The 143713-nt window shown below is 44.0% G+C and overlaps 2 protein-coding genes across 2 annotated transcripts; one reads left to right on the top strand and one right to left on the bottom strand.

Annotated features, from left to right (window-relative positions):
• The first annotated feature begins 23367 nt into the window (after positions 1–23367).
• BMP6 (bone morphogenetic protein 6) lies at positions 23368–116882 on the top strand. Its single transcript, XM_075052436.1, has 7 exons — positions 23368–24235; positions 88656–88848; positions 103372–103520; positions 104764–104961; positions 112800–112876; positions 115167–115277; positions 115367–116882. Exons 1-7 carry the CDS (start codon positions 23809–23811, stop codon positions 115514–115516), a joined length of 1305 nt encoding a protein of 434 aa, XP_074908537.1. The 5' UTR covers positions 23368–23808; the 3' UTR covers positions 115517–116882.
• A 1395-nt stretch (positions 116883–118277) lies between these two features.
• Positions 118278–142999, bottom strand: TXNDC5 (thioredoxin domain containing 5). Its single transcript, XM_075052437.1, has 10 exons — positions 142727–142999; positions 137531–137680; positions 134652–134757; positions 133270–133366; positions 130796–130911; positions 128480–128566; positions 125361–125501; positions 122398–122480; positions 119016–119145; positions 118278–118421 (listed from the first exon to the last, which is right to left on the bottom strand). The coding sequence occupies exons 1-10, from the start codon at positions 142936–142938 to the stop codon at positions 118299–118301; spliced, it is 1245 nt and encodes a 414-aa protein (XP_074908538.1). The 5' UTR covers positions 142939–142999; the 3' UTR covers positions 118278–118298.
• Positions 143000–143713: the final 714 nt, after the last annotated feature.

Raw genomic sequence — 143713 nt, 5'->3', positions numbered from 1 at the left:
TTTGCATGGATACTCCACAGTGACAATCATTTCTTCCCACTGCTTCTTAGGAGTGGTAGCAGGGATTTCTGGCAGCAAAACTGTGTGTTAGACTGTAATTCAGGTGTTCCATATGGTGGACACAGACCCTTCAGGCCTTAGAGAGCCTGTCCTGCAGGTTTGTTCAGGATGCAGCCTGGGAGTTAAAAGTTTTGCCAGTAGACTCCTGGCTCCACAGACATCCTGGAGAGGTTGAGTTTCATAGCTCTTCCAGCTCTGTCATTGCTGTTGGTCTGCAGCTGGAAGAAAATTCCTTCTTTCATGCCACTCTTGAATGGGAACTTGTTCTTTAAATTCTCTCTCTGGAGTCCTGCACATACATGCATCCATGAACTAAGAATTTGGGCTTGCCTCTGTGTCCTCAGACATTACCTGCTATTTTTGGATAGGTGTGAGAGAAACAGCCCTGTGCCGCTAAACTATGAATTCTATGACGTTAAACATAGATCTGAACTCAAGAACGGAGGTGAGGAGTGCACTACGGAGAACTGCCTTTGCCTCTCATTCACAAAATATGTTGTCTTGGATGACCTCTAAGTTTGTTGGCCAAAACACTTTAGACCTCCTTCAGTACATTACATTGTTCTTCCCAGTTCAGACAACTGGGTTTAATTTTCAACACATAATTATTCTACACTTCTTTGTGCATTCTCTCTTCATCTCCCCAAAACTAAATGCATTTTGACAGTTACCACCAAGAAATAAAAAATGTTATATTCTGTGGTTCATTGGATGCGGTACTGGAAAGTGAATCATTCCTTTCCTACATAAGGTCTACCATATACTGTATTGACTGTTGATCTGGAATATATAACTGTGTGTTTTACCTGATCCCGTATGTCCCTAGGAATCTTAAAAGTTCAAAGGCCCTGGCTGGAACATGTATTTGAACATTATTAGATCTGGTCCACAGTGAGCAGTTTTATAGCCCTGGTGCCCACTTCAGATAGTCATTTTTAAAACCTGCTAAACTGCAATAGTTAAACTCTATCATGTGCTTTCACAGACACAGATTTAATACTTTTGAACAGTAGTTCTTGGAGACTGTTTTAGCCAGAAAATGCATTATTTCTTTCAACCGTTTATGAAACTTTATTCTTAATTATTTTTTCTTTTTTCCCCTTTTTTAGATTTTTACATCTGGTATTTTCTTCACCTCGTTCATACTGTAACCTTGAATAAAAAGTTAATTTTGTATCAGCATGTCTTTAGCATTTGTGGGTGAAAAAAATCTTGGTTATCTTTTAATCTGTTTTCAGTTTAGGATGCAGGTAGGCGTTTAGGTTTATACAGCTGTTGCTGACTTTCAGCGTTCGTGAAGTGCTCTTTTTTAATGTCTTCCAAAAAGTGGTTTCATGAGAGATTTGCATATGCATTTTTTAATCTGCACAGCAGTGGGACTGACATGTATGCTGAGATATTTTTCTCTTCTTTCAAGGACGTATTTGAACTCTCTTTTGACCATCTCAAGGATAAAGAACCAGCACAGCTTGTTTGTATGTGTTTTCCCACTTTCGATGTAATGGCCTTTTCCTGTGCTCAGGGGAGTACATTCTCATCTTTCACAACATGCCCAATAAAGGTTCAGAAGATAGTCCAAAGGTGTGAATTCATTCTTAACCTATTGGCAGGCAAACCAGCTCATTAGGTTAGGAGCCAACACACTGTCTTTCCAGGAGCAGAACATCCCTCTTGTTCGTTATGGGGCAACACGCCTTTGTTTTGCTCACGGTGCAGGAAAACAAAATCTGTTTCATCTTCTCTTCTTGATGTCATACATACAGTGACAAAGCTTCAACCTCCATCTACGCTTACTTTTTTTTTCTTTTTTAAATTTATTTTAACCGATGTAATCAGCTGTTTGTGTGCTTGTTTGTAACCTGGCTTTAGCTGGTCCCGTAAGCTGGTAGCACTTGCGGCAGGTGTTCAGTCTTTCTAGGCTTCTTTCTTTCTTTTGGCTTTTCTTTATGCATCCGTGTCTGGAAAGGGTGCTTTCTTCCTTGGGGGAAGATGAAGTACTCACTCTGTTCTCTCATTGTAATACTTTACCATGCAGGCAGTAGCTGAGCAATAGGGATCCCAATAAATAGGAAGAACCCTATTTACCTGTGAATGAAGTTCTTTGGGTGGGTTTACCATTCCCTGGAGAGACATGCTTTGTTCCATCTATCATCCATCCCTGTGTTGTTCAGATCATGGATACTGACCTGTCTGCTTGCAAAGCAGAGGGCCAAATTTTCTGTTGGTATACCTTGGCACATCTCTGTACTTGAGGGGATATGCTGACTGCTTCCAGGGCAAGGGCCTTGTGCAAAACTTTTCTTAGCCCCATGGATAGAGCTATTTGCTTGGGGTGAAGGCAGAGATGTTCATTTAAAAGTTTAGGAGTTGTGATTCATGACTCCCATAACACATGTTGAGGCACGTGCTTATCCAATGAAAAAGGCCCTCAGGAGGTGGCAAACATCTGGCAAACCCACATTAGGAAAGAGGCTTGTCTCCTTATTGCTGCCCTGGGTTAGAGAGCACCAAAATGAGGAGGGGAAAGAGGAGCTAATAAGCTATGAAAGAGAAGAATGAAGGTTGCCTGTACAACTTTCTCCTCTGCCCTTTTTTATATCCATTAGTGCTTAGAGCTTGCTTCATTACCACTCGATAGTTTTCTAAGCTATTTAATAGAGGTAAAAAAAATCTTACATGTGGATTGAACATATTGCAGTCTTAAGGAAATGGATGTTATTGAGCATGTAGTGCTGTTAGTGGAAAAAATGGAGTGCTGCTGCAAGCTGCTCAGAATATCCTATGACTTTTCCCTGCAGTCTTGAGATATAACTTGTACCTTTGTAAGGACCTTTGAATTTCCGTGGTGGTGTAAACAGGCATTAATGTAAGTGAGAACAGAGTACTTTGTCTTCTCTTGCTTATCATTTATACAGCTGGAAGAGCAAGCTGTATTAGAACTGTTACTTCCCATTTAAATATTGCTAATTTATGAGCCAGACTTTCAGCTAGTTCAAATTAGTGTAAACTTAATGATATGTCAAGGAAACTACCCCAATCTACTGGTCCTATATCTCTAAATATTATCTATTTATAGGGCCCAAAGCCCCTTTGAATTTTGTAATTCAATAATTTCTAAATTAAACTAAAACACTTGAAAGCAGGGCATGTGATTAGCATATCCTTAGGAATGTGTTTCTAGCTGTTAGGCTTTTTCACTATGTTTGAACAGGTCTATCAAACATCATAATCCATTATGGAATGCTGTAGTCTGACCTAAAATCAGTTTCACAAGTGAGGAAGCTGCTAGTAACCCCTTCTGCAGAGAAGTAAATAACTGGAGAAAGCTCTTAGCAGGGCTCAGTTGCACACCATGCACAGTGACCACGCTGAGGCTTTGATAGCCAGGGATCTGAAAGCACGGGAGTATCAACCTGGTGTCGCCCAGGGTTAAAGTTGCTCCCATTGAGGCACAGCTGCAGCTCTTGCATGGCCTGGGTAATGTATTTGCAGAGTTTTAAAGTTGGGAGAGTTTGACTCACTATGAATTAAACTGTACGCTTTATTATAGACAATAGACATCGCTGCACTTTTTCTATTAATTTGTTTTGAAAATAATGCCTTCCTAGCTCTGTGCTGCAGACAGTGAATGGGTTGGAAAAAAGTGATGATTGCTAAGATTTATATGTAATGTTTTCTACTCCAAATCTGTTGCTTTAAATGTTCATACTTTTTTCTCCCCCAAGTTCTGAATTAGGCAATCAGGGCAACATAAATTTACAAATAAAAGCAGTGTCCTTTCAGCCTCCCCCAAAACAGCTCTTGGACAAACTCTGAGGGAGAAAAAAATGTCAATGATGCTAAAGCTGCACTGACCCCAAAATGAAGCTTTCCTGGGTTCGCTGCTGCACAGTCTCACTTTTCTGCGATGTTTCATAGGAGGTAATTTCTGTGCTGGTTATGATTTGAAAGGGCTGGCCTGCAACCCGACCTCAATCAAATTGGAACAACATGTCACCAAAGGTCCTGGTCCCATGGTATGTGCTTGGAAATACAACTCCCCAGTGCGGAGAGGTTTCTGGCAATTCAGTGAAACTAAACTCAATTTCCATGGTTAGAGATTGCTGCAGGAGCATTTCATTGTGTTGCCGTTGTCTTGCTCTGTAAGTTTGTGTGTGTGTGGGGCGGGGGGGGTGGTGGTGGTGCGTGCTTGCGTGTGTGTGTGTTGCTGCTTTACTGCTAACAGGGCAACTCTGAAAGTTTGATTTGTGGACAGAAATGACAAATTTCTGTTAAATTATTGACACAGAAGGGAAAATACTTTTCTCCTTTGAAGTTAAGTAAAACCAAATGGGATTGTTTCCCCAAGGGAAAAGTAAGAGTTTAGTTATGATGCATCCCCTCCCAGAAATCTTTCAAATTATACATACTGTACCCTCTGTTTATATAAATATGAATTACATGATTGTGTGTACAGGGTCATTTGTAGTTCAAATGGAAATGCAATGCTGCTAGGCAGAGGCTATGGAGAGATGGAGGGGATTCTAGGATCTGCCATTTAACCCTTTTCAAACATGGTATGTTAAGTGGCTTTGAGTAGATCTGCAAGAAAGCTTTGGCCTGGTGTGAGATGGAGACACCCTAGTTTTGCTGGTAAATCTGGATTTCCATGCAGCTTTAAATGAAGGGAGAGAGGCTGGTCATTTCTCATTTACATAGTGTGCTCTGATTGTACATTGTTGGTGATGGTGACAACCAACAGTTTATGCTCTGCATTAAATCTGCTTATGTGTTCTCATCCAGCTGTGAAGTTCAAATTTGCAAGGGATGTTTTCCCACATGCAGGATAACAAATTTGTCAGATTGACCTAAGGGTTGTTCTTTTCCAATTTGCCAGTGATTTCTTTTTCATTTCAGCTAACTTAATAATAGTTAGTTTAAATGTCATTAAGCCATAAATAAATTGTCTTCTGAAATGTTTTTTCTCTGTCATACCATCGTGTTTCTGTATGTCAGTGGAAATACATATTTCTGGCTGGGTGTCTTTCTGTCTTTTAAGCTGAGAGTTTATCAAATTTAATTTCACCACAGGACATTCAGTTATGGTTTTGCTCTTATTGTCTATATCCTTGGACTTCACTTTCTACTGCCTTATGTCTCCTACAAATTCTCTGAGGAAACTTAGACAGAATTGATAGAGGTCCCTAATTTAGTAGCTCTGGGCAGTCCAAATGTGATGCATATAAAGTAGAAATGTCATGACTGTTGCCTTGTAGACAAAAAGTTATGTTCCCAATCTGTTCCCCCTGCAATTTCATCAGTTTTTCCCAAAAGCCTTGCAAGCTTTGGGTAGTCTATGGCTTATTTCATCTCTAAGAATGCATCCTCTGCACAAAATTTCCCACTTAGATGAACTTTTCCACTGCAAATGGGAAGTAATTATCATTGGGTATGTGTGGTGCCCCCTAAAGATTGTCAGGATCAGGCTAATGTATATGTTCTGTCTTCCTGAGATGGACAGTTAGACTGAAGCCCTAGAAAACTGATTGACGTTGATTTGGAGATACGTCTTGGCATGGGCAAAGAAGACATGCCATCCAGCAAGAGCTCCTGAGCCAGTTCTTCAGGTGACCTCTTTTTGCAGTGTTGGTGGCAAGCAGGGTGCGGGGTTTGTCTGGTGTGTTAAAAGACATAATTCACTCCTCTGCTCTTGTGGGTGGCATCCCTTCCACTGCGTCTCCTGCAAAGATGTTAGGAGAGCTGTCCCTGCCTTGCAGGCGAATAAAGGCTGACTGTAGGGCCAAATGCTCCTAAAACCGGTGACCTGTACTTTCAGAGCTGGCAGTGGAAGGACTTCTGTCTTACCAAAGAGGCTTGGAACAAAGTAGCCTGTTACTGGCAGGGAGTGTTGGGCAAGTGACTTTTTACACTGCTTCTGACGTCTGCACTGCTGCATGTCCCATCATCATTCTCCGTTCTTTATAAATCATTTTAGATGGTATTTACATTTCCATTAGCAGCGAATTTGCCAGAGGCACATTCATAATGGCCTGTTAATAAAAAGCAATGCAAGTGGATACAGTTTCAGAAAACAAACGCTTGAATTAGATACACAGGTATCAGTATTGGATTCGCAGGTATCAGTATCTATTGACCCAACACTATATCTCTTCTGGTCTCACCTCAGGTAATGTTAGAGCCAGCAAGGTCAGTAGGCTTTTCCAGTTGAAATGGAAACAGGGCAGTTGTATCACCTGAAATTTGTAGCAGCTTCTCTCATTTGGAGATGGCTCTTGGTTTTTGATAGACAAAGCTATGTAACTAATACAGAGTGTTTGCTTCCTGAAAGTTAGTTTTCCAGATGCTTTATTCATGTAATCCTAAGAATCTTAGCCTCAGCATACTTCCACTGAGCAAAATACCTGGGATGTTTAAAGGTGTGCATGGATCATTGCAAACAGCATTACACTTTTGTTCTTCCCTCTTTTGCTAAACACAATAAGACATCTGCTGCAGGCTTCTAAACCAGTTTGAGGTTGCCTAACGAAAGGTATAGGCTAAGAGCTGTACACTTTTTAAAGTACTGGCCATTTGACAATACGGATTGCATTTTGTGACTCTTTGCTCTCCACCGAGTCTTTGCTCTCGAGTCTGCAGCATGGAATAAGAAGCATGAGTATAAACTGGCCGTGAATAACTTTAGGCTGGAAAGAAGAGGGTTCTCGCTATCAGAGCTCTGGGCTTCTGGAATGGCTTTCCAATAGGAGTAATGGGGGCAGGAGCAAACTGACTAAATACTCGAAAGATGAATCATGGCAAATTAATGAACAGGACAGTATGAAATGAGAATTCCAGAAGTGTAAAACTCCGCGGGCTGGCTACAGGACATGGTCGCATGGTTTTTTTCTCTCTACTGAGTAACCCACTGGTTGGTTACATGCTTGGTGCTTAGCACTGTCCATTTATGCCTAGTTATTGCAGAGATATTGCAATGTGAAATCGGAGCACAATGGGAAAAATCAAGCCAAGCTGTTAAGCAAGATGATGTTCTATGAGTTAGCACTGTCTTTCCTTACTTTAGCAACAGGGCTATAGGGCTGTGATATATAGCCAAAACCATAATGCAGAAAAGAACCTGACTATGTGAATTCAGTCAGCATTATCCAGCATTTTTAGATTGCCACCTTACTCTAATTTTCCTATTTCATATAATGGCATTGAGCTCCTTCTGCAGCCCAATATCCAGCCCCCTCTGATACTCCCAGCTCAAACCCATCTTCTCCACGTATTTTTGCACTCTGAGATCAGCTAGAGTATCCATGGTGGTGGTTCAGCTTAAGTCCCCTGAAATCCAGTGCTCCTTCTCCCCTTTACCATCTCCCTGCAACCCTTTGTAGTCTGCCTGGTTCCTTCCAGCTCCAGCCAGGCAAAAACGACATTCTCTGTGTCAATAAGGAGATGTTAGGAAGAACTAAGGTAGCTTGGAAATAGAGAGGGAAAGATCCAGCCTTTTAAAAGTATGATCCAAGCATTTTATAAACATTTTCATATTTGCGCAGTAGCATGCTGAACCTTAACTCTCTCATCTCCTTCATTATTTAACTCTACAGCTTTTATGGAACATTTTCTTAATGAGCCACAGCAGAAGTAGTAATTACTTTGGGCTGCGTATTTATCAATGGTAATTTAAATGTTGTTTTTTCCTTTGTCAGATTTGAGCATTAATTCAAAGCTCAGTTTGGTTCTGAAGAGTGAATCAGTAGAAAAGCCAGTGAGAAAAGCTTCATGTTCATGGACTTTCTTGCTCAGTTTACATGTAAAACATTGTTTTTTCTAGCTGCTAGTGCCTGAAAATCTTAACCTGGGCTGGGAAAGTCAAAGAGGGTTCTCTCTGCTATCTGTGTGACAACCAGTAACAAAGTACCTATTGTCCAAACTGTGGTTTTGTGCAGCTGCACTGTCTAAAATAAAGATTTTTCAGCTTGTAATGCTCGGATCTTAGGGACTCCACAGATGGCTTCTAAGCCTCTGTGAAAAGTAACTAGGAAAAGTGGGTTTGATAGTAGGCTTAAATTTACTTTCAGAGCTGCACTTGTCCTGGGAAAAAAATCCCAACTTTAGCAATCTGCAAATTAAAAAAAAAAGTAATCTGTCTAAAGTTTATCCTAGTCACATGGATGTTAACAGCCAAGAGACTAATAGACTTTACATAGCTGTTATGGGGGAGAGATGTGGGGTTGTGTAGATGTACCTGAGGATGTATTTGAGCTTGCAGCTGTATTTAGCCTGTGTAGGGAAGCTTTTGTGTTGGAGATTAGAAGTACATATCCGTTAACTCTTGCTTAACCATCAGTCAAATCCTTGTCATTGGGTAGATTACTTTTTCCCTCATACAGGTCTGATTAAATGGGAGTTGCTCTCATTCAGTTTTATTGCACTATAGGTGTTTGGGATGTATGACACTAGAGCAGTCTCCAATAAGCTAAGCAAACTGTACTATTAAAAACATAAACTGGTCAAAACAAATCCAGGATCAGCATGCACAGCTGATGCACAATGGCTGCAAACAAATTACTGCAATGCACAAGCTTGCAAATACAGCAGATCAGGCATAGGTCCGAGTGGATGAAAACTTTGCATCCTCCATCCTATTTACCCACTGCAGTGTGTTTGTGTGGAATTAAGTTGTTCTATAAAAACAGTATATAAATATATATATATACGTATGTATTTTTAAAAAAACTTCAATGGCATTCTTCCTCACAGAAGTTTTCCTGAGCAGGGGCTGTTGAAAGAGGCAGGTATGCAGTGCAGGTGGACCTGAAATATCTCTTCTAGCTGACTGACATGCTTTGGAGGAAAGAGCTCTTTGGAGTCCTCTGCATCACTTTGGTCCACCTTTAAGAAAGTGTCTATAGAAAAGGCAAATGCTGAATATCTAAAAATGCTGTTAGATTCACAGTCTCTTCTGTGTACATATGCACACACACAGATTTTACATAGGCAAAACCTTTATCTTGTGTCAAATTGCATTCTTAAACCTACAGGTGTCTGGTTTATGTGTGCTCTAGGTTTGCAAACTTAAGGTTGCAAACACATTTGAGAATGAGATCTGATATCTCATGATTTGCTGCTCTTTCTTTTGTCAGCTTTTTTAATTGCCAGCTTTTTAAGGCAAGCTCGAAAAACAAGAAATCTTACAATGACTTCAGCTAATATAGTGATAAGTGCAAAGAGGCTGAATTTTAATGGACCTTGAACATGTGCCGGCAATGTTAGCAAGGGACTTTGCTAATATATGGTAATCCAAATGACCGTAAATTATAATCAGTCAGAGCCATCAACAGGAAAAGAAAAAGATAATTTGCAAATGCTGTTAATGCTGAGTTTGGGAAGGGATGTGAGAAAAGACTATCATTTGGTCTATTCTGCAGTGGACCGAATGGATCCATGATGCTGCTGAAAAGGCCAAGTGTACTAAAAATGAAACAAAGGAGAATTGTTTATTAGGTCAGTTAAATACTCTAAGTAATTACTTGTATATAGTGATAAAAGTATATTTTCAAGCTTGTATTTTGAACATACCAGTTTGCAGTGGCAATGAGTAGAGAGACAGTTTTTAAAAGATACTAAAGTGCTTGTTGCATGGAAATATACACATATACATGGGATTTTCTGAAGTTCCTATATCACCTGATTCCTATTTAAATTGATGGGAACTCCCGATGTGATTTTGGAAATTCTTCTAGTGCCTCACAGCATGTTTGTCCTTAAATATATTTAAAAATCCAGCCTAAATGACTGAACTAATATTACTTCACCCACTTATTTACTACCTGAGGGGAATAACTTATAACTTTCCTTTGGATTTTGTCTTAATGGCTAATATTCACAGAGGTTGCAGTCACTGTACAGGTGTAAGAGGCTACCAGGACAGGTATCCTGGTGAAGGAGCAGCGATGTACTTAGGCTGATTTGGCCATGGGGTCAAAGGGAGGAGAGTTAGAAGGTGCTGGCCTCCCACACGTGAGGGATGGGGACTTCTGGGTCGACTCCCCAGTGGGCAGGGGAGAACCCCAGGCAGCCCAAAACAGAACCAGCAAGGCTTTTGGGTAAGGGACAATAGCAGGGGGAAGTTGTGGAAGCAGTTTTTCAGAGCTGTTTTGAGGGCAGGCTGTGATTTCAGTAGCTGGTTTTGTTGAACCAGCTCTAACATCCCCTGGTGCATCTTTGGTGATACCCACACTCAATTTTTCCTCCTGCGCCAGTCCCTCTAGCTCTTGCATTGATTTTATCTTATTATTCTTCTGCAACTCTTCCCTTTCTCTCTACCCTGGAAGAGATTCAAAAGCTTTTGTAAAGTAAATAGTTCACTTACAGTGCTACCATAACATAGGATGTTTCATTTATGCAGCTACTGTTAATTTAAAGCAATCAACTGTTAATTTAAATTCCACTAAAAGCATACCTAGCAATCGTAACTACAACTACTAAATATTCTTAAACTTAAATTCTCTCACTTTTTCCAGCAAAAATAGTTTGTGCACAGAAAATGAAAATGGAAATTAACAATGTTAAATGTGTTTAAGTAAAGTTATGGCACAAAGGACTATGACAGCTTGTCCGCAGCTAAAGCTAAAGATAGCTTTCCATTTTAATAAACAAACAGAGCAAACCCTTTGTCCCAGTATTTTCCATATTGCCATATCCTTTGAAGACAGATATCTGGGAAATCCTGTGAAAGCAGAGTGCATAAAAGCATATTATTGAAGTATTTTCTTTTGTTGTCCTTGTGGGAAATACTTTATGGGGAGGGGGAGCTGTAAGATTATGGAGGAGCCTCAGGAAGGATTTGCAGAAGTAAAGGTAAGTTTGAGGAACAGGGTGTTGGGAAGAAGTAGGGTTCAGGGGAGGGGATGGAAAGGCTCAGTCCTGCAGACTTGTGCAGCTTCCTACACTGGCAGCAATACTCAGTCCTGTTTGCTCCGTTATTTTGAGCACTGAAACCCGTGTCATTTTTGGAAGAGGCCTGGAACAAGACACGTAGCTGTACAACAACTGCTGGAAATTATTTAGGAGCAGGGAAATGGTGGACTTCTGTCTCCATTTTCTGACTGTTCTTTGGAGAGTGGTGTTTTCATGGCTCGTGCATGTCCTTGACTTTCCCACCAAGCCACGTGTCCAGAGCTCACATTGTCTCCCTTGGAGGCATGCTCACCAACAAGTGGACAAAACTACCTAATAACTGTCAGAGGAGTTAAGAGCTTCTTACCAAACACATATTTATTTGTATCTCATTGGTCATTTAGCAGGAAACTTTATATAGAGTCTACACCATTTTGAGACTTTAAGAAAAAAATACTTGCTTAAGAGCAAGAAGGGGAGAACTGTAGGCTGTCTCTTATGACGTTTGGGAATCCCTTTGGTAGGAGATAAATGAAAGTTTTGATTAGTTCTACTGCTATTTGCTTAGTGTATCTTAGCTGAATTTTCTGTAATTCATGCATGGCTTGAACTAAAAGAATACCTTTATGAGGAGTTGTCATGTTGCAGCTGTACTTCACAGCACAGAGTGGTGCGCTCTGGCTTGAGCAGCCAGAGATTTTATTGATAACACTGTAGTATAACCAACATACAGGCCTCTCTGTAAAGGAAGTAGTTGATCAAGGATATATCTAATTATTCATTTGTTAGCAGCCTGGTTTGTTCTAATACTTTCTTGGATCTGAGTTATGGTCAGATATTGAAGATGATGACGACTGTAGGGTGCCTGGGAATACAAAGCACTTTCACCACACTGGCTGCAATATGTTGTCATGTTATAATTATTATAGCTTATTCATTGTCACTAACCTGTTTAAATATTTGAGAACAAAGTGGTGTGGTTATATAAAAGTTTGTGCAAGAAAACTCAACTCTCAAGATCTCTTTTAAGTGCTGCTTTTGTCATCTGCAGTCCCCTTTGATCCCAACCACATATCCGCATAGTAGCTCTGAGGATCTGTGAACCATTTCTCCCTTTCTCCCTGTTTCAGATTGCGGCTGATGCTTGTTAGAACAGTTCAGAGCATCTCTTTGAAGAAATATGGTGGTGACAGTGGCTGATCAAAACCCAAATGCTCAAAAACCTTGGCCAGGGTAGGAAATCCATATGTCAGAATCCTGTCACAGCTTGAATCTGTTACTGGAGGAAAAACAGGCTAATGTTTAGGGCACTGGTTGGGAATCAGAAAAACAGGATTCAGCTCTCAGTTTCCCATCTAACTGCAGAAGGACTATTTAATTCTCCCTGTTCCTTAGTCCTCCAGGTGAAAATGGGTCTTTTCATTCTCACGGAGGCTTGTAAGAGTGATTTCATTAAGTGCTGGGACATCTAGGCACTCTGATGATGGCAGGAGCTCAGGTGGTGCAATTGGAGGCATGAGGTGGGGATGTCCTCTGGTGTGCCAGTGATTCAGCCCCAAATGTTGCCTATTGGTAGGACAGGGGGAGAGCTGTGTGCTTACTGCTTGGAACTTCTGAGAGCTTCGATGTCAGAGCAAAGAGTGCAGTAATTTAGCAAGTTATAGAGCAGCCATGTGGAAGACCACATTGACCCTTTGGAGTTATTCCCAGTAATATCAGCTCATCTCGGTGTGTAATTATAATACAGCCCTAGTCTGGAGAGTTGTTATGGGAAAGCAGGTCTTACTCCATGGATTACAGAGACTCCCAGCAGGTCTCTGATTTTTATTTCTGACAGTGTTGTAGAGCCAACAAGGTAGAGAGGATGTGAGCTGGAAACTCCTACTCCGCAGCGTTGGCCCCATGATTTACTAATTTACAGCTTCTGTAAAATGCTGTAGATGGCACCAAGTCTACAAAAACATGTTTCAGGGCATAATATGGACCAATGATGCATTTTCAGTGACAGAAGCCTGTGAAGGAACAGGCACTGTCTGAGTCTAGAAATCCAGGCTGAGTTCATACTACTGACAAATAACTTGGAAATGAGTTATCAGATATCACTGGTGGGAGGAAAACAGAGAAGCCAACACTGTCGTTTTCAGAGTTGTTTCTATAACATGAACCTGCAATTGACATTACACATAACTTTTTGCCTCTTCAAATGTGAAACAGAAGGGCAAATACTAAAAAAGCTTTCTAGTGATAGTGCTCAATTGTGCAGAGTGTTCCTGGCATTAACCTAATTCAAAGAAAGAGTCTATTATATTAGTATGCTTTTGTTCTTGGAAAGGCTTCCTCTGATTGCCAGTGGCACTGTCTGACTGCCCAAATTAAGTGATCCCCCAGGAGCTTTGGATCTCAGTCCAGGCAGCCAGCCTGGAGTCCTCACCTCGCCAAGCAGCGCTCTCCACGGCCAAGGTTACTGCTGAATGACCTGTGGGGGGGAAATAAATGGGCTTTCATGTGAACCTTTTGACGGTGCCACTTTTAGGGCTGCTCTGTGAAGACTAGGCCATGCAAAAATATTGATACATGTCGTAAAAATAACTTGTCATTTCTATTTTTAGGGAAGGCATTGAATACTTGTTTGCCGAGTCCAGCCTCGTAGGGCACTGAATCCAAAACTGAGGCCTCTTGGCCCTTTCGTGATGCAAACAGTAATTTAAAATATACATCTGGCACAGTGCAAAGAGAGAACATCCAACATCTGTCACATTTCATTATCTTGCCTTGCTGCTATTAGGCTATTATTAGTATTTAAACTAAATATATCTTCCCGCAGGCTGCTAACCATAATACCTCATTCAAGCACCCATTCCTTTTATTGCCACAAACTGTTCTGAACATCACATAAATGAAACTGGAACATCACTTGATGGACTGTTATCATATTTACTGCTTTATTTTATTTTGTTTTAAATGGGAGGAAACAAAACTTGCCAAATGTTGTCATATGGTTTGAAGAAAACGAAATGGGTTTCCCTATCGTTTTGGGTGAGGGAAGTGAACAGAGGCTTTTCTAATGGAGATCAGCTGCAGGCATTTGGTTCCACACTAACGAGGGCCCATATGCTGTCACTGGTGTATCAGTTTTGTCTTGGGTCTGTAAGACTCTGGAATGACTGGGTTTTTGTTTGGGTTTTTTTTAAACTGTCTTTTATAATTAATTATCTGCCACCTCTATCTCTTCAAAGCCAGGTGAAATAAAGACGTCGTAAGAGACTAGAATTACTCTAAGCAAGAAGCTAGCTTAGAAGTGTTTCCCTCCCAAGTTGAACGCTGCGTTTCCACTGGGAGCTTTGCCCAGCAGTTAGAAAAAACTGCCCAAAGCCTAGAGTAGCCTTTTGAAATGAATGGTGTTTTTAATTCACATCAGCCTAGATTGTAGCTGCTTGCCCAGGGCCAAGAGCGATGCCCTTCCTTAGGCTGCCACGAAGGATGCTCCCAAAGCAGCCAGCCTGCATCACAGTTTGGCAGGTGCTCACGCTACGTCTGTGCCCGTACATCAAGCAGTGCCCCCTTACCTTCCTAGGTCCTGGGACAGGTTCATCTGCATGGCTGAACACAGCAGTCTTGGGCATTATTTTGGCCGGGGCCAGGTAGTGTCATCTCAAGCGGTTCCCACGGATGGGTGGATGACAGTGCAGACCAGCAGCAGTCCCGGGGGCGAAGGGACATGGGCATGGGTGTGGACATGAGCCTTCCTTGCCTGGGGGTTCAGTCCTAGAGAGCGGTCCTGACAACGTTTAATGTCGAAGTAGGGAAAATGAGGGTCCTGCAGCCTGAGGTCTGTCTGCAGGGGCTGTCCTGCCACCCCAGCTCCTGCTTAGAGAGCAGCCACAGTGCTCTGGCTAGAAAGCCCGGGCAGAGCATCACGCTAATGCAACTGTGCAGCTTCTGGTGTCTGAGCTGTGGTGTTCAGAGTTGCACCGAGTATCTCGAAAACACCTGGAAATGACTTTTTAATTGCTTCTTTCTGAGGCTGTTGGGTTTTTGCTGGAAGAGTCCCCTGCCGCAGAGTAGAATAAGCTATTTTAAGTTGGCTATGTGTCAGTCTGACAGCAAAGGATCAGTGAGGTGCAGAGACCTTGTTCTGAACGTGACCGTCTGTGCAGTGCAAAAAGGGGATGTGGCTCTGGAGCCATCATAGCAGCTCTCCCCTCTCCCAAAAACTCCTCTGAGCTGAGCTGCCTTCTCAGTGCGGGCAAGGTACTTCCACACACCAGAGGTACTTGTTTTTAAGCTAATCCTATCTTCCAGTTGACATTATTTATTTATTGTTTTACATTATTTATTATAGTACTCTACTTGTTAAATATGAAAACAGTAACAATACATTAGGGGTTACTCTTTCCGCCCCGTGCAAGTCACCCTTTTACGCGTGAGCAAAGACCCACGCAGACCCGGAGCAGATCAGCTGCCCGAGTCCCTCCCGAACACCTTGCCGGGGTTGGGGCTGGCAAGGGCAGGTTTTACCTGCTTTTCAGTGCCAAGATTGCAAGCCTGCACCCACAGTCGTGCTAACCTGTGTGGGTGTGCTAGCTCGAGGGAGCAGTCATGCTGTGTTACAGCCCAATGACACGGAGCGGCCGTGTCCCCGCTGGCTTTCCCATCGGCAGCCGTAACCTCTCAGCCTGCATCCCCTGGGGACTCAGCAAGGTCTGGGCTGCCGGCACTCTGCAGGAGGGATGGAGGGTTTGGAGCTTGTGTGCGAGCTGGCCGAGACAGAAAATTTGAGCTCTGCTTTGGGCCAACAGTGCAACAAAGACAAGCCTTGCATTACAGGCGTGCTGTTGCTCTGGAAACTTGAAGCCTCCCATAAGCAATGCAATTACTAGCTGGTTATCACTTCTGCTTTACTAAGGAGGATATTTTGTTAGTTTAGAGAAGGCTCAGAACACAGAAATAGATATATTTTTTTTTTATAAGGCTTCCTCCTAATGGCCTTTAAAGAGACCACATTTCTTTCTCTGTGATCACTGTAGGACCTACCTCCAGAAGGCAAACGTATAAAATCTTTTCTATCAGCCTTTAAAACATTTCCTGTAGAAAGAAAAAAGATTACTCTCTTTTCTGAGTTACCTCATCTTGAGCTGGCATGGAAACTTGTTTAGCGCACAGTAGCAGCTGCATCTCTTCAGCTTAAATTAATATACAGCTGCCTCTTACCTCAGCTCTTCTCCTGACTTGTTAACAAAATTATTATTGCAATGTGCACCTCTTAAATCTAAATGTTAAATGGTGTTTGGGAACAACTCATGCCCTCTAGAAGATAATAGTGTTTTTAAAGTTTTCTAAGCCACTACAGTTCTTCATGTCTAAAAATGCCTTTGTAGACTTGGTGCCCTGTGCAGTGTCTTCTGAGACCCTGCTTTTTTCCCAAAATACCCATGTTTGGGTTGGCACTGTATGAGGTGTCTTTTAAAGTGAACATGAATGAAACCAAGCTGCATCTACTGAATGTCCGTAAGCAGCAAAGAACTGTAGGAAACTTGTTTTATCCCCCAGAGCCTGAGGAGGCCACAAGGCAGAAAAACCCCTTGGTGGCAGCTCTGCTGCAAGAAGGGGATGCGCAGCTCAGCGGCAACGGGGAACCCTTGGAGATGGCCGAGGATGGGAGAAGGCACCGAGCTGCCCACCGCGCTCCCTGCGGCTGCCCTGCCCAGGAGGGAGATGTCCACCGAGGTCAGGGTGGGATGGGTGTGAGACCGCCTGGCTTTCTGGTACGAAACGTCTTCTGAGCCTAATGCAGCAGGGAACGGTCTCCGACATTTATTTTTGGAGGGTGTTTAGGGACCGTTGGGTTTGAAGGCTCGCCCCTGTGTGCAAATAGATGAGGGAAAGGCAGTCTGAGTACAGCCGCCTCTACAATGGGATGCTGCTGGGAACGGTGTTTGTATTTTCAAACTTAAATAATCTGGCAGTCCCTGCTGTGGCTTCATGCTGTTTGGGTCTATCCCAATTTTATTGAGAAGTGTTGTTGAAAAGACATGTTTCGCACACTGATCAGAGCTGACCTCATCAGAGTTACTTTAAATAAGATTCCGAAATTCTTTTTCCCCTAGTTTTGTTCTCTCTGGGATATTTTCCAATCCCATTCTGCAATATTTGTTAGCAATCTTAACACCTGTTCTTTCCTTAATTATTATCATTGGTCTTGCTGCTTTTTTTTTTTCTGTTCCAAAGCACAAGGTGATAATCAGGCCCTTGTATCTCAAATATACACTTTTTCTTTTGTCTGTATAAAAATGTGCACCTCTGAAGGTGACTGAGCTCAGGTGCTCGGCCCCAGGAACCGGTTCTAGGTACCACTCTGCAGCGCACCAGCCACGCCGGGACGTGCGTGCTTGCAGCTGGCAGCAGGATGAGGCAGATGTGGAAGGGAATTATTTCAGCAAAGTACGCTGCCTAATCCTCCTCTTCTGTTGATGGGGAGCTGGATAGTCAGAGGACTGAACAGTGAGTACCCTAGGCAGGATGGAATGGGGAATACACCTGAACACCATCCTTACCACACTCAGATCGAAATTACACACTAACTCTAGTAACTGGCTAATGCAGTCCTGCGCTGTCTTGGGTGTCTTTCCCCTTTGAAGAAAACATGAAGTGTTAAAACAGAAACCCAGGTGTGTTGGGCATACAGCTTTATAATGGGTAGATTGTTTGGATTAAAATCTTCCCAAGCCTGTGAAGTGTAAATCCCTTTTGATAACACACGGCACGTTCCAAGGTTATCAATGGTATTTGAAACCATTCATGTTTTTCCAGCTTTCCAGTTTCTTTATGTAATTGCAACGGCTTTTACAAGCTCACGGAGCTCACCGTTTGAAATACCCACTGGCACAGGGGCAGAAATGGCAGCTCCTACAAGGTCTGAAAGAGCTCTCAAAGGTTGGCTTTTCTGTTAATTTAGCCCATTCTGTTAATTTGCCACGGTTTAAAGCTGGACTGACCTAACAGAAAACTTTCTGTTTCCATGCGGCTCTATGAAAAAAGAACAAACATAAATTAATCGCCAAACAAAAATGTAAGACAGAGTTAGGTTTACTAATGTATGCTTATTGATTTAAAGCATTAGAACTTAAATCCAAATCAAATATTTGAAGATGGCGAGTCTGGTAAAGATCTACATACGGACTCCCCTTTACCTCTTCATCCTTTCCCAACCTTAACCTATCATATAGACATCCTGGCATTCATTCATTATACCTCACGTGGTCCTAAAGGTCATGATGTATCTGCTAAAACCACAGTCTTCCAGTTACCCTCACATTAAGAGCTACCCCAATCAGTGTTTAATTTTTTCTGCTCAGTATGCCAGACAATGTACATGGAGGGACATCAGCTGAGAGCTCGCCAGCTGACACCAGCCGAGGACGGTGTGAGGACCTCTCCTCTTCTCTTTTTGCAGCATCCACGTGCTCGCAGCCAGATACCTCTCTCGTTTTCATGGTTCATAAGAAATTCAGTTCTTTCTCTGAGACCCCACTGGAGGGCACAAACTCCAGCTGAAGCCCTCAGAACGTGGTGCTGTGTCTTTTGTACAGGTGTAATCGTTACACAGCAGATGTAGACATATCTGCACAGCAGCAGAAGGTCTGATTACAACACAGGCACGCCTGCAACCCAGCTTATATGGATTACAAGACGCATCTTTGCTACTGTTGTTACCTATGACAGCAATAAAAATGGGGCCCTATTCTTACAAAAATTGTATCTTCACTGTATGCAGGCTAAAGGTAGCCTCTTACCTCATGTTGGCTAATGTATTTCTACATTTACTGACCTTTTGCTTATATCAGTCTCAATTCTGCATATAGAAAGTAACTGTCTTTCTAGTTTACCAGGTCTAATTTGCAGCCCGTACAGAGCAGATTTTGCTGTTTCCCTTTTATAGTCAATAATTTACTTTCTTCAGTTTTAAACAGAAAACGCATCACTAGCAAAAATAAAATTAAAAGCAAATACTATGAAAAGAGTCCGAGAAAATATATTAATGATACTATATATTAGTATTTATTTAATTGCTGCTATTTGAGGTCAGTTTCCCTTGATACTGTTGACTTCAAATAAACTTTAAGCTATAATTGTTTGCACATAAGTATATCCTTGATAGGGTGGTGATGGTGGCCAGGGTTGGAACAGAGTTGGAATTGTTTGTGAAATGCATACTGGGACTTGACTTCACTTTTAACTGTTTGCTTTTGCAAGTATAGTGGTCCAGTCGTGTTGTTGAATTAATATTTACAACCATTTTTTAAAAGTGTTCTGATCTGGGAAATCATCATTGAATATTTTTAGATGAGATTTTTGAGTAAAGAAAGTAGTGGTTTGCTATGTGCAAATAAGATGATGTTACTATTTTTCAACTGTCCCTACCTGCAGTGGAGAAAGTAAGCTCAGCAAGCGAAAGGAAAAATTTGAGCTTTCATAGCAAATACTGTTTTTAGCCTGCTTCGATCTTTGAACTAAGATTATACTCAACCACTCTTTCTCATTTCACAAGCAGACCTTGGAAACCAGTACACTAAAATTAGGAGGCATGTTTGCATCTTCAACCTCTCCAAGTGCAGCACTGCAAATAGTCCATTCCAGCTATGTCATTATTGTACAACATGGGGTCTTTTTTTAGAAAGCAAACGTCATTCTTATTACTTACACCTCTTCCACACTACTTTAAGAAAGTGCCTGCCTTTGCTTGGCAAAATGAGTGCAAAGACAGAAGCTGCCCTTACTGCAGTGTCCTTGCTGACCCCGTAAGTGCAGAAGCCTGGGTTCGTCGCAGGCGCTTTGGCAGCCGATGGCTCAGCTGGAGGGAAGGTGGGAATGCAAAGTTATAAAAATCAAATGTCATTTCTTTTTTCAGGAGGTAGAGGAGGGATCACTAGAATAGTAAGTTCTGCGCTATATTCAAAAGTATATTATTAGTTCTGAAAAAAATTAAGTTCAAGGTGTGTTATTCTGCTAGAATCGTGTAGTTCTGGGACCTGAAAAGCTGTACACCTGACAGCATTGACAAAGGTTTTGCGTATACCTCCTCATGAATACAGATGAGGTGGTGTATTTTAAGGCATAGTAATGGAACCTCCCCCCTTTTTTTTTTGTTTTTGGTTCTCTTTTTTTTTTATTCCAAAAGCTTCCAACTAAAGTTAAATTACCTCTTTACCATTTCAGTGGTTCATATGCCTGGAACTGCTCTTCACAACCTGTGCATAAAACAACCAAGAAACTTAATTTGCTTAAATAAGAGCGAGGAACGATTTGCTAAATGAAGACGGCTGAAAATCCAACAAATCCTTTTCAACTAGAAACAGGTAGCCCAGCTTTTAATTGCATACAAGCTAAACACTGGCACTGCCAGAAGAAATTAACTGCCGTAGTTAATCCTTGCTGGCATCACGCCACATCTTGGAACGGGAGTCCTGTGGGGTACGGGCTCTGTTCACAGCCACGTGTATAATACATTCCCCATGAAGCACTGAGCAGGTGTGGGTTTTTGAATACAGACTGAAGTTTGGCTTATGGGCAGAAAATTAAATAAGGATTTTTCTGGGGGAGGTAGGAGATCTCTTTGAATTATTAGGTTTTGGTGTTTTGGGTTTTGGTGGGGTTTTGTTTGGTTGTTTGGTTGGTTTTTGTTTGCTTTTTTTTTTTTTAAGAGAAAGAAAAAAAGGTTTTGTTGCTGGCTTGCCAACGAGGGAAACTTCTAGGAACAGACCCGAGTTTCTCCGCTTTGCCACCAGATGTCCGTCATGAGCAGGGAAAGCTGATGACCTGAACGATATCCAGAAGCCTGTATCCACAGCATTTTTGAAGATATGACAGTGAAAGGAAAGTTTGAATGAAAGTACACGTTACCGGAGAGTTTTGGATGGCAGATACGCTACAAAGGCTCCTTGGCAAGCGAAAAATTCTGCCGGTAGCACTACAGTGTATGTTTGTTTAACTCTTAAAAGGTATGTGTCAGCCTGCAGCAGTTGCCGAATACAGAGCCTTTGCACTCCTCCAGAGAATTAGGTATTCAGCTCTCATCCGAAGTCTTTAAATCCTCTGCAGAAACTTGCCCTTTCAGATGGCAGGAATATCTGAAATCTGTTGCTGTAGGTGACCTCTGTAAGAAGACTTAATTCTTCCCCCCCCTCAGCGAGTTGCCGAGTGTCACGGTGACTTTCCCAGGTCTGATAGTGTTAGCTGAAACCTACAGTAAAGCACTCACATCTGCAGGCAAAAGGCATTTCCAGGGATAAGTAGTGTACATCTCTGGGAAGCACTGCTGAAAAAAGTGAAGGATTTAAATGAAACTTAACAAAAGGTGCAATGACTTCCTAAGGGAGGGTGTTAGCTTCCCAGCTATGCACAGGAACTTAAGAATAAGGTAACTTAACAGGGAAGTACGGAAAGGTTTGCTGTGTGTCCCTGTCTCCAGACTGCCTCAACCTCAGATGCCCAAATGCTGTCAGCTGTTACTACAGCTGCTATTTATTGCAGTAACTTTTATGCAAATGGCAATATTTCAAATATTTTTCTTTCAGGTGATACACATTTGAGCATCAGAGAAGCAGAAACACCCAACAGCTGCCCTGGAGAGTTTAATGCTGCCGGCTGCTAAATGGGCACCATCTGTGCCTGACTTCCAGAGGAGCAGGGGACACCTGGGATGGAAGAGTTCATTCTTTGGAGACAACGGTATGATGGGACACTCCCCTCTGTTGCTGTTAAGATAGGAAGTGGAGGCTCTCTGCTGGAGACAGCGACATGAACTACATCCAAACAGACTCAGAGACTGGGAAGCAAATGGCACAGAAGTGGCTGCGCTCTTCCCTCACCACCTGCAGGTAAGTACCTGCTTGGGACATCTCCCTCACTGATATCAGGGCTCCTGTGCTTCCTTCCAGCTTCCAAATATCCCACCTCAGACGGCTATAAAATACCTCCTTGGCAGGCTGAGAGGGACACAGGACAGCTTGTGCACCAGGCTCTCCTCCTGGGAGCCTGGGTTTTCCCAGCAGGACCCCACACCGCCTCGCAGAAGGAGAGGGGTGTTGCTCGCCTCCTCTCAGGGAGTGAGTGCTCCTCTCCCTGTTTAATCAAACCAGCCCCATTGCTCTAAGCTGAGAAAAGTGGACAAGCAAAGCAGCAGTACAAAAGTTTCCCTGGACATTGCCTTCCCCAGTCCTTAAGGGATGACACAGACCTCTTTCATGAAGGTAATGGGGTCCAGTATAGCAAAAGGAGCATGTTGGGTCTATGCTGTCACATGCACCCTCACTTTCAAATTCTGAGTATCTTCACAAAAGGGACAGTTGCAAAAGCAACTTCCATATTCTTGCCTCCCACCCCCGTGATATCTATGCTCTAATCTCCTTAAAGATGCTTTTTTTTCCTTCCAAAACAAGCTTTTAAATACCCAGTATTACGATGTTCCTTGACTGGTGTGGTTAAAACACCCATCTGTAACCTTACTTCCACATAAGTGAACGCTCGGTGTAACCTCCACTTCTGAAAAGAACATATTCTGTCTTGAATATTCTCAGCTGTGTCTCTGGGAAACTGAATATGAGCTTATTGCCAGATTCTGATTCTAATAAAGTTAATGGAAATTTTGCCAGTGACTTCAAATGGTCCAGATATTATTCTCAGGGCCAACTCCTATGAAATTATCCCAGTTCAAACCTAGAGCAATTGCACTGATTTCAGCAGGGCTAGCCTGGAATTACTCATCTAACCCGAGCAAGATCCATGAAGTCAGAGATCAGCATATGGAAGAGCTGCTCCTCGCTCAACCTAACTGCCGTTGCTGGAGTGTTGGATGGTGGAGGTTTTTTTCCCTCTTTTTATGAAAGGGCTGAAAGCAGAGCTGCAACCTTAGACCTTTACCGTAGGAACGGGTACGTTGTTTTATAGCAGTATAACCTGTTTCACAGTATGCAGACGCAGGCTGGTACTTCATCGATCAGGGCCGGCGGGGCGTACCTGCACCTAGCCCTTTACCAGTGCTCCGTGCCCAGTTTTGCAAGGTCTTCCAGAGAAAGCTGTAGGGAGCCATAACCCGTTAAAACGAACGGGACGGCTCGTTCAGATTTAGGACAGGTAGCGCTCCACCTATTCTCAGGACAACCACCCTCCACCCTTTGAGGGCTGGGAGCAGGAGAAAGGGGGGGGGGGGGGGGCGAAATCCTTCTTTTAAGCAGAAACAAGCCAGCAGCGGGGCAAGGCAGAGGCGGCCGGCGCCGCTCTTTGGCGGAGCGCAGCAAACCGGGTGACCAACCGACGGGGCCGGCGCTTCTATAACCTGCTCCGCCGCCCGCCCGCCCCCGCGGGGCCGCGCTACCTGCGCCCGCTCCCCGCCCCGGAGGAGCGGCCGCCCGCCCCGCCGAGAGGCGGGCGCGCTGGTGATTTGCTTTTCACCGCCAGCAGCCCCGCTCCGGCCAGCCCGCGGGGACCGGGGCTGCCGCCGCAGCAGCCGCTCGCTCGTTCGCAGCGGGGGGAAAAGTTCGCTGCTCTTCTTCTTCCTCCTCCTCCTGCCCCCGTACGCTGACCCCCCCCCCGGGGCAGGGGGCATGGCGAACTGAGCGGCCGGGCCGGGGGCGGCCCCGCCGCACCTGAGCGGCGGCGGTGGGGCGGGGGGGGGGCTGCCCCGGGCGGCCATGCGCGGCGGCGGTGGGGGGGACACACGCCAGCGCTGAGCCCCTCTGGCCTGGCCGCCCCCCGCCGGCCCGGGCGCTAGCCGCCGCCGCGGGGGGGCAGGGCTGGAGGACGGCGGGGAACCCCCGGGGAGAGGGGGAAGCGGGGACCTCGCCTGCCTCCGCCCGGCCGAGCGCCATGCCGCGGCGGCTGGCCTGGCTGTGCTGCTGCTGGGCGCTGCTGAGCGGAGCCTGCCGCCCCGCGGAGCCCGCCGAGGGTGGCGGGGAGCCTCCGCCGCCCGCCTCCGCCGCCGCTTCGGGCTTCCTCTACCGGCGGCTGAAGTCGCACGAGAAGCGGGAGATGCAGCGGGAGATCCTCTCGGTGCTGGGGCTGCCCCACCGCCCCCGGCCGCTGCAACCGCCGGCCCCGCCGCCGCCGCCGGGCCGGTTGACGGCGGCGCCGCGCTTCATGCTGGACCTCTACAACGCCCTGGCCGAGGGTGCGGAGGGCAGCGCGGGTGCGGAGCGGAGCGGCCGCCCGCCGCCCCCCGCCCCGCCGCAGCCCAGCTCGCAGGACAGCGCCTTCCTCAACGACGCCGACATGGTCATGAGCTTCGTCAACCTGGGTGAGTGCCGGGGGGGGGGGGGGGGGGGGCGTCTACCGGGGAGAGGGAGCGGGCGGGCGGCTGCCCGGGGAGCGCGGCGGGGGTCTGCCGGAGGGGACCCACCGTGGGGAGGCAAGGGGTTTCGGCCAGGGGGGGGCAGCTCGCTTCGGTGAAGGGCTGAACCTCCCACCCTTCTCGCAAACGGTTAAAAAAAAAAAAAAAAAATAGGAAAACGACCCCGGGATGCAAAACCCGAGGGCGACGGGAGGGAAAAGGGTGTCTTCGCGTTTCTTTGAGTAGTCGTTTTGTCCTCGTTACGGGACTAGCGGTCAGAGCCCGTCGTTCGGGATTAAACCCACCCTGCTCCGGTGCCTGGGCGGCAGCGTCGGGGCCGCGCAGGAGCGCAACCGGCGCTCGCTCCGTGCGAGGTCCGGCAGGGCACGGGCGCTTTTGGGGAGGAAAACACGTCCCCTGCTACTCCACGCCGTCCCCGTCCCCTCTTTTGAGGGGGTCTGAGCTAGCGTGGTGAGGAATACGTGACTCCGTCCAGGGTATTCTGGTGATGGAGCCTGGGAACGCGATAAAAGTCCGTGTCACGTGGAAATCTTGAAATAAGTTCTGTTAGACGTCAACCTGCTCTTCAAATAAATCACGCTGTCGGCGCGTTACTGACGCGAAGGGCTCCGAGGTGGGCATTTCGGTGGGAAAGCCATTAAGCTTGTTTCTTGTAGGAGCCCTGAATACTAGACTGCAATTGTGAGGAAACAGTGTAATTAGATTCAGCCTAATGTGGAGAATGAAAATATTTCAGTTGGCAAATTGCAGTTCCTTTTTTTAGGGAATTCCTGTGAAGCTCAAGTGTCTTAGCCGGTCAGCTGAAAACTGTGTCTTTTCACTGGTGCTGCCAGAGCTGCGTGCCAGAACGACAACACCTGTGAACAGCTTGTCTTGTTTTTTTTTTAAAAAAAGTACAAATTGTTGTGCATTTCCTTATCTGGAACAGTGATATATCACTGCAGCGTGAAATTTCTCTGAGCTCCCAGCACCAGTAGATGCGTTCAATAGCTTTGGACCACGGTGTATGTATTTAGAACAAGAGCTGGGTAATTTTTGTACCTGATGAAAATCCTGTAGTAGGTTGGAAGTGCCCCCCTTGCGCTGCAAATGGTTGTTGAAGGACTTGCCTATGTTGAGATTGAGGTGACTGCAACTCCCGCAGGCACAGCTGAGCTGCCCGGGGTGCTCAGCCCTTCCAGCAGCGCAGAGCCCCGTGGGCTCCACATGCTGTGGGTTTATCGGTCAGGGTCTCAGCCTTCTCACTTAAAATTAGCTTGGGGATGTTTAGGTGGTGCGGCCAACTCAGAACTCTGCTGCTTTTGATTGAGACATCCTGAAATCATCCGTCAATGAAGCCAGCATGGTCTGTGTCTAGCTTGGACCCTGAGACCTGGGAATGCTGTACAGGTTTTGGGTCCAAAGGGCAGCTGCTTCTGGGCTTCTCCCCTCCTGGCCTCCCTAAACCTCTGTGTCCTTTGAATATACAGAGCTGCTGCTGCCATCTCTGTTGTTTGCCTTGGGAACTTTCAGGACCTAGACTTGGAGCTGTGAGTTTAAGCAGCGTGGTGTCAGCTGTAGCTGTCTGTAAGCAATCCCTATAACGCGTTTTATTTAAAGGATGCGGAACAAGGTGCTTGCAAGGGGCTGGGTGGTTCCCAGAGGAGCTGTTTTCAGGGAGAAGTGTGAGCACGTGGTGTTTTAGAAGCTATTTAGCTGCCTGCTTCATAAAGCACCAGGAGAGCAGTATTACACGGTAGACCTGAAAGCGTGTGTTTCTTTTGAAAACAAACAAAAAAAATTCATATGATTCAAATCAGTTCTGATAATTTGGATCTAGACACTTATGTAACAACAAGGAAAATTGTTCATGTAATGTAGTAAAATAGCACGATTGAAATGCTAGTTATGAGTCTCAGGAAGTATGAATCAACTGCAGAAATTTCTCATCAACTTCCAAGTTCCGAGTCATAAACCATAATGTCATTTAACGTGATTGTTTGTTACCAAAGTGTTGGCAAATCAATGGGCTGAGACCAAACAGCTGTTTGGCTGTTTTCTGTAGCTCCTCTGACATGTCAGGGATTTTTGGGGGTCTTTCACATGCGTATTGACACTTTCCCACTAAACAATAACTCATGCCAGAGAACTAGAGGAAGCCTAAGGTTAAATTGTGGTATAGAAACCGAAGGTGTGATGGGAGAAAGCCAGCCTGTGATGTATCAAAGTGGCTTATCAGACGTAGTCTAGAAAATGCAGCAAAAGCTGGTGGGATCGCAGCAGAAAGGGAAGACTTCCTGACCGCAGGGACGCTGACTGTTCCAATGAAACATATGCCAAGCAACCCTGAAAACCCACAGCTGGAGTCTCCTCATAAGCAGACACTGCCAGAATTACTTTATTTAGGATTTTCTGCATGTGATCAGACCTATAATAACTTCTGCTTGGTTAAAATTGGCTTCTGAAGAGCTTTGTGTTCAACCTTAAAGAATTCCCTTGCTATTACTGAAGGGGCAGTTACCAAAGAGATGTGAGGAGCCCTTGCCGTTCTCTCCGGAGCAGGAGCCTACGGCATTACGTGGGTATACCTGGTGCAAGTTGCCCTGAAGATACGTGCGGCTGCATGGGTGTGAAGTCAGTGCAGGTGGCGGGGGTGGCCTGCCTTCAGGTGCTGATATTGCTTCTGCTGCAGCCCAGAACCAGGCAAACATTTGATGATGCATCTCCTTGTGCTGGAAAGCCATCATCTGTGTCAGCTGTGTGGAAAAGCCCCACTTTGTCCTGAAAGTTTGCAGGTGTTGATGTTCTTTTAAAAGAAGTGCATCTAATTTTTCCAGCCCTGTGGCCCAAAAAGAGTCGGGAGCTTGTAGTCACTGCTGATTTTAAATGTGCAGTGCTCCAGCCCTTCCTGACCAACATACATATTCCTTCAGTCCGGGGATACAGCAGATGGGTTTTCTGTCTGGGGAAGGCTATGTTTCCATATGTGCTCAGGGTACAAGTCCTCCTTGTCAAGGACTTGTAAAGCTGAGGGACTTCAGGCAGTGCAGGTTTGTCCCAGGCTCAAAGGTGATGTCCTAGGAAATGGTTTCTTTTAGGGGGTGGGAAAGTGAAAAAAGCAGGACACAGGTGTGAAGGTTCTCCAGACGTGGGGAGTTGCTGTCTTACACGGTGGACAAGAAACATCAGTCTTTAAAGTGTAGAGTCTGGGATTTATCTTGCCTGCCTGGCGACGTCTGCACTGTACTATAGACTTGCAAGTTGTGGACAATGATTTCCAAAGGGGCTGACTACAGGGGAACTTTGAGTGTCCAGGGTTTCCAGGAGATGCTTAGCACTTTGTTTTGTAAAGCACCTGGAGAGTAGACATAAGTGTTTCTTCCCATTACAAGTAAAAACATGCATAAGATATAAGCCAGATAATTTAGATAATAAATTTCATTTATCAGGTTAGATACCAAAAAATAATTTGACAGAAAGCATCATCTACCCTTGGTAAACCTGGTCCCTGTTTTAGGAAGATGATCCTCAAAGTGTCCATTTAAGGTGTTTTCCCTAGGATGAGGCACCCAAAAAGTGCCCATTTCTTTCCATTTCCCACACAGGAAGTCTGGATACCTAGCGTAGATGGAAACATCTGCATTTTAGATCTCTCTATTTGGGATTTATCAGACCAAGCAGGGTACTGAGCTTCTGTGCCAGGGGAATGGCAGTACAGCAGGGTTGTGGTGCTGGGAGGGGGGGCGTTGTGGGCTAATGGGTGTTCTCGTGAAACTGTTCAGCTCTTCTTGTAGGAACATCCTTGATATAAATGTAGCACTGGCGTGCCTTGACACAGCACTGTTGGGAAAATAACATCTATTAACATTTCCTATTTGACTAATGTACCTTCCTCCTGGCACCAGGTAGGGTTATTTCCTCTTTCTCCTTGCAAAACAACCCGGGCTTGGTATGGAGATCCCTCTTTGAGGCAGTGACATTGGATTGACAGCTGGACTCAGGCAAGCATCCCTGTATTTCGTTGCTAAGACTGTTTTAGCAAGAGACGTATTGAGTTCCTCATGACAACCCCTTTCTCCCTCAGTCCGGGGAGATGAGGAGCGAGGGGTCACAGCTCAGACCAAACTGCAGATTAGGGCTGGGGGCTGTGGCAGATCCAAAGTCTCCCTGGTCTCCTCTGGTTCATCAGCGCTGACGTGAAGGGGAGCTGCTCTCCAGCCCCTGTTCCACTGGCTGGTGTCTTCAGAGAGTAGTACGTGCCATGCGTAGCAGCAGAAACAAAAAGACTTTGCTACTTTAACTGTGGCCAGAATTATTCCCTGTAAAATGAGAGGTTCTGTGGAGCAATCCTGTGTCAAAATGGGGAAGAAGCTCTTCTGGTCCTCACCCATGCCTTCCTATCCTGGCATCCACACCAAGGGAAAAAAGCCACTTGCTTCCCCCAAGAAAAACCAAGGAACCCAATGACAGTCTTTGCAGGTCGTAGTCTCTGCTATGACCCAAATCTTGGGGCTGTTGACAGCTGGATAGCTGTGCAGGGAAAGTCTGAACCCATCAAACCCTCCAGAGATAAGGGCCGTAAAAAGCGTGCCTTTGGGGTGTGGTGCCTGGTTATCCACAGTGTCCTGCCTTTTTGTAGCAGACTAACAGCATGGACTCACTGTATCTCTGTACTTCTGGAGAGAGGGTTTTCCTCTTTATCACAAGACCCACAGGTCTCTTGGGAGGACTTCAGGCAGAAGGCTGAGGGGACACCTAGCTGTTTGCCAGGCAGTCCTGCAGGCAGCCCTGAAGCTTTTTCATGCAATTCCATTTGCGACCATGGTGAAAAGCCTCTTTTGTCTTTGAATCCCTAAACCCCAGGCAATCCCCATCTTTCCTGCAAGACTTCAAGTATCTGCTGGGGCAAGGGTGCTCCCTTTCAGTGCAAGGGAGCTGCTCGGAGGTCAGCATGGGGCTCGCTGTACAAATACTCTCTCTCCCCTTGCCTATAGAGCAGCAACTTATGGATGCGATGTCTTCCAAACAGGCTTTTCATCTTTTTGGCAGCTGTCACCTACCAGATTTCCTTCTAGGAATGATCTTGCACAAATCCATGGCAAGCACTTAGGTGCAAGCAATATGCCTTCCCTCTGCATGGCTTTTCACAGGAGGGAAGCAGGTGAATTTTTTCATCTGAAGGATTTGATCAGCCCACCCGCCTTTTTACTGGTATCACGCTCGCTGTCAGGGGATATGAAATTAGGCAACCAAGATGTATCAGGGACGTTGCATGATTATATTGACGGGACTGTACCATTCATACTGTCATCCCATCTGTTTATATTCTTGGCCACATGTTGTAAAGGTCAAGACATCTACTCACAGGGAGTAACTGGAGTGTGTGATGCTGCGGATCTGGCTGTGCTGCCAGCTGGCTGTGTACAGCCTCGCGCTCTCGGCATGCGAGCAGCGTCCTCCACGTGTGTCCAGAGCAGGCCAGTATTAGAAATCATGAAGCTGACGATGGGAATGAGTTTACCGACTTCTGCCAAGCCTTGTATACCGGGCTTTGGTGCCAAGACAGATCCCAAGTGTCGGAGAGCAGCCGTACGTTTGCTGTTCAACTGATGCAGCTCAAGGTCCTCCTTTATGTCATCTCCTTGAAGTAGTTGTTGCTTGCGAGCTGCCTGCAAGCGTGCAGCTGCCTGAAGTCACGATTAAAGAAAGGGCAAATGGTCTTTTAGAAGTCCTCAGCTCCTCCACCCTCTGAATTTGAGGGACTGCAGTCATCCTTGTGCGTTTGGCCAGGAGCCCTGGAAGATGTGTGGCTCGCGGAGAAGCTGCTGTTCAAAACCTGCACTGTTGAAATGAGTGGAGGGTCACGTCTGTGTAAGCAGTTTATCCAGGTCTAAGTGTCATCTGGACTAAGCTACTGGAACCAGACCGTGTGGCATTAGCAGGATTATTCTCTGTCTTGTGAAAGCTTTTCAAAGCTTGAAAATTTACACTGTCTTAAATTTGGGTGAAATGTTGAAGTCTTACTTAAAACAACAACAACAAGTGATTGTAATTGGAAGAAGTTAGTATTGCCAAAGAAATCTTGATTGATTCGAGTCAAATTTTGTATGTATAAATAACAATATGTATAAAAAGTTGCATTTTGAAACACAAACCCAGGTGCGGGGTTGGTTTGTTTGGAATTTTTGGTAAAAATAAAAGCAGCACTTCCTAGTTCTTTTCCTCAAACAAAGTTGAAACTAAACCGCTCCTTATAAAAAGGATTTCTTTTGGCAATTTTCTTCCAGCGAAACATGGCTTCATCAGAAAATCACTTGGGCGGCTCTGTCGTGGAGGTCTTGTGCTGAGCTCTGCAGGGACTTCTTGCCGCAGGCTTGTACCTCCACCGAGGAGCTGCGGTCCTTGCCGGCTCTAGCCTGGTGCATCGCGGCGGTGATGCTCTCTCTCGTAGTTTTAAATATAAACTTCCAAGTGGTGTTTGTGATTTAGGAGGAAGGAAGGTGGTGTTTAGACTTTCCATGCCGTGGAGGCATGATTCTTTTTGAGTCGTCTTGCCTCATTGCTAACTTGTGAGGGGTTAGAGGAAGGTACAAGTTACTTGGCATGTAAACAGTCCTGTTGTGTGTTTCTGCTGTGTCCCAGCAGATGCACAGTGACACTGTTAAGTACGGTCCACCTACTAATCATTTAGCATTTCTGTTTGACCATTTATATAGCGGTGTGAAACAGAAAGCAAACGCTATCGCCTGAATGGAAAAATGGCTCATGGCTGAGAGATTCCTGTTTGTTTTCACAGGCATCAGACCCCAGAACCTGGGAGACTGAGGTTAAGGACCAGAAAGTCATTTTCTGTGCACCTGATTCTTGGAGGCTGGTGTAGAGTCACACCTAGGTTCCCTGTTTGATGGGGTAATGGTTTTAAACTGAAGGAGGGTGGGTTTAGATTGGATATAAGGAAGAAATTTTTTACAGTGAGAGTGGTGAGACACTGGAACAGGTTGCCCAGAGAAGCTGTGGGTGCCCCATCCTTGGAAGTGTCCAAAGTCAGGTTGGATGGGGCTTTGAGCAACCTGGTCTAGCGAACGATGTCCCTGCCCATGGCAGAGGGGTTAAACTACATGATTTTTGAACATCCCTTCCAGCCCAAACCACCTGTGATTCTAAGTCCGGAGAGGGCGTTTGGGACTGGGGTTCTCCAGCCGTGACACGCCGAGGGGACGTGCATGAAAACCATTCAGCGGCTTGTTTCTTTCCACCTTTTTTCGGGTCACGGCTGGCAGAGGATGAGGAGCGGTGCCTCCTGTGTGGCTGCAGCGCTTGCAGGAGGGGTGGTCGGCACCAGCACCCCGAAGAGGCGTCCGCTCCCCGGGGAGCCCTGCGGCCCCGCGCTTTGCACCCAGAGCAGGTTCCCAAGGCGGTGGCTTTGGGAAGGGCACAGGGTTGCAGCTGGGCTGTGGCAGGAGAAAAAAGCTTAATTAAAGAAACTGAGCCCCTGTGGGATCGCAGGGGTGTTTAGTACATCGTAGTGGACTTTGATTCCTAAAACCTGCTATGGATCAGGGCTGGTATTTCCTGAACTTTCAGTTACTTAGGCTCCCAGGCTAAGAAACAGCCTTATAGGGTTGGGTAGATTTTGGGGGTGGTGGGTGGTTTTTTTTTTTTTTGTTCATTTGTTTTTTGGGTTCTTTTTTTGGTGATGGCATGAGATATTTTTTGTTTTGTTGTTAAGGGCACAAAGATTTTGTCAGCGCTGCCTGCAGCTCTTTTTATTTTACGTTGCAGTGCTCATCATAGCACAATGACAGAATTGAATCAGTGGTAGCAACAGTGGGAATTTTTGGCAAAAAAGGATAATGTAGACAGAGCCGAAGTGTTCTGCTAACTAAAACAGTAGCTGTATTTTCAGAGAGCTAGACATGACTGTTTTGATCCAATGTGGTGTTAATCACAAGAATACATAACTGCTTTCCTATGAACTTTCCCCTTAAAAATACCCAATGATATCACCTGATGTTTTGCACGAATGCTCAGTATAACCAGAATTTAGAACAGCTGGCTCCATATAAACTTGGAATATTCATAGGTCAAATATTAGTGTATAAATAAAAACATTTTGAAAATGAAAACAGAAGCACAGTATTTGAAATATACTCAGCGTGCAGATGTACTTCATGGCTTGAATAGCTTTACAAATTAATCAAGACAGTGTTAACACTTGTTCCGAACAAGTCAAATTTCCCGATAATAAATGAGAAAGTGTTTTTCAAACAATATTCCAAAGATGTGTTATTCCATGTATTTTAATGATCGTTTGCAGTCTCAGAGATGTATGAATTGGCTATTTGAAGCCCCCTTTTAAAGAAGATGTATTTGATCAACTGGTAGCAAATGGAAAGCCGCAATTTCTTTTATCAAGTGCAGGCTGTAAAATATGCCCCGTTTAAAACATGCACACAAACGTTCACGGTGAGGTGTACTACTGTATGCAGGCGCAGATGCAGCGTTCTTATCTTGTCACTGCATGGTGTTCGCGTGGCGTATACGGTCAAGGTATTAGACACTCTGTTTGTACAAGGGCTAAGGGGTGACATAATGTCTATTGAAGCACAGGCGTTTAGCTCCACACCAGGCAACAAGGAGCACTTAAAAAATGAGAACAGATTAGAGCTTGTGGACAGGTTGTGATAGTCGCACCCGTAAGCCAAGAGGTGTTGGAGGGAGGAAAGGGTCTGCAGTGTCAGTGTGAAACAGAGGTGCCTTCTTGCATCCTTGTGTCTCCTGGGCTTTCCAGACCATATAAGAGAGAAATCCAGGAGAATAAAGCTGTAAGCAGTCAATCCTGGTCCTTTTACAAGGAATAAAATTGTCCAAATGAGTTGGAAGAAATGTTGAACTGTAACAAGCACGTACAAGAAGCATAAGACTTGTCTGCCTCTGTAAACTCTGTAATGAAAGGTGTTTGGACATGAACACTTGCTGCAGCCTAACTTCCATATTTTTCAAACTGCGTTAAAACTATCTGGATTAACACTCTGTTTCAGGGAATAAAGAAGTGGTCAGAGCTTTAATTCCTCGTGTCGCAGAGGCGCAAGCTCCCTCTGGCTGAATCCAGATGAGCAGAGGTTGAAGTGGCAGTCTTTAGTCGCCAGATGCTCTGCAGGAAAAAAGGAGGAAGCATTTTCTCTGTCACTTCCCATGGGCTGCCCATTCCTGTTTCTTCTCCTCTTATGCCCACGCTGGTGGCGTGGTCCAGCTCAGCCATGATAAACACGCTTCTTGGTGCGGGAAGAGGCCTTGTAAGCTTTTAATATACCTGTGTCTTCATCATGATGCCAAGCCTGGTTTCTCAAGATGTTTGCGTGCAAGCAATGAGGGGCTTCTCCACGAGCCTTGTCCTGTGTGCACGATTTTGGTGCAAAATAGTAGGAGCATAGTTCTAAAATTTAAGCCTGGTACGAAATTGGTATTTGAATATCTACACAAAGATTTGATCTGCAAGTACAGAATCCAGGTGCTTGACTTCAGCAACGAAGCTTGGAGGAGAAACCATTTTAGAAAAGCAGCAGTCTCTCTTGCCCACAAACTGTCATCCTGAGACCGCATTTCAAACATGCAGACCCTTTTGCTTAATTATTGTAACATCAAACGTCTTTGACATGAAAGGGACCAAGCAGTGGCTATGCAAGATAATGACTTGTTTATAAAAATAATTTAAACAGCATATGAAAAGGATAAACATGCATGTCCTGCCAAAATTCACTGTATGTTCTGCAGGCTTTGGTGATTGTGAATCTCTTGGCTTGCCCTTTCAATCTCTTTTTTTTTTTAATGCACAAAGAAAAAAAGGCAGAGGGGGAAGGGAGTGAAGAAAAAAGGGAGATGTGAAAAAAAGTTCTCATATTTAAGGAAGTTCCAACTTATTATGCTATGGAAGATAGCTGGAGAGAAAATACATTTGTTTAGCGCACTACAATAGAGCTTTTCACTTTGAGATGTCTGTGTCTTGTTTCTTGCATGTGATAGTTTTTACACTTTAATGATTGTAGCAGCTGTCCTGTCCAAAAATGTTCCATTCTGCAGGATGTGTAGTGCTCGTTACTTACTAGACAACGTAAGGATACTGCTCTGTCTCTTATTCAGGACCCCAAAACACTTCATAAGCATTGAAGTCTCACAGAGTGCTCTGACAAACGTAAATCGTTATTATACTCATTTTCCAAATGGCTAAGCTGAGGCTCAGAGGGCATGACTGGACTGGGGTTGTGATAAGGTCTCTGAAATTCTTGCTTCCAGTCCTGCGATCTAACCGCGAAACTGCGCACTGCGTTACCATCCTGGCAGGTCCCCAAGTGGCTTGTGGAGTCGGTGGAACAGTAGGGTCTTATTTGGTGAAACCCGTCCTTCTTCAGGTTGCAGCATCAGTCATCTGGAGACCGCAGGTTATCTCTTGGCTTAGGCTTTAGTCCTTCCCGCTTGTGAACCTTTCTCATCCGTGTTGCACAATCTGTGCCTTCTGCAACCACGCTCCGGTAGGGACGTGGGTCCTCAAATGTGCTTGCAAACAGCTCAACATCGGTAACGCCTCCGATCTCCATCACTGCTATCTGAACATGAACATCCACCAGATGTCCATTTGTATATGATGTCTACTATTTGCCCTGAGTGATGGCTTTTGCAAGAGAGCAGCTATTTCTTTCGGGTCTCTGACTGAACAGCGCAGAAGACACCTGGGTGCCATCAGTGGTAGCATGAGCGTGTGGACAGGCTCTGGTTTTATGCCTGTGTTGAAGTGTAGCTCTTTTACATGGGTGTAAGCTGACATCCATGAGGAGCTGAATAGGAAAGATGAAAGCGGTCACAGGCTAGCACATTTTTCACTTGAAACTATTGGAGAGCCTAGTAAAGGTTTGCTTGACTTTTGGTAACATCCATGATAGTGATAAAGTCTATGCTGCGGGGGGGTAATGTCTTTTGGTAATGCCCATGCTGCAGAGTCGTAATGTCTTTTGGTGATGTCCATACGGCAGGGAAGCTAATAGTAGGTGTTCTTCTGAGTTAACTGATAGTTTTGTTGAGAGACTCCGAATAAAAATACAGTGTAACGGCTGAAGTCAGTATAATGACTCCTTTATGTTTCAGGAGCTATTGGGATTGGGTCTGCCTGATACTTTTGCTATCGCTAGTCTCAGTAAAAACAACTTTATGGGGTCCCAAAACAGTCTGTTGCTTCTGGCAGTCAGCGAGCTGGCAGCTCCGACTCACTGAGGCTTGAAGAGATAGTTCATTAATTCATGGCACTTTCCAGAATAAACATGGCAAACCTCCTCTGAAATAACAGACGGTAAATCCTCCTTGTCACTCAAGACTGCACATTTGTCTTCAGAAAGGGACCGTGAAAGAAGCTGTCCATCTCCTAATAAATGAGAAAATAAATAGAAGAAGAATTGTGCATTGTGTCATACTTGACATGGCGAAGCTTCGGGGTGGAATAACAGCAAACCTTGCCTCCCATCTTATCCCTGTTAAACGTGGACCTAAACCAAGCAATGCCCACCGGGCAGACTATGAGATGGTGTAAACTATCATAGCTCTTCGGCAGGAATCCTGGGTGGGAACAACAGCCTTTTTTACTCCTGCTTTAGCTCTTTTTGGGAAGATAGATTTCAGCACCTCTCGTCTTTAGGTCCTTGGGGATGGGACCCTCTGGTTTCTCTGTGCTGCGAGACTTGTAAAGGTTACTACAAGCTGGGGTTGCTCGGAGCGCACAGATGTTTTGTGCAGCTTGTTATTTTCTATGTTGGAGGCTATGAGTCAGATTACTGTTACCAAAATGTTTATGTGAAATCATTTCTGAGTCATATATTTGCATCATATACAACCTGTCTGACAATCAAAACATTCAGTGCTCAGCTAATGATTGTACTAAGTTTTCCAACACTCTGCTCCAACATAACATAATTACACAGCTAAGTGCAATATATTACTTTGACAGGGTTCTTCATGCATCTTGTGATGTCAGAACATCATCATTGCTATTATTTGAAATTATCAGAGAAATATGGACTTTGTTGCACGAAACAAAGTTAAAAATAGTGAGAGGCAGTCCCTCAGAAACGCAGTGCCCTGCATATGTTCCTGGAAATGTTTTTTTTCCTGTCCCCAAGAGAGCATGTATTTCAAGAAGTTGCATAGTGCTTTTAACCTTGTTCTCTCCAGAGAGGTGCCTTATTAGGGTTTATTGGTGAATTTATGGACAGTTGTGGATATTTGCATGGAGAAATTGTTTCAATACTGGGATTCAGCAGCTGCCCAGGAGGCTGTTTGGTAGTCTCTGTATAATACAGTTTATAAGATGGAACCAAAGTATTTGTAGCTGCATGGAAGACATAAACAGTCTGTAAACTACAGCTTAATGCATGCTGTGTTTATCTGTTGTGTGAGTTCTAGTATAAATAGGGGTTGCTTACAAAAATATTCTGAATAACTAGGGCAAACATTTAAGATTATATTTACCTTCAGGTGTGTGAGAACTAGGGCAGGAGTGTTCGCTGCCATGTCCCAGTGAATTCAGTAGCTCCTCTTTAATTGTTTATTCTAGAATGGGATGGGGAAGAACGAAGCACCCCCCAACTCTGTGCTGAGAAAATAGTCAAGGAGATGAAAAGTACGTAGGGGCATAGTGCTGCTCTTTTGTTTGTTTTTAAATAACTGTCCATGAAAAAGCATATGGATATAGAAATGGAAAATGATTTTAGGGCTGACTTCTCTGAATTTGGTTTACAGTCTTTTGGAATTGGCTTTGGGAGCTCGGTTACAAGCGTGAAGGGCACTGGCAGGTCCCTTTAAGTATAAAATATCATTGCATTTCATCGCTCTTACTGAACTGGCAGTGTGCAAAGTGCAGGATGGATTATGATGACATTCTTTACGTTCCTAGTGAAAAAAGTATAGACAATACAGTAGTGGACTTTCCTGGCTACAAGTGTCTGAACTGTGCTTAGTAATTAGGGAGCTCGTGTTTGGAGCAATAAAAAGCATCCCTGTGCAGTATTAGCGAGCACCATCTTTGCTTACGCGCTCTCCTTGGCCAGCGTCAGTGGCAAATACATAATTGGACTATGAGGACCAATATATTGTGAAGTGTAGTGGAAAATGCCAAAAAAAAAATTTCAGTTGGATGAAGTCCATTTGTCCTGTGCTAATTTCTAGCCCTGTAAACAAACACAGCTGCTGAGTGTAGAATCAGTGCTCAGAGTGGTTAAAAACAGTGATGCATTGCTAGTGAGATCACGGCAGAAAAAATATGTAACATATGAGGCTGCAGTAAGGATCAAGACTATCCTCAGCTCTGATTAATTGTTTCTGTTTATATACTTTCATCTATTTATGATGCTGTAGGGTAACTAGAATGTAAAGATGGCTTTTTAATTGCCAGACCATTCAGCTGAAACAGAGTATTAAGTATTGATGAGCCAGTTGTCATGAACTTCTGCAAAAGGGTCTGAATCGGTGACCAAAGGCTTAATAAATGTATATGCATGTATTTTATATTTCTCTTTTTCATACCAATATGTCACCGGTTTGGTTATCTGGGCTTTGTTGTTATTTGTTTATATACATGAAGGATCCATGCAGGTAGGTTTGCCTGTCATTTCATCTTTATTAAAGTATCTTTAGAAGTACTGCAGTACTGAACAAGGGACATGAGGCTTCAAACATCAGAAACCTCAGGGCCAAGCCTGCTAGGTCATTGGCAAAGCAGCAGCACTTACGCTGTAATTTGTCTTGTGGCCCAGTTATATGTTTTGACGTCCCTGAGCTGACTAATTGCTCTGGGGAAAAAAAGAAGTAAAGAACGGTCTTGGTTACTGTAGAAAAGAGAGCTTCCAACCTCTTCTGTCCATCGCATCAATTATTTAGTGATTGCTGCATGGTCATCCCCAGATCTAGCAGAGTAGGGCTCCTACGTTTTGCCACAATGCAATTAGGTAACGCGCTTGACGTCGTATTGTGCATCGCCTATCCTAACTGAGCATTAAAGAGTTGGGTTTTTTTTCCTCCTTGGCTTTGAGAAAAGAGAAGGCTAAAGGAGCTAGATAGTTCAGGTGGAAAGCAGTGAAGAGTCGATGAGACAGAATATTAATCACCACGTGTGATTGATGAGAGGAGTTGTTGTCAGGGAATCCTCCAATGCAACACAACAGTACGTACGTTGTGTGTGGAGGGTGGCTGAGGTACCAAGGCCCGCGTGCTCTGTGAGAGGGTTCGCTGCTGACAACGCTGTGGCGGTGCCTGTGAAGGCTTTTTGCCAGGCGATTTGCCCGGTCCTTGGCCAGCTTGGTTGCACGTGTGCTGCTGGGAGGCTGTGAAGCCGAGACGGGTGTCCTGGCTCCTCCGTGGTTTGCTTTGGGCTCTGCGGTGGCAAGGCCGTCCTGTCCCACCGCCCTTGACGAGTTGCCTAGAAGCCCCGAGAGTGGCAGGTTATCTCCTGCTGCAAATCTGCATCTGCTTTGTCATATTAAAATTTTCCGAGAGATGGACTTGGTCTTTTGAACAGCTTTGGTTTGAAACTTTTGGACGTTTCGTAGCCATCTGGGACTTTAAATTGTGCTGGGTGCTTCACCCCGTGCTCTCCTGGGGCGTGTGGTGGTGCCACCCTCTTCAGAAGCCTCTTGGGCCTTGAGAAGTAATGGGGTGTTCACGTTGATGCGTACTGGACTGTGCTATCGTGAATTTTGTCATGTCTGCAGAACGTGACCGGGGTCCCTCAGTGGCCCAGGTTCTGGAAACTCTCCTTGCTGCTACCCCAGCTCAACTACGCACTGGCATGGAGAGTTTAAATCTCGAACTGTCAGTCTGGCACTTTCCATAAACACTAAATTGACTCAGAGTGGCTAGGTCTAGTGCTATAAAACATACCGTTCAGGTCTTATTGCCAAGAAAAAAAAAAATTACCTGTAAATAGCAGACTTACAGCATAGGGGCTTATTTCTGTGCTTGTGCTTTTTACATTTCCATTTTTGCACCAGCTTGGCGAGAAGTTAACTTAAATGTCAAAACTATTTTTATGTAAATATATGCATTATTGAATCTCTTACTCATAAAGCAAATACTACTTTAAACCCACACAAAACAGCTGAAGCTATATATATTTTCTCACTACTGAATTTGGCTTTTAATAACTTGGAGTGGACTGTCCAAAATAAAGTTAGGAATCAAGGGCGCTTTATTTTCCAGCTAGCAACATATGTATTCTTGGCTTTGGACTGTACCAGTATGAAGTGGAAGAAAACTTGGATTTGTACTACAGATCCTCTCAGCAATTAAAAAGAGAGAGAGATATCATAGTTAAATAAACACATTATTTTTACATTAGCAAACTTTTCTAAAATTCTACAAAGCTACAGAAAAATATGAAGGTCTGTTAAGAAACCTTGAAGGCTTTCATATCAAACAGTGGCTTTCTAATGCGTTTCTCCTGCTGAAAGTACAGCCTCGTGCCAGATTCAGAGGCAGCACTTACACACGGAACGGGCTGTAGCCTGCAAAGAGTCCTGTAGATTTCACTGATGCTATTTGAGGAGTAAGGACAGCCAAACCTGCCCTTAGCAAGTACAGGCAAAACCAAAGCTGAGGTTAGGGATTGTGCACTAAGCCCGGGTCGTAGTGGCCTGGAAGGAGATGCTCATTCTCTGTCCTGGGATTCACGGCTTGTCTCCACATCATGCGTTTTCTTGCCCCACTGCCCTCCTGCCTGCGGGAAATTACCTGAGGTCGGTATCAGTTCCCGAAGATAAGGTGGGAAAAGCCACTTCAGAAATTCATTCAGACAAGAGCTTATTCCTGAACCTGAAGAATACCTTGCCAGTGGTCTGCCACAGTCTCCCGGTGGGATTCACCTTATTGCTGTCTTATCGCTACCTGCCACGTGCTCCGTGTCAGAGCCGCTGTACAGAGCTGTCCGTGGGTTTTGCCTTGTCCTCTGCTGCGGGCAGAGCTCACCCGAGCACGTGGGTGCGTTCAGGCTGACTGGGATGCAAAGAAGCAAGGTAGAGGAAGAGGGGAATCCTCAGCAGAATCGCATGCGATCTGCCAACCCGGATTTCAGTTCGAGGTTTTTAAGTCAATTATCCAGCAATTCAAACCATCTTTGGCTGGGTCGCAGGGTATTTGTTTGCTGCTATGTGTGCCACGAAGGGCACGCATCGCTACTTCTACTCCTTCTGGTTGAATAAACCCAAGCTGCACTCGAGGAGGCAAAAAATCGGAGTGCTTTCTGAGGCAGATAGGCTGTGAAAGCTGCCTTGGTTATCTGAGGCTGAAGTTGATGTGAAGCACAACCGGGAAAAACCCCTGACACCCCCCCTACCCCCTCGCTTAAAATGTCAGATAGAGTCACAAGCAAAATTTGGACAATCCCACCAGTGTTGGAGCAAACGCTGCAGTTGGTCCTGCATGGGTCACGTCCAGCCGATCACTTGGGCTGGCTACGTACGCCTGACTTCAGGGGCACAGAGGAGAGGAGGGACACTGGGGGCAGTAGGAGTGAACCGGACTGGAGAGAGGGTACATGCACGCGTCCTTGTTCTCGTCCGTGCAGGCAAGTGAATTTGAGGGGTGGTGCCTAAGAGATGCTAGTTTTCTAAAAATAAAGTTTTCAGCTGGATAAAACCACCGCTCTTGCTGATGCAGCTTTTGATTATTTTACCTCTTATTCCATCTTTCATAGTTTGGGTGATTCAGACCTGTGTAAACACTACTAATGGGGCCTCGTTGCTGTGAGAGCAGAGCCGCGTGGAAGAGGCAAGGCTGACAGGGGCAAGAGGTTTACCATCTTTATTACCATCTTTATTAGATCAGCCAGAGGAGTTGAGAAAACAGGCATGCTCTCTGTTCTAAAAGGCTTTTTGCCCATGAGATCCCATCAGCATCCCTGGGTGGTGTCCCGTGGAGCTCCTCGGGCGGCTGCCGGAGCGAGGGGTGAGCCAGCTTTGCCTGGCAGTGCCTGGGAGGGAAGTCTGAGGAAATGATACTGTTCTGCTTTTCTTGCGATGTCCTCTCCTAGGAAACCTGATCGTAATGTTCTTTATTCTTTCTCGTTAAATGCGGTGTGTGTTAAAAGGCTGCTGAGAGTAGGCTGCTCTGGGTTCTCTTTAAACGCAAGCCTTAAGGAAAAACTGAAACAACAGATGAATAAAATGGTTGTGGTCTAGCTTGCGCCATAAACACTGTTTTCCTTTTTAAACACATTTTTGGAAGGTGAGAGGAAACCAATTACAATTGAGTTTAAAGCAAGCAGACTTTCCTTTGACTGAGACGCGTGATTCATCTTGACCGGCTTTTTCTTCATTTTTAAGTCATTCTGCTTGTGCCGTGTTCATTTCCTGAGCTTATTTTGTTAACCTTGCCACCTGAACAAATTAAGCGCCTGTCATCATGTGGTGTTCTCTTAATTATGTACCTGCTGGTCACAGTTGGGACACCTATATTTTTACCTGCTTCTCTATGTAGCTAGAGGACAATTTATCTTGCAGATTTTTTTCCAGTTTTTGAAAACTTTTTTAGGGTATTGTGCTGATCATGTGAATACACTTAAATGTCCTGGTTTTCCATTGCTTTGGCTTTTCTGTGTGTGCTTGGAGTGCCAAGGTAGTAAGCTAAGGTACAACAGTTGGTACTTTCATTAGCAGTGGTGGTGCACATGAAAAGCCCAAATCTAAGCAAGTAAATTGACGTTGGGACTAGCAAGGACCCTCAGGGCCATTGCAGACAGCGAAGTTGTAGGCATTTTGTCTAGCAAGCTGCACAGAAATCCTTCCCAGTTTTCCCCCATGTCTCAGGTCACAGGAGTCCTGCTAGCTGCCCTGGAAAAAAATTAAGAGCAAAGAAGTAAAGACCTGTGCCTACAGCTGTAAGCTGCCAGGGGAGATGTACCCAGGAGCAGGAGAGATGAGCGGTGTCACTGATGTCTTGGGTCCTCTCAGCAGTTGTTAGGTGATGTTCCCAGGTGGGACATGGACTGTCCTCGGTGCTATAGAGGGAGGAGGAAATACCTAACATGCAAACTCTCCCTGCTGCTTTGATTTGAGAAGAATGTCCTCACTGGTCTTAGCCTTCGCAGGTGTTATCTTTGCATGTGGTAGATTGTCAGTAACCCAGTAACTGGGTCGCAGCAGGCTCTTGCCCCATGAGAGGCGCTGAGGCTCTTTCTCTAGCTGGGGTCAATATCTGGTGCTTCACAGGACCACAGGAAAAAAGGCTCAGACCGCCAATGTAAGTCATGAAACGTGGGACTAATACAGTATAACTACAGGCCAAATCAACATGGGAAAAATGATGATCACCTCCCACTTCATTGTGCTCTGGCAGTACTGACACATTTGACACCTGGCCTCATTTCCCAAGTTTCAGGTTCCCGTTTCAGGAGCTACAGGAGCAGTGGTTAAGTAGGACAAAGCACACCCCAACTCTTCTCCCAGTTTTTCACGTGGATGTGTGTATGCTGTGCTCATGCTCTCTTCACCTCCTGCTCAACACCGTCAGCCTTATCTTAGGAAAATCTAAAATTTGCAGCGTGCAGGTGTCGGAGGTAGCTTGTGAGAGATGTAAAACACAGGTACTATGTATTGGCTGGGGAGGAGGATCTGCTTTTTCTGAAATGTGGCTTTTTGGTCTAACTCATGACATCTATACTGGTATAATAACATGTGCATTAATATTTGTAGAAGTAGCGACTGAACATCATTGTTCAATGAATGCCCCAGACACGAGTGTTGGTTTAGATGAAGTTTGACATTATATCCTTATTATGTGTATGACAGAGAATGAACTCAAAATATCTCCAAGTCCATGCAAAATTATTTCAAGTTGTATGTGGCCAGTAGGTACCCTGTATCAGGGTAACTGGTTTAACTGGGATATTCTTCAAGAAAATGAGTCAGTTTCATGATAATGGGGGAAGAAACAAAAGTTTAGCTGAAACAGCATTAACAGATTGTTTGTCTCTTGGAATGCAATCAGTGAGCAGTAAGGGTTGTTAAATAGATACAAAATTTAAGTGACTCTAGTCTTAATAAAGAAGCAGCTAAATAAATATTTCAAGAAAAGAGTGAAGTCAAATTGCAATAAATTTTATTATTTAGTGCACTTTTAAGGCCCCAGGACAGGAATATATCTGCATTCAGGAAAGCACTTAAGCACGTGCTTTCCTGAGTAGGGACAGTCTAAGGCTTGTACTTAAGTGCTTTCCTGAACGTGGGCCAAAGCCTTCTAAGAGTTTATTTTAAAGACACTCTTCCCTTAATTAAAACACTTGGTCGAATTTAACAATTAGGTGTCGGCTTGCTTACTGTCACACAGCAACTTTCTGTAACAGCAGGCGGTAGCACTATACAATGACTGAGGTCAGGAAGCGAAGACTACTTCTTCAGTTGACACTAGGAAAGGAAACTCCATTTTTATGGGCCTCCCAATAGTTCCCTCCGGCGAGTGCCGGCGGTCTAAAATAAATTGAAGAGCTCTGCCAAGAAGCGGCCCAAAACTGTTTACAGGGTCTGCATTGGAACCAGCCTGAGCTTGAGGCTTCTCCCCGCTGCAGCGGCGCTGAGCAGCTCTGGAGCTCTTGCTGGTGCCATTGGTACGTGTGGCTGGAGCGCAGTCGTCCTGCCAGATGTTTTGTTCTGTTTATGCAGATGTTGAATTTTTATTTGATCATTCCTCACGAGCATCCAGTTGCTCTTTTTCTCACTTTGGTGGCTGGAGGCCAGTTGTGCTAATGGCACTGTCAGATGAGCTAGAGAAAGTGGAGGCATCGCAATGCTCCTTCTCCCCCCGCTGGGGTCCTGGCTGGTCTCCGTGGCTCTGAAACGCAAGATGGAGCACTGCTCGCTCCTACTGCCCTTCTCTGCGTTCGGTGTTTGCTGCTTCCTACCTGGAGGAGCAAGAGTTGTCAAAGCATTAGGAAGTTGCTTCGCTGGGAGAGAGGCGTGGGACCCAGTCACGCTGGTAATGGTGAAAATGAAGCTGTTCTGGAATGCCTTGCCAAGAAGTCCCTGTGCCCTGAGGAGGTGGCCTTCAACCATCTCCTGCAGTGCCAGGAAACACAGAAAAGTAAGACTCTTTTTTTTTTTTCTAGCAGCTTGGAGGTAGACAAATAACTTTGATGAGAGGATTTCCATACAGAGCCCACCCGAGGTCCTGCACTTTGGTGGGCATCCCTGTCCAGAAGCCACGTTGGTGAAGTTCTGGGAGTGGTGTTGGACTCCTGTCTTGTAGCAGCCTCAGCGGACCCATGGAGGAGGAAATTCACTCTTTGGTTTTGCCGAGGAGTTGGACTTTAAACAAGGTGTATATGGTTTGAAAGCCTGTTGCATTTTCTTTCTCTCCTCTTAGGCTTAGTGGGCCTGCCCTTTTCCTCATGCCCAAAGCAGTTCAGTGTCTTTCCCCCCTCCCACTGCCTGGACTTGGCTCCGTTATTACCACGGTTGTTCCGTCTCGCTGATTATTATTTTCTTTGCTCCATCATTTGAGACCCGTAATTGCAGGATAGCTTGCAGCAATCTAAGCCATTGCGGGTGTCTTTCTCTGAATGACACCTGCATAGGGTCTTCCTCAGATTGCAATAACCTTGATTTTTAAATTGGCGTTTAATTTCTGAAGTTGATAGGTGTTAGCAGTGGCCAGGCTTTTAAGGTGGGAGCAAGTCCGTGCCATGTTCAAAACTGTTCCTGAAAGATTTTTCCATACAAAGCCTGGCATGCTGTTGTCCCCTCCTTGTCCTTTTGGATGTGGTTTCTACCTAAGCTTGGGAGGACCTAAGGCTTGCTCTTGGCTCCTCCTGGCAAGAAGGCGAGGAATGAAGGAAAAAATAATTTTCATGAAAAAAGGCAAAGAAGGATGTAAGGTTTGGTAAGCAAAGACTGCAAATTGGATCCCTGATAGGTTGAATTTTCCATTTTATGAAGAATGTGCCAAAATACTACAATAAAATACATAATGTGTTTCCTCTGCCTTCCCATTGTAAAACTTGAGAGTCATGGCATATTAACCAAAACCAGATACATCCATCGAGTTTCCATACTCTGAAGCAGTATAGGGTGGGGTGAAGCTGGTATTAATAGGTCTATTCATCACAATAAATTTTCCTGGTAGATGTGGGTGGTTCAGACTCAGTGAAGAAATGGCTCAGAAGCGATCAGTCTCCACCCAGAGGAGCAGGAATTTGTAGCTGGGAGTGTCCCACATACCGGTCATAAAAAATGATGGCTAACTGAAGAGTCTTTTCTTCAAGGGTTTTATTTTAAATTCAGGTGAGCTGAGGTTTAGTTAGCACCAAGACTCATTTTGGTTCCCCAGCTGTTTTCTAATGTAACTCTCTAATAATTGGTCTGTGCTCCATAGGTAAATCTGCATTTGATTAAGAGCTGGCTTTAAGCTGTCATCTTCTCACTTCTGTCCCAACGCACCATAAAAAGCCCTATAAAATATGGAGGTTCTCGAGGGAGTTGGTGTTTGCAGTGCTGACCGACACAAAACCAGCATTTTTTTGAATTTGTGTCATTATGTAAATTGTACATTCTCTTCAGAAATTTATCTATTGATTCATGGGTTTAATTGCTATTTCTTTTTAAGCGGGGCTTGGAGTTCGTAATGAGAAGTCTGTGCTGGGCGTTGTACCAATACATAACAGAGAAGGCAGCTCTGCCCTTGACTGCTAAGAGGACATGACGGGATGATAGGAGTAACAAAAGGGGTGGAGGACAGAGTAACAAAATGCACAGAGATTAACAGATAAATATGTAGCTACCCACATTAAACAAATTATTTGAAATACAGTGTGTTATGTATCAACTACGCAGGAACATGCATTTTACAGTATTTCCTATCACATTTGGAGATTACATGTTTTTTTCTCTTTAAGGAAAAGTAAGGATCGGACAAAATTTATTTGTGTATACGCAGCGTAGTCTTCTGTACCTAATCTTGCTTCCCTGTCCCTGGGAGGCATGCGTACATGGAAATCATTTTTAGGCTGGTGAAACTGAAACAGAAAATGAGGTATTGGTGATGTCTGTCTGGGTTTAGAACTTGGGTATCTGATCACGAAGGGATGTTTTGAACTCTCTGCTCGGTGGAGAGCAGAAGTATCAATTCTGTTGTGAAATGATGGGCCTGTATTGATGGTTGGTCTCAGCAGAATATACAGAATCACCCTGCTTTTTGGAGCACATGGATGTAGGTACTCAGGTCGGTCAACTGAACAGGAGGAGAGCAGAAAAATCTCTATTTCAGTGCAAAGCCCAAACACGGACAGAAAAGAACCTTGTCCCTAAAACTTAGTTTTTCGGGAGGATGGCAGGAGTTCATGTGGGGTTTGTGATGTGGAGGAGTCGCTGAGCTAAAGGTAACCTGCCATTTCTTTCCCACACTCTTTGCTGTGGGCATCTTCAGAGGTCACAGGGATGGCTTTGCATTTGGTGGTATATTCTGCAGGGGAGCTTATGGGCTCCCTGTGGGTGAGGAGCATGTTCTTCCTGTGTTTGCTAGATGGACTTTCTGACCTTCCTCCTATGAATAGTCATGTTGATGTCCACACTGTGAAATCACTGAGATCAGGTGGGGTGAACAATGGACAGAAGTTGCCCGAGGAGATGGGAAATGAAAATGTGTTCCCATTTCTTACAGTAAAGCTGCTGTTTGCCTCAGCTCTCAGTTTCTTTGCTGTGGGCTATCTGCAGCAATTGAAGACAGTCCATGTCCTGGTGGAGGAACATGGTCTGTTCAGCTATGCAACAGCTCATAATTTGATCAAGTAATTCTGAGGTGGTCACATTTTTGTGGATGAGTGTGGGAGGCTGTGTGCCACGTCGCACATTTACTGTCTCAGGTTTTACCATTTAAGCCTCCTGTTTGCTGATTACGTAAAGGCTGAGGTTTCATTCCTAGGGCTTTGTTTCTGGGGCTTCCTGTTCTTCACTCCAAAGAAAGCATCCACCTCCACCGCAGTCCAGCCGGAGTTCACGATGTGCCTTCTAGGCTGGCATCGTACACCCTGTGGTTTGCACCGATGAACTGCTGGCCCTCGTGGGTGAGAGACAGTGGGTGCCGGGGTGAGCGTGGATGCTTATGGGCTCCTCTGAAATACATGGCAGTGAGGAATTCAGATGGTAAATCAGGCCCCTGGTTGGTGGCGGGGAGAAGAGACCAGCAGTAAGCCAGACTGGGGTGGAAAAAGTGGCCAGAGGCTTGGGGACAGGCGCCTGCTTTGGTCAAGGATGGAGGAGAGAGACACGTGGGGCTGGTAAAACGGGTGAGTTGGCAAGTTGGAGGCAAGAACGTTTCTGCACGGATCCCTGGGCAGATGAGTGAGTGAGCGTGGGAGCAAGCGAGGTGGCTTACCGGTGCGCTGTGCGAGCAGCTTGGGTTTCGCGGCTGCGTGCAGGGGTGCTGCTGTGCTTCTGGTGGTAGCTGGGACAGCACTGCAGAAATGCAGTGCTTTTTGTGGAAGGGATGGTAAATGGTGATGTTAAATAAATTGAAACAGCATTCTTAAGAGTTGCAAGATGCTGAATTGCCCCACGAGCAATGTTTTATGGAAGCGGACAAGTTTTTTTTTTTTGCTGCCGTTGACTTTCAGTGGTGCTCCAGCCTAAACCTCAACCACACCTGCAGGAAGGGGGAAAAGGCTCTTGGGCTCTGGGTGCCAGGGTTCCTGCTGCAGGTCATCTTTCGCCCTGTCCTTGGCCGGTCCTCCTTGAGGGATGAGTTGGGTGCCAGCCTGGTCCCCTCCACTTCCCAGCACCAGCCTGAGCATCCCTGCCATAGGTATAACATTATTTCAACCCCTTGTGCAGCATACCTGATGGAGGGGGAGGGCTGGGCATGGCCTTTCCTTGCCCTTTCTTCTCCTGCAAGTGCTGGGAGCCACCAGCTTGTAGTGATTTGGGGATCCGAGCTGGCAGTATCTACCAGCAGGGAGAAGATGTAATTTGGCTTGAAAGTAACCCTCCTACTTGTCACCTTCAGAGGTGAGAGGTGTCTTTCTGATTAGTTCTGGTAAATACTGGTTTTGGTATTGGATAAGTATGACTTGTCGTGAGTTGCATTGCTGGATTTCAGCATTATTGTTAGTCAATTTTTTTGAAAAATTAACATTTTAGCTTTTTTTAACAAAAGAGCTAAAGTGTTATGGTTTGGGCTTTTTTGAGGACATTATTCATTTTTCTGTTGAAATGGAAATGAAAAAGGGAAGGGGAAGGAAATGAAAAAATTAGAGTGTCTTTTCCATTAAGAAAGATTCTTTTTTCCATCCTTTTACTGGCATATGTGGTGGATATTTGTAAAAGTTTCTTTCATTTTTTTTAAGAGCCCCTAGCCATTTTTTCTTGGAGAAAATATTTTAGATATGGAAAACCTCATTTTTCATTTACTTCATTTGGGAGGGTTTTTCTTGCTATAAGCTCAGTTTACCAATTGGAGCTACCTAGTTGGTCTCCTGAATCCATTTTTGCCAGTGGATCTCTGCATAACAGTTGTCTTCTTTTTTGCAAGAGTAAGATTATAATGAGAGAACCAGCCAAAAGATACTGAGTGGGCAAAGATTAAACTGTTTAGTCCAGACAAATTATGCAGAAAATGTGCATCTCATGCACTGTGAAAAACACCAGGGGGAAAAAGTATCATCTTTTGAAGATTAGCTTGTAGAGTGCAAAGAAAATAACCAGGTCGCTATACTTTGGAGCAAATTTTTTGCTTCCCATTAAAAATAATTGAAAAATCAGTTCTTTTCATACACTCATGCTTAAGTATTTATTTCACAGTGTTGATCTTGCCTTTTCATAACTTTTTCTTGCACAGTACTTCAAAAATTCCTTTGCTGTCTTTCTCAGATTTTATCTCAGAACATGTGTTTTTGTCATTAATTTAGTTCTTATGCATTCATTGTTTTACCAACTTTTGGTTGGCTTACAGTCTATCTGCGGGCTGCATGTATCTTATTATCAGTCCCTGCTCAGTTTGTCCTATAAGTGCCATTTCTTCCCCTGCCCTCCAAAAAGGCTCCCTTTGTAGTGCACCAGTGTTACATTATGGAAGCCGTTGCCAAAGGATGTTGTGGAGGCCAGAAGTATGAATGGTTTGAAAAAGGATGGAGATAATACAGCTGTTGGTAACTGATAAATGTGTTGATCTTCATTTCCCAGGAAGCTGCTAAGCTTCTGATGGCCGGAAGACTGTGTGCCAGGATACAGATCCTTCTCTCATCTTGTGGTTGTCCCTAAATATTTCTTACTGGCCACCCTTGGAGACAAGATGCTGGGCTGCCTGAGTCTTTGGTCTGGTCTGTTAAGGCTGTTTCTATGATCTCATGAATCTGACTTTGGTTAGGGCTCTCTGGTTTGTGGTGCAAGCAGCATGTAGGTCATCAGCAATAGGATTGTAGAAACCCGTGGGGAAACGCTACCTATCCCTTGGCTTTGTGACTGCAGAGTTTGTACTTTTAAAAGCCGAAGCAGAGAGGTAACCACCAGGTGAAAAGAATGACGGTTTTCAACCTAGCGTAGGTTCTGAGATTACACCTAAAAGGATGTTTACTTGTGTCCTGGATGAGCTCCTAAGTGAATTCATCGTGCACATGAGGGAAGCATCTAGCTCTTGTGTCTTACCTGTTTGTACGATGAACCATTTCAGTGCTCAACAGAGGTGATTAGTCGTTTGTGGCTGTAGCTTCTCTCCAAAGCGCTTTACAGATCACTGGAGACCAAGAAGGCCCAATAGGTGGCTGTTCGCTCTGCACAGGGCTAAGCTGAGGCATGTGAGTAAATAAGCGCGTCACGTCACAGACCGAAGGATCAGCCTCAGCCCTGCAGCAGCCTTTGGTGACTGTGTATTTTGCTTAAGCAATTGAAATGGAGACAGATCCTTCAGCTTTTGAGCTTGTCATAGAGCAGCATCGGGAGACTTCACTGGAAATTGTCCCTTTGCTCGCCTGTTGCTGGTCTTCTTTCCTAGGAGGCTTTGCTCGAGCATTGCCTTAGAGCAGCCTGCTGTCAGGGCAGGAGCTTGTGAGCTCCTGCCATGGGCACAAAACCACAGCTTTTTGTGATTTCACCCCCACCAGCCTTTTCCCACTTGAAAACTGTAGGGAGTGCGATTGCCAGCCTTTCTCTTGTGTGTATTTCTAGAGCAGAAATGAGCAATAAAGATCAAACTCCTCAGGTTGTTGATTTGGCTGAAAAGAACAAGATGTTTAATATTTTTGTTCTTTGCTTTTGGGTTTTGTTTTTTCTTCTGAGGAAGCCTAGAAGAAGGCTTCTGAGAAGCCGTTTTCTTGTGTAGAAGCCTAGAAAGATACCATTATATGTATAATTTAATACTGAAAGGAGTTGGCTTTAGTTTAGTGGCTGACTCAAGGATTTTGAATTTGTGAAAACAAATATAAGTGTATTAAGACTCACGGTAAAACTCCTTCATTTGGGAATGAGATGAAGTGCGGTACTGATGGTACAAGGGCATCAGCTGTACTGTGGCTGCAGGAAACCCCTTTGTGTTGGTCTGCTGGACAGAATTTTGCACCAGGCGAGGTGTGTTATGCAGGTGAGAAATACGTACCAGTAACCACTATTTCAGTTCTAGACCTGTTCATTAAAGGTCCTTGAGTGTATACCCAATGGTAGACTATAGACCTATAAAAAAAGTAAATCCACTATTAATATGAGCTTTATGTTATGAGAACACACACAAGTGGTAACCTTTTGAGGCAAGATTGTTTGGTTTGGACATACCTACAATTAGAAAAAAAAGTGCAAACAGCTGTTTCATGGTTTGGTTTTGTTTTGAATAAAAGTATCCAGTCCTGGTTCAGGGGGGGGTTTTATGCCAAATTCTGGTTCAAGGCCAGAGGGAGATCTTGGAACTGGCTTAGAAAGTCCTGAAATGACTCAGAAAGCGAGTGCCAGCACAAGCTGTAATGGTACCCACTGACATTGCTGACCCGTGGATATGGGGCGGATGGGGGAGCTGAGCCCCTGGCCGTGCTGCACGGTCCTGCCACCTTTGCCGAGCGGCGGTCCTGGAACGGGCTGTTTTGACTGGCCCCGGTCTATGTGCTGTGCATTTTGTTTTGGGGGCAATGCTGTGTTTTTGTGTGTTTTTTTGGATCCTGCAAGAATTTACTTGTTTTGTCAGGGGTTTTTTGGGGGTCAAGTGAGTGGGCAATTGGGAATCTACCTACATGAGAGACAGATACTGATAGTTGCATTGCTGGGACCTGGATTCTAAATATTTATGTTGGAAAATGTGAAACATGTTGATGCCAGCTATTACTAATAGGAGTGTCTTTTAATTATGTTGACAACAATTAAATAGAAGGACATGGAGTTGGGTAAAAGAAGAAAAAGTTTCACAGATACTCATTCTTGCAAAATAAATGTGTTTAACTGTATTTGTGCCTCCTTCTACGTTGTTGTCTGCAAACAAGTGAATACATTGGCAGGGGTGTTGGTGAAGGGGTTAAAACTTGGCCGAGCATGGGATAATAAAAAGGAAATTTTGAATTAGAAAGTGTTTATATTGGAAAAGTATTAGACCAAAACAAGAGAGAGAAACATCCTTATTCAGAAGCCTGCAAAAATGTCCATGTTGCTCATGCTAAGCATAAGAGCGCAAGATTTTAGTAGGTTTGTATATGTGAATGAAGAGAAGCTACAGATTTAATGTCCGCTGAACAAGCCGGTAGGTCAGACAGTGAACTACTGCTGTGAACTGCTTGTTTGCAGCTGACGGTCCCTGGAAATTAATTGTAGAAAACAGTGGAGTGGATTATTCCACCTAACAGATCTAGGATGTTCACAAACTACTCATTGACAACTGGCAAGTGGAGACTGGCAAAAGGAATAACTTCTTTTGGCTGGTTGAATCCTTGTAGGGTTAGTAACTTGGTACAGTAGTGTGTGGTTGGGGGGAGCACTTCAAACTAAATAAAGAGCATTAGTTCAAGAGATTTTTTTTTTTTCGTAAGTTAAAGTTCAGAAAGACACCTTTCATAGCAACTTTCAGGAAAAGCGAGTGTGATATTAATCACCCTCGCCCTCCCTGCTTCACCTGGGTGGTATCTGCAGCCAAACACACATCGTTCCTCTTTACTCTCTCGGCCAATGAGTTTCCAAGAGGCAGGATTTGTTTCTTCCGTATGCTTCTCTTAGGTGCTTCTGACAATTTATCTTAGACCTTGAATTTTGTTGTGACCATTTATGACTTCTGTGTGTTCAGAACATAGATGATACAAGTTTGGTTTGCAGTTTGGGGGATGCAAAAGGCACTTCAGAGAACTCAGCAGAGCCCTGCGCTGTATTCAGGGGAGTAGGACTTTGCATATGGATAAATCCTCTGTAAATCAGGTGTATTAGCTCAGGGAAATACTTGTCAAGAGCAAGGAGGAAATGCAGTAGCTGAGCCTAGATTGTTTCACTTGAAATATCTTGGGCTCCTGAGCTGCTGCTGAATCCAGAGTCCAGGAGAAAGATGTTGCGTGTGGCAGCCCTCCGCTGTGGCAGGAGGTGCTGCGAGTTTTGGGGTCCACAATCCCAGCGCAGGTATAACTGGATGATCTTAACCATGGTCCCCAGCTGCAGAGAAAGTACATGCAATTTAGTCCAAAACCATACTCAAAAGAAACGAAAATTTTCTGACAACTGGAAATCCTGTTTTACCGCCAGCTCTATACCTGGCTCCAATTTCATCTCCTAATGGAAACAACCTGCAAGATCCTAATTACTGGCTGACAGCTCGGGACAGAAGAGGTAATGGCACTGTTAAATGCAGGAAGCAGATTTCATCAGTGCTTTGTCAACTGTCCTGCCCACTCATTCATGTGAGGCAATGACTCAGCCATGGATCCGTGGTCCGGCCCCAGGTCCCTGCCTCCGACCAGATCACTCTGCGGTACGGATGTGATCTGGATCAGCTGTGAACACATGACATGGGATTTAATGCTACCTCGGTGCTTTTATATTTGCTTTATGTTGCCTGTGGGAGGCACAGACTGACAGGTGACTTGGCCAGGAGCCTGCCAATACAAAGTCAAATAGGTAGCAAAGAGTGGAACAAGCTTAAACCACCAGAGGAAATTTTTACAATATCTTGGTTCTTTATCACGTGTTTTTGATTTGGTAGTAGGAGTTTTAAAGCTGGATTCACCCTACCAGCAAACCACAGCATCAGCATTAATACTGATTTTCAACCCCTTTCCCTCTGTTTTATTAGCCAGATCATTTTGCAGATCTGACCTGGAGCTTGGCTCCACAGACACTTCACTCAGCACAATGAAGGGCCAACAACAGCCATTGGGGATGAGGAGATGTCTAGAATGGCGTCCTGGAAGCAGAAAGGCCGACAGTAACCTCTAAACTGTCTCTGCCACCAAAGGATGCAGGACGTGGGACTCCCTTCTCAGAGTTGTTTGGGTTTTTTCCTTTTGGTGCTTCAAAACAGTTTTGCATGTTTTACTTCTTGCTGGAATTCTTGACAGTTTATCATTAGAGGTACAATATACCTATTTGTTTTGAAGCCCAGTCTATGGGTCCTCTCTTGTTCTAATGAACCCGAAGAAGTTAACAAATGATTTAGTAGTATGATGTAGAACCTTTAAGTGGTTTTTGTAAGACCTTGGTTCTGGGATGGGTTCATAAACAGTAACCCCAAGTGTTGTCTATTAAATCTGTGCCCCAGAAAATGGTAGGAAGTGATGGCCTCCCCCCACCTTCAGAAATCCCCATCCCTGCCTGTATACATGCACGTATACACACCTATGGATACGCCTACTTTGTGTGGTAGCCAAATGGCTACATGACTTTATTGCAGCTCTTGTAAGATGACTGTCTCTTGCTTTCTGCATTGCCAAAAAACCTTGCTGTTTTTGTCATTTTAAGATTAAATGTAGGTAGACCTAATATAGATCTTGCACATACAAGTGCATACGAATGCATGTATATGTAAAAAAAGGAATGAAGTACAGTTGTGCAGAGGGCATAGCATTGCTTTTTTCTGTTGGAAGGGCCACTACAGTATTGATACATTAGAAAAAAAGAAAAAAACCCCAAACCCAAACCTACCCCCCTCCCAACCTTCTGTGGTGTGAAGACCCTCTGGGCTTTGCTCACATCTCATCTCCAGGTCTGGGTGAGAAGAGGCTCAGAGGTTTGTTGTCTTTTAACTTCTTTTAAGAGTGTTTCCTTTAAAAATCTGTTTATGGTTGGGGAGGACATGCCTGAAAAAACATTTGCACATAAAACAGCTGTTAAGTGAATCTCCACACACTGAGATCAAGAGAACGTGAAGAAATATGTACTTCCAAGGACCTCTCTGCCAACTTGGAGCGTCCTTCAGAAAATAAATACAATCTCCCTACAAGTCTCTGGTAACTTAGTTACTGAAAAATAAATTGAGCTACTTAGACCCTTGAACCTTCTTTTTTTTTTTTTCCCCCGGTCCCGCTAAGTCTGAAGCAAATGCATAAAATTGTGTTGGAATGATACGCACCAAAGCCAAATAGATTGATTTTAATGTTTCTTTGGTATGTTGTCAGCTAGTCAAGTGCAGGCAGCGACGGAGTTCGTCTGTGTGTGAACTAACCACTTCCAGTAGTGCAGCCGCCGGCCTTCCAGCAGTAAATTAAAACATCGTGAAGCCCTCTTTAAACCTCCCCTGGATGTCACTCGCCAAAAAGAGCATCACCTGTGAGGGGCTGTCAGAGGTGTAGTACAGTGTTATTAAGGACCTTTCCTTACTTGTAGTTTAATTCCTCTTTCTTTCTTTCGCATGGCCCCAAAAGCAGAGGGCTCGCTGTGGTGGCACAACTCAGTTTTCCTCTATTTTTGTTTATTTGTTTTGCTTTGGGGTGCCGTTTGGTGCCGGCGTGCATCTAGTCGGGGCGGCTGCAAGGTCCTAGTCCTCTTCTGCAACATCGTGGCCCTTTAAAACCCTCCGCAGCCGCAGCCAGAGGCGGTCGGTGGTGCGCTACAGATGTTTTTACAGTTCATTTCCAAACAGCTGCTTTTCCCTTCTTTCGTCTGTTTTTCCTTTATTTATCAAGTCCCCGAGGAAGGCTGACGGCTCACAACCCTGGCAGGGGCTCCCTCGGTGAAAGCCCTTGCACGGGGCCCCGGGGCAGACCCCCAGGCAGCACCTGCTACTGCAGAGGGGGGCTTGCGTCAGCAGGTTGCAGCGAGCCCGGCCACAGGGGTCCTGGCTGGACAAGCCGACATACCTACAGCTTTTCCTAGAATGACCTGGGAAAAACAGGGAAAAGTGCTTGAGATGAGGGTCGGTCTTGCTGCGGCCCCTCTGTGGGGGCCAGAGCCATGCTCTGCCTCGAGGGCACGCCGTTCGACTCAGTTTTGCCCCGCTTCTGGTGATTAAATGAGCTCCATGGATTAAAATACCAAGGCACATCCCCTGTCTGTCATCCTGGAGGAGACCGTATGCTCGCTCGCCTGCTGCTGCCGTCACCCCCGGTGTTCCCTGATGTGCCGAGATTTGTCCCGTACCGATAGAAAACGTTTCGATCGCAGGTAATGGGAAGCAGGAAGAAGGAAAACAAGCCAGAGCGCCCTATTTGGCCAGTTGACAAAAATCCCCAGGCGTTTGCGACTCAATCCTTGGCTCATGAGCCGGATTTTTTCCCATTCATATTCCCTTTCAGCAGACAGATTTCTGCGGATTGTTTAAGGGGGGGGAAGTCCAAAGATGAATCCTTTCTCCACCCGCTCTCTAGCAAAGTTGTTTGTTTCTTAACTTGTTTGCAAAATCATGAATATGCTCCATCTGCTGCTTCTCCTTTTAAATTTTCTTTATGGCAGTTTTGCGCTTTGAAGGAGCGCAGGGCAAGCGAATGAATGCTGCCGGGGGGCTCTGGGGTTGTTGCAGCCCTGTTTGCTTCTGTTCTGTGAGGCCAATAAACCCGGGGCTGCCTTTTTTTTTTTTTACATGAGGTTTCAAGTTTTATAATGGCAGGTTTCAAAAGCCGCCTGGACTGGAGGATGCTCGGGGAGTTGGTTGGGTGAGGGTCAGGTCCGGCTTTGTTAACTCAGAGGGCCTGTCAGCTCTTCCGTCATCGCGTTGTCAAGTCTGGGCTGGGCAGATAATTACTTGTGACAACTTTGCAACTCCGCGAAATAAGGTTAATTTTTTCACTGCGGATTCTCGGAGTTGGCAGCTGGAAGGTTGGATGCCAAACCAAAGGGTTTGCTGGATAAAGAAATGAGTGATAAGATGATTTTGCATTTCGTGCAATTCTTTTGTAGAAGGGCTCAACTGGTCCCCCCTCATGCTGAGTTAAATTAACCGTGTGGTCTTGCAAAACTGAGTGCAAGACGCTGCAATTCTCTTTTAATAAATGGCCACCATGCTCTGGCTTCTGGCAGAGCACACGGAGTGGGGGCAGCACTGGCGTGGAAGGAAAAAGCACTGAGAAACTGAATTTGAATAGAATAAACGTTATGCAAGCTGGCAGGGAGCTCCACGACCTGGAGAGGAGTGACGGGGAGCCTGAAGGCCAGTCTTCATCTTTAACTTATTTCGGGAGATCCTCAGCAGAGGCTGCGGCGGAGATTGCCTGCGGCAGAGGAGCAGCAGGGCTGGAGGGCAGCACCCTTGCCGGGGGTCCTGTCTCTCTGGGGGCAGGGGAGAAATGCCTGGGGTGGGGTGGGTTGCTGTCAAATGTGTGGGTGCACTAGGGGAGGCAGAGGGTTGCAGGGATCCCTGTTAGGAGGGTCAAGGCAGGAGTGGGGTGGCACCCACCCTCTGGTCTGGGCTCAAAGCGCCCATGAAAGAGAAGGATGTGTAGGGAATCGCTGCGGAGACAGCCCCACACCGTTCCTCCACGGAGGAGAGCCTGTTGCCTGGTTTCCTCACACGTTCGGATCACAGATGGACCGTTCCCTCTCCCACTTGTTGAACTTGTATGGCTTTGCAAGTGGTCGGGGGGTCCCCAAGTTTTACAGTGGATGGTGGTGAATTCCCATCTGAAACATCTTTCAGCTTAGCTTTTGAAAGTGAAGCGTGTAAACAGACTGTAATAACCATAGATGGGTCTAGTAGGAGCTGGGAGGGTCAAAACATCAACTTCTTAACCTTCCACATAAAGCAATAAAACCAGTGCTGGCCATTTCAGATGTCCTGAAAATGGAGTATGTCAGGTAGTGCCTGCTTCTGACCACAGACATTGGTTATCTGTGTTTGCTGTGGGTTACACAGTGAGATATCTAGCAAATATTGAGGGGCTACAGTGTTGTAGGGCAAAAGGCTCTGAAAGGGCGATGCTTTTAGGTCTTTTCTGTATGCCAGCAAGATCTGAGCAGTTTCCAAAGCCTTGTGCAAAGTACGTTGTGGAGCTGAGCAAGATACTTAGAAATCATTAGCTTGCTTTGACATCATAAATGCATTACAGAAGATATATGTAGTCTTGACGAGCTCTTGGGTTTAATTATTCTTTGCTTCTGCATCTTGCTTTTTGTTGGCATTTGAGATGCATCGCTTCTGTTAGGACTCGCCTTTCTGCATCACTGTCGGAGTGATCTGCATCTCCCATGCCGTATTAAGTAGGTTCAAGCTCAACATGCCAGAATTGCATGGTGGTGTGCAACAGAAAATGCAATTTCTTTGCCTACTGAGTCAGGAGGGTCCAAACCAGGGATCATACTTGCTAGTTAACTCACTTCCATAGGTCGGGTATTTGGCCGTAGCTTTGAACTCTTTTTGTTTCTCTTGTATTGTCAGGCAAAAGCTACAGCAGTTGGTTTGTTTCAGAGCTTATCTGCTGTTGAAGTAAACTCTTCAGAGTTAGTGTGGTGAGAGGCAGTTTGGCAACAGCAAAGAAATTATGCAGCAAGTTTTTCCTGTAATTTCTTCATTTTTATGGCATTTGCAGTATTAGGAAATGTACTATGAAAACCATTATAAGGCTAGAAAGGTGTATTTGGCTTTCATATTTGTAAAGCTGTTCTTTAGGACAAAACCACTTGCTAAGGTTTATTAAGCAGTGAGAGTCAGGATTCTTTATATCCTAAAGCAAGGTACCTTTATTCCTAATAAATAAGAGGTCTGATTTCTTTTTTTTTTTTTTTTTCAATTCATGTAGACCTACTGATCTTCCCCAGATTCTAGCTTAGATAGGGAGCTCCTCTTTCTCTTTAAAACTTACTTGCTTCTGATTTAGGTTTAAATTCCACAAAAGCTTACGCTGATGCTTAAGCTTGTGTACTCAGAGGAGACTCCTTAAAGTTTGTGTGGAATTTATACAACTTGAAAAATTATGCACATGAATACCATTTTGGAGGACTGAGGTGTTCACGGACTGATGAAGCAAAAATTTGCATTTAGGCTCAACTGAATGAGAGCACTGCTTTGTTCTGTTTAGCTTGAGAAGAATAGCCATGCATTTTCCCGAGAGCCTCTTTCTGCAACCCCTCCTCTTACAGAGTTGTTACTGGCTGACTTCAGTCTAAGATCTGCACTAAGAAAGTTTGTTGCCCATGGTTGTTGCATTTCAAAGACTGTTAAAAAAATACTGTATGTAAACTCACCCTTCGAGAAGATGATGGGAAAGCAATTAATTTCAATTCTGTTCAGGATTATTTCTGGACAAGTTTTTTTACCAAAAAGGGCTTAGTTTCAGAATACTAAATGTGAAAATCTGTACTGCATGACTTCAGTTATTAACAACAGAAAAACTGTCCCATATGTTTTACTGGCAGAGAAAACATATTTTTACATAATAGAATTAGAACAGAAAATATTATTCCCTCTTGGAAACATTATAGTATATTAAATATGAACTTGGAAGCTATGTTTCCAAACAGTTTGATTCCAAAAGCTTATTAAAATTTGATGTATGCTCTAGTATCTTTGATTTATGTTGGTTCTATGCATCCTAATTAGCTAGGAAAACATCAATTGACAGCTGTAAAATTATGAATGTGTATCTTGCCACTCCTGAGTGTTCAAACAATTCTCAGGGAATACCTTTGCTTCTATGGGGCTTACAACTGAAAGTGCAGTTTTCCTGGCTAAATATGTGAAGAAAGTGCATACGCAAATGACTTTGTACCCCTTAAGAGCTATTGCATACCAGGGCAAGCGGTGACAGTTATGAACATGCTGGGTTTTTTGTGTTATGGTGACATCTGAAAGCCTTGATCCGAACTGGTCCTCTCCTGTTGTGCAAGGCACTCTACATAAGGATCAATCGTTGTCCGGGAGAGTTTACAGTCTAATTAAAACTAGATGCAATAAGTAGCTTTACCTAAAAGCCAAAAGGGAATGGGAAGAGTGAAATGGTAAGAGGTATGGTGGTTTTTGTTGCTTCCACATTCACACTGAAAAAAATAAAATTCATAGCAAAAGTGTGAAAGTGGTATTTTAAGCTATGAGACTTGTTGTTTTGCTGGTACACTTTGTATTTTTTCACAGTTGGATTTATACAGCTATGTTCAGATGAACGTTACAATGGTAGAAGCATCTCCTGGTGAGAGCCTGGACAAGTGCAAAGCTAATGGAGACACCTCTGCTGGAGTCTTGGACCTTAAATGCTGCAGCCTCAGCTGTCATCAGCTCAGTCTGCAAAGAAACACAGGCAGAGCACTAATAAAAGTCTCTGCATTAATAACACTCCCAGGGGTCATCCTTGACCAGGCGTTTAATATAAGCCTTGACCTGTTGATGGTTCCAGGTTGCTACTGGTCCTCCCTCTGCCTTTGACGAAAAGCAAGTTGCAACTCATGGCACTGGGAGGAGTGAACTGGGTTGGAAAAATGAAGATACTGCCTTGTAAAGCAGGAGTGTTGAACCACTGCCTGGTCCTTCTTAGCAGTGATGTGAGGCAGATTTGGGATGGGCAGCAGCAATACATGCTTCGCCGTGCTGTTCCACTGGTGTCCCCTCTCCTCCACGTGGGGAGATGGTGGCTGTGTCCCTGTTGTCTATTAAGGAGCCTTTCCACAGGGGTTGGCAGGAAGGACTCCATCTGAGATGGCTTCCAGATGCTGACATTTCTTCTAGAACCTGGACTGGGAACAACCACTTCCCATCACTGTCGCCCTTGTGAATGGTTACAAACATTTCAATGGGAGTTTATTCGTTCAGGGTACACTTCAGCACAGCAGTGCAGTAAGGAGAAATCTTTGTGGAAACTGCTGGAAATGTCACTGTTTCAGCAGCACACCTGTGTCATAACAGACTTACTGTCGTTAAGAAAAGGAAGAAATTTCTTGCAACTCTGGATGTACGAATTAAGTCTTATATTCAGTCTTGGCTTCTACAAACCCTCACTTTTTAACATAGCATATTACTGGAGATGGGGAGGAAAGGACTCTCTTCTTCAGAGAGATGCCTCCAGGCAGTAATTGGAGATCAGAAAAATATTTAAAGACCATCGTAAGCACATTTTAACAATACTAAAAGAAACCAAAGGCAAAAATCATGGTGTTTCTTTTGTGACTGCTTTTTTTTCCTTGGCATGTTAAGTGTGCTTTTTTTATCATCCTGACTGTCTGGTCAGAGAGCTTTTTATACACACATTCATTAGGCAGAGCAAGTTGGAGTATAACTTTTTTTAGCCTCTGTGTTGCATTGTGTGGGACATGTTCACATGTGCTTTTATGAACGTTGAAGTCAGTATCTTGACTTGGACCATGAGTAAGTTAGGATTTGATTTAAGATACTTGACGTGGAACATGAACAGATGAGGACTAATGAATGCCCCTGTCAGCTGGGATCGTAGGGGCCTGCTTGAAAAGGCTTCAGGCACTCTTAAGAATCCCACCCATAAATAATCCTGCAAAATGCCTCTTCCCTCTGCGTGTAACAGAAATCTAGAAAGCGGAGTGATTTGTCATGAAGCTGGTTCAGTCCCAGGCTCTCTGTGACTGCGGCAAGCTTGCAGGCAGATGGGTGCTCCTTTGCTTTGCTCCGTTTGCCCAAACTCCAAATGAGGCTCTGTGTAAAGTGAGATTTAAGAGAACCAGAAACTGAGTCCGTGTGGCTTGACTTGAGGAGGTCCTGGGCTCCTGTGACCATCCTTGGTGGCAGTGGGGCTTGCAAGTGGCACGGCTGGTGGAGAGATGCTCCAGATGTTTGTAAGAAAGCCCTTGCTAAGGCTGCCGTCGGCATCTTTGGCCAGAAAAGCTTCCGTGCATTTTGTTGGCCTTTGGGTTCGGCCCTGTGTTTTGCAGCTGGTACTTAATCATGCTGGCACTGAAGAACAATGTATTTGTTCTTACTGGTCTTCCCATTACTACCCGTGTTTGTGGGCCGGTGGCGAGTGCCGTAGCCTGTTAGCCGCCTCTCTGTGCCCACGCTGTCTTCGTAACCAGGTATTTCTGCCACAGAAAAGGGGATTAGTCACGGGAGGAAGCAGGTGTGTCACGTATAGGAAAGAGTGTGATTAAACAGTGGTCTTTTCTGCTTAGGCTTCTCCAGTGAACCAAAGGAGTCATCCTCGGCACAACATCCCCTGCGGTTCAGCTTGCAAGGCTCAGGGAAAGGAATACCCCCGGGCTAACACCTGGTGGGCTACCAGCTGCGTTTGCACGGAAGCACGCTGCCTTTAACTAACCCGTAGGAGGTTTCCTCCTTTCTGCTTATGAGCCTTCAGAGGAGGAGGGAAAAAAAAAAAAAAGACTTCTTCAATTCACAGCAAATATAGTTAAGTGGTAATTCTTTTGTCATCCTTTAGCTAAAGGCTCTTTATGTCTTTCCCCATGAAACTGTTGGGTTTGCTTTTTTTGCTGAGTTTTGCCACTCCCACCCCTATGATGGGTGGGGGTCTGGCTACCCCTGACCAGGGAAGAGGAGAAGTTTGGGCTTGCTGCTGTTGGCACCAACCAGAGCGGTGGGAAAGTCTGCTCCTCCTGCTGCCCTCCTGTACCTGTGCCTGCTGTGCCATATTTGTTCCCGGCTGTCTTAGTGGGACAGCAGCCAAACCTGGGTTTCCAGAGCGATGGTGTGGTTACTGGGGTCATTATTTCTTTGCCTTGACCGTAACAGGCTCTTGTTTTAGAAGCAGTTTTACTCATAGGTCAGACTGCCACCACTTGCGGAGGGAAGGTGCATACCTTGAGTAAGGCTGCACCTTGGCATCCTTCTTACATTTCTCTATATCAGAATGGCCAGACAGCTGTGCTTTTCAAACCTAGGTTGCAATTGCTATGGAACACTTTGGTTTTGTTTTCTTAAATCCTTAAAAGTTTTATTTTTTCATTGTTATGTTGCTAGACCTAAGCTGAGCTCTTTGTCATGGGTTTTTGATATGTTGAAACATGATAGAGAGATACCTGTGAGAACTCACACTGTGAAGTTGGTTTTTGCCTGGTTAGGTCTGAGTGCTTCTTAAGGGGAAGGAAATCCAGGTGAGGGGAAAATTGTTTCCCCTTCATCAACGTTTTAGGAGTAAATTTCACCTTCAGAATCACCTGTACAACTATCCCTGTGGCAAAGGGGGACAGAATTTGGACTTTGATGCAGTGATCTACTATGATTAAATACTGAGACAGGGTAGAAAGGGATTTTGCCAAGTCACGTGTTGCCTACATATTTATTTTCCTAACATACTCTCCAGTAGTTTTAAGAAATGGCTAAAAAGGCCTAGCACAAAGCCAGAATGTAAGCTAATTGTTATGCTACTGTTGTTCAGGCAATTTAGAGTGAAACACTACGTGTATTTTGGAAGAACCAAAATAAATATTGGGACTTTGTCCCTCACTTCCCTTCTGGAGTTGCTCTGCATATCACCAGCAGAAATGCAGGAATAAAACTTACAGGTAGTCACCTCCCTGGAGTGGCTTCCAATGTGCAAACAGCATTTATGGGGGTGGCTTGTTCAGGAAACTTTTTTTCTCTGTGGCAGATACCGCAATGGAGTTACAGAATGGTAATATGTCGCTGAAAATAATCCCTGTGTATTTTGACAGCAGCTTCAGAAAACCGCTATCTAGTCAGAGGATTATCGTAATCTGGGTCAAGAGATACTGCTGAGAATTTGCAGGAGGCAAAAGCATTTGGGGTGGCTTTGTTTACTTCAGGCAGCTAAAGAGAGGTCACGGACAAATTCCACTGATAGTCTAGTTACAGAGAGTATCCAAAACGAGTAAGTGCAGATGCTGTGTTTGGACTATGTACTCAGTCCTTTGATACAAATGGACGTTGCTAACAGGGTCACTCTTCTGTCTGGTGGTCATCCTGGGAGCACTTGGTCATGCACCTTAGGAAAGAAAATGGTGATAGAAACACCAGGGAGGCAGCACCTGGGGATGGAGTTACGGGAGAAGGTACTGGTCTCGTTCAGAGGAGGTACAGGGAGGTGGAGGACTTGGAGACCTGCATGTTGCTGCTGTCTCTAACCCCCACGGTTCAGAGATTGTTCTGTGAGGATGTGGCCAAGATGTTAGGTCATCAGCAAATGAAAGATGATTACGCGGAGCGTGACAAGACACAAATTGTGGGGAGCTTCGAATGCGAGTAGCCTTTCAGCTGCTAGTGCAAACTGATGGATTTTGTTCGTGAGCAGAGCGGTAAGGCATAGCCAGTCAGAAAGTGGGATGGACGGCATTCAAAGATGGTCCCAAAGTAGTTTTATATTCTTCCTGTTAGGGGCAGGAAGCAGATCTTCTCTGTCAGTAAACTTTTATTTGAGAAAGAGCTTTGTTCCAACTGGTAAAAGGCCCAGCATCGACCTTCAAGTAATTGTATCCACCACAAAAGGTTTTTTGTGTCAAAGGAGCCTGACCCGATTCATCAGGTGGGTGAGGGGCTTCTTTAATTGGTCTGAAATGATGATTTCGGTGATGGACATGGAGAGCAATGATGTTAGGCTTGGCTAATTGCAGGCTTTCTGAGTAGCAATTAACATGTCAGAAATGTAGTTATGCTTGAGGGAAATGCTGAAACTTTCCTTGCCTCCTATTAAAAAAAAAACAAACCCACACATGGAAGTCTCCTGTAAACTAATGCAAACAATCTGGTAATGCTTCGGGAACCTGTTTGTCAGTGGCGTGACCCAATCGTTGCCTGTCGGGAGATGGCTGTAAAGAGGGCTGCCAGCAGCTCTAGGTTTGCTCTTACTGAAAGCGGAGAAGATCATGCTGCGTGTTTGAGGGCTGTTAATACCCCTGGCAGCTGTAAGAATTTCCAAGACTATAAAAGCAGCTTATCTCCTGAGGAGGGGAGTCCCCTCGCCAACCCCCTCCAAAATTAGACAGATTAACTTCCCGAGAAATGGAGAGTTATTCTACCCCAAACCTACGGTGCTCATTCAAGCTAATCTCTGGAGGGCTGAAAGGCCTCTTGTCTGTGATTGGAATCATATGATAAAGCCTTGCTTGCTTTCTCTTTTATTGTGCCAAAAAGTTTGTCTTGCTTTTGATCTAGCTGAGAGCTGAAGCGGCTTTTAGTGTGTATATGTGTGTCGTACGGAGCATTTTGAGACAAGAATATTGGGTCTTGTCTCTGGGCTGCTCGTATGGTATGGTATCTCCTCGTACACTGTGTGGTACTCGGGGACCCTTCCCCTTCCTAGGGATGGTTAATAGCACTGTCCAGGGACCTTCTCCACTGACGAGGTGGGATTTTTCGGACCTGGGGCGGAATGCAGACTAAACAGAGGGGTAAAGTCCTTCCCTTAATTTTTGCAGATTATATTCTGCAGGCTGAGGAGAAGAGAATGCTGCAGAGCACCGCGTTGGCCTGCTGTACTGGCCCCGCGCTGGGGATGGCACTCACGTCTACTGCTATAGTCAGGCATGACCTGTGAAAATACTATTAGTAAACACTGAATTGTACTAGCTGCATAGTAATCAATAGATGTCATGAATAATCTCTGCCCTGCTCCTCCCTATAATCTACTAAGTCTCGCCTGATGGAGATTGAGTTTACTTCTGAAGAGGTCTAGCTTTGGCATAGACAATGTGAAGGCTATAAATGTTATTTTTTTTCCCAAAAAAGACTAACTTTCCACTTTATTAAATGCTCAAGAGTCTTTTACATCAAAAATCTCTTACAGATTTTTTCCTAAGAGGCAGCACTCTTTCCTCCTCCCACCCAAAAAAGTCCCAAGGAAAAAAAGAAATCTTTCCAATGTTCAATACATCAGGGTTGTAAAAATGCAACTAGCCCTCAGCACATGGGTAAAGTTTATGCTCCCCAGGACTGGATCCTCATTGCTCTGCAGAGCTATAGCAAATAGGTTTGCTTGGACAGGCAAAGATGGCATTTCAGATGGAGGAGGACTTCTTCCACACCATGTTTTCAGTGCTGATGCCAGATGCTGATGTTGAGGTGTCCCCTGTGCTGCTGCAGCTGTGAGTGGCTGTGGTAGGAACCTGTCTTCCCATTTTGGCATGAAGAGCCGAGCCGGTGGGCTTATGGCAGAGCCCGAGTGTGCTAATACTGGGCTGGTGCTGGGGCAAGTTTAGGGACGTGATGTGGGCTACAGACTCCCCCCACAGTTGGTTACTCTGTGCTTTCCCAGCGTGCAGTAGATTGGTACCACTCCTGCTTTGTTTATGGCTGGGATTGAGGGTCCTGGGAAAAACTTGTCCCTGAAAGCCTTGAAGGGAGGAGGACAAGAGGAATTGCAGGGCATGTGGTTAGTTGAGCACTTTTTAATTTGGGAACGTCAAGGCAGGCTCCCAGGCTCTCTTCTGATAAGATGAAACACTCTGAACTGTGTCAAAAAATGAGGCTTCCAAAAACATCTGAATTTGGATCGCGGCTCGAACCTTGGCTCCCTCCTGACCTTATGTAAATCATATAATTTCCCCCAAGAAACATAAGGGGCCTTGCCCTTTGAACCTGTGGTTCTTGGCTCATCCCTCTTCTGGCTTTCCTGTTCAACTCCTGGAAACCATTCTCGTTTGCCGTTGGGTTAGGGAGCTGGCTGCTCTGTCTTCAGAGCGTTTTGCAGAACAATGGGGGAAGATTCATTCATTCATCTGAAAGATTTATTTTGTTTCTGTCACAACAAAGTTTTTGCCTTCCTCATTTTTTTTGTGTCTGTCTTGCTGGTCTAAAGTCTGAGTGAGTGACAATTCAAAGCCTGCTTAGCTAACGTCATGTAAGGGATAAAACATTTTGAAGTAATGGAGGAAGGATTGGTATTGTTTTCTCGCACCCTGGGAAAACATGTGGTGTTCAGCACAGGGGAGCCTGTTATCACCCACTGAGCATCCTGATACTCCTCTCTGTACCAGGAGGAGAGCAGATTGTCTGCCTTGCTCGCTTCATTTGAAATAAACAAAAATACAATGGAAAGCATTTCACACGTAGTCTGTACTATACCACGTGCACCTCTTTGTATCATTCAAAAGCTTTGTTTTCGAAAAATCTTTGCAGTTTTCCATTAATTGATCAGAAATGTGGTAACCAGCTTTGCTTGCACTGGGTTTTGCTTCTTCCATCACTTCTGTGAAGGTCAACATGGATGTTAGGGTGGTTGCTATAGTGGAAGCCATCACTGAGGGTTTCTTATCTTTTTCTTTCTGTGATGATTGTAAAAACTTCATGTTTGTTAAAACATCTGTGGCATTTAACGCCCTATTGTTTTCCTGCTTTGCAAGCAGGAAGGGAGAAATGTATATTTTCCTTTACAACAAACCAGCCTTTGTCAGATGCTGACTCTCTTGGCCTTGGTGTGCTGAACTGCTACAAGTGAGTTCATTGTAAATGGCTCTAACAATGCATAGTTCATGCTTCATGTTTTTTGGATTATGAAATCATATACTGATATACAGGTATGAGAAGGGCTCTGCATCCCTTCAGCACAGGTGAGATTGTTATCTGGGCAGTAATTAGCTTGAACAGGAGGCTGGATTTTACTGGTTCCCCATGATAACTTTGCACAGTTCAGACACTGAGATGCTAATATTTTTTGCGTTACACAGGTTCCTTTTCTTCTCATAGCTTATCTCTGTTTTAAATGGTTCAAAATAGAAGGCATTTTAATTCTGCAGATGCATCAGATACTCTGGAATGAAACCAGATCTTTCCCAGTGAGGGTCATGCTGAAGTTTTCATGTAACAAAAATGACTATGAATCAATTACTTGATACTTCATTATTATGAAAGAAAACAAGCATGGCATCAACAGTGGGTTTAGCAGTCTTTGTTTCAAAAAGGAACTTGCAGAACCATTTAAGGCAAAATAAAATCCCAGAGAAGATCATCAAAGAGCTCAAATGAGAGCATAAAATACTGTACAATGAAAAATGTCACAAAAGCTTCAATGCCTTAGATATGTATGTGAAAAACTTCAGGCTGAGCCTTCCCACACTATGGGAGGTCATCAAGTAAAGCAGAGTTAGCTCTGTTTATCTCCAGTCAAAGGACACATGACTTCATTTGAGTTTTAGTCTCATTACTGCTGAAGTGTGAAGTGTCAGGTTAAAAAGACTACATGCTTTTCACCCATAGGGATTGCTCTGTTTTAATGGGTCAGGTCAGCGCTATGGCTCAAAGCATTGCAAACGATTAATGTTTAATACATTTTAAACTTAAGTCCTTGAGAATACAAAATTAACCCTGTGAACGTCTGTGATTGGGACTTTCTGATATTCACCCGTTTCAAGGAATACAGTGTGCCATTACTGCTGGCAATGGAGAGCTGAAACAAAACAAGAAGAACATACTTTTCTCAAACCCTATTGTTCTTCACAGAGTGGTCCTGGCAATCTGGGCTCTTGCATCCTCAAAGATTGCCAGGACGAATTATGTTACACAAACATGTCAGTCTTGGACTCTGAGAGGAGAGCAAGTGTCCCATCTAGGTCAAGCAAGAAAGTGCTGCTATTTTTCCCCCAAGAGTTTCTCATTTCTGACTGTACTTTTCACATTCCTCATATCCCATACTGAAACTTTACAAAAAGAACAAACCCCCCAAAACCCAACCAAACAAAAAACCCCACCAAACCAAATTAAACCAAAGCCCCCAAAAGCCCTTATCCAGAAGGGCAGAGATTTCTACCCCATATTCTTGCAATTTTTGTGGCAACAATTAGCACGCAGAATGCACTCCTAATATCCACAGGTCAAAACCACTTGATTAGGTTTTCTGACATACCATATAGTATCTCTGGTGACTTTTGACACTGTAACTGTAGTGGTGGATGTCTAAAATGAATAACTGGTAAGAAAGCAGTGTTTTCGTGTATCTTGTCAGCAATGTTACTTTTGTGGTGGTTTATCATGCCTTGTTGAGTATTAATAATTCAGAAAAGACTGGCTAAGAAACTGCTTAATATGCTGCCTTTTTTGGAGTGGCATGAGGACAATTCGCGTTAGTCATTATTTTAAAGGAATGCAGTAGTCTCTGCAGTATAAAATCTAAGAGGAACAAATTTTTATGGCGGTAACATTCTTCATTCAGGCTTTTTTTTTTAACCTAGAGTACTAGCACATTTATTTCAGAAAGACATAGATAATGTCAGCGTTGAGTTCTGTGGCTGTATAAAACAGTGGGATGATGAGTTAAATTAGTGTATATTGATTTGTGGCTTACTTTTTGTATGGTTTAGTAAAAGGAAGCACAATTAATTAAATGTCTTAAAATTTAAGATTAACATTCTTCTTCTAGATGTATCATCTGTCGAGGTTCTCTCGTGTCTTTTGTTGTTCTTATGTTGCATGCCAGAGGAAGTATTCTGATCAACAAGGCCTAATAGAGGGATGTTTCCAAAATGGGATTATGAATCTCATAAATCTTTATTTCGGAGACCTTTTCAGTGTCTTAAAGCTGAAGCCAGTGTGTCACAATCTGTTACTCTGAACTAAATGCAACAAATAGCTCAGTTGAGATTCTGGTTTTGGAATTTTTTAATTTTTTTTAGTTGAACATTTTTTCTTAGGAAACAGAAAGGCTAAGAAAGATGTTGATATTTCCCCCTCACCGCCAGCACTAGAGTTGTCTATTTTTATTTACTTTGAGAGACAGGGAGAATTGGACAATTGGCTGAACCACAGTAACCAGTGTCACCCGCTTCTCATTATTTCTGATGCTTCCTTAAAATTCTGAAATCTTGAGACCGTAAAGAAAGCATAGAGTCATTTCTTTTGAAAACCACACAGAATCTGGCAAAAATTCCACTGCTTTCAAACAATGACAGGATATACACTGTTGTCTTTGATCCATACATTGGGAAGGGCTTCGCCCCCTTCCCCATCCCCACCCTCCTCCTCTTTGCAGTTTAACTTGGGCTGTCAGAAGTGGTTTCAGTGTATAACCCTTCACAGACAGAAATAGATTGGTGTCCCCACAAGCACTGAATTAGCTGGCAGCCCCCCAAAAAAGGCTGGCTGTCCTGACGTTTGCATCCCAGCTTATCTTGCTAGGCTGTGAGATGAAGCACTTTGTAGCAGATGAGCTGTCCTGAGGAGAAGTGGAAGAGCAGCTTTTGAGTTGGGAAAAGAATGCACAGCATGGATGTTGTTTTTCTTTGTGGTTGGGTGCAGGCAGAAAAGGATGAAAATGTGGTTCGGAAATCAAATGCAGACAACTGCTGTTCTCCTCGGAGGACTGCACAGAAAGCATGTATGTGCAGGAGACACTGCTGACCAGTGACCACATCCCACTCACCACCCATTAGGGATTTTCAGAATCCATAAGCAAGCCAATGGCAAGAGATTTTTATCTTTATTTTTTTTTCCTGAGGGCCGATTTATTGTATCTCTTTTAAGCTTTTGCAGCTGGTGAGTTGGGTTTACATCTGAACTTGAGTCTTCATCTGGGCTGGGAGGGGGTGGGAATAGTAGGAAAAGGTTCAATAGACAAAGAATGGGGAATTTATGCTGGGCATTTGCAAGCTCTTCTTGGGGATTTAAACTATTTGTAGACCTAAATCTCAGATTCAGCTGCCCTTATGGAAGGGGTTTCGTCTTCTCTGTTTTCACTCCACCCCCAGCTCTTTGAGTACAGTAGCATAAAGTTTTAAAAATACTGCACTGAATAGTCTCAGTCTTAAAAGTCTTTATTTCAAAGTGTAGTTGGCTATGTCTAGGCAAGTGGCTTAACCCTATTCAACTACAACACGTCATATGTAGAAGTGTGTGTTTAACTCACTTAAAACTTGCATTCAGAGGTTGAGCTCTGCCTCCCTGGGAACTGGGCCAGTGCTCCCAGCCCATGTCCTGGCACTCACGGCATGCCACGGGGTTGCACAAAGTTGGCAGACTGAGCACCTGCCAATCACCCTGAGCTTGCATGAACACTGGTGCGGCCGGTCAAGCTTCTGAAACAGACTCTTCCATCGGTCCTCTCATTAGCCTTGCCCACCTGTAAAAGAGGCCAAAATGCCCATTTTCACTCTCAGCGGATCTGAGATCTGCCTTTCACGGATCTGTTGATTCTGTTTGATGTGCTTTTCTACTGGCTTTATATATAACATAAAACCCCTTTTCTCCTTGTCCAACTGTTCAAAGCTAGATTTAACATGCAGAAGGAGTTCATGTTTCCAAAACTCTCATTCCATTGATGAACCTCTGTGCTTGGTAAAAAAAAGCCAGGACCTTGCCACCGCTCTCCTGGTGCTACAGGTGAATGTGCTGGGGGTGACTAGGGAACCATAACTTGTTTCCTTCTCTGACTTTTCAGGGTGCTAGAGAGAGAGGCACACATAATCTCCTCTCAGTATCTCACCAGTGGTCTCTGCCAAGGCAGTATACAAATGATCTGATGCATGTAACAAGAAGGAAGGGACAATTTAACTTCATGTACATTTAATTTTTAAACAATTGTCTTAATCTCTTATTTGAAGAGGTAAGAGAAGTGGATGGGGTATATCTGTCATGGAGACGCTTCTTGCTTCCTGATGGAGGCAAGTGTCTGTTGCCTGGAGTTAGTACAGCACTTTTTGTGTCACCTGGATACAAAACCACATCCCTAGGTAGTAACTGGTGGTATGGAGGACCCAAGAGCTTTATGATGTGGATGCAAACTTGACATGCAAGAAAACAGTGAATTTGAACATCTGTGTAGACATACCTATTACCAGGCTCCCATCACCCAGCATTTATACCCTATCCCACTATTGCTGGTTTATTGTGTGTGTTTGAGAGAGCAAGGGATAGTACACTTGGAAAGAAACAACTCGGAGGCTGCAAGAACCACATGCACGAAGGTCCTCTGAGATAAGAATTTACAGGCAGGAGCATGAAAGTCTGCTTATGCAGGCAAAGATGGTCATGGGTCCCGTCCAAAAGAAGGGAAGTGGCGAGGCAAGGATTTTCTGGGAAGTGTTGAAGACGCTTTAGTTGTGCTTCAGCACCTCATTTTGCTGGGGATGATACTGGTGGTGCTTGCAAGGGACCTACAAGTACTCATGGCATTTCCCACAGTGGAATTAAGCCAACTGCTGGTTCATCTGCGCCCCAGGGGCAGCAGGGAGAGCTCTAACTCCAGGCGGGTGACGTGAGGGAAGGCAGTCACTTGTGTACACCATGTTTGGAGTTGTGGCAAAGATGCAGCCAGGTAGGCAGGAGAAAGAAATGCAAGAGCTGCGGTTCATTCATCTGTGGTTATGCTATTGGACGTGGTGATCGAATGAGAGGGAGGGTTTCATTCCTTTATTAATGCACCTACACCGATCCTTGATGGTACCATCTGCTTCTGAACTCTTTCCTGGTTATAAAACACAGTTGCCTCTATGGTGAAGATGAGGAAATGGTCTAAAACCACATTCTTTACACTGTCACATTTGTAACGTAGGTAAAAGTGTAGCAAGTGCATGTATGTATACTAAATGAGCCGTGGAGAGTAGATATTTAAGAGGTTAAATAGATTTTGAACTAAATAGATTATGCAGTATTTGATCATGTATTTTCTAGTCTTTCTGAATGTCTACTCCTGTACCTTATGATATGAATGCTATTTCCTACAAATGCAAAATTTTGTTAAAGTTTTCTGCTATCTATAGGAATGCAAAATGAATACTAAATAAATGGAAACTTTCTATTACCTGCATAGACCAAAAAGCAGATGTCAGTCTTTAGTTGGTGGAGGTGAACAGCCAAATAAAGTTCAGCCAATTTTATTGGGAAATGAGGAAAATCAAGTAGAATATTTTCCAGCTTTAATTGCCTTGCTTGTCCAGGATGCTACTGGTATTAAAAATACAGATTTGTTACAGATGCCAGCAAAATATTTCATCTTGTAGAGAGAAAAGCATTGTGAGGGAAGCTGCAAAATAATTTACATTCTAGTTTGCCAAGGTCTTTCCAAGGTATTTTTTTAAAAAACCAAAAGCAAATAGACTTGTGTTTGTTTTAATGTCAGAAGCAAATAACCTGCAATTGGTCAAATAACTTGAAGAGGGGTTGCTTTGTGGAAAGGGGTTTTCATGAGACTCTTAACAATGACAAGAGTGGAAAGGGTTTTTCATGAGGCTGTTAACCTACCTATTGCAGGTTTGTGAAAGGTGTGGCTATTTCATCAGTTAAATAACTTGTCCTACAGAGAGCTTTTAGTTGTGGGACTGTTTTGACTGCAGTACTTCAAATAACTCAAACGTGTCAGGTATGGTTTTGGATGAGCCTTCTTGCCCAAGCAGAGGCAAGACCTTCTGTGTTTCTGATACCTGTTTCAGCTCAGGTGAGCTCTCTGTGAATTATCTGAAATGGCTTAAGTGTACTTTTGGATTCTACGTGATAAAGCAGCAGCCTTTGGTGACACCAGGCAGGTTTCCTTGAGCTCTTTCTCTTTGCATGCTCTGACCTCTCTTATGGGTAGTTTCATGCAAAATGATACAAGCGCTGTGATCCGCCCCTGTTATCACCCAGGGCTTGCCTAAAATTGCTGGAGAAATCCCACCTGTGTGCCTGAAAAACACTTTTTTGAGTGTATCTGTAAGATTTACTGTGTTCTGAATATAACATATCTGTCCAAGAGACTTTTGATTCTGCCCATATTGGTTTTTTAAGAGTATGCAGCCTTTCAAGAACATTGTTTTAAGAAGAAAACTAATCCGCATTAGAAAATACAACATTAAAACTGTGTGTACAAGAAATACAAGTCTTTGATGATGGATATAGTGAAAATACACCCCACAGCCTTACCTGAGCCGTATGGAAATGCAACTTTAGCCTCTTCTCTTGTTCTACATGCAGGACACCACAAATATGGAGCCCAGAATGTTCACTTGAGAGTTGGCTATTTGTATATATCAGCAGATAGTAAATGTTAAGGCATTTAACTATTACGTTAATCTTTCTCAGTTTTTATTTTGCATTCATTTACCTGTTCTGCTTCTGTTTTTGTAGGACTTCTGAAGTCCTGCTGTAATGTGGGTAAAGTTGCTCACACAGAGACAGTCTATAGAGATATTTTATTTTACAATAGCAAAACTGTTTTTCATTCAAAGTGAATCAACTTGTACTTGATTCCACCCTTATATATGTATTAGTTTGAAAAGTTTATCAGTGCACATTTTGCTGTTAGCAATGTAACCAAATTTGTTTGCTTTCTTCTGTGTGCAGAGGACAGTTGACTTTTTTTTAAACTAAATAGTCATACTGCTTCAGATACCTGTCTAAAGACCTTGATGTTTACACTTGGTAATCCCATGGTACCCAAACAGAATTTATTCGTGACACGCCAAGCCAAATCAAATACATGACTGTGGTAAATCACAGGTGGTAATAACCTTATCTCGGGTCAGTCAGGCTGTCAGTTATCAGACCGCTGCCCGTGCCCAGTGCCTTTTTGGGTGAGATGCAGCTCAGGTAGGTCCTATGGCAAACGATGCCTTGGAGGCAGGGTAGCTATCCCAGCTGCTGTTGCTGCATCAGTACAGTACTGCTCTTGCCACCATGAACAGCTGTGAAGAAACAGCAGAGAGGTGATGGCAGAGGAAAAAAAGTTTTCATAAAATTGAGCCAGAAATATGAGGTTAAAATATGTACTCAGGAAGGTTTGTATCAGCTTTGCTGTTCTGGAGCATCAGCTTTTTTTGTATTCATAATAAAATCTAGTCTTTGAACATAAATATTTCTTCCCACTGAATTCTCATTGTGGGTTTTTTGTTTTCCCTAAATGAAAAAAAACCAAACCCAACCCCAAATCCAAACCACTAGGAGCATAATTATGAGAAAAGCATTTCTAATGGAAATACTTATTAGAAAATATATTGTGTTTACCAGTGTTTTTTTACATCCCTGGCCTTATCTCAGTGCCTACAGTAGGAGCTGAGAGTTCTGTTTCACCCAGACTCTTTCTGGCTCAGCCTAAAGCAGAGTTGCTCAAGCTTTTGATTTTTTCCACATGGTAAAGGCAGAAGCTTTGTCTTCGTCCCGTAGAAAAGGTTTTCTAATGCTGGATGGAAAGATCTCCTAACACTCTGAATGGATGCTATCCCCAATAAGATAAACCTTCTATCTAAAATATTTTCCAGCTCAGATTTTCCTCTGATGGAAAGATATCGAGTGATTCTTTCCATGCGTTTGAGTAACAGGGTGAGAAATAATGTTGCTAGAAACTCTTCAGGATCTTGAAATACAAAGGCATTATTATTCTGGTTGGTTTGGTTTTTGGTGTTTTTTTTTTAAATGTCTTTGGATGAAAAGCATGGGTCAGAAGGAGTCTGTGAGGTTATATACATCAACACCTCACCAAGACATCAAGCATGTGGAATTCTATATTGCAGTGATTATGCTTTAAAGAATGCCCGAAAGAATTCTCCTCGGCTACCCAAACAAGTGCACGTACATCAGGTAGTCACAGGTCTTCAGAAAGCAAACAAAAACGTCCACCAAAAAAACCCTCCTTGGAGTTGGCCTATTTCCTGTAATTTTCTAACTAGTGTAAAGTAGCCAAAATCTGTGGTCTAGACTGGTTTGTTCTGCAGATTTTTTTTTTTTTTCTTGGGGATTTACAAACCACAGAGAGCTGGAATGGATCAGAATAAATATTTGCTCATGTACCTACTGATTAGAGCTTTCAAAGTCCCCAATCTTGTTACAACACACATGTGAGCATTAGCATTCACGTAGGTTAGGTAAACACAAGGGGTTTCCTCTCTACCCGCTTCTCCCCCCACCTCAATTTCAGTTTAACGGAGACAACACTTTAAATGTGGTGTGTTTTTCTTTTGGTATCCCACAGTGTTTTCTGCCTGGCAGTTCTCTGAGAGACTGTTATTATACCAGAGAGCACATTTTTTAGAATCCTTTTTATCCCCCTCCCTTAATATCAAGCATATTATTACTCATCTTGGAGCACTTCATCACTGCTGTTTCTGAGTTGGAGATTTCTCCAAGTATGATAGCAGCTGCAGCTAATAACATCAATTATACAACATTTAGGTTCCTGTTCTCCTGTTTTGACTGGAGGAAGTTTGTTACTAGGACATGCCATTTAATGAATTGCCTTTTTTCTGCATGCAAACATTACATAAAGCTTTAGCCTTGCTCTCTCAGCGCGAGAACGGCAGTAAGAACATTCACTCGCGCAAGCCACAACCCCACTTGTTAGGGTGGTTTAGCGTGCAGGCTTAAAAATGATTTAGTAAATGTGCATTAAAAAGGGGTTTGCTTCTCAGATTGCCCTACTATCTATATATTTGTAAAAAGAGTGCGTTGAGGTGCTAGCCTGATCCAAACTTTCTAATGGTTGATGGTTTTCTTACTAAAACACAAACAAAAAAAGACTAGGTATGACAGCTGTCTCCCTGGAGTCTTGCTAACACTGTCAGATCTATAGCATTACCATCCTGCAGTAACTTAAAAAAAAAAATAAATTTTTTAAAAATACTTAAAAAAAAAAAAAGGGGCAAATTTTTTTGTAACCAATGTGCTCGCCACTGAGTCATAAACTAAAGTCTGTGTCTGGGCAATTCAACTGTTGACAACATTAAAAACACTTCAAGCACAACAAAAGATAAAAGACTTATTTTAAGACCAAAATTTGAAATTGGTTGTGGGTATTTATTTAAATCGATCTCTCTCTATATATTTATCTTTACTAAAAGTTGGAAGAGTCTTGATGTTTTTCTCCAAGGATGGCATGTGACCAGTCAAGGCAAGAGAGGAGGGCATTACTAAGACAGAAGGAGCGGAAAAATAAAATCAGTGATGACAAGTCTGGGTTGGGTGGGGCAGAGAAATGCAGGGATAGCCAAACAGCCAGGGCATGAATCGCAAAGAGTGAAGATATAGAAGCCAAATGTCTAAAAATTAATTTGTGGGCAAGCGACTCTACTGAGAATTTTAACACCTTCTCTTTTGTTCATTTTAAATTCTGTCTCCAGGAACTTGATAATTTAAGGAAAAGGGTCAAGACAAACTGAAAGCCAGAAATGCCTACATACCGGGTTGGTTTATTAATTTCCTATTTGTTAAGCTGAGGACTTTTGGAGTCAATTTATGTGCTGTTACTTTAAGACCATTTGTATGTAACTTTGATTTTTAAATGCCTAGAACCCAAGGATTGCTTTGTGTATTTGGTGAAAGAGTTGGGGCGGGGGGGGGGGGGAGAAGGGGAAAAAAAAAAAATAGAACTTGGCAGAGGCTGTCCCTTTTCCTGCTGGATGTTTTTCAGGTGAACTACCCAGCTATGCTACTGTATTCAAGTCAGGCCAACTATGTGGAACTAAGGGTTATTCCACAAATCCTCTTTTAATAGTTCTTTTAATGGTGTTTTTCCTCAAGTCTTACTTTTTCCCTAGGATTTCCCACCCTGAGCGGGACTCTCCCATCTTTCCCAAAGCATTACATCTCCCTGGCTTTTGACTGGGCTGGGCACCGTGCTCCGCGGCTGGGAAGGGGAGCTGTGTCCCCCACGGGCCCGGTGCGGGGCTGCAGCCGCTGATGGCTTTATCAGATGGACAGAGACATTCCAAGTATGCTTCTGGTCACTGGGGGATATGTGAATATAAAAAAAAAATAATGAAAAAGGAAGGCTTAGAGAAAAGCTGTTAGGCAAACTGGGGCTTTTTGTCAAGTTTTTTTTCCTTATTCTTTTTTTTTTTTAAGGGTGAAATTCTTTACCCCTACACAGATCGTTAAAGCTGTGTGATGTCATTTTCTTTTCTTTTTAAAGCCGTGTTTTGAGAAGCTGAAAGGCTGCAGGTTAGGTAAAACTATTAATGACCATTTTGTGACCTCTGCTCCAACCGCCCACAGCGGCTGCAAATTTTTAAATGTCTGACGGCTGCTTGGCTTTCTGCAGCATCGTTATATTGGTCGACAGCGGATGAGATTTCGGAGGTAAAAAAGTCACCTCCCAAATCGCACCCAGCTGGCATGGCCAGTGGGCAGATTAAAAAAATGGGATTTCAGTGGTTTGGTATGGACGGAGACCTCCGTTTTTGTGACCGAGGCATGCCAGAAGCTCCCTCTGGTTGACTCCGGCTGCATTCCTCCTGCGGGTTGCATGGAGGGTGAATGTTCCCAGGTTAACGTGGCTGTCGTGGGGGAGTGTGAACTTGGAGCTGTGCAGGGCATGGAGCAAGGCCATGACCTGGCTTGGTGGCAGGGGGGAAGCGTGCACGGTGGGGACAAAACGGGACATAGGACACGTGTGGGGAGAGCGCTTTGCAAGACGTTACTGCCTCAGAAGGAGTTACCTCACACTGCTGTAATTGCTGTAAAATATTCTGGGATTTCTGTCTCTTACTAAGTTTTCTTCAGTTTTCATGCTCGCAGCTCTTGAGCGCTTCCCAAATGCGTTAGGGTTGCGCAGTGAGAGCTCCAAGGGGCTTCGCGGCCCATCTGCCTTTGCTGGAGAAGGCTGTGGAAGTGGTGAGACTTCTCCTTTTCCTTCTTCCATCCCTCTTCTCTCGTCCTTCGCTCTCCTTCCCAGCTCTTCAATTTGGCCCTACGAGAAGAGCGTGCCGGGGAGCAGGGTTATGCACGTGCTGCAGGCCGTCAGGCTCCTTGTTCCCCCTGGGGGACGGAGGCCATGTCTACCTTCACAGGGGATTCAGCAGAGCGGGAGGAATCGGGGCGGCCAGCACCGGGGCTCCTCACCTCTCTGTTAAAGAGGGTTTGCTTTGTCTTGTGTCTCCTCCGGTCCCTAGGGCCGGCCGTGATGCCACGCAGGCGTTGGTCGGAGCTTTCTGAAAGAAGAGTTTCAGACGTGAAACCATGCTGCAGGGACTCCAGGCCTGCCAGGGCTCCTCCGTGGGGTGCCACACCGCCCGTTGGGCCACCTCACGTGATGGCGGCGAGCGCCTGCCGGGGGGCTCTGTCGCCGTCGCCCCTGTGAGGCCTCCTCATGTACTAACGAGCAGGAACCGAGACGAGTCGTGGCTGCGGCGCAAGCCCTCGGCGCGCTCCTCCTCACCGTGGGCCTGAGGGAGCCTCTCCTGAGCCTTCAGGGAGCCCAGCAGGACGGACAGGGCAGACGGACAGGGAGAAAGGAGTGAGAAATAAGAAGGGCGGCAAGGGAAGTAGCGGGTTTAACGTGTTTCTCTGTTAGGTCAATGTCTTCCAAGGCTCTGGCTCTTCCAGGCGGCGGCACAGGGGGTGTCCTGGTTCCGTGATGGTGCCCAACCCCAGTGGTGGTTGGGAGCCTCCCATCCCGGTGACATGTCGGAGCTGCTACCTCCACATTGGAGTGCCAAGCCAGCACGCAGTAAATGGAGGCAGCGAGGGGGAGTTCACTTCCAAACCATGCTGCTCCTTAGACAAATGTAGATGGCCAGGAGTAATAATCTAAAAAGCTTCATGTTTCTTCAAGCGCTTCGTGCATTTGCTCCCCTCAGTCTTCAGAGCTGTGGCATCTCCTCGGCTTGACTCTTCCGGAGGGCGTTTGCTCCGTAGTGGCGTTGAACATTGGGAACTTGTGGCATCTCCAGACCATGATTTTACTTTTATATCCCTGCTGTCACTTTCTGCCCCCCCTTAGAGGTGCAGGCCTTTCTCCTTTCTCATGTCTTCTCTTTTCTCTGGCTGATACCAAGTCTGGTGTCCTTCACGCTCTCTCACAGAGCACCCTGCCAGTTCCCAAAGCCCACGCTCTTCAGTGGTCCTTTGGCTGGACACTGCTTAATGCAGTCATTTGACATTGGAGCCCTGTGTAAAATACTAAACACTAAATAATAAGTGACACAGCAGTGTTTCATGGTGTCTGACGGAGTCACAAGTCATGTCAGCGATGCTACCATTATAGCGTGGTGGTGTAGGCTTCCGGACAGCATTACGAGTTCTGAAGCACGACTGGTTTTTTCTGTATGTCAGTGTCTCAAGTGCTAGATTAGACCTTTTCAATAATTTATAAAACCTTAAGCTCTCTGGGCAGTATTTTTACAGGGAGTGATCGCATTGTGTTCAGGAGACATCTTTCTCAGCTGGGCTATTAAATGAAAAGCTGAAACCTGCCTGTGATGCTAAGAGATGAGCGCTCAACAAAATGAAAGCGTGCAACTTAACTTGCAAACTTTTTTATGTTGCCTGCTTTCCTACTTGCTGCTGGTTGATTCATACTCTTACTGATAAACATAAAACCTCCCCTGTGAAAAAAGCAGAGAGGGAAACGCCCATAAATTAAAAAAACTTTCCCACTTTGCACAACCTCGGTTTTGAAATGTAGCTCAAACGTGCAAGTGAATTGGTTTGGACTGCCTTAAATTCCTGCGGAAGGGCAGATAATTTTGAGAGATGATGCAAGATAAGCCAGGCAACTGCTACACCATTTAAAAAATCCTGAAAACGTTTCCAGACCCAGTCGGTGCACCCGGGGCAGCTGCGTGCTTCCAGGGAGCTGCACGCCGGTGGCCATGCCAGCAGGAAATGCGGCGTGACCTGTGGCGAGCCTGGAGGGTGGGAAACGCTGTGAGCAGAAGATTTCCACGGGTGGCTCTAAGTGTCCCAGGCAGTTACTGTGTGGGCATGGACACAGGAGCAAACATAAAGCCAAGGGAGCAAACAGGAGCGGTAGGACCATCCTTTTCCCTCCACGTGTGTAGCTGCGAAGCACTTCTTATTGTGTGTCCCTGCACACCAGGCTGACAGCATCGCCGCCTTCCCCGAACTCTGGGTCTGTGTGCATGAAACCTGGCTGTGAAGTAGAAATGGTTTTTGGAAAGCATAATGTTATTTTAATCATAAATTATTTGGAAATGCAATACAGAAATGGCTTCAGATCACTTCTTCCAGAGGGGTGTTTTTGCAGTCAGGGTCTTTATCAGCTTCTCAGTGGGAACCGCATTAATATTGCCACAAAAATGCAAACAGTAGTGCCTTTGATAAAGCAATTTGGCATATCTTAAGCAGAAGGATGTTTTGTTTTCCTAAGATACAACACTGTTTTCAGTACGGGGACCTGCCGTATGTGCCAGCATATGGAGAGAAAATACCAGTTTTGTTAACATTTGTGTTCGGAAGCTGTGAGGCGGGGACGAAGGAGGCGGCTGCCTTTGCGGTTGCAAAGCAATCTCTGTTATTGCTAGGGGGACAGCACAGGAAGCCCAAAAGTGAGTGCCAGTGGTGGAGATGTTGGTGGCCAGCAGTCAGCCTCCTGGGCTTAGCTCCCCCCAGAGCACTCTGCCAAGCGCTCTCCTCCTCCTCACCTTCACTTTAGCTCTTCCCATCGTGTGCCAGAGCAAGACTGGTCCCCACTGCCGCCTGCCTCCCAGTCCAGAGTGGAAAAGCTTTACTGGCCATACAGTAGGCATCTTTGTGGATACTGTGAAAATGCCTTTCAGTACTTTTCTGGTGTCCCGTGGGTATTATATATTTGGTTAGTGCATTATTTTGATTTTTAGACTGCCTTTGGTTCAAGAATCGTGAAAGGAAGCTGTTGTGCAACTGTTTTAATCTGATTTTACAAGCCGATTCCAGCTTGATTCCCAGCACAAAGAAACAAAGAAGAGCTCAGTTGTATTTTTCATCCAAAAGTAAAAGGCCCTCCTCCTTTGAAGATCTTCTGTAGAGTGTTATGTTTAGAGAGTGATTTGCTATTGTTTAAATTTAATCTCCATAATTACATTGGGATTGGATTAATGACGGGTTATTTTTCTGAGTCATTATTTTCTGGCACTCGCAGCTATTGAGCATAAAGCCAGGTCTTCATCGGATGTAAACTGGCATCGCTCCACTGAAGTTAGTGGAATAATTCCACTTCGTATTGTGGCGGCCCAGATGTGATATTATAGCTGTTTCGAAGAAAGCACCCTTTTGGTGTTTGTTGGCCTTGAATCTTCTTATTATTTTTAAGCTGTCTAGGCCTTAACTTCCAATTGCAGTATATTTATAGTAGCACAGCTAGCTGTTGTCCCTAGATCACTTCAGCTGGACCCAGAGGGATCAACCAAAGGTGCAGTGCCAGATTCAATCATAAGTATCTTGACATTTTTCTGTTTAAAAACTGCTTTTTATCACCAAGAGTGCCAGTGGGAAAAGTTCATTACTAATGTCCAGTGACCTTTTACATACTCTTATCTATAAGAACAAACCTTGGTCTCTTCGTTGGGGATGCTGTACTGCAAATCCAGGGGAGACGTCTGGGAAGCAGAGGGACTGCTCCTTTTTTGAAATTGGTTATTTTTGCTCATTCTGCTTTTCAGAAGGGGATGGAGAGGGAGGGATCTGGGGAGACCTGGCACATAGGAGAGTGGCAGCAGGAGCAGTAGGCAACGTGCTTGATGTAGGGGACAGATCTGTCACCACAATTGGGGTGATAGAAACAGTCTTTTCTTAGAGATCCTGAGGGGCTGTGTAGAGTTGCTGTGATCATGGAAGGTATTTGAAGTCGCTGGGCTGAGAGCAAGGTGGAAAGAAAGGATCTCCCCCACCCTTCTGCATGTTGGGCAGGGAAGGATTTACTTTCAGATCTTTTATTTTACTGTTTCACCTGAATTTCTTCTATTTTAAAGAATTTTCTTGCTCGCTACTTGTGAAATGGCGTGCTAATAAATACTAATTTGGAGAATGGGAAGGTTTTGCTTTCTTTTGGGTCCTTACTGTAAAGAGAAAGCGGTCAGTTGTATCTCTAAGCAGTAGTGGATTTAGGATGTTGCTGCAATGGGTTAGACCGCACATCTCTTTAGCCTGGTATCCAGCTGATGGTGGCACATACTATACATGAGTGTGAAAAGCAGACAGCAGCGATCCTTTTCCTGATGCATCCTCACTACTTCCAGGAGCCATCTGATTTTGCTGCTGGCCTGCTGTTGCTTCTGCGGGTCCACTCAGTGCAACTTCTGTTTCCTTCTTAAACAGCAGAAAGTAGCTGTGAAGCCTTTAAGTTCTTCCCATTTTAAGATGTTAAACTGGTACTTTGTACTGTTTGGGTTGTACTCTTTGCTCTTTCCTACACAGTATTTAGGAAATACTGCTTATTTTAGTAATAAAGGTCAGCTTTAATCTTAAATAGTAACACTGCTTCCACTGTTGTGATGTCTGCCAGTGAGGCAGGACTTTTTTGGGAGACTTAGAGTCTTTCTTCGGATTGACCTGATAGATTTGGAAAATACAGACAAGTCTTCAGGCATATCCTGGGCATCTCTTCAGAGTAAAAAGGATGTACTGCAGGTCCCATCCGCATAGACCCCTGTGTCTGATGGTCTAGATAAGCACTTTTTGTGAAATAGGAGGCAAATTGTAAGACCCAACTGAAGACTCAGTCTTGCACTGAAGTTGGACATCCCTCAGCCTGGATGTATGGAAGGCTTGCACGCCTGAAAGCTCATCTTTTGTCCTCCCCCACGGTGTGTCAGTTAGTCTTATAAAAGTACTACTAACTTCTATATTAATTCTGCCCTATACTTTGATTCTTACTGCCTTTTGCTTCTTTTCACAGCATCTGTGACCAAGGTTGAGGGGTTTTTTTTAAGCTTATATAAATTTTGTCCTGTGCAAACTATTGACAGCAATTATTGAAGAAATTCTGGTGATGCAGCTGTAAGGTTGCAGCAGTAGATCAGTCATATATGTACATGGTCCTTTTATTAGAGGGGACTGTTGGAGCTGTGGTAATGCTTAAAGTATTTGAGGCCTAATCCACTGCTTCATTGCTCCAGATGTGATAAATACTGTTGACTTAATGCAGAAATTGTTGACGTAAAATGGAGAAATTGCCTCTGTGCTTATTATGTAGCTGTGGTGGCGAATCTCCTGTTAACAACTCCAGTTTTCAGGGGCTTTCTCATTTTATTAGGGAGGGGGTCATGTACAAGGGCTGAGAAGAAATGAGTAGGAATGGCTTATATTTGTACTCAAACTGAATTCATGAACACTTGTGCAAAACGCGCACTTTGCATAAGCAGGCTACGAATACTGGTTGCTTTTGCTGGAGTGTGGTTGCAGTGGTCCTGCAAAACCAAGTCATCATTGAAGATCTTGGGGTGCAAAAGATTCTTCAGAAGTTTCAGCCTTGCTGGGGACAGGACGGATGCAGAATGTCTCATCCCAAATAATCCTATCTCATTCATTTGTGACCCCACTTCTTCTCTGCCCCCTCCAAGAAGCCAAGTTGTCATGGAAATTATAACTATTTGTATAGACAATTTATTTAAAAAAAAAAAATCCTTTTGGAGCTCTAGGTTATGTGTATACATGTTAGTATTTTTGCCTTTAGCTCCTACAATATGAGCTAGAGACTTTCTTAAGCCACCGTTGAGATTCTCACCTGAGCACCTGACCTAACACTTTTCCCAGTAGCTGAGAACTGGAGAAAACAACCAAATATCAGGACACTTGGTGCTGCTGTTCTGAGTGAAAATTCTGTTTCCTCGGGAAAGACTGTTGTCCCATTATTTCTGCATACCAGTTACTTTAGATCCAAAAAGAAATGCTGAAAATTCCTACACATGAAGAAAGTTTATTTCCATGACTGTGATTAGGGTTACATTTCCTTTGGTCCAAGGTGTATGCAACACAGTTGAAATGGAAGTAGGATGGTATAGTTACCAAAATAGATGCATTGTGTTAATTTCTTCTTTTTTTTTTTTTGTGCAGTGTTTTTAAAGTAACAAGTATTGTAAGCAGTATGTTATTTTTAAACCAAGCACATTTTGTGCTGAAATTGGCTATTGCAAAGCTGGGTTAGAATTAGAATACACAAAATTCAGAACCACAGTAACCCTAATTTTGCCATTCTTGCCTTTTTAACTGCTTAACAATAGTGTTGTGTTTGTATAGTATTTAAAAATATTTGTCAAGGGGAATGTAGAGAGCTACTGGCAGGCTTTTCTGTTAACTGCATGCTCAGCCATTCCGCTCAGAAATGAGCTGTAATGAAAACTCAGGGGCAAGTACTCCTGGTGTCCACAACTCAGACCCTCCTTTGCATTGCAAGCGAAGGAGCAGCCGAAGCCCCAGCCAGGATGGGAGCAGAGACCTGCATGGTGGAGCAGACAGTCCCTTTGGCTCAGAGGACGTACACCCATGATGAGCTAAAACCTCTGTTTGCCATCTCCCTTCCCAACTTGCCCTGGTACGTGCATGCCTGGATCTGTAGTCTCCAAGGAGCTACGCTGGCAAATGAGTAATAATGTTCAGGATAATACAGTCTGACTACGAGGATGAATTTTATACGGCTACAGTTCGTGTCGTGACCCTACAATCCCTGGTTTTGCCTGGCTCGGTCCTGACGTTCCGGCCAGCACTGGGGAGACGTTATGGAAGGCCAGCACCACTCAGGGCTGCTTGCTTTCAACCTGCCCCGGCTGTGAGCTGCCTGATTTTTCCCTGCAGAGGCTTTGCGCAGTTGGGACATGCACGTGTCCGTCTTCGGACGGAAATTAGCTTTGGATTTCACATGTCACTGATCAGACCGACCTGAACGAATTCATGTGGAAAAAATAATAATTGGAAAGCAACTTGAGAAATTATTTCTCCTTTTTGCTGTTGCCTTGTATTTAGGCGTGCGCTGTCTGCATTTTGAATACGAGGTCATCTGATGCATTGTAACGCGATAGCAGTACAGACTGGGTAATCCTGGGAACCAGCAGCTCGGATCTTGCCTTTCCACATTTTACTGTTCTAAAACTTGACTTCTTTGTTAAAAATGAACAGTTTCCAGGGGGTAAAAAGCCCCCAGAGAAGAACTGTTGGCATTTTATATTTTTAAGCTGTCTTGCTGAATGAAAACAGTTGATTATTAACTTGATGGGGTGACAATGACTATATAGAACTTAAATATCTCACCACTCCCACAAAGAAAAAAAAAACACCCTCCATTGTATCATGGGAAGATACATAGCCAGAAAAACTTTCCAACTCGTTAAACTTTTATACTTGCTTCATACAAGCTTAATGTGGGCTTTTTTCCATCCTGTGATGTTGTAGAGATGCTTCTGAACACAGCTGAGGAGGACACCATCAACTTAACCAGTATTTATTTCTTATAACACAAAAGATAAATTACTTAACCTGAAGGATTAAAAAAAGAGGTTTCCTTGTTTGTGTGTTTCGGGTTGTTTATTCTGCCAAGCCTGATAATGAAATCAGTCTGATGTTTCCCCTGTAATCAGTTTACTCAGCTTCTGTGATTGCGTGGGGTATTCGGACAAGGACAAGGATAAAGGAAGAAAGTTTTAAAAAACAGGAAAATACTATTGTAAATATATCAGGCAAGTTATAACCTGGGAAAGGGTATTCGGAGTCAAGCATCATACCTGCTGCTACTTTTGAAGCTTTGGGGTAGATGTTTTGGTGGGTTTTACTTCCTCCCGTGGCTTGTGTTTGACTTTTTAGAAGAGGGGTATGGGAAAATATTGATTTAAGGGACTAGAGCCTGGCTATATTACTTTTAAACTGCATATTTTTTAGTGGAAGTGAGTGGAGGTCAGGCCACTGTAGCTGACTTGAGGTCAGAAAGGAACAACAAAAAGTGACATTTGGGCTCCTTTTGAGCCCTGTGCCAGGTGGGACAGCTCTGTGCTCTCCCTCGTGCACTTGGAGAGGCCATGTCACATCTTGATGTGGGGCCATAGCTGGCAGGAAGCATTGAATATTCCCTTTGCTGTTTCTCTCTGGTGTAATTTTAGTTTTCCGGCACCCTGATGCAGTTCTGCTCATCCTGATTGTGTCCTTCCCGTTGCTCTTCCTGATTCTCCTTTATTGTCCCTAGCTGGGAGCCCAGGGAAAGCCGCCCCGCTGCATCTCGCCCGCAGGTCAGCTCGTCCCCTACGACAGCATGGGAGGGGACGTGGGTTTCGGCTGGTCTTTGCACCCTTGAGCAAGGACTTAAGTTCTAAATCGAGAATCGTTGCTTCATACACATGTCTCTCCAAACCCGTGGATTTAGACATTCCCTCACCATTAATTACATCCTCTCGTCTTGTAGCAGCAAGTAAAAAGGCCAAGTTGGGCACGTCGTCCTGCTGCAAACAGCCGAATGCGGTTTCTTGTTCGTTGGGTGCTTGCAAGTTTCTGAAAGTACGTGGCCGCTCTGTTTTGGGAGGTGCATCCTGCATGGCTCGCCTCGGGATGGGGAGTAACTGGGCAGCTCAGGTCCCTTCTCAGGGGATGTACATGCAAGTGATGCCAACCAGTCCAGTATTGCCAGAGTCGTTCCCAATTAAAAGCAGGGGCAGGTGCTTCAAAGGGAAGCTTGGATCGCTGATAACTGATGGCCAGTGAGGTAATTCCTAGGTGGCACTGGAAGTGAGCGGTACCATCCTTTGCCTTGGTGGAATCTCTGACGGAGGCGCTGGGTGTCACCACCTCATTTCTGGAAGCCATAATGTCCGGTCACCCATGTTTGTCAGTCATTTGACATCTAAACTGCTCGGGCAGATGCAATGTGAGACTGCCAAAATTGGCAGCGGCGTCTGACTCTGACAGCAGTTTGCGAGTTCGCCTGTTCACACCGTGGCATCTCCCAGTGCGGTGTCCCACAAAATGCTCGGCAGCAGTCATGCGGAGGTGAAAAGATTTCCAGGCGAGCTTCAGAGAGAAGGATGTGACTAACTGTCTCACAGGGAGCCAGGACGTGGACCCAGCCAGATGAGGCAGCTCACATGAAAGGGCTGCCAAAGGAAAGGGAGAGGACACAGATGAAACTGGGACTGAGGGATGAGGAGGAACAGGCAGTCGGGAAAGGTAGAGGGGAAAATCTCTGTGGGCTGTTTCCAGCGGCCGGGAGATGTCTTTGCTCTCCGGGGAGGTAACCCGTGGGTAAAGCAACGAACCTCAAGCATGCTGGCCGTCGTTCCTGGCTCTGCCACTGCCTGTCCTTGGACAAGTCACTCTCCTGGTGACTCAGTATCCCAGCTGTAAAACAGGGATTGCTGCTTACCTCATGGGATGTTGTGAGGGTAGGCTCGTGGACGCCTTTGCAGTTTGATGTATTAAGTGGAGGGGAGCAACAAAAAGTGAGCACAAAGACAAATGTGAAAAGGGATCTGTACTTCCCTCGCCACCTTCTCTGAATGTAATTATGTCCCTAATGGTAATATCATGGTGACTTATTCATCATTGACTCCTTCACTTGCACTGGTGGGAGCAGTTTTTTGGTTTTATTGTTTTTTTCCCTCAGGGTTTTAAAGATGCAGTTTTGTATGTTTATATAATATGTTAATGTTTCAAACAATTTCTAATAGCAAATTAGAAGAAATAATGAACAATGAATCAAAGTCAGACCAAACCAAGATGTAATCAAGTAACACAAGAGTGGGCCTAGAAGTAGAGTTTGCAAAGGGAGCCTCAAACAGAGAAAATGCAAATCCTGCGGCCTGAAGAAGGAAGGGGGGGATCTGGTTTGCGTCTGTCTTAAACCCTGTACCTGATAGCATACCTGAGGAGAGCTAAGACCAGAAAGCAGAAGGGGTCACTCCTTCTCAGCTCTCTCATTCTCAAATAAGATTCTGCAAAAGGAAGGGGAGCTCTGGTTAATTTTAATCCTTGAAATAAATGTCAGGTTAATCTTACTTTGCTCACAAGGCAGTCCGATGGCTAACACACAAACCTGGGAGCCAGAAAACAGCAGTTTTTAGGACAGTTAGGGAATTGGTTGACCTGGTGCTAACACTTAGTTCTGTCTGTGCCTTTATGTGCTAAAGCAAAATGGAACTAATTGTCTCCGCTGTTGGAAGAGGGATGCGAGTCTTAAGGAAATGCTGTAAAAAACATGGAAATCCACAGGTGGAGAATGCTGGGGGCGGTCACAGCTTCAGAGTTTTACACAGGAGCAAAATGCATGGTCATATTTCACCTGTCAAAGCTGGCTTTTCTTTAAAAAATAGGAAATCTCAAAGGCATTGGCTAGAGAAGAGGAACATTCATCTTTTCTTAGTACTGTATTTGAAAGGCTTTAGCTGCATAAGCTTTCCTGGCACTTGCCAAGGCTGTCGTTGGAGAAAAATAGGATTCTTGGTTTGTTTTGAAGGAACAGGTGGCGGCATGTGGAAAACTTTTGTTGTTAAATTTTAGTCATGGTTCCTTTTTAACTTTTCTTTCCTTTTCCCATCTGCAGTTGAGTATGACAAGGAGTTCACGCCTCACCAGCGGCACCACAAGGAGTTCAAATTTAATTTGTCTCAGATTCCTGAGGGCGAGGCCGTTACAGCCGCTGAGTTTCGGATCTACAAGGACTGCGTTGTGGGCAGCTTTAAAAACCAAACCTTCCTTATCAGCATCTACCAAGTGCTGCAGGAACATCAGAACAGGTACACAAGAGGGGGCTCAAACTATGCCATCAGCTGCTGTCCTGGGGAAGCCTGAGCTTGTGCATTCATGTTGGGAGGACTGCTAAGTAAATATTGGTTTTGTTCACATTAACGGGGTTATGTTATTGCATGATCCTTTCCTTGTAAGAAATGGGCATGGTAGAGTGCAAAATGGACCTCAGCCGGAGAAAGTCCATGGTATTGTAGCCCAGGGTGTCACTTAGCTGCAGCCTTTGCGTTGTCTATTTTAAATAGAGCAGGAATCTGATGTGAGGCAGTAGATTTTTAAACCAAAGTTATTATGCTGGCATTGCTCTTGTGTACTGAAATAAATATATCCCCTTTCAACTTAATACTACCAGCATAAAAAGCATAGCCTGTTTGAAAAATACTGGTAATTAGTGCAGACTTGACTGGGTCTCAGCTGGACATAGTAAAGTAAATAAAGCAGAAGAAAATTCAGTATGCTAACCACAGGTACAAAATCACTCCTGGGCTTTCAGTGGCAATGAGATAGGCAAAAGAGAGAGATGCAGGGTAGAAGTTGTGACACAAAAATCCAAACAAGTGTAAATGGAGTGATTAATTTTAAAAGGGTAATGTTTCAGATGGGGGAATCACGTAAGGCTAGAAGATGGAAATATATGGTCAATTAAATGTCAGAGTAATGCTGTGGTACAAAAGTGTTTCATTACTTCTGCTGAAATGTGTCAGGACTGTAACTGTTCCTCTGCTGAAGGCAGAGAAAAAGAAATCAGAAACAGCGGTGTTTAAAATAAGCTCTGTTTCTTTTCTCTGTGAAGGTTTCTTGGGTGTTTTCCTTCCTGGTCCGTCTTTCTCCAGCCTTTCCATTGAGACCATTTGGGGTGATCTGCCTTTCATGATTTGCTGTTGTGAGGGCAACATCAAATAGCTAGTGGCTGTTCTGTGGGGAGTGTGGCCTCTGGGAAAATGGAGAGAAATACTTGGGTATATAGGTGATGGGGAGGAAGGTGTTAATTTAAAAGATCAGTGTTCCCTTTGCGCTTCGAGTTGCGGGTTGCTGGAGTGCCTCCTGGGGTAATGTGCTTGCTGGTTAGGATGTTACATCAATGCCCACTTGAAGAGCTGATGGAAGTCCAGACGGTCATGCAGATTTCATACATGTTAGCTGTATTGTTCATTTAAAGCCACAATGAATAAAAAATGGTGAGTGTTGGCCTGTTTTAGATTTCATAAGTAGAGATCCCACCTCTGGAGCTGGAGGAAAACCTCTGCCAAGTGTCTGTCTATGGAAGCAATCAATACACTGCTTGGTGGCGGTCACCAAAGCAGGGCACAGAGTAGGACAACTGTCAACTTCGATGTGTATATAACATTTTTTCAGAGTAAACTGGGCAAGCAAGTAAAGTATTGTGGGAAAGAGAATAAAGTACAGGATACAGCCCCTGAAGTACCTTGTTCCCAAGAAAATTGCGAACTCTTCGTTCTCAAAGTGGCTGCGTGCAGCAATGATGCTGGCACCTCATATCTTTGTTTCAAATACCATGCCAGAAACGTGCCAAAATCGGGTTGCGCTGTGAAGCTGCGGTCCTTTGGCACCGGGCACTTTGGCATCTGCACGTGCTGGGCATCACTGGGTGCTAGGAACCTCCTTACAGACAGAGCAGAGGCAGCAGCTCGGGTGGGGATCACCAGGGTGGTCTCTCTCCAGAGCTGGCGAGTATTTCGGGTCTTTCAGTTCCCTTCCATCGGGTTTCTCTGCCGCTGCTGGTGGCCATGCCAAGAGGATCCCGCCGTTGGGACTGGGAATCATAAAGCGGCTTCCTCCGGGTCCAGACTGCCAGCAATTCGCCGTCCCTCCTGACATGGGCTAGGCGTGAACCGCTGACCCAGGGATGAGTGTCTGTAGTTCATTACTAACCTCTGACTCATCCAGTCCCTCAAGGCTCCCTTTTTGTTTCTTTTTCTTCTTTATTTATTTATTTTTACTGGTGGGAAGGAGGGAGACGTTTGGCTGAAGAAACTTGTACTTCGGATGAGTCTGTGGGACTTGTCACACCATCTGCACAGAGGTGGGCAAGATGTGGCTCACAGATTCTTGCAGCTGTAAAAAGGACGTGCCCTTTTCCACCCTTTTCCCTTTCAGCATAAAGGACTCTTTCATGTACATGTAAAATATAAAAGCACATATGAAAACATGTGTGCTTGTGTATAAATACGTGCATATGTATGTATTCTCTCCATGTATCTGTACATAAAAGTGTATATATATTAATTGTCATCTATATTAATTATCCTCTGTATATTAAAAATATGCAGATGTTAAAAGACAGTTAAAATAAGATATTAGAAGCTGCTTACCGCTCTTCAGTGTTACCTTCAGCTGAGGTTCTGACTCCATAGGCTATTGCTGCTACAGATTCGAACATGCAGGCACATTGGTGACCCGGGTGGACTTCGGCCTGTAAACAATCTGGGAAACAAATACTAAAAAGTTGTATTTAGCTGTTCACCAATATCCCTACATGGAGGGGAAAAATGCCTCAGATTCTTCTGGTATGCCTTAAGGAGCTGTATTCTTTGAGTGGTTTTGGTTTTTGATCATCAATTCACTTACTTTTACGGGGGGGGGGGAATCCGAAGTGCTTTTTTCTCCCCCTTTTGTCTCAGTGTATTAATTTGGAATATAGCGTTTTCTTCTCCTATTGAGAACACTAGAAGGTTAAATTACAAGAAAAAATGCACTATTTTTTGAAGGAACTTGCTAAATATTTGTAAAGCTTCTGTTGCATTTTAGCAGACATCTTATGAGCCAGAAAATAACAGCTGCCTTTGACTTAAAAAAAACCCAAAAAACAACACAACTAAAAAAAGTTGTGTCACACTTCCTTTAGACTAACAGTTTGAATAACAGCCTGATATTTCCTGACATTTTGTGACATTTTATTGCATAAGGAGGAGTCTGTACAGATCTTGAAGTCTAGCTGGTGAACTAGCAGGTGAAACAGAAGGAGTTGACATAGCACCTTTTTTCGTCTTGTTCTGCTGACAAATATTCCTTCTGGTTAGGAAAATTTGTCTCTAAAGGCCACAGAAGGTGCCTGTTCAGTCAACATTGGCAGTCTCCACAGAAAGTTCAATCACACCATGTTAATCTTGGCTTTTATGAGGTTAACAGTTGTCTGAGGTGATTATTCGTAGCTAATAAAATACTTTCGGGCGCAAATAATTCTTAACTGGGCAGCTGGCATGTATGGATCTAAACCAGCAGTCTGCAAGAGAAAGGCAGTGTGCACCTCTGAGGGGAAAAAATACAAAGAAAAAGAAGCTTTCTCGCTCCTCAAAGAAATGAGTTTGGGAGGGCAGGAGATAAGAGAAAGCTTCAGTAAATACAAATCTTCACCAAAGCTCAGAGCCTGGAAGTATCCCTTGGCTCCAATTAAGTGTAATGAAGTGGCTTAATTCAGTATTACTTGAGCAAAGAAAAAAAAAAAGCTCATCTGGACAGAAACAGCATGAGCGTGTGACTCCAGCCCAGATGTGTGCGCTGCTGCACGGAATTGCAAGACATTGCTGGCCTTTCCCTGATGGCTAAAACCAAAACCAAGCCTGAGGCTAAAATTTCTACCATTTACTGAATTATCAAACTGATTTTTGCCACTGTAGACAAGGCTAAAAGCAAGGATTATATGGGCCCATTTGAGACTGTCTCCTAGATAGGGCTGTCTGCAGAGAGAGTGTGAACGATCAGAGATCAATGCTGATTGTAATAGTATGAAACCTTCAGGGAGAAATTTGACCCTCTCCTCATGGAAGCTTCAGGCAGTGAAATGCACGTTGAGGACAGTGTGGTCTAAGTATGTTCTCTCTTAAAAAAGAAAACATTTTTAATACTGACTCACTTGTGTCAGTAATATTTTCATCTCCCCATTCCCTCCACCCTTTCATAAGGTAAAAAAAATAGTGCCTAGAAACTAGGCTTTTGTTTTCTAACCAAACCGCGGTTAATGGCCACATTTTGTCATAGCACAAACTGCTGGAGTTGTCAGTGGGACGCTGTGAAGAGATTAATGAAATCCTCAGGAAGGGTCAAGCTTGTGGCCAGCTGTCAGTGGTATGTATTTTGGCTTGTGTGGAGAAGAGGCTTCACCAAACAGGGCTGAGGTGACGTCTAGTTTGCTCTGAGGGGGATGACTCTGGGTTTTGAAACAGGCTGTGGGATGTAGTGGCTGACGTTGGGAAAGGGAATGGGCGATACGTCTGCTGGATGCTCCTGCCCTTCAGCTTCTGACCCTCCAGAGTTTAAGAGGCTGTGTTGTTTGAAGGCTAGGGTGGGATTTTTTTCCTTTTTTTTTCCTTTGGTATGTGCAGAAAGTGGAGAGATTTTCCAAAGCACCAGTTTAGGAAGACAAGTGGCATCAGCTTCCAGGTGCCTGTCCCACCTTGGCCATATCTGAGGGGACATTTAGTTTCAGCAGGCAGGAGCTGCACAGCCTCGAGTCTTCTCCCATCGGTGGTACTGACGCACAGCTAAGCCCTGCACGTGGGCTTGCTTCTAAGGCGCAGTGCTGATTTTGTGGAAGGACCAGCAAAGCCCTCTGTGACTTCGGATACCTCTTGTGAAGGTCTCACTTACATGGCAATCCACTCCCAAGGAAAGGGAAGAAATGAGTTTGCCCCTGGAAACAGCTCATTAATTTCTTTTTCTTTCTCAAAACTTCCTTGCTCTCACCCGGAGAGGTGTCAGGTCAGGACTAGGGAAGGCAGTTTATGGTTGATCAAAGATGTTAGTCCTTGGTTTGGATCATCAGTATGTTTTCAAGTGTAAATATCCTGCTAATGCAGACCTCAGAACACTCCCACACTGTCCAAACAATTGATCTATGAAAAACACAGTGGCCTGTGTTAGTGATCAAAGGAAGATATGGTACCTTAATGGTCAAAGTTTATTAAACAGTTTCATTTGCACCCAGAATGAAATACAAGGACTTGATGTGCAGAAAGATTCCTCCTATATGATAAGACACGTGTGGACATAGGTGTGCCCTCCCGAGCGGCTGCCTGGGGAGTATATTCTTCTGCTGAACACAATTCCTTAAGGGTTAAGGCACTTGTTGGTTTTTAGCTGCCAGTTACAGTGGTAATAAAGTCTTACTCTTTGCAACAGGATATTTATACAAATGTGATCCGAGCTTCTAATCTAAAGGGCAAATTGATTTGCCGGCAGTGTTTATAGCTTAGAAAATAAATAACCGTCCTCAACTGGGTTTTTGGAATGGGTTGTGTAATACAAATGACAAAGCTAGCATCAATCTGTTTCAAGTTGGGGTCAGATTTGTATATAGTGTGCATATATTTGTATATGATAGAGCTGTTTCCATGATGCTATAGAGAAGCGCCTGTCCGCATTTCAGTTCAACTCCCACTGTGGGTATGTGATTTGTTGTGTTTTAGGGTGGTTGGTTTTTAGTAGTTTAAAAGTCAAAGTTATTCTGGATGAAACTTACTAGTTCCATAACCGGCTGGCTTTTTCTACCAAAAGTAAAGAATGCCATATCAGTGCCGTATTTCTTTTCTTAAAGGACAAAAATAAATACTACCCCTTTGCCCTTTCCCCCATCTTCATGCCTCAAACTGCATTTAAACTCTGAGGTGTTATACTGTGGCCATCATTACAGTTAGAACACCCCTTAGTCTCATTAAGTCATAGTCAAGGAAATGAGAAATACATCTCCTAACCCGGTGAGTTGGGATGATTTTTTTCTTTTTTCACTATTCCTGTTGGTAAAATGTTCATTCCTCAGAGCTGTGAAGCTCAAGACCTTGAGCTGGATGTGGGGGGACACCTTTGCACTCAAATATCAGTGTTGGATTTGCTGGGGATTAACACCGACCTGTGGGCTGAGCTTCCCCCAGTCTTGGTCTGGGGAGACCACATTCTCTAGCTCTAGGCTCTGATCTTCCACTCTTTGCCAGATGCAGCCTTGAAGCCAGTGTTTCACCCTGCTGCTCTTCCAGTGAGTCTACAAGATTTAACTCCCTGCTCTTGCAGACTTTACCACCACGGGCGATGCCCGCAGCGGGACATCCTTTTCAGCACAGGGGAGCTCTTATCAGACAGAGCGGTGGTGGTGTGAGGCTGAGCTTACCTGTCCCTTCTTGTGTGTCCCCATGTCTGGATGCATCCCAGATGGGTCTCCCCTCCCCGTGCTGAATTGCAGACCTCCTCCAGAGTGTTCCAGCATCTCCATTCTGTACTTTTTCCTCTGCTGGCTGTCAATCCCTGCAAATTAGTGCCCAGTTGCTGGTGGTCTGCTTCACCTTGGAAGTAACTTCATTTGTAGGTTGACAGCTCTTGATATTTTCTTCTTTGTTTGTAAGGAGCTCTTAAGAGGACGTGTGTGTCTCTCCTGGTCCTCTGGCCCACAGATAGTATAGCTTCTTCAGGACAGTTAACCTGAGCCTTACTTCTTGCAAAATGACAGAGACTGCCTTTGCTTTCTGTGGCAGCTTATCCCAGGTGCTGGCATTCCCCTGCCTGAGGCTCTCTGTATGAGCGAGTGCTGATTGATTAAATTTTGTACAGGGCTTTTAAATCTTTGGAGTAATGGTCATTTAGACATAAGAAGTTGTTAAGGTTTTGTATTGCGTCTGTTGGCAGTACCTCATGCTGTTCAGGCTCTGCATACAGTCTGTTCTAGAAGTAATAAACATGTTTAAATTCAAAGTAGTGCTTACATCTACTGCAAGATGGTGGATCTACAGGTTTGAAAAGGCTGTGATTTCAAAATTCTATCTATGTGGAGCTCTGTTCAACTCTGTAAGACTGAGTCAGTTGTGAGTGCAGTTATTAGTCCGTCGTTACTGGATAAGAGCAAATAATTGTGCTAGTTTGTTATATGCAGGATAATTTTTACAGAAGGTTGATGTCAGTGCAAGCTAAAGACTCAGATCCTGATGGACACAGAAGAGATTATTTAGAAAGTGCATTAATTAAAATGTAAATCCCACACACTTCTGTGCAAAATTCCCTTTTGAGAAAATGCTGCTAGGCAGTCTAGACTATTATGTCAACTTGTCTTTGAAGAAAAGTAAACAAAAAGGTTCAGTTGAGGAAAGTTTTAGAGACTTACAGTAATTAATGCTTTGGTAAATGGCTGTTGATGCGTAACAATCCTTTAAACACCTGGGTAATTGCAAGCTTTGAAGTTGGGCCAAAAATGTTGTTCTGAGATCTGTAATTAAAATAAGAGACCTTTAACTTGGTCATTTTGAAGGTGAGATTTCTGTTTGTTCTCACTGTCTCCCTGGTAAAACTTCTGCCTGGTCGAGGAGAGAAAGCTGGGGAGGGTGGGAAAGTAAAAGACCTAGTTCAACAGATGCTTCTTTAAATTTAGCTTTTTATAGCTTTGGTGTTTTTCCTGTAGCAAAGTTCCATGTTGTAATGTGTACCCAGAACAGAGAAATTATTTTAATGTGAACTAAGTATAGTAACTAAGATTAACCACTTGACCTGGTTACTAATTTGACTAAATTCTAATCTAATTAGTGTTCAATTAAAGAGAATTAACACCCAGAGACATTTTGTTGAGAGGTTTACACAGGGGTTTCAGTTAACAAAATATTTATCTTACAGGGGGAAAGGCACTGAAGTTAAATGCAAGCTGTTTCTCCTATAAATGCCCTGAGTACATGGTTGGGATGCCGGTGTTAAGAATAGTAGTTATATTTGATATTTATATCTGACAAACCAGCTTGCTCTGAGGACACTGGAGCTAAATCCTGCCCTCTGAATTACACAGGTCCTATTTCTCTGGTAAACTGTGTACTACTTTCTGTTTATTGCAGCCACTTGTGATTGCTCTGTTGACCTTTGCTTCTCCATCCTCCTCCAGAGTCTTCTGAAGGCCATGGAAACAGTCCCATTTATTTCTTGGGACTTGGGACCGTACTTTAGGGCCTTGATCCAGAACAAAGAGCTCCCGTTTTGAGTTGGGAATCTCTAACTTGCATCTTCCCGTTTAATGTCCTCTCTTCTCTCAAGAAAGTTGTTTCAGCCTATTGCCTCAGTTTCTCCCATTCACTTGCTTCCCTTTAATAATCTAAGTTTAATACATATTATGCCTGCAGCACCCTTATTATGGAAATCATTAACTGAATGCATCCAGATGGTTAAGCACACTGAAAATAAAGATGAGACTGTTGGGCACCATAGTGACAATGAGATGGCAGTAGCTGTATGAACACCCAGAGGCAGGTTTAGGAAGAGAGGATGTTAAGAAACTGCCTGTTTTGGTGATGAAATTTATCTTCTGTACACTGAATTTGAAAGTCCTGCTGTGCATGTGCCAGAGGTGCTGTGATGTCCTTGACATGCAGGGTTGCTTGGGCATGAAACCTCTGGACTGACTCTGCTTTCTTCAGCCTGTGCCAAGAGCAGATATTTGTTCCTCTCTGCATAATGATGCTGGCTTATGCTTTTCTTCCAGCCTTTCTTTTTCTGTTTTTCCCATTCTTCATGCTCCCTTCCTGTTTCCCTCAGGTCCTGTCTTGCCTCTGTTATTCTCAAATGCTGAAGTTTTCGGATATCCTTCCATTAATGTGACCGTGTACACGGTTGTGTGCTTTCTCTTGGAAGGCCACTGCCTGCCTCGCTGCATAGGATCAATGTCATCACTTAATGACTAGAAATTCAATACTTTGTTTCATGTGACTTGCTCAGCGTGTGATCTGTTTCTTACCTTCTTGTCTGCTCTTCGCATTTTGCTTTGACTATGGGCTTGCATCTACTTGTGTGTAGCACTGTTCGGCATGGTATCTGACTGCTTCCTAAACTATTTCTTTTTTTGACATGGCTATAAGGTGAAGCTAGTGGTGGTGTTCTCGTCGTGCGGATGAGAAGCTGATGCATACACTGGTGAGGGTCAACTGTCTCCGCTAGGTTTAGTTGCCACTTTCAGATGTTTTTTTCCTTTGTCCAGCGCTGCCCTTTGGCTTGCAGGAGTGCCCTGCTCATCTGCTGTGTGCGCTCCAATTTTTGCAATAGGAAGGGCCACAAAGTGTGGACCTGCTAAGCAAACACCGATGGCAAAAATGGTCCCTGCCAAAATCAGTCAACAGTCCAGCATCAGGAGTGGTAAAAAGGCTATGCGGCAGCTTTAGAGTGCTCATGCTTCTTGTCTTTCTTTTGCAGCCCTAGTGGGAGAGGAATGGAACAAATGTGTTTTCCATGGTCTTCAGAAAGCAGAACTGGTCCGGGGGGGCGGGGGGAGATCCAGTTGTATGGCTGCATTTCCCTGTGTGCATTGGGGCAAGACTGGAAGTGTGAGATGCACATCACTGATGTCTGTCACCATGTTTGTTGGCAGTTGTGTTGCTGCAAATGGCAGCGGTAGCAGGTTGGAGCCCTCTGTAAGCCACTGGTGCAGGAAGATGCTAGGAGTTTTCCATCTACTTCTGGAAGCAGAGGGATGCTGAGTCTGGAATAATGGTCCTGATTCACAGAGGTGTGGTGGCCATGGGTACTTCCCACTCCCTTTTCTCTGCAGACTTTTTCCTTCTATCCAGGGTCGCTCCATCTAGTCCTTGCATGTCCATGTGTCCCTCACAACTGCAACAGATCCTTCACCCTTCTCTATCTAATTAGATATTATCATAGAATTGTTTAGGTTGGAAAAGACCTTTAAGATCACCAAGTCCAACCATTAACCTAGCACTGCCAAGTCCACTACTAAACTATGTCCCTAAGCACCACATCTAGATGTCTTTTAAATATCTCCAGGGATGGTGACTCAACCACTTCCCTGGGCAGCCTGTTCCAATGCTTGACAACCCTTTCAGTGAAGAAATTTTTCCTAATGTCCAATCTAAACTTCCCCTGGCGCAACTTGAGGCCGTTTCCTCTTGTCCTATCACTTGTTACTTGGGAGAAGAGACTGACACCCATCTCACTACAACCTCCTTTCAGGTAGTTGTAGGGAGCGATCAGGTCTCCCCTGAGCCTCCTTTTCCCCAGACTAAACAACCCCAGTTCCCTCAGCTGCTCCTCATAAGACTTGTTCTCTAGACCCTTCACCGGCTTTTTTGCCCTTCTCTGGACACGCTCCAGCACCTCAATGTCTTTCCTGTAGCGAGGGGCCCAAAACTGAACACAGGACTCGAGGTGCAGCCTCACCAGTGCCCAGTACAGGGGGACGATCACCTCCCTGCTCCTGCTGGCCACACTATTTCTGATACAGGCCAGGATGCCGTTGGCCTTCTTGGCCACCTGGGCACACTGCTGGCTCATATCCAGCCGGCTGTTGACCAACACCCCCAGGTCTTTTTCTGCTGGGCAGCTTTCCAGCCACTTTCCCCCAAGCCTGTAGCGCTGTTTGGGGTTGTTGTGACCCAAGTGCAGGACCCAGCACTGAGCTTTGTTGAATCTCATACAGTTTGCCTTGGCCCATCGATCCAACCTGTCCAGATCCCTCTGTAGATCCTTCCTACCCTCAAGCAGATCAACACTTCTGCCCAACAAGTCCACAAATTTACTGAGGGTGCGCTCTATCCCCTCATCCAGATCATTGATAAAAATATTAAACAGAACTGGCCCCCATACTGAGCCCTGGGGAACACCACTTGTGACCAGCCGCCAACTGGATTTAACTCCCTTCACCACAACTCTTTGGGCTCAGCCATCCAGCCAGTTTTTCACCCAGCGAACAGTACACCTGTCCAAGCCATGAGCAGCCAGTTTCTTCAGGAGAATGCTGTGGGAAGTGGTGTCAAAGGCTTTACTAAAGTCCAGGTAGACAACATCCACAGACTTTCCCTCATCCACTAAGCGGGTCACCTTGGCATAGAAGGAGATCACGATAGTCAAGCGGGACCTGCCTTTCATAAAACCATGCTGACTGGGCCTGATCACCTGGTTGTCCTGTATGTGTCCGCATGATGGTACTCAAGCTGATCTGCTCCATAACCTTCCCTGTCACCAGTGTCAGACTGACAGGCCTGTGGTTGCCCAGATGCTCATCCCAGCCCTTCTTGTAGATGGGTATCACATTTGCTAACTTCCAGTCAACTGGGACCTCCCTGGTTAGCCGGGACTGCTGATAAATGATTGCAAGTGGCTTGGTGAGCACTTCCACCAGCTCCCTTAGTACCCTTGGGTGGATCCCATCCGGCCCCATAGGCTTGTGTGGGTCTAAGTGGTGTAGCAGGTCACTGCTACCTTCTTCACTATTTTTCCCTTCTACCTGGGGCCAGCCTGGGACATCTCGCGGTCTCCGTTGCAAGATCAGACATCGTATGGCTTTTTTGCAGGAGTAGCAAGGACATTTCTTCTTGGCCATGTGGCTGTAAGGAAGAGCAGATTCCCCTCAGGTGATACATGGTATTTGGTTTACCGAGGGGAAAGTATGTTCCCTGCATACAAAAAGTCCAGAGGATTTTGTTGCTAAGCTCTGAATCTCTGTTGAGCCTGTGTGGGCAGCAATTTTCAAGTACTTACTGCTTGGCCGAATTTGAGGTGATTTTCTTAGAGGAGGAAGGACATACAACATTTCTGTTCTGCAAAAATAAAGGAGTGCTTAAAGACTCTCAGTTAAATAGTTGGGATTCATTTTTATGTGAGTAAATTCTTTATTTTTTTTTTCCCCCCTTAATTTTGTCTTTGGAAATAGGTGACTGAATTTTTTTTTAAAACCTTTATGCCAAAAAAAAAATTGGAAAAAAGTTACATGCAATTCTGTGCAGCCTGGTGAGGTTTGGGTGACAAACATTAATTGAAAAGACGCTTAAGCAGAAAATATTAGGATGTGTTACCTGCTGGCATTACTACTGTGACCTACAATGCCTGTGGGGTAAACCTTCAGTGCTGGCTTCATCAGGTTGAACGATGCAAAAGTCAACTGAATAGCAGATTTGATTGAAAACCAGTCCTGTATGAAACTTTTTGCAAAGAGTTAACTGGATTGGAAGGCCCAGTTGTCCATTTTTCTGCATTTTACAAAGGGCTTGAAATCTTCCAAAGCAAATGTGACATACTGGGATAAAGTGGAGCATTCTGGTTTGATAGAATTGTACCTTGGTCAGGCAGTTTGCTTATCACATTTGTGGAGGACACTAAGACGAGGGAGACCCAAAGGAAGGCAAGTCTGTATTTTAAGTAATCTGATAATGATGGAGGTTCAATCTGGGGGAAAAAAAAGTGTGATTTGATGGAAAGAATAATTGCATTTGGACGTGAAAAATCGGTGATGTAAATACACCCAAGGAAGTGGCTGAGTCCTTTGCGGCCCAGTAGGATGAATCTAAGGATTATAGTGAATCACAAGGTGAACATGAGTTAACAGTGTGAGTTTTGTAAAGAAGCCAAAAATCATATTCTGAGATGCATAAGTAGAGGCATAGTCTGTGAGACAGAACAGGATTATCCTTTCGCTATACTCGGCATCAGTGAGATCTTGATCTGAGTTAGATCTATAAAGAGCAATGCAAATAGTCACAGTCTATAAAATGTGGCTTGCAAAGAAAGACTGAAGATGTTATTTTAATAAGAAAGGGAGATTGTTGTGGCATTTAAGTTAGCTATTATGGGGAAAGGCAAACAAAAAAAATGTGCTTCAGGTGAAACCCACTGAATTTCCTGGAAAGATGGTGGAGTTCCTGTGGCTGGAAATCTATAAGATCAGGTCAGGCAAACATCTCTCGGGAGTGATGTGGATGTAGTTGAACCTGCCTGGATTTCAGGGGAATGAGCTAGATGATGCCATGTGGTCCTTCCAGGCTTTACAGGTCTATAATGTCCAAGTGTTTTCCCAAAGTGCAAGGAAATGGGAATATAAGCTCTGAGCCTTCTCTTCATGTTTTTGTAGACCTGACTAATCCCCTGTGGTTGAGTGTTCATGGGGCTTTGCTCTTACAGAGTTCCCAGTGGCTCTGCAGCCAGACATGTTTGGTTTGGGGGCATGTAACACCAAAGTAACTCTAGTCTGGAGGCTCCAGTGGGACATTGTCTGGAGTGGGTGAGTGCTGGAGAGGGTATGGCACTTAGAGGAGAGGAGATGGGAGAGGAGATCAAAAAGCAATTGGTGTGAGGGGGGGAGTCAGAACAGGTGCTAGGAAAACCTTTTTTCAGATATAGGCCATTTCAAGCATTGGAGAGGACCAATGTGTAAGTCATATTCAGAGGCGGGAATGATTTAGCAGTTCATTCCTCTCTTAAACCTGGAGAGGGAAAGAGTGGTCTCAGCTGCAGCTGTTGTTTGTGGTCTCCTTTAAGCAACACTTCAGTTTATATACCCTGCCTGGGAAAGCCCAAATCTTTCAACCTTAAGGTTTCCAAAACATGTAGCAGCTGGCCAGCCCCAGCCACTCGCTGCTGTTGGAGGTGAAGGTCAGAGTTGTTCCTGAACCCTCTTCCTGTTGGAGGAGTGGTGGCAAAGACTCCTGTGGGAAAGGCTGCTGAGTCAACCACAGAGCGTGTGGCTACCAGTGAGGCAGAGGAAAGCCTCCACGCTGTAAAAATAGCCGCACTAGGAGCCCTAATATACTTAAGTGCTTATTTTTCCATGTGTGATCTCATGCAAACCAAGCTGCTGGGCAGTATGACATAGCAGTTGGCCAAAAATAAAATGTAACTCAATCAAAATGTTTTTTTTTTTTCTGAAATTAACCTTTGATGGGTGGAAGGGACAGGTGCCCTGTTTTCCCATTTCCATTAAGTTATTGTTAGAAAAAAAAAATTCAGAGAGAAAAGACAGATGAAGATGGGATTGACACCTGGTATCCATTTTGTCATGATGGCCACAGGTTAAGGATAGGAACTGTAGCTCTCTTGCCCAGGCAAGTTGTGCCTATAATACAGTGAGAAAATGTACACGGGATTTCTCTGGGTGCTTCTCCAGCTAATTTCATTGCTGAGTTTTGGAGGCATTTGATACTGCAAAAAAGGTATAGACTTGATAGCATTTGAAGTTGAAGCCCATGAAGGAGACCCAGTACCAACAGCCTTGGAACAAGGCACTCCAATCCCTCTTGATAAGCCTCAGAAAAATGTCTTTAGAGGCCTTTAGAGGTTCATTTTCCTTCACTGTTTGATGCTTGGCCTGTTAGTTGATTTTTATTTTTTATTTTGGCCCACTGTAGTAGGTCTGTCTTGTGGAAGGTGAGCTGAAGCCGTGAAACTGCTTTGACAAAAGCCATCGAATGCCTGGAAATGCTGGTAGTTTGACCAGTGTCCTGTCAGGGCTAGCATTACACTCTTCAGGAAGAAGAGTGCCTTACTAATCCCTTGCCGGTGGAGAAATGGACAGACTTGAGGAGTATGATTGCTTTCCTCTAGCTTAGAAAATAGTGAAAAACCTTTGTAATCCTGAATTTCACATGCGGACGCATGTGCATCTCATGGCAAAACTCTGGATATAAGCAGGCAGATTTTGGGCGTTGGGTTTTTCCTAGCTATTAACATCACTTTTAACGATTTCAGGTTTTGTTTCTGCAACAGGGAGAAAATCCCAGATGTCACAATCTTGTCATTACACTTCTCCTCTGCAGGGCCTCTGACCTGTTTCTGCTGGACACGCGGGCAGTGTGGGCCTCGGAGGAGGGCTGGCTGGAGTTTGATGTCACTGCCACCAGTAACATGTGGGTGATGAACCCTCGGCACAACATGGGACTGCAGCTGAGTGTGGTGACCCGGGATGGTAGGTTACGGGCCAGTTAACGTGAGTCACCTCGCGAGTCTCTTGGACGCTGTCTAGAGGTGGTGCTAACAGAGTCCAGTTGTGATGGGGGGGGCGAGCACCCTGCCTTTGTAGGCGGTTGTAGCCAACACCGTGAGCAAGGCATGTGAGGGCACAGATTGAGGGTTGTCCCATGGTGGATGTGTCTTTCCCCATGAGTGAGGTCAGGTGTCTCTGAACAGTACCAGGATGAGCTGGTGGAGGCAGGCTGGGGTGAGGTCCCAGTTCCTGGGTTGGAGGTGGAAGGGGGGCATGGAGCTGGGTTCCCAGGTGGGGTGAGGTTTAGGGGTGAAAGGAAGAGAAGACGACAGGTACGTGGGTATCCACCTCCCCATGCGGGCTTATGGCAGCCCTCCTGGCTGCTGCAGCTGCCGTTGCTGCTCGGATCTCGTCAAACCTGAGGTGGGAGCCCTGCGCTGCAGAAGCGAGGTGGTCGCTGTATGGGGCTGGTCCCTCTGAGGGCAGCTGCAATGATAGCATTTCACAGCCCACAGAAACTTCAAAAAGTGGAAAAGGAGAGAAGCGACTGCAAAAGAGCATGAAATTGAGTGTTGGAAGATAAGCAGCGGGGAAGGAGGAAGTTGAGCAGAAGGTGACCAAAAAGATGACAGTGACATCTGTCCTCTATAGGAACCAGTGTCCAACCTTAGGTTTTCTTCTTATTGCTTAATGCTGGAGTTTGGTACACCTGTGGGGTCAAGTGAGACCAGAGAGGCTGTCCACTGTTCTCCCTGAGGAAACGTTAGTGGCAACCTCCACCTCCCCAAACGGGCTGAGAGCCCATCCCTGTGCTACTGAGAAAAACACCCCATCTCTTTGCCCTCTGCTTTCCTTAGAGATCTCCTAATCCCATCTCTGCTACTTGTTTCACAGGCAGCAGAACTAATTTCATGACACATCTGGGCTTTGTGTTTGATATATCTATCTGTATACCTCTCTGATGCCTAAACCAGGGTAGAGATACCATAGCGGTACCAAAGAGCCAGGTGCTGCAGTGGAGCCTCTTGTCAAGGATGGACGGGGTGCTGTCATAAAAATGTCCATAAGTCATGGTGGCAGGAGGGGAATGTTTAATGATTAAAGAAGAAGAGTGCGAGCAAGAATAAAGGAAACGCTGCTTATGGGGGTGGAATGCTTCCGAAGCTGGAAGAAGCAATCCAACTGCACTGTTTCTCTAACACTCACTTTTCTGTTTGGTTTGAAGGTTTCAGTGTAAATCCTAGAGAAGCAGGCCTTATAGGCCGAGATGGCCCTTACGACAAACAGCCTTTCATGGTGGCCTTCTTCAAAGTGAGCGAAGTTCACGTACGGACCACTAGGTCAGCAACGAGCAGGCGCAGGCAACAGAGTCGAAACCGCTCCACCCAGGCTCAGGATGTTTCCAGGGTGTCTGGTGTCACAGGTAATCATGCAACACAAGCTGGAACAACTTGCTTTGGGGGTGCAAAAGCAAGAAGGGGGACGTGAGGTGGGATGCTCTTCTTTGGGGGAACAGGTTACATCTGCAAGGGGATGGAAGAGGGGGTCTCATGTAACAAGACTTGCAGGAGTCCTCTTGAATTCAGCATAGAGTCCAGACCCCCATGTGAAGTCATGGCCATTGAATTCAGGGGGGTGAGGTTTTTTAACCCCGACTCTTGTGCCTGTAGGTTGCTTGCTGCACAGTATTTACCTAGAATTGTGCCATGTGAAATGCAATATTTAAAAGATTCCATCTCTGTGTACACTGAGATTTCTGGTATTGCACATATGCATTTCCACCAGAGTCCTCTTTCAGTTTTCTTTGGAAAAACCCTGGTAGAACAGCATGAGATTTTTTTTTTTTAACTTCTGAGAACAGCAGTGTATACACGGTGAAGTGCATTTCCAGGCAGGCAAAGAGGCTTGCCTGTTTGCTGTGGAAAGGTTGCAGGTGTCGTACAGCAGCCTTGTGAGTACTCTTGCAGGCTGGTGGGAAAATATGGTAACTCTGAAATTTTAACAAAAATTGAGAGTGTCCTATCTTCTAAGTCGTGTCTGTTTTCCAGCCACTCTGCCCTGCATCGCAGTGCTACAAGTCCTTCATTCATTGAGTACCTTCTTTCCTCTCAAACATTTCAGCCCGTTCCAAGTCACTTGATTAATTTGCTTATGCTGCCCCCTTCATTTCCGATAGGATCCCTGCTTTTTCTGTGTCTAGAAATGACTATACCCCAAGGAAGAGAGGCAGCTGTATTTTTTTAGTTTATGTCTAGACACAGCACGGGGAGGTGAGCTAGCACTACTGAAACACCCGGTGTGAATCTGTAGGCTGTCCCCTGCTCTTGCATGCTCGGGCTGTGGGTGAGCCACGCTGCACCTGAGGTGGCCCCGTGCTGGCTGTGGCACTGGGAGCCTACAGGGAACCAGAGCCAGGTTGGGAGCTCCTCCAGGGCTGGCGGCCAGGCTTCGGGCATGGCTGTGTGCCGATGCAGCCCTATTGCTCCAGCCCAGCATGGCGATGGGCTTGTCCTTTGGGTTAGTGCCAGCAGCAGTTAGCCACTAGCGGCTGTTGCGTGTCCTCGTGGTGCGTGCCGCGGAGCGGCTGTGAGTTCCGACGCTACGCTGTGCAAGTGCCGGACTCAGTTGAGTGTGAAATACCGCTTTGTGGATTTTAAGGGCAGGAGAAGTGACTCAGTCCTGCAGCTTGACCTCCCTGAGGGAGGCCAGCCAATGCCAGCATGGCATTGCCAGAGGAGTTATCATCTAATCTGGTATGAGAGTCCTCTGCCAGCCCCACAGGTAGAGCAGTCTGTTGGTCCTAATTGCTGGGACCCGCTTTGGTCCTGGTTTTCCTTGGGGGCCTCCAAGCTTCAGTTTTAAAGCTGGGCATCACGGCTGCTCATTGCGTTACTTTCCCATATGATGGGCTTGCCAAGGGCATAGGTAGTTTATTTGTCTGGGTGTTACAAGCAATAAGCCCAGCTTTTACACAGGTGTCGTGCAATTCTCCCCCTCAGGTGGGCTTTGTTGCCACACTCTCTTCATCATGGGAGCTAATTTTTTAAGGCATTCACAGCGCTTTGGGAAAGTTACTCACTGCGTTGCTCTTTTGTGGTGCTGGTAGCGGACTCAGGATAGGCTCCAACTTTCTCTCCCCAGCTCCACAAGCTTTGCAGTGCTAAAACCACTCCTATTAAATCAGTCTATGTGACTCAAAGCTCCAGAGGGAGCAGATATATTGGGCAAAAAGGGCCATTTTTACATCACTGCTTTCTTGACTACACCACACACCAGGTTGTAAAATTATAAAATGACAAAAAGAGAAAAAATAGCTGGTAGTTTTGTGGTCTCAAGGGCTTTTTTGAGCTCTTCTAGCTCAAAGCCAGCTTTAATTTAAACCTGGAATTTGGCAGTTCAGTAGTCAACAAGGTATAGTTGAGCCTCTGTGGATTTAAGGCGGGGGAAAGGAGCGGAATTTAAAGTTAAGATGTATGTTTGGTTGGTTTCTGTGTTTAGAAAGGAGAGACTGCATCAGCTTATTTTCCTTTCTAAGTGTGACACTCTTAGACTCTGTTCTTCTTAAGAAGTGGTTGATTTAATAGCCCAAGAGGCACCAATGACTGATATGTGTTTTTAGTGTTAAAGAGATCACAGCGATTTTTTTCTTTTTTAGTTGTGTGGGTTCCTACATCCATGCCCTGATGTTGCATGTTGGAACTGGGGAAGTGTTCACCCCAGGATGAAGCAGGAGGCAAGCCCAGGGGTTACCTGAAGGCTGCCTTGCTCTTCTGAGGGTGCCCTGATGCATTTGGACCCAAAGCGGGTGCATAACTGGGATACTTTGTCCCCTCCTGTGCATCTCCCCACCTGCACATCTTTCTCTCTTGCTATATCTTGCCTCTTGTCAGATTTTTGGTCTGTGCTCTCCTGCAAGCCAGGGTTGCTGCTGCCTGTCAGGGCTTGAGGGCAGGTTCTCTCTTGGAGAGCAAGGCAGCTGGCTGGTGTCAATGGGTTTTTGAAGATTGAACCTTCCTTCCTCTATGTTAGTGAATACACAGGGTTTTCTTCCTTCAGTCCAAAAATGAACTCCTTTACCAAAAGATGCCATGAGCTGGGTTGGGGCAGTGTGTTTAAAAAAGCCTCATTTACTGTCTAAATATGGAAAACATTTCAAGTCCTCAGTTCGGGGCGCACAAAGTGTGCTGCTGGGCTGGTACTGGATCTGGTGAGCTGGGGGTTTACATGAAGGCATGCTGCTACGTGTGGGATTGGGACCCCGCTGTGCTCCCTTTGATGTGCAGTTGTTGTCCTGCAGTCAGTACCAAGTGCTCAGATGCTAAGGTTATGGCTGTGGCATAAGAATCTCAATGGTCTGTATTTTTTCGCCAAGAATGCTCATTTCCCTGTATTATAAACACATAATTATGACTGGCTTATATAAAGCAGAACTGAGTAACCCCCATAGTTATAAACTGCTTTGACATAGAGTCCTGCGTCAATGCATTCCTGGAGCCAAGCTCTGCTCTTCTGCAGAAGCAGGGTGAACAGGAAGAAAAGGAAGTATTTTTGTCTATTGAGGCAGAAAATCATATGGCAGCTCTGGCCCAGGACATGGAGGAGTGAGGTGGGTTGGAGGAGCGCACAAGTGTTTTTCTGCTGTTGTCTGCAAGATCTGGAGGCCCTCGCTCGGCCATGTCTTGCGATGGGTTTAGCTTATGCTCTCGAACTCTAGGCTGACCCTCTAGTTAACCTGAAGAGATGAGGACTCTTCTCAGCATAGTAGATGGTGACCCTCGAGCCTAAGGACTTTCCTGCCATATAGCCAGGTCCTTCACGAGTTACGGGTTCTGTACAGGGCTCTCTCCTTGTCCAGTGGTGATAACCCTGCTCTTCTGCAAGTGATCCTTCAGGCCCATCCCTTCCCATCAGCCCCTCCTTATGGAGAAAGTTGACTTTTGGCTTCACTTGCTGCTCTGAGTAAAAGTCATGCAACGCCCCTTTTCGGGTCCTTCCCTTTAGCCACCCCAGCGCCTCTGGGACTGGTGTGAGGTGCTCCATGAGAAACGGAGGGGTCCTCCAACTGGCCTTTCCTTGCAGTAGGCATACATGGCACCAGGCAGATTTCCCCACATGTATGGGAACCAAATACTGCAAAGGGCAGCACGCACGAACACTGAAGGCAAATAAGGCCAAATGCTTTCATGATGGCAAGGGTCTTGTTAATAAACATCATTATCTCACAACCAATCTTCTCTTTAGTAGAGCGCTCAGTTACAGACCGGAGCGGCATGGCCAGTGTTTCTGTATGTGCCTTCACATGCAGGTCCATGTCAGCCCACTATCTCCCCTTCTTCCCACCCAAGCAGATCGCTTTCATGTGAAGTGGGCTGTTATTAACTGGGTGATCAGTTTACACCAGCTTTATCTGGACAAATCACCAAAGTCAAACACCAAGAAGAAGGGGCTGGCCTTGGAGACCTCTGTCAAAGCTATTTTGAATCACAGAAGTAATTAATTACCACGTGGAATTTGGTAAGCTGGCACCTTGGGAGCGGCAAGGGTGTTGTCAGACGGATGGACCTCAGTAAATATTTATATATTCTTTGCCAGCACTTAACGTGGGAGAGGCTATAGGAAATCTAAGGTGGATGCGTAAGTGTCCGTAGGAGGAAGACCATTAGGGTCAGGCTATTCTCTCTCCCCTTTCAGCAACACAAATGCTAGTGTCCAACCTTAAGAGAAACATCTGTGCTCGCAGAAAGTCAGATTTGGATTCTGGTGAAGGCAGAAAACATTCAATGCAAACAAGCGACAGAGACAAGCCATCTTAACTGTGCTGTTTTAACTGTGCTGCCGTGGAAGTTATTTTTAAGTGCAGAACTAGGGGTTTGGGATTTTTTTAAATCTCTGTTTTAGACAAAATAGTTTGCAGTGTGATTAAACGCAGTGCCAAGCTAGTGTTTCTGAATTGGTACATGCAGGGATAAAAAAAGAGATGACTTTGCTAAACCCACAGCGAGCCTATAGGAGCTCCCAAAGCAGCTCCCTAAACTCACAGAGATTTTGAAGGTCTCTGGCAAACAATCCTTGCAAATTGTGTCGTGGCAGCGTAAGCTGGCCCTGCGGCAGTTGTTTGCAGCGTCACCCCGCTGCAGGCTGCCGCCTCTCAGCCCTCCTGGCTCCCTGCTGCAGGGCTGGCGGGAAGGGATACGTACCCTGTTGCCGCTTGGCAGTTGGATCTTGCACTGCGAACCACCTCAAATGGTAATTTGGGCTTGAACAGCTGAGCATGCTGGACTTGGGTAGCTGATACTGCTTTCCAGGCTTTGGAGAAAATGTATCATGGAGGCCAACTTCACTAGCTCAGTGAGCTCTAGCTCACTGCCAAAACCCCTTTACTCTATGGATTCCTCTTTTTTCAGGCCCATAATTGGATGTACGTCCAATGTACACGGCTCTAGGGCATATGTCGAGCCCCAAACCATAGGGAATGGATCATTATTATGTGCATCTGTATTGCTGCATTTTTTTCCCCAATTCAGAAAGTCACTGCTAAGGGTTGATTAAAGGTTGTAACATCCCTAAATTTGGGCCGAAGTAGATTCCATAAAGTAGGCAAACATGTAACAGGAAGAGAGGGCAGGGGAGCTTGGGGTGAGAGTTAAACAGGGGAGAGTGCAAATGTTTAGTATGTTGACATTTATGAAAGCAAAGGCCAAGTTTGGGCAAGCAAGGAGGTAGAGCTGTCTGCATCCACCTTGGGTGGAGAGTAGCCAGCACTCGATGCAGAGTGTGAATCAGGTGACTCCAACCAGTGAGCTGAGGCACATTTTTGGGGGCCAGTTTCAGGCAGTGTGAGAGAGGACATGTTCATAACGTGTTCTGCTTCGTGTAGCTTGTTAAGCAGCTCTTTTTTTTTTTTTTTTTTCTTCTTCCCCCTGTGTTTTCTTAAACTTGTGATTGCTCGCAGCCTTCCTTTGCACTCCTGTTTTCTCTGTCTCCCTTGCCTTCTCCCCTTTCCTGTAGCTGATTTGGGTAAGTTGTAGCTGGATTTGGAACGTAGCATCGTTCTGCCCACTCGGTTATGAATAGAACAACTCCACTGTAACTCCCTATCAAATACAGATGGTTTTCCCCTAAGCAAACAACATATTTCCCATTGAAGAACAATGAAGTTGTGTTTTCAGGTACTTAAATGAAAGCCTTTGACCACTAAAAGTATCTTCTGCTCATTTTTTTCCCTTGTTATGACCAGATCATTTAGAAACATCTCATGCTAGAAATTTGCTCCTGGGCTGAGCCAGGGACTGAAAAGCTTCATCTGAAAAAAACCACCACACCCTGGTTTCTACTGGGTATGTCTGGTTTGAAAATGGAAAGCCTGAATAGAGAGAGTCGCCTCCGTCCTTGCTACTGAGTGCTCCTGAAAGACTGAATGTTTATGCTGCAGCAGGCTGTTAACCAGCTCTGCTCACCTGATTAAATCCGTGATTGAAGCGAAGCTATTGAAAGTCTGAAATGCAATCCTTAAAGTTTAAAACCCAAACTGCTTCTAAAAACAACTCTCTAATCTTTGGTGGTTTGGAGGCTAGGTTTGAGGTGTAGGTTTTTTTCAGACCTCAGAGCTAACTGTACCCAGCTGTAATGCTGTGCTGCCCTTAATGTCAGTTGGATGTGCTTTTAGTATTATAGTTTTTCTTTTGAATAAATATTTGCATTTGTAGTTCCCAAACTTTGGGGGGGGTAGAGGGAAGAAAAAAGAAAGGCTTATTCAGAGCCAAGGAAAAAGTCACTAAAAATATTTTTTCTATCCCAGCTGCCGCATTTGGGGAAAGCTACGCTGGGAGGGTGCCCTTTCAAGCCGCATTAGGGGCGCCGGGGGGGCTGGTGAGCCGAAAGGCCCAGGGCAGCGGGAGGCAGGCGCATCAGCGTGTGGCATCTGCCTGCTGACGGACGCGCCTTTACTTGCAAATGAGGCATGTGAGAGGAGAGGAGGCCCCTGTGGGTAAGGCACCGGAGGAAAACACGGCCAGTCTGGGTCCAGCTCTGGGACGAGCACACACGTGTCACCGCACGGACACGGGGACCCGGACTCCTACGCCGCTCGGCCGAATTTGCCGCCATCTCTTCCTCCCGTGCTTCCCGTCGGGCGCGAAGCGTGGGTTCAGCAGCCGTAGGTGGTGGCCAAGCCGCCCCGCTGCGAAGGTGGTTTCTGTGGGTGCTGCGCTGAGGTCCGGCAGCCACCCGAGGCGTGACGAAATCAGCCATCGCCCGTCAAGGCTGGATTTGTGCAGCCACCCGGGGGTGAAAGGCCCCTCTGTCACGGCTCAGCTCCTCTGCTCGCTGCGGTTCCAGGTGTTCGCGTGCAGAGCCGCCTCTCTTTCCAAATATAAATGGGAAATTCCACTCGCTGTCAAAAGCTGCATTTTGTAGGGCCATCGGGAGCAGCTCCTGCATGGTCGAAACATCCTTGTGCGTTGCGCCACGGCAAGGGGGAAGGTCTCCGGTCGGGGCTTTGCACCCTGCGCCCCGACTCTTCCGTGCAGTATTGGTACGGAGGAGCAAGTGAATGTTGAGAGTGTGTCAATTCCTGTGTCATCTGCAGATAGGCAGGTTATGGGAAGGAGAAACTTGTTTTTCAGAGCATGGCTTGAAAATGTCCAAGAGCAGAGGTGGTGCATGGAGCCGTGTGTGATGTCTGGGGCAGGCTGGGGGTAAGGCACAGAGAGGAATGGGGACATGGCTTCACTGCCTATGGGACGTTTTAGCTGTTTAAGGACTTCTGCTAACCAGTGTGGGGGCACAAGGCGATGATTAACCTTCCCGGGGTTGTAATTCTCTTGGTAGGTGTGTGCGTTTTGAGCTTACCACCTAGGGCAGCACACGTCAGAAACCACAGCCGAGGAAGTGGGGTGAGTTTGAGCACCCAGTAGGGACGTAGCCTGTGCTGGGCTGAAGGAGTAGATTTGTTTTTAAGAAGTCATTTTACTGGAGGTGTTTTACAAGCACTGCTTGTCAAGTTATTAAAGGCAGCTGACGGAATTATAACCAAGTCACTGTTACTTGGGTGCCTCCATTCCCATAGGCATCTTAAAAGCTTCAGCCCTGCTTTGGATGTCCCTCAACACTCTTATCCTTTTGGCTGCTGAGGCAGCTTGCCATTTCTCATTTCTCGCTGCTGAGCCCACAGCATGCACACATCTGGCCAGCTGTGCCCTCCAGGGATGCTCTGCCTGTTTTACTTTCTAAATTCCTGTTTTGTTCTTTTTCTTTTAACAGATTACAACAGCAGTGACTTAAAGACAGCGTGCAGAAAGCATGAGCTTTACGTTAGCTTCCAAGACTTGGGATGGCAGGTGTGTGATGTTTCTCTCTGGGTAAACTAGACATTTTGTTATGAAATGTTATCTAAACAGTGTCACAGTAATTCCTCTCGAGGCTGCCATTATGCTTTAAAATGTCCCTTGTGCCTCCTCACTAAAACTAGTCACAGGGAGGGGCAAATAAATATTGATAGTTGTGACATTTGATAAGATCCAGAGGGAGCTTGATACATTATGAGATTCAAATATACAGTCATTCTGTCACTCATGGGAGTCACGGTACGGGCAAGGGCTCATATCCGTGTACCTCTAATAATAAGAAAAAAAATCTGATGTTAAGCAGTGATTTTAACCAAATCAAGTGTTTTCTAGTGATCGGTGTAATTTTAACCTTGGCCATTGTGTTGAAGTCCTCCACCTCTGCCCCACAATTAGCACCGGCTGCAGTAGGTGGACCAAAGACTGAGTTTAGTTGCAACACCATGAAGACAGAGAGCTGTTTAGAGTAAGTTATTTAGGTAGGACCAGGCTGTAGTGTCATCAAACATTGCATTTCAAAGAATGCCCTCATGTTATCTTTTGAAAAATTTCTACAATTTTTTTTTTATTCTTTCATTCAGCACTTCTGTGAGGGAGGTCCCATTTCTATCAGCTAATGTTTTTACCGGATTATAATTCAGGATGCCAGGGCTGCTCATGCTGCTTCTGTAATACCCTACGGGTGAAAGTCCTCTCCCAGCTAATGGGACAGTAGCATTTTTTGTAGCTTATGTCAACTCCAGCCCACTAGCCACAACTGTGGCTGTGTGCTGACTCCATTTGCCATTACTTTGTTAGTGGGTTTTCTTTTTACTTGTGCACAGTCTTTCCAGCTCCTCCTCAGCTCGCTTGCCCTGCTTCCAGGCAGGAAACGTATTCCAGTTGTTAAGTTCATGGTCTCGAAGGCACTGCCTTCACCTTTCTAGTTGCAGGCTTGAGCAGAAAGGTAAGGTGCTGCCAAAGGAAGGCCACAGGCCAGCAGGGCTCTTTGCAGGAGTTGGAATCCAGATCCTACTTGTTATAGGGAGATGATGGAGGCAGGGCAGCAGCCCCCTGCAGTTGTTGGGCATTGCTATCTCCTTCAGAACATCCATCAATTTTTTTTAGCAGAGCGCTTCTATTATTCTTATACTGCATTAAACCACAAATTTAATTACACGGTCTGTGCTGGCTTCTGTAGCAGGAGTGTGACTTTCTTACAAAAAGCAGCTCGGTTTACTGGGAGCAAATCATGGGTGAGCTAGTACAGTAAAATGAAGGGGTGGTTTTGCTATGCCCAGGTATCCTCATGTTAGCAATGAAACAGCAAACTTTGCTAGCAAAGCTGCAGCAACAGTCTCTGGCTGCTCAGGCCTGCTGTAGCAAAATTCAAGCTAACCCAGGCAAGTGTTGTCAGGCAAAGGGGAAATGGTCTAAGAATTCTGCGCATGTGAAGCGTACCAGTCCGTCTGCCTGCCGGGTGACCTGCAGAGCCTTGACATCAAGGGAGGGGAAGTGTCTCCTGTTAATTGGTGATGCTTTTAATTTACCTTTAGCTCTTTCGTGCAAGCAGCAGAGAAGCTGTAAATTTTTTTATTAGCCCTTTGGTGAAGAGTTACCTTCTTCCCTAGCATGGCACTCAGATTGCCACTGAGGCCACCTGCTTGTACATGCAGCTCAGGCTGGCTGTCCTGCCCCTCCTTTTGCAGTCTGGCAGAGGTGGAGAAGCTGTTACACAGCTAAAATTTCCCACAGTGGCCTTAGCAGACTAGCATCCCTGTATAAGAGCATATAAGGTAGAGTGTCGGTGAGGCACCACACCAGTGTTTTATGTTCCTGTTCTGGAGCTCCCTGGTTGAGTTGTGCATGTGTGCACGCACACGCATGCACATACATGATTCTCTGGGAGGGGACACCAGCTGAGGCTGTGACTCAACCTAGGAACGGTAGTTCAGCCAGAGGGCCTAACCTGCAGGAAACATTGGAACATAAAGGCATCCAAACCACAATCCCCACAAGGCAACCCAGCAAGAGTTTTAGGAATAAAACTCTTTTAGTTCATGGCAGTTAAGCTGTGCATAGACGTGCACCATTCTTTGGACGTTAAAGTCAGTGTGTCCATGGAAAAGTCATGGCTCACAAAAAAAAACCCCAAACCAAACCCTAACAGTTTCAGTAAAAACACATTTTCACCCTCAAGAAAAAAGTTAGTGGAAAATTTTCAGCTTCTCTTAATAGCATGCAGTTGTCTGTACAAGTTGGCAACATTTTAATTTGAATCACGTTCTATTTGTTTCCTAAAAAGGACTGGATAATCGCTCCAAAGGGCTACGCAGCCAACTACTGTGATGGAGAGTGCTCATTCCCACTCAACGCCCATATGAACGCAACCAATCATGCCATTGTACAAACTCTGGTAAGTGTCCAGAAAGCTTGATGCCAAAGAGATAGGTGAATTGTAAACAAGTTACCATTGTCTTAGTTGTGTTTTCTTTTTGGCAACAGGTTCATCTTATGAATCCTGATTATGTTCCCAAACCATGCTGTGCACCTACCAAACTAAATGCCATATCTGTTCTTTATTTTGATGATAATTCTAACGTAATCTTGAAGAAATACAGGAATATGGTAGTAAGAGCTTGTGGATGTCACTGACAAACAGTCTTCACACGGACTCTGTGATTCTACCATGAACTTCCATGCTACCTTCCATGCTTTCATGAACTACCCGACCTTGGAGAAACCAATAATTGAAGAACCACCTTTTAGAACACCATGTATGTGCCTTGTGGGAGGAAGGGGTGAGGGGACCACACGCTGGGACGCGAGCAAACTGCTGGACTTCTTACAGACTGACCCTGTGCCGCAGTGGCTGCTCAGCTCTGCAGAGCCGGGGTGCACAAAGCAGCAATTTGCCCCCACACGCTTTATTTGGCTGGGATGGTTTTAATCTCGCATAGCAGCTTGGTCTTAGCAGTTGCTTGGATGCCTGCTGCACTTTTACCAGGTGGGCACCCACCACCCAATACAAGTGAGGTTTTTTTGCAGGGGTGGGAAGACAAGGGGAGAGACAGGAAAGCTAGAGTAAAAGAAAGTGGTGTTAGTACTTAAGACTTAGAGCATTTATCTTGTACAAGATAATAAAAAATTCCTAACATTAGAAACTGCCTTTTGTCTAGAAGGACCAGTTACTACACCTAGACTGTCTCCTCCTGAAATCTGTTGTGACAGTAAGTATCTTAAATTGTGCCAAAGCAAGTGTTTCAGTTCTCTTATTCTCCAGGCACAGCTTAAGTAAGTCTGATCCTGCAAGCGTAAGATGGCTTGGCTGCACCCTGTATTAGAAACACTAGCATGAATGCAGACCCTGGCTGGTCTTTCCAGTTCACTGTTTGACTGAGCAATATAACTTTATACACTTGTTCTTATGCAACTTCCTTCCACTCCCCATGTGGAGCTGCCTCATCTATTACTGCTTGCCCAGGAAGGAAGTTGGGACACTTCTACAGCTGTAATTGAGATGTAGAAGTTTAGGGGCCATTCATGCTCTAGCTGGACAATTTATTTACAGGAAGACAGAATGTCAACAGCATATGCAAGTCTTTGGCCAACCTTTCCCCTTCAACTCACGCAACTAACAAACTAGTATAAAGGATGCATTCACAGTGGAGCCATGGTTTGTCTAGCAGAAGCTAATAGCGAATTGTTTTGATCAATATTAAACTTGTATTAAATGCACTTACCTCTAATTCTTGCATTTAAAAGGCTTCTTGTAAATACAAGCTATAATTTATTGCACTTGTCACTGTATATTCATTGTGCTGTATCATTTATAGAAAGACTGCTTTTTTAAAAAGTTTTTATTTAGAAAAATCTCAGTGTAAACAATTGTACCACTTCGATTTTATACAAGAAACTCATGAGATTGTGCTTCACTAGAAAGTTGTTAAAAACGTGATAATAAAGGCTTCCTTTAAGGCAGAAGTATATACATTGATCTAATACATCTGCCAGTACAACACTTAGCTTTCACTGTGGCTTTTTCACCCTTACACATTTTTAGATTAAACAGAATCAAAAGTTCTGGACAGACAGTGAAGTACCAGGAGAAATTCATCGATTTAAAAGTTCTTTGCTGTTTTGCCTTTTTTTTTTTTTTTTTATAAAAACCCCCAGCCTAACTCCATATGATGGACAAAAATCAGCATCTTGACAGATTAGTCAAATTAGCTTGTAGCCATCCTCATTCCATGAGTTTCTGTGCACACAAGATGGCAGAATTCAGTCCTTGTTTGCTGTTGTCTTTGTATTGTGACAGTCTGCAGTGTAAATTCTTTGGCTTTCAGTTATGTCTAACATGGAACATCTTATGTACCAAAGAATAGATCCATATTATAATCCAAGGCACCACAGAGTGCATGGTCCTAGCATTCAAACTTACCAATGCTTACAGCTTGGAAAAAGGTTAAGGCTCAAGAAGAGTGGGGAGCTATTTTACACTACTGTAGAACAGCTGAATGGCAAAAAAAAATTAAACATTGTACTACTTGTTCTCTAAGTACTCTGAATAAGGAGCAGGTCAGCACAAAGGTCTGGATTTAGGCAAGAGTAGGAAACACATGTCATCAGCTCTGAAGTCTAACTGATCATTTAATATTAACGGAGCAGTTAGTTGTTATAACGCCTATTCACTTTGGCTCTATATAAGTAGAGCATAGTTACTCCTCTGGAGCTGGACAGAAGCAGCCTATGAAAATCCACCTGACACACGTACACTATGGCATCGGTAATGTTCAGGCACATGTTACAGTACCATCACCTTCATTATGGCTAGACCTCCCATGCTGAGAGGATTAACAGGAAACAACCAGCTCATGGTGGCCTGGTATCTTCCAAAGGTGTGTGTGTTTTCAACCTCCCATGACTTTCCATTTCTTAACCAGTAGCTATATTAAGACAAATAGGGTTTAAGTACAGTTGTAGAGGCAAAAGTGACTCAACACAGCTGTAGCTTTTACCTTTCTAGTAATGATGGCCAGTTTGTAAGGATTACTTTTTAACCAAATCTAACCTGAAGACAAAAATACTCTACTGGTGCCCTTAAGTTGGTTTTCTTAATGTATTTTAGTCTCAAAGGAAACCATTTACACTTCATTGTGGGAATGCAGAAATGCTACCAATGCTGAAAATATTCTCAATTTGCACAGTAACTATTTGTTAGTTTTCCTTTGCACACAGGGTAGCATGTCTTCAACACACACACAGAGGGGAGATACCAATGTTTAGTACATTCCATTTCCTAAAAACAAACAAACAAACAAACAAAATGCCCCAATCCCCACTCCCACCCCCAAATACACTATCTGAAAATTAGCAATAATTGAAATCCCTCAGCTACTGTACAAAGACAGCCAGGGACGGAGCATCCAGACTTTTATTACAATTCATCCCTTGCCTGACGCAAGACAAAGCTATGCAGTGATTCAAGGTCTCTCGTTCCATTGTGTTCGCTGACTTTCTTTCCACCTCGGAAAAGCAGAAGTGTAGGATAACCACGTACCTTCAAAAGACACACACACACACACACACAAAAAAAGAAACACATTACTAATGTCCAGACTCACTAGTAGCCTTCACTTGTATCTACCTGACTCTGAAAAGCCACCACACCCCTCTAAAACAATAAGCCATTTTAATTTAAAAAAAAAACCAACAAACCAAACCCCAACACCACACCAGATGGCCAACCTGCAATTTCTGAACATTTGTAAGTGAATGGGATAATACGTGTTCCTCTAGGCTCTTGGAATGGTAGCTCCAGCTCTGTCTTCAGTTGTCTGCCTACTGGCACCAAATGACTTTTTTTTTCTGGGAACAGAACTTTGCACAAGACTGCTTTGGTGCTTTCACAGAGGGAGGCTTCTTATATTAGAGAATTCTTCAGCTTTATCCAATAATGAGAATGACCGAGTCTGAACAAACAGTCCAAGAAAGAAACGGTGTCACCAGGAACTACCTCTTTTTTGGCTAACAAAGAACACAGCTGCACTGTCACCAGGCACCCACAATGTGGCAGCCGGCTCGGCTGCACACTAGAACCTCTAACATTTGGTACACAATACTATCCCATTTATTTCAGATCTTTCACACTTACAGAAAATCTGTTGCAGACGTTACGTTCCACAGTGCAGTCTACTTCTGCTATTTTGACATCAGTCAAACCTGGAAATTGCTCTTTGGCAAGGTTCTCCCAAGTTGGAGCCAAGTTCTTACAGTGACCACACCTAGAAACAAAAAAGAGATAGATTTGTTTAGCAGATATACCTTCCAGTTTATCTCTACTGTCTTGCTGCAATAGCTGTAAGTTTAACTAGTTGCCTTTCCTATCCCCTAATGATTTGGCCCTCCAACTCCCTTGCACTATTATGTCAGTAAATTAGCTAAGAAAACAAGTGATTTTATGTAAGTTAAGCACTAAAGTAGTTTCTGGCCTTCATTAGTCTTGTCTGGAATGGTATGGTGGATGTTGGTGCATTAACATTTTACCCTACAGAGGAATATGAAGCCAAATAAAGATGAGCACAGACAATATTTAAATGGGAAAAAAAAAAAAAAGATTGCCTAGAAACAAACATGTTTTAAGTAAGGCACAAAATGTCTGTAGTACAAATTAAGTTTTCAGGTAGCATATGCCAGTTATGCTAAAGCTACATAGCCTGAGTTTAATTATTTAAATGAGATTTTAATTTCCCTATTAAATTTCTTCCAGTTCCTAATGGCCTCCTTGACTAATGTACATCACCCAGTGCTGGAAACTCAATTTTAATAGAGGCATTTGTCAACACAGATTCTGTTTTTATGAAACACTCCAGTAGTTTAATGCACTCTTTCACTGAAGGTGCTTTGAAGAAGTTTTTTGACCACTACCACTGTACTTTCAGGTAGATCCACAATGGAATTGTTTGATAGTCAATAAGCTTCACTTAGCAGATGGGGGGAAAAAAAAAAAATTGTATCAGGCCCTATTCCGATTTGCATTAAATAGAGAATCATTCCAGTTATATCATCAAAACCACCAAAAAGACTACTTCTATTTTATTCCCTTATGACTCTACAGTAACATGAGCATGTGGTCCACAGAGTACGCACAATGAAACACTAGTATCAGGAGAGAAAATGATACTGTAAAATGGCAGGAACTACAGTAAAGTATTAATTTTGGTTTTATTTTGAACTTGGCTAAGCCAAGTTCATAACTTGAACTTCTTACTGCCTTCAAGAAGAATTCCCAAAGCACTTTAGACTTTAAAGCTGCATTGCTCATTCTATTCTAACCCAGCTGCACCTTAATTGGGTTATTAAAACAGCACCGTAATTGCCTCGAGGCTGGATCAGGGCATTTACAAAAATAATGAAAGATGTCTCAGCAAAAGTTTTCTTAATGCAAGCCAGTGTATATTTAAACCACCTTGTTAATACACAGTGACAGTATAAAAGCATTTCTGACCGTGCACAGAAACTACTAGAAGAGGATGATTTTATGCTTACTATGCAAGTTAACATTAATATTTATCCAAAACTAACTGAAAGACAGAACTAGCAAGCAACATAGTGTTTGCTGAGCCCTACATAAATTAATCCACTTGGAAGAGAAAAAGGTCATTTATATGCAGAGCACTAAAACTGTATACATAAGCCTGACTTTCAGAGATAAAACTAGGATACCAGCTACATAAATATATGAAGTATTTTCCTAAACGGTGGCTTTCTGAACATTGCAGCCAGGGAGCGCACACTGGTTTAAGAACTTTACTCTCTGCATCCTGAATCACAATTTCTTAGCCTGCCATCCAAGACTGATCATATCTGTGAGATCCAGCAGCACCCCATTAGAATCTCAAGAGATAAGGACATGGTTAAAGTGCAGTATTACTAAGAAAAGTTAATTAAAAAGGGAGCATTTCTTTATCTCAAATTTTTCCAGAAGTTTCTTAGATAATGAACTCCTACGTATGCCAACAAGCCCTGGGTTCAGAAATCAGACTAGAAGCTGCTTTGTGCACAAGTGTAAACTGAATTTACCAGCCAGTTCTGCTGGTGGTGCAGTAGCAGCACAGGCACAGATTCAATCTCAGTCCCTCACAGTGTACCAAGAGGATAAAGGGAGCAAAGAAAGAGCAGTAAACGTGAAGGGGTGTGTGTATGGGCAGGGTATTTCTTAACACAGTGGTGGCAGATACTTGCCTACATCCAAAAGCAGATCTTTCAGACATAAGAGAGCATAGAAGTGTCTCTCAAGCAGCAAACCACAGTGCAGTAAAAAGGGTGACAACACTGGAAAATACTGCATCATTGAGATTACATAAAATGAAACTTTCCCTGGTACTTCTTGCCTACAGTAAGAAACACATTCATGCCCACTGTCAAAATTAAGCTGCAATACTTTGATACTCCTGAGCACATTTAAATATGGGTTGCCTTTGCTTGTGTTGCTTTGTAATGGTGACCTTTTACCACTCCAAACAAAAGATCTTTTTATATTTTATATACTGCATTAATGGGATGGCTAGTGATGAAATCAGAGATGTGTTCTCTTTCACACAGTGAAATACAGCTTAATTTTAATCTCTCCCCCTACACTAGGCTTCCTTCTTTTGGCTAAGAGACTGGGCAATGGATGAGAAAGATGGCATGCAAGTTTCATTAAATTCAATCCAGGCAGAAATAAGATGAAGTCTATAAACCAGAGAGAGAAACTTAAAACTTCCTTTTGGTCTCAGAAAGCAAACAGTACGAAAAGGGGGAAAATACTTGTTCTATGAGTTTGTAATACTGAGGTCTTACCCCAGCTTGGGTCCCAGGCTCTGCTGGATATGCCAGTAATGGCAGATGCCAGAAAGGACATTACTTCCCTGCCCACCCCCCATGCTTTCCATTGGGTGTCTACACCTACACCATCTGCATTGGACATTTCTACCTTGGGTGACTGTAAGGACATATTACACGGAACACTCCTAAGAACATGTCAATATTGTCACTTGTGCAAATTAGTTTTTTGTCAGTTATTTGAAGAGTAACAGCCAATTACCCATAGCTCTACAGTCTGTACCAATTCCCAGGTGCTCAAATGCAGCTTCCAAGTGAGGTTGGTTGTGGCAAGAGAGGGCCCAAAGGCCAGCATACTCTGCTTTCTCAACACTGGTGATACACTCCCCTCACCTTACCCTAATCAAGGGATAGGAGCACACTAAGCCTGCAAAGAAAGCTTCACTCTCCTTGTTCTCCAGCATTACGTGGAGGCCGACACAGTAAAGCTTCTCTGTCAGACTTTCCACAGAGAGGCACCCCAAGAAAGCTAAAACAGATTGAGCTTTTTTGCTGTAACTCTTGCCAACATACACAGTCTTCAGTTAATTCATATTTTAGATCCAGACAACAAATACAGTACTAACACAACTCAAAGACCTACAGCAACTAATGCACTGACAGCTTAGACAAGCAATAATCCTGAACAACAACAGGTGCAAACTTCTTACCATGGAGCGTAGAATTTAATAAAGGTGATCCCCCTAGCAATGGTTGCATCAAAGTCTTTTTCAGAGAGAGCAAGCACTGCAGCCTGTTCGGGGGAAAAAAAAAAAAAAGAAAAAAAAAGAGTCAAAACTTTTTGTATATATAACATAAGCCAAATGAGCTTTTACCTACCTGAAAGGGAAACTCAAACTAGAAAAGAGAATATTATTGATAAACAGGAGTAACAGCAGCACACCTCACTTCTTTTACCCCTCAGCTACTTTCCCCCCTTAGAGAGATGTAGAGAAGCGCGTATTTCACACTGAATCTCATCCATAATTGAAGAAACAAAACATCTCTATTTTCAGGGGATTTAATTGCATCCAAATTTTTAGTTGGGGGTGTGTGTGTGTGTAAGGAATCACCTTCATTTAATACACTGTCATGCAAATGTTTCAAGGAACATTGTTGCAAGAAACTGAGAGGAGTTGGCTTAAAGCACATAATGGCCATCCGAGAGTTTAATGAGGTATTCAAGGCATACTAGTGATGTCTTGACAGCTGTGCTCCCTCTGCTATATCCCTGCATTGTGCACACAGAAAAAACTGTTACCAGAAACACGTATTTGGCTGTTGAGAGGACATCACCACACCACACTTGCATGGACACCAAGAAGAATTTTCACTCCTGATAACATCAGGAGCAATGGCATGGGAGTAATGGGAGTATAGCACATTGCTTACAGACAGGCTCGTATGAGAGCACAGAACCGTAACAAACTTCATTTTTTGTGTGAGACCCTTAAGGGTGGGAGGGATTAAAAATAAATAAATAATTCTCATGCCCATAAAAGCTTCAAATTCAAATGAAAGAAAAACAAGAGCGCAACTGACAGTATTACCAATCTACTTTAAACCCAGTAGGAGTTTTATGAAGAGAAGCCAAAAAGAAACTTGAAATTACAAATTATCCAGTACCTTTAAATGTTTCTGTAAATAATTGTTAGTTCATGAAATCAAGTTATTAAGTTGAAGAGTTATTACCACTAAAGACTGAATTAGAAATTAGAAATTATACTTTCTAATTATTAAATAATTACAAATAATTAAATGAAGAAAAAATGAGCAATAATTACATATTCTTCTATTCTGAATTTCCTAAATGGGTATCTAAAACAGATGTCCCAAACATCATTTACAATCTAAGATACCAAATCTGAAAACCCCATAAATAACATCTTCCCCATAATCCACACAGTAAAACAAATTTTAAAGATCTGTAGATTACTATCAGAATGACAATGTGAACTGTATAACCACAAAAATAAGTTTAATATCAGATATCTCGGTTTCTTAAGAAAAAACATTTTATGCAATCACATAATCTGAGCATCTCCTGGTGACTCTATCTCAATCCATCTGGATCATTATTGAGTAATTTTAGTGATGTCTGGCAGGAGACAAGTCTCACAGACATAAAAGTACAGCTTCTGTGAAAGGGCTGGCAAGTACTTGGCCCATGCAAGACATGCGGGAATCCACGTAGGGGCTCAACACTGGGACACAAATTTGGAGTCAGAACTCACTGCTTTTGCTGCCTGTGGTACCAGCTGTGGGCTGCTGATGGCAAATGCAGTCGGTGTTTGCTGGCTACATGGGCTAGCTCCTTGCTTCAAAATTCATAAAAACAAAACCAGAAACAAGGTGTCTGAAGATCAGCGACCAAGAAATGGTAGCACCCAAAGCTGCGATGTAAAGTTGCAAAGACAAGTCGAGTCCTACGCTGTGTCTACTATTGGCAAAAAAAATCCCCCCACAATACTTTCCTGTTTGTATGTGTACTGGTGCATGCAAGGCCTAAGTGGGAATTTGTATCACATGTGGTTTGTGTTATTTCTATAAAAATAGAAAGACAACTAATTACTTTCTGCATTGTACCAACAACAGCTTGTTAGGATCTTCCAAATATGAGGTCAATTTAAAAAATAAATAAATTGAGGGGTATGAAAATTGCAAATCTATGTTGTCTATAACATTTGGTAAGCCAGTTTATGCAAGATGAATAATGCTGCTGGAAAAGTCAACTGGGAAAGGTAATGTTCTCCTGTGAGAAGCTGCATATAAACTGTATTTATAATATTGATGCTTTTTGATTACATAAGTTCATTCTACATCACAAGGGAGTATAAGTCACCATCCCCTATTTTCCAGGCAGAAGTCTGTTTTCCACATTTCATGAAAAGTATGCTTGAAAACCATCCCTAATTTCTCAATCTCACCAATTTTACATTCAGCTACAAGAAAAATGGCAGATGAAATGCCAAAATAATTAAAAAAGACAGAAAACTAAATGCCATGAAGTACAACTATGCAAAGGTGATAAAGTTATTCCTGCCAGTTCCTTGGCAATGTTCATAACCCATGCAGCTCCTACAACCAGGATTGGAATAAGCCTCCAAACCCAAGGAGTTTTCTTGTCACAGGACACGTTACCTTGCCACATTTAGATCAGTCTTCATAATCTTTGCTTGTTTGTTGTTTCTGCAGATAGTATGTCAGTATAGGACTCTGGCTTTTTTTTAGGGGCTTAGCAGCGTGCACCATCCTCCTGGGTTCAAGTGAGAATCTTGCAATAAACATTCATCTCCATAGTGATGAAATATGCTGTCATACAGACCAAGGTGCCAGCAGTTCCGCAGACCGAGAAAGACCACATTTATGCCACTCCAGCTAAACAACTTATTGAAACCATAAAAAAGGAGCCAGATTTTTTTTTTCCTTCTCTAATTTATCAGGTTAGTAAAAGTATCACTAGGATTTATGATCTGATTCCACTCATTAATTACTAAAAAAATAACCAGGAAAGTAGTTGGTACAGTTTACATCTAGAAATTGTCAAGCTATCAGAGAGAAACACATGGAAGACTCAGGCTGCTGAAACAGTTTTAACGCTTTCAACATCACTGCAGAATGCAGGAGCACTTACCTCAACACGGGTGGGTTCTGTGGGTGGCTGTGGGGCTTCGGCGGGTTTATCTGATGGTGGCTCTTTCCCAGAGCTCTGTAGTTGGGAATCCACATATTCCTTTAAGGAATCGAAGTCCCTCTTCCCTTTGTACTGGTCACCCTACAATTATCAGATAGTTTGTGCAACTGTGTATATGCAATTAACCTAGCAAATAAATAATTACCAGAAAAGCATAAGATTGCCAAGTGTAAGCATATTCATAATAAATCTATTTAATTTATCTAAATATTATCTAGTCATTAAACCTCTCCATGGCATTCCATTCACTCCACATCTTCAGGATTTGCCATAGAATGTTCTGTACCAAAACGGAACAATCTAAAATTTCCTTGAAATGAAAGGTATTTTAGAAACATAGAAGTAAGTTTTAGAAACTTTTCCACTTTGACCTTCATCTCTCACTCTAGTCAGCTTTTCCAAGGTTTTATTTTTTTGAACCTAAAGCTACTGCAAGGAACAATAAAGTACCCATCGCTCTTTGGTGGTGGTCTCTGTTACCACGAGAGCTCTCTCCAGTGCTTTGACAGGGCTGAAAGGCTTGACTTGCATGTCATGTAACTACATAGTCACTCCTCTGGCCCACACACTTGTCACATATCCTCAGAAAACCCAAGCAGTAAGGCAACGCACCTCAGTTCACCTGGGAGCAAGAGACAACAGCTGCCTGCTGTGGGGCAGGCATTTCCAATGGCACCACTCTCACCAAAGTTAAGTCACATTTTTGAACCTGCACATACAGCCCTCAACCAGCCAGATCTTCAAGAGCCATTTTGCCTTAGACGCTTCCCCCTATCTCAGGTACTTTCACAACTCTAGAGGATAAGAAATCAGAGCACCTCTGAGCAGTTTCTGGTCTCAAATCCACTGTTGGCCACCTCCAAACTGGCTCTTGCATGATTGCCCTCAGCGCTCTCTGCAAAAATTAGTACTAATTTCTCTGTTCAAAAGAGAGATCATCTCTTCAAGACACTACATACCCATTTTGGATAGAATTCTTGAGTTTCGGTCCCATGAGGTGTGGGCTACCAGATGTATCTCCTCTCACAGATGAGGAATACTCTTCAAGAAACAGCATACAATCTTCCATACGTTGGAAGGAAGAACAGACACCTCTTCAACTATTTCCTATATCTCTGGAACACTTTCTACACATTCTCCTTCTTTTGTCATTGATAATGTTACTTGTAACTATAGCCACTTTCCCCACACTGGGTCTAAATCACAAAGGAATTAATCTAAGATGATGCAAGAAGCCTGTACCTGCTTGTTTGTATCCATTTCAGTAGGGCAGGGTCAGTGCCCATTCGTTCCTCCCAGGGTTTCTGCTGCATCTAACCAAGAGGGATGGTGTGATGCCAGACTTCAGTTACGACAAAGGGGATGATGGCATTATGGACAACAAGGCTGGATGACTGAAGCAGTTCTCCTCCTCCTCCCCTCCCCTTACTGAACAGTGTAATAGCAACCAAAGAGATTTTTCAGGAATTTCTGGGTCAGATTATTGGAAAGTTGTTGGGGTTGTATTGTGTTTTTTTTTAAATATATTGTACCAGCCCACAAAGTAACATGCAATTCTGGTGGCAGTATGCCACCAGGGAATACCACACTGCCAATGGAGAAAAGCCAGTTTGATGTCAACAGAAATACATTGTTCAGACTAATGGCTGAGATTCAGCTTTACCAAATACAACAGCAGTGATCTGACTTTTTATTTCACCACACTCTTGATTCAAATAACTCCAAGCACCTCAAACTTCAATAATTACAAAGGGTCAAAAAAACCCAACTGATCTGGCTTGTCAAGAAAAACCACAGCTAACTTTTCTAGATCAAGATGGTATGGTTGTGGCAAGTTATCTTGCCATCAGTAGATATCTGAAAAATAAAAATAAAGCAGGTAGGGAACCATTCCGAAGAAACAGCAGCACACTTCCCATTCTTCAGACTCACGCCATATAGAGACAAAAGTTTATTTAACTGAAAACACCTCTAACCTTGGACATGCTACCATGTTTAACTTGAGCACTCCCTCAGCTTCCAGTTCTGCTTCTGACATGTGCCAGGCACTGCTCCTCGAGCAGTAACAATGCCGTGTATTCCCTGTGTGAATCAGGTTGGGATTCAAAAATGCAGATGCTGCTTCATTTAAATTCCCAGGAGTGTCTGATCTTATAGGGGTGCTTATACCAAACCTCACATGCACTGGTATGTACTTATGGCCACTTTCTCTTTAGAGCAGCACCAAACTGTCACAAGCCACAGCTGCTAAATTGGACTGAGTAGCAAAACTTCCATCTCTGATACCATAGATATTCAAAAAGGAATGCAAGATGAATGGGACAAAAAACCAAAACCCCCCAAAACTTAGTGGGTAAGAGCTGAAAGAGAAATCCTGGGTTCTCTGCTTGCAGACCTATTTTTAATATCCACTTAATACATTTAATTTATCTTGAAAGTGTGAAACATATGATAAGTAACACTACTATTTATGTTTATTTGCTGCTGTTCATGTATGTGGTATTTATAAATATTTTGCTTCCCCATAACTTCAGAATATTGTAATTCTTTGAATTGCTATGAGGAGAAACGTCAGCTGGGCCCACAGAACACTCTCTCACAGTGTCATATGAAGTGTACAGATTTACAAGGAAAATGTGCATCACTCAGACATCACTCAGCAGATAGGCACCACTTAGATGGGAACTTTCTGATACACATTGTGAAAATTACATACTTTATTATCTCTATTTCATCTATGTTTCTGTGTTTCATAGGAGGTAAAGTATTAAGATAAAGTAAACCCAGAATTCTCTCACAGTAGCATAATTGGAGATACTGCTAACAGATTTATGAACATAATACCAGTTATTTGCAGAGCACAAACAGCAAAAAATTCTAACTTTTCTCTGTGGACAAAGTATACCTCTTCTAGTATCTGACTGAACCTCCAAAATCTTTTCTCTCACAAGCAGACTTTTGTATATGCCCACTTGATCTCTTTTTCCCAGGATGTAAGCATAGTCCAAATATTATTCAGAAAAAAATGGTCTGATCTTTTGCTGAGCTTGCAGACTCACCTTTTCACCATTCCTAAACCAGAGGAGTGTGGGATAGCCACGAACTTGGGTTTCAGAGCAGACTTCGTAATGCTGGGTACAGTCGACCTACATTTTGAAAAAAAACCCCACCAAACAAACCATTCAGTGCATAAAATAAATATACAACAAGCATCATAGCCTCCCTTATGTTTAAAATCTCAGAAAAATACAGGAACAAGCAATACAATGGCTTGGTAAAACTCGGTACCAACTACTATCTTGAGACTGATTATGTCTGCCTTCCAAACAGTGGTTTGGTTGTATAATTGGGAGGCTACGTGTGTGTTTTGATATTTTTTTTAGGGGAGGTGGGGGAGGGAGATAGAGGGAAGTAGTAACAGTTACAAAGAACAATGAAGACATAATTAAATATTCCAATTAAAAAGTACTTGGTATTCTCAGTGAATAAAATCACTGCATGGACAGTAAGACACAAAATGCTAATATGAGAGAACTTTAAAGTGAAGATATATTGGCTCATCCATTTTTTAAAAGACTACTCTTTAAAGACTTCAGAAGACATGTCAACAGCTAGCAAGTTAACTTTACTCCAAGGGAAGTTCCCAGTGCATAGCACCATTCAATTCTAATATGTCATAAACCAATCTAAAGTTATCAGTTTATAATCTTTTTTGAAGCAGAAAAAAAGATAACTTAGGCACTGGAGTATTTGCTCAACACAGCACTTGGATTTTGAATTTTACATTAGAAACACTTTGCTCCAGATGACTGAAGATCAATTCTAAAGATTAAACAGCATCCTGCCAGTAGGTATCATTGCTGTTAAGATGCCATTCCCCCAGATTACATGAAGGTCATGGTTCAACCTTCTTAGAAACAGTTGTGTTTCCTGTTTACTTAGACTTACAATCTTAGGTGAGACATGTTTCAAATAGTTTCACAAGGTATACAGTTATACAAAATTGACTAGGCATCAAGACAAATCTTAGTGGCTTTATTAAATAGCAACTATCAGTATTAGTAACTGCGAACACAACTGAATAAAACAGAAATTTTGGAAATTTTTTCGTTATTCTTCTCTGGGTATCAGAGAATGGTAACTTCAAGAAGACACTTAAGCTAACCAAAGATTTTATCAGACAGCAAGCAAGGTTCTCAAAAAGTAAAACAGCAGATGCAACATTTGGTACAGACAGCATCGAAGAAGCAATAGCCTCCAACATTTTATTCTCAGAGGGAATCTACTTTTATATCTACCAGGTCTCAAAATTTTATATATATATGTCTTTTCTAAAGTTCAATTATGCTGACCTGCTCTGTACATCTTCGGCATACCTGAATAAGCAGATTTTAAAAAGCATTAAAAATAAAAGTAATTAAAAAACAACAAAAAAAAAGTTAAGCTCATCACCCCTAGTAACAGCTGAAAGTGCTATGAAGGCAGAGGCAGGGGAGATAGCTGGGGTTTTGCCCCTCTGCAGGACTGACAACACTGCTAATTGTTATGCAGTCTTTCAGATCAGCGGAACCAGTCTGAAAGCTTAAGGACATGGAAGCTGAGCCTGGTCAGTTTTCCACCATTGGCAAATACAGAGGGATTCACATCATGAGCCACCTGTGGACTTAGGTATGGGTCAGCAAATAAAGCCAGTAACTGCAATTGCCAGACCACCTCCATACCTCTGCACAGAAGTCACTCCACGTACAAGTAACAAGCTCCCATGGTAAATACACCACAGAACCTGGTTATCAACCCTAAGGGAAATAGTAAAGCAGGACAAGATATCAGTTTTTAAGGTGGAAGACCCCCTGAAACCTTTAGAAAGTTCTATGGGGGTAAAGAGGGGAAAAAAAAAAAAACCAACCCAACAAAAAATGAACCAAGAAATAATTCATCATAAGGAGCCCTGTAGGTCTAAAGCTTGCTAAGGAATCCAATGCTGCAAAGAGCAAATTAGAAGTCACTTTCCCACTCAAAATAAATACTGAAGTCTATCAATTTCTGACAAAGGGGAAGCATAGTAAAAAACAAATCTCAAAACATTATTCCCTGCATCTGAAGTATTAGACTTATTCCCAGCTCTCTCTGAAACACAGGGAGCTACCTGTGTTTCTAACAAGTCCTTGCTTAAATGAGGGAGTCCTGTCAACTGTGGATGTGTGAGAAAAAAAAATAAATCCCAAAATTAAAATAGAAACTATGACTATAAAAGGATTTAAGAGATGACAAACAAAAAAATTGTTATTTGCAAATCACAGCACAAAAAGCATGATACTTGGCTGAAACACCCATTCACACAAAACACATTTTCAGACTAAGAGCATTTCACCTACCTTGCCAATCTTGACAGTTTCCGAATGCTCAAAGGCTTGAGCCAGCTGTTCCCAGGTTGGGGCCAAAGCCTTGCAATGACCACACCAAGGGGCAAAGAATTTGATAAAGTGATTACCTTTTAAGTCAAAAGTAAAAAAAAAAAAGGTTTAGCTTGTTTGGAATTAATTTGGCTTCAATTAAAGACTAGGTACTAATCTCAGACTGCAAATTTATCATGGTATTTCCTGAGTTAAAGATAGGAAACACTGTGAATCAAAGGCCAGGACAGAATACTTCAGCAATTAGGTTTTCAATACTGCATGCAGTCCCTCAGTGTTGCCAATTTCCCTGAAAATCCAAACAGCTTCACAACCTCAAGCCAACAAGTGGGATATTAAAACTGATATTTTTAACCTCACCATTTGCTACAATGTCTAATTCTGCCATGTCAATCACTTGCCCTATTACAGAGTAGAAAGAACCACCAAGGAACATGCATTTATAACAGCATAAATGAAAGTAAGCATTAGACTTCAACTTAAACATTTCTTAGGAAACACCACTGCATTAAGTCCATGCACTACCTAAACAATTTTGTTTAGCTTTCCATTCTCCTTTTTCTGCCCTGATCTTTGTATTTTCATGTCAGCTATTCAGAAATAGCTGTCTTTAGCAGATTTTTGCAGTATTTTATAGAGAGGAGAGTCTCTGTACTATCTCCTACTAATGTTTAGTTTAAAAGTATCATCTTAATTGCAGAGTACCAGAATATGCCATTTCCTTCTATTAAGATTACTATTAATTCAAGATGCTGCATGCTTTTGCACACATCAAGGCAAGGCTCTGTTAATATGAAATAAAAACGAACTTAATTAAAACAAGTAAAAAAATAAAATCAAATTAACTTGAAGGAAATGCCAGCAACTGGAAAAAAGCTCTTTTTAACAGAATTATTCATAATCCTTTGAAGACTGCTTTGGGGCTAACATTACTAGAATTCATTTCTAGTTTGAGGGCTTGTTCACAAAAGGAGGTCAGAGGAAAGACGTCACAAAATAACTAGGAAATGTAAACAGCAGTAGTAGCATACTCTAACTTGCCTGCTCTGCACGTAGAAGAGTTTCAAAGTGACTGACATGCTTTGCTTTGGTTAAGTAAACTGCAAACTGAAATTTCTCATGAATGAATAAGAACATCTAGTCAAAATCAGCTATTCTATACTACATATTCTGATATACTCTCCTCCCCGATAGGAAAAAAAAAAAAAAATTCTTTTTGCCCTAGAGCACCAAAAAGGTAAAGGGAGACGTTTTAAGAACAAAAGTCAACCTTCCAGCTGGAACTGCTAAGCCTCCTTCTAAATTTAAGCACTGAACTTGTTGTAACTGAAGTCAAGAGAGGACAACAGCTTTACAGATGATCATAAACCTGCTCAACCATTGGATATGACCAGGAGAATGTCTCCTCTATGAATGCCAATGGACACATAATGAAAAATTACAATAAAAATACTAAAACATTTACACATACACTAAACTTAACTATCTTCTCAGACTGTGGAGTTGTTTGATGCTTAGCATCTCCCTGATGGCTTAGAGAAGAATCCATGAAGAATTTTTATGTAATTCTGTGTTTGGCCACATATGCTGGGAAGTTTTAAGTTAGCTGCACAAAATGCTTTTCCACCTGAAAATATTTCTAATCTGTCAATGGTTACTTCAAGAAGCTCTAGTATCTGCCTCAGTGGTGGTATCACACGGGCACAGACAGTTAATTTAATCTGGCCTTTGGTTTTAGGAAAGCAGACAGAGATGGTAGGATCATTTGTTGTTACGGCAGCGCCAAGCTTCTATTGTAAGATTTTGCTCATTCTCTAAAAAAACTCCACCCTGGGGGGATGAAATTTCCCATGTTAGGTATCACTCCTGGCATTAATTTTAAAGCTTCCAGACAAAATATTTTTTAAAATGGCCAAATAGGTGAATTGTTTTGCCCACATTAAATTCTGGAGGAAGGAAGCTAAACAATATCAAATAAGGGGCCAGACTGGAGTGGGATGGGGGCAGTAAGGAGGAAGCAGGTGGATTATACTTATTCAGAAGAGCAGTCTGGGAGTAAGAACAACCAGCACCTAGGGAAAGAGGAAACGCGACTTGCAAAAATGCAAAGTGGCAAGGCTATGACTGAGCAAGGAACTTGGAGAAAGAGAGAGTTTAGTTGAGCAGGCCCCACTAGCTTCTTCCATGTGATTATGGGCCTTAATTTTACTGCCTACTGAGTGGAGTGCCGTTCTTAAACTTCCTCATGGTATGCAATATGTAATTAGAAACTACTGCATTTTTACACAGTCTGTAGTTTCATCCTCTTTCACTAGGTGTTACTGAAAAATAAAAGTGGGAAGGAGGTACCTTGAAATCTAACACTTCTGTTGCAGACTTCCCACTACAGATGTCTCTGTAAGCAAGTATCTCTCGCTTGTGAAAAAAACAGTTACCTTCTGCTATGTGCATCTTGAAATTGTCTGCTGAGAGTTCATACATTCCCTGCTTAGGTTCAGGGGTTTTTGGTGGTTCCACATCAGATTCTGGATCCTATTCATGAGAAAAATTAACTTTTATTTGTCTTGCACAGTAAATACACAATATTAGATTCCTGTCATCACACCATTCTGTGGTAGTGTTGTAAACTCTGTACTCTGAAATTTTAAATTCCTAAAGCAATGTCCTTAATTAGCTTGATTTAGGTATCTAATGTTTCCTAACAAAAAACTACTTGAAAGCAAAATGTGAAAAAGACTACCACACAGAAAACAGCTATCACAGTCATTGGAATAATAGAGTCTTTCACCATGCTGTAGTATAGTCACAGAACACAACTACTGCTATGGCGCATCACCATATATTAATACACTTAGATTACACAACAGTTCCTCCATAGCATCATGCGTCAGCCACACCTGCCATTGCACCAGTTTCAGTGGTCTTTGGGCTATTTAAAAATAGCTAGCGAAAAAGCTATTTTCTGCTCCCCTAATGCCGGAAAGAGGGACCTAATGGCTCCATGAAGGCAGCAATAAGGTGAAAAGAGCAAACACTTTATAGGTATAACTTGCAGAAAACCCATTGGCAGTTCAGCAAAAGCAAATGACTACTTTCTAGATCCTAGGCTCAGAGCTGGAAAGAATTTTTTAAGAACCTCAAAGGAAATTTCTTAAAATAGTTTAGTATTTAATGTTTAATTATTAAAAATACCATGTTTGTTTAAATATAATCACGTCCTAACTGTGGTTCAGCAATCACTAAAGCTTTATCATGATTAGAAACTAATCACAAATTTAATTTTAGGCAAGGCTTGGCTACTATATGTAAGTGCTACCCCTAAACTCAAGCGTTTTCCTAGTGATGGTATTAGATTAACTTACCTAACCGATTATTTTAAACCCTCTCTTTAGGCTGCAACATTATCAGATAAAAACTGAGCTAAAGATGGCATCCACGTTTTAAGAGGTAATTAAGCCCAACATAAATGCAATTTATAACGTATTACAGCTATATTGCTGTTCTTATTCTAGAAACATTATGGCCTACAGCTGTCAACTGAATTGACACTAAGAATTGTATCTTAAAACGTCAAAATGCTAAACATTAAAAACTGCATTATGTACTATCGTTTTAAATAGAGGAAACAAAGGGCAGGTCACAGGATGACAGTTTTAATTACTATTCTGACTTACATGGAAGCTGTTCCATATTGCTATTGCTACCTGACTCCTGACTTTTATTCTCAGGAGCAGATTTCCTCCTGGAAAATGAAGCCTAACCTACAGAAATGATAAATAAGCAAGTCTGCAGAAGGGAATATTTCCTTTGCACTTACAGGTGGTTCCTCATTTAGTTTCTCCAACATCCAGTTTTCCAGGGCTTGGAAGTCCCTAGGGCCTTGGTATTTCAGAGGTTCTTGTCCTGGTTTAAGCAGCTTTAGGCTAAAGGATCAAAATGTAGAAGAGAGTGAGGCAAAAATTTTCACACAGGAAACATTCTCAGAAAGCTAACACGCTTTGCTAATCCACAGCAATGCAGCTCAGGCTGCAGTAACAGCTCTCTCGACTATCAACATCAGCATCAGGCATCTCGCTCAACTTAAAGGGTCATGGCTAGAACTTAGGACACTTTTTCATTCCCATGTAAGCTTTTAAAGGAGATTTTAAAAACAGCACAAAGAAATACCATGTTAAAAATCAACATAGCCTAATATTACTTTGATCAATAAGCAAAAGCAAATAAAACATTGCAGCGTTCAGTTCACAGGTTAATCATTCATTATGCCTATGAATCCTATTTCAGTTTGTCAAAAAGCATCAATTTGTTTTGTTCACCCCTCTCCATAACCAAAGGAAAAATATCCAATGCTTATTTTCCCAGGAACTTCTTTCTCATGTTTTGTTCCCTGACTGCTCTTGGAATGTAGGACTTTTCATGTGGTATTAAACTGATTAAAAACACGCTGAAACAAGTCAATAGGACAAGGAGATAAATGACTGCTTATAGGGATTCAAGACTTCATGATTATAACATTTAGTAATTGCTATAAAACTTTTCCATAAGCTACCTAAAGCTTCTACTCTCAAATATTTAAGTTAAAGTTGGAAACATATTTGGTAAGTATCAACTTCTGAACTAGTCTTATTTTTTAAAGCAAATCATAGTTTCAATTACTACTGTCACCTAGCCCTCAGTTCCCCTTGCTGACCTGTCACTTTGTACTGCTTTTTCTTTTTCTTGAAATGTTTTTCTCTCTCTTCTTGTTCCACAGTTTGAAAAAATGAACACATGAAAATGTTGAAAAACCACATAATGCAAATACATTCAAAAGAGATAGAAGCTCCCACTGCCTTTTCTATTTAAGGTATTCTTGAATGTTCCTTGTGATGATAATAGTAAAAACTTTTTTTTTTGGGGGGAGGGGGAAGGGAAGGCAACTTCGTAATAAGAAGGAAACAACAAAAATGAAATAGAACAACATCTAAAATGCACCTCATGGCAATACTTTTGAAGAGTAACTAGAAAAAAAAAAAGAAGATAGCTTAAAGAGCCAGCTACACCTTTATTTTCTTCAGATGAGGGTAAGTTTTCTCCAGTTCAGTTGAGAGAGTATTTTGCAGCACCAAATAATCCTGAGACAACTATACTAACAAGCACAGGGACCTGCTCAGCCAGTATTACCCTCAGGGGGATGGAAAGGGAATGCAGCCTTTCCTTTGACGGGTGTTTGGAAAAGCAGTGCAGGGACCAGCACATCCTGGACTTGCGACAATCCCTCTGTGCCTGAGGAAGCTGTGAAATTTCCCTTGCTGGAGGTTTTTGAAAACAGGCTAGTTAAAAACTGCCTCAGACAGGAAGAGAATTGATATAATGAATTCCCCTTTATCTCTATATTTCTATAACTAGCAGATGACTGTCATCTTATTTATACTTTTCAAGTGGATGAAAGCAAGCACTAACTATTCCTAGATATTCAATGACTTTAAAGAGGAGCGGGGAAGAAAAAGGAGCAATTACACATCCATTCATTTTTTTCTTATTCAAAATCCCTGCCACTCTTTTCTATTTTACAAGGAACAGCACCACAATATAATCGATGCAAATATGCAAAGACAACCAATGTTCACTTTTGGAGATATTAAAATAGAGTTGTAATATTCATTGTTTCTTGGTCTTTCTAGTTGAACTAAACCACAAGCTGCCCTTAAGGACAATTCCTATTTCAACAAGGACTTTGCTATTTATAACTTTCAACTTCTACTCAGTCACACTCATCTGCGTCAAAGCGGGTGCAGCCAGGAGCATATGTCAAGTTCAGGCTGTTGCTGGGGTCAGCAGTAACGCTAGGCAAAGTGAGCAAAGGAAAGGAAACTGCAAAATACATGCTGTGGAAGGTCTACAGATGATTACATTCTCCACTTATCCCCACTAAGATGAGTAATTAGTAAAGCAGTTGAAATGATCCCATCCATTTTTGCAAGAAGCTTTAAAGAAAGACACAAGTGGAAAAAAATTCCTTTGCTCCTTTTTAGTTTTTTTTCTAACCCAAAAGCCAGATCCAGGCTGACCTCTCATAGATACTCTAGATCATGGTCTGCATACCAAAGCTGAGGTAGCAAGGCATACATCCTTTATAACAGGCCAAGTTTAACAACCTTAAACTACAAATTAATTTCTCCTAGATCAATATAAGCAAAATTACCTAGAAAAAGTCTGTACAACATCAGCACTGCTATGCTAAGTGATACTCTTAATTTATCATTTTATGAGCACCAAGTTCACTCAAAAATTTAAGAGATCACCTATACATTAATTATGAATGGTGCAGTGTACTGACGAACTTGTGACAAGTTATTTTTAAAAGTACCGTTACCAGAGACCAGTTCTATCATGCATATCACAGCTGTATAACGTACTATTGCTTGAGAAAGAGGTACCCTCAGAGAAAAGTAAAGGACAATTCTGGACTTCATTTAAACACAGCCATCTTCCAAGACATAAAACAGTTTCTTTAAAAACAATAAAAGAGTAAGAGTAGTATGTATCACATGACACTTGGCAACATGGTAAAAAGGCTTACAATGAACATATGAGGTCCAAAGGGCTACAAAGAAACCCACGAAAAAATATAGCTCAGAAGTTAGCTTCAACAAATTGGCAGAGGTTCACAGAAAACTAAAAAAGAAATAGGAGCAGACATCCTTTTATACTTACGTAGGGTATCCTCGGATGCCAAATTCAGAGCACAGTGGAGTATCTGTAGTACAATCCACTTTAACGACATAGACCTGTGGGTTTTCCATGTTGTTGTATTTATCTCCCAAATCATTCCAAGTTGGCTGGAGACGCTGACAATGTCCACACCTACAACAGAAGGAACAAGATATTTGCTTAATAACTGCTCACATTTAGAGGGGAATGAATCTACGGAAAAGTCATATGCAGAGTGGTCAGAGATTTTTATAAATTTAAAAATAGTTAAGTCAGAAATCTTCCATACTTGAGCACAGTTACACTAAGCAACAGTGAATACTATTAAGAATTGTAGGACGCTGCAAACATATCTCATGTAAAAATCATCAAGAGATGAGCACTTCTTGCTACTATCCTTTTACGTTACAAAGCCTACTGAACGCCCCCTGAACTTCGTGAGGATATTAAGAAAAGCACTCTCAGTCTTCCAGCTTTCTAGAAAAATCCTGCAAGGCTGCCTAGCTCGCTTTCCACTCTAACATTTCAAAATACCAGATATTTTAGCAGAAGTAAGAAGATAACAGTTTCTAGCCTCTTTCTAAGGCCGCTCGTGTGTGCCACAGACATTGTAACTCAGAAGTCATGAAACACATTAGGACTGATTTCTGAACAGGGTTTCTCTAAATCCTCCCATACCATGCTTTGCCCCAGCAGCACACCATCAACTAATTATATCTGCATATACACAGAAAACTGGCCTTATACAGTTGCTATAACAGCAGCTCCCCGGAAGCAGAAAATGGCTAATATTCTTCTCACGGTTTTCCTAGTCTTTCAAGTCATTACAGCAATGCACTATTCCTGTAACTACGATGAATAATTTTAAGGAATGGATTTTCATTTCTCTCTAATAGCTGCTTTTGCCAACCCTCCAAGACATCTAAAAATACATAATTGGATTAACAGAAAATATTCTCAACCTAACAGTATGAAGGCTGTTATTGCCCTAGGCATGACCTAGACAGTCTACTTTGTAAGTAACAATTAAAACACCATTAGGACTTCGCAGAAAGTTGCTGCCATTTAAAACAGTTTCACTTATACAACTGATTTTGAGTCCACTTGTAGAAAAGCTGCATGGATTCACACCTTTCTGGGTATCCTGGTATCATTAAGGCAAATACAATAACCTTGAGATTTACTTTAAGATAAAGAATGTCTTCTGACCTTAATAAGGTCCTGTTAGGCACAGTGGGTCACACATATTCCCACTATGTGGGGGAATACAACCTCCCATATGATCTTATTCTGAATCGTCATGGTGAAGGGATACAATGTGTTATTACTAAAATCAAATATTTCTTAAATAGTTAACTTCAGACTGAAGTCCCTCTATAGTCAACTCTTTCATGGAGCTTGAATTAAGAGGAGGATTTTGGATTCCCTGGTCCTTTCCCTTAGCAGTTGCGGGGGTTTTAAACATCGAATGAATACTGAGTGGTGTTAAAGAACAGAGCATGGAAAACTAGGTAAGGCAATCTCAAGTAATTAACCTGCTGGTTTTTAAGCGCAGAACAGAGCTGCCTTGTCCGTATTTAACACCATGATCCCTGCTATATACAAAGTTACCCTTTCCCTTCCTTCTTCAGATTATATGAGCTAAAATTGAAAATAAAGCAGGAAAAATGCTCATATCTGAATCTGTAATCAAGTAGTTAGTCCTGGTTTTAAAAAAAATTCAGTGTTACATAGAAGGAGACACAAGACAAAACAGCCCCCTAAACACTTTTTCTGAAATTCATAAGGTGTAGCTGCAGAATATATAAAACCAGAGAAGTCATAAATAAAGAGAACAAGACCATGCAACATCACATGGCTGCCTTAGCCCCAGGTCCCTACACAGTAGTTCATTGCTACCACTCCACATTACACCAGTGGGGCTGGAGGAGCAGCCAGTTCTACCACTGGGGACGGTGGGGTCCTGGGCATCAGTGAGGAGTCCTGCTCTTCCTTCCCTACAGGGGCTAGTGTGGTGCAAACATTCATAATCTCTGTTTACAAACGTAAACAAAGATCCAAAAGAGACTAACAAGGCCATAGGAAAGATCCACCTTTCTGAAAAAAACCAGACCAAAACCCTCCTTCTTGTACACCACTAACATCAGGAGGTGTGGGTGAAAGGACGTTATTTGTAAGAGTTTGCAGATAGGTTGCCCATTTTAACTCTGAGCAACCGTGTGCCACAAGCACTCGTGGCTGGAGATTATCTTGCTGTGGCAGTATCTATAGACTACCAGGCTGCTCTACCTCAAGCTGACAGGTCAGTGCTCCTCCCATAGTGTCAGCGCTTCCCATCTGGAAAACTGGATGGCGAACTTCCTGGGCCATGACAAGAAGGGATGTAAAGGTACACAAGGACCATATATGTCAAAACTGCAGTTACTGATAAGTCCTGTGCAGTCAGTGAGGAACGTGGACATTTCTGGAGGCCACCAGTAGAGCTTGAGCTCTGTAGCTAGCAAGGGCAGCACCACAGCAAGATACAGCACGAATCATTACTCAATTAAAAACGTAGGCAGACCGTGGGATAGACAGGTATAACAGTACAAGCAGCACAGGACCAGTCTCACTCTAGACAAAACAATCCGGCTGAGGTAAAATCCAGTCAACAGAGTTCAATCCGACAGCAGCGAACTCTGGTGATCAAGTCTGCTTCAGCTCCGTGGACTTCCTGGGGTTTACCAAGAGACCACATATGTTGAAAAGTCCTGTAATGGTCAAAATAACACAATGAATCTACTCATTTGAGATTCCTTCCAATTAAGGAACCAGGGGGAACCTCTTTCCTCTGTAGACACACAGCTGGCACGGCCAACATCTTAAGAATATCTAGTGCTGTCAAGAGAGTAACCTGCTCATGGTCAAGCGTAGCTACCCAGGGGGACAGCCTGATGATCAAAAACCTTAGACATGTGGTGGCAAATGACTTGGAACAGTCTCTTTTTGGAATAGCCTGCAATATTTGAAACAAACGTGGACCTGGTGTACCACTGCTGTTTGGGAGGGAGGCCCTCAGCAACATTTGTTTCAAGAACCCAGAAGAGTTACAGCAGCTCTGTCTAGCCCAACTCTTATAGGTAGTATTGACAATGCAACATTAGCAGCATCCATAGCAACCTGAAAGACAACCCTAGCTGAACATGGGGTTGTTTGCTAGGCTTCTCCCTTGTAAATTCAGGGAGCAGTGCCAAAACGCATTGTTCTGTGAGAGGCATTAGGATATTAGCACATTAACATCACCTAGGAATAGGGCAAGAGGCTCTAACACAGACTCCAGGGCTGCCACATTGCCGCCTGATCCCACTGACGATAAAAGCACTGGTATGTCTAAGCACCCCTCTCAAACACTTGGATATTCCCGTTGTCCTTCTCTTCCTCTTGGACCCAAAACCTGGCCCTCTTGCTGCCTGCCAGGAGCCAGGAGTCCAGACCAAGGGCCCTGAAGCCAAGACCCAGAGATCTGGAGGAGGCTTGCTAAGGGCGAGAACGTCCAGAGAAGCTGCAACAAGTCTGGGAAATGATGCAGCTCCCTCGTGCTCAAGTTGGGCAAAGATTCTCAGCCCTCCCAAGGGCACAGCGTGGTCCAAGTTTGCAAGGACGGCGCTCTCTTTGTTGCGCGCTGAGGACGTACACAGCATGGGCTGGACTCTGCAACAGCCCCTTTGGCACAGGGTCTCCTATGAAGACTGCGCCAAGATAAAAACTCATCTGGTTTTAGGGATGCCTGTGAAATAGTCAGTCAAAGCTTGGACAGACACAGGTATTATCACCTGAAAATGGGACAGAGCAGAAGCACTCCTGCTCTGCACGGGCATTTCTGGGGCCTTACAGCTCTCTCAGGCAAACGTCCTTCACCAGCAAGTCAGGCGTCCTCCGCTTTTGTGATCTTCAGAGAACAAAGGCAGGCATCTGCTCTTTCAAGCTTTTGCTTAACATTTTCATATGGCATAAACAAGTTGATGTTAATAACAAAAAAAGTAGTAGTTCCTCAGTTTTGAAAGGAAATCCTTTTCTGCTGTTGATTTCAAAGAGCGTCATGACTCACATATGCCTAAATGGCACCACGTACCAACGGATAACCTAGGATCAAAACATAACGTCTGCATATTGTTCCCTTAACTTTGTTTTACCTAAATTTAAGAAAACTCGGCAGGAAAAAACCCAAACAAACATAAACCCAACGAACCAACCCTAACAACAAAACTCCCAATAACCTCTACTGGATATCATTCAGTCAGATAAAGAAGGGTAGGGGAAGAGACGAAGGAAAGAGAAGAATATGAACAACCACTAGAAAGGCCCAGGGATGAGCAGCACTGTCCTCCTGACAGCTGTAACATCCAGCAAAGCCCTGCTCTCCCATCCTTCTCTGCCATTCTTGTGTCAAACGTACCAGTCCAGGACAAAAGCCCAGTAGGTCTCTTGGAAATCTGAGAACTCTCCAGCTCGGCTACCTGCGGCCTCGGCGACACAGTGCTATCGTTACACCGCTTTCACTGCCAATTTACCTTTAGATTTCGCGATTGCAGAGAGAACATAACTTCTGCAATGGAAGTATTCGTGAGACCGGGGGGCACAAGGTAAGTGACGGTCACCAAATCGCACCCACTGCCACACACGGAGGCCGCGCGCTCTTGGGTCTCTTTGAGGAACGAGGTGAAGCGGCGTCCGGGGAGGGACGGGGAGAGCCGCCGGGGACCGGGGCCGGCTCCAGCCCAGCAGAACCGGGGCTGACCCAGCTCGCCTGCCCCACTGCCCGGCGGAGCGGCGACTTCACCCGCAGGCCCCACGCGGGGCGTGGGGGCACCGCCGGGAGCCCACGGAGCCGCTCCGGGTGCCGCCGGGGCAGGGGGCGGCCTGGCTGAAGCCCCCCCACGGGGCCGGCACGGCCGCGGAGGCCCGGGCCAGGCACACGCGAAGCTCCGGCTTCCCCGTCCCGGCGCTCCGCAGCCCCCGGATGCCGTGTAACGCGTGTCGTGTCCCCCCCCCCCCCGCCGCCGCCGCCGGGGAAGGCGCCCGGCCCGGCCCCCCGAGGCCTCCCCCGCCGCCCGGCCCGGCCCGGCCCGGCCGCCTCCCGCCGCCACGTCAACGTGGAAGAAGGCGGGCGGGAGGGCCCCTCGCCGGGCCGGGCCGTGCTCCGCCGCTCCGGATACCCACCACGGGGCGAAGAACATGACGAAGTGGGGGGCGGCGGCGGCGCCGTGCCTCAGCATCTCGGCGCTGTAGAGGTGCCGCCCGTGCGGGTCCGCCTCCGCCGCCTCCGAGCCCGGCTCCGGTTCGGCCCGCCCCGGCCGGCCGCAGAGGACGGGGCCGAGCACGGCTAAGGAGAGGAGGCGCCACCAGGCCGGGCCGGAGCGGAGCGCAGCCATGGCAGCGCCGAGACAGCGAACGGCCGAAGCCCCGGGCGGCTGCTGCTGCCGCTGCCGCCGCCTCCCGCCCCTCCCCGCCCCGCCCCGCCCCGGCTGCCGGCCGCCCCCCCCACCCCCCGGCGGGCAGCGGGCCCTGGGGCACCCCTGCACACACACAGAGACACGGCACAACCCCCCCACGCCACCACACACGCTCCCTGCACCGCTCCTTTCTGGAAATAATTTATTTTTTTTAAAGAAAATTTAAATAATCTTATATATACACTCTCATTTGTATACAACATCTAACATTATATACTAATTATATATACATTTATATTTAAAATTCACAATTATAATGATTTTTATACTTTTCTATACACACACACCCCGTGATGAAGCTTTTCTTCAAGTACCTCTATGAAAAAAAAAGGCAAGCGGGGTGGTACACAGCACAACGGTGCTGTGCCTCGGGGAGAAAGCCCTGCTGCCCACCCAGGTCCCCCCCACCAGCGCCCGTGCCCAGCCGGGAGGAGGTCACCGTCCCTCGGCTCTCCTGCCCCGCGCTTCTCGCCCGCTTCTGAGGGAAGGGAACGGGTGCTGGCACTACCGGGGGATGCTCGAGTCGCAGCAGTCGAACAATAACCGGTAAATACTAATAGTAGTAGTAGCAAATAATACTAAAAGATAATCAGTACGAGATAGCTGCAAGCTGATATAGCACGGGAGAGGGGTTTGTATTTCTACGACTGCTCCAATTTTAATTAATTTCAGTTTAGGTTTTAACTGCAAGTCC

The sequence above is a fragment of the Buteo buteo genome, chromosome 20 (genome assembly GCF_964188355.1).
Source record: "Buteo buteo chromosome 20, bButBut1.hap1.1, whole genome shotgun sequence".
NCBI lineage: Eukaryota > Metazoa > Chordata > Aves > Accipitriformes > Accipitridae > Buteo > Buteo buteo.
This window is presented reverse-complemented; position numbering and strand designations above follow the sequence as displayed.

What these genes read in the sequence shown, in the direction of transcription:
- BMP6 (XM_075052436.1), top strand. Translation starts at nt 23,809, where the DNA reads ATGCCGCGGCGGCTGGCCTGGCTGTGCTGCTGCTGGGCGCTGCTGAGC. An exon ending in CTGCAGGAACATCAGAACAG is followed by an intron (nt 88,849 to 103,371) that starts GTACACAAGAGG and finishes TCTCCTCTGCAG; the next exon opens with GGCCTCTGACCTGTTTCTGC. An exon ending in GAGTGTGGTGACCCGGGATG is followed by an intron (nt 103,521 to 104,763) that starts GTAGGTTACGGG and finishes TTTGGTTTGAAG; the next exon opens with GTTTCAGTGTAAATCCTAGA.
- TXNDC5 (XM_075052437.1), bottom strand. Translation starts at nt 142,938, where the DNA reads ATGGCTGCGCTCCGCTCCGGCCCGGCCTGGTGGCGCCTCCTCTCCTTA. An exon ending in CAAGATGCACATAGCAGAAG is followed by an intron (nt 130,912 to 133,269) that starts GTAACTGTTTTT and finishes TTGACTTAAAAG; the next exon opens with GTAATCACTTTATCAAATTC. An exon ending in CAGAACCCACCCGTGTTGAG is followed by an intron (nt 122,481 to 125,360) that starts GTAAGTGCTCCT and finishes TCCCCCGAACAG; the next exon opens with GCTGCAGTGCTTGCTCTCTC.